Below are 139245 nucleotides of genomic sequence, written 5' to 3'. Positions count from 1 at the left end.
CATAATGATCCCTGGCCTGACATTCACACACTATTACTGATGGTTCTTGCATTACTTATACTCCAAAGGCACATTAAAAAGAAACCCAGGCAGAGGCCCTGGGAGGAAAAAGTCACTTTTAAAGCAGCCGCTGGTCAGTTTCATCTCCAGGATATATTTACAGTGAAATTCATTAACATCAGTATCAGAGGGGTAGCCGTGTTAGTCTGAATCTGTAAAAAGCAACAGAGGGTCCTGTGGCACCTTTGAGACTAACAGAAGTACTGGGAGCATAAGCTTTCGTGGGTAAGAACCTCACTTCAGATGCAAGTAATGGAAATCTCCAGAGGCAGGTATAAATCAGTCTGGAGATAACGAGGTTAGTTCAATCAGGGAGGGTGAGGGGCTCTGCTAGCAGTTGAGGTGTGAACACCAAGGGAGGAGAAACTGCTTCTGTAGTTGGATAGCCATTCACAGTCTTTGTTTAATCCTGATCTGATGGTGTCAAATTTGCAAATGAACTGGAGCTCAGCAGTTTCTCTTTGGAGTCTGGCCCTGAAGTTTTTTTGCTGTAAGATGGCTACCTTTACATCCGCTATTGTGTGGCCAGGGAGGTTGAAGTGTTCTCCTACAGGTTTTTGTATATTGCCATTCCTGATATCTGACTTGTGTCCATTAATCCTCTTGCGTAGTGACTGTCCAGTTTGGCCAATGTACATAGCAGAGGGGTTATGTACATTGACTCCACCGAGAGGACCATGTGCCGGGAGGCTGGGAACAGAAGGGGGCTGAGGTAGCTTTAGCTTGGTTGTTGAGCGAGCGGAGAGAGCTTGTTGTGAGGGGAGCAAAAACGAACGCAGCACAGGCTGCCAGCAGACTGGTTGTGGAAGAAGCGCCCGGGTGCCCGCACGGAGAGCCCAGCTGGAGGACCTAATGCATCTGCAGTGCACCCCCCGCCTCCCAGAGAGCCGCAGGACTCAAAGACACATGCCCAGGAGAAAGAGCAGCGCCCCCGTCTGGCGAACGTTTGCTAGCTCAAGCAGAAGGCAATGCGGGGCCTAGGGCGTGGAGCTCAATGCAGCTAAACTACGACTGAGCCCTTCCTTGGGAGGGGTTTGCAGTGATGGGGGCGTTACCAGTGCAAGAAGGAGAAAGCGCTAGGAGTTAGGGACCCCGAGCCTGTGTGCATGGCTCGCTGCAGCAAAGGAGGCAAAGGGCATAGACAGATGGAAGGTCCTGTAGGAGAGGAAACGTGACACTGATTCGATAGTGGGTGTGCTGCCTGCTGACCAGTACTTCTCATTGTTTCCCTGGGCTCCCCGGCCTGTCTGTCTGTCTGTCTCTAGCCATTTGTTTTCTCCTCTCTTAGGAGTAAGCTCGTTGGGGCAGGGATGGCCTTTCTGTTCTGTGGTGTACAGCGCCTAGCACCTGACCTAGGACTAGATGATTCTGCAAGACAAAGAAATACTCAGAGCAGCGGGACCGGACCATGTGTGTGCTCACACCCGTTCACAGAGAGGCCCGCGGTGCTGTGACGGAGAACCCCACCCCCTATGCATGCTACCCAGGCACGCTGAGAGGCTGGGCTGAGAACGCCCTGGCAGGATTAACTAGGAATTTCCTTGTTAGTCTGGCCGAGAGACAGACCCTCCCCATCACTGCAGCTGGATAACAATGGATGCTGGGGGAAGCTCGCAGCTGCCATTAAAGCATTCAGAGTGTGGCTGTCCCAAGGGATCCCTGGTGTTCCACGGTCCCGTGCCACGCTCTGGGGGCTGGGGAAGGTACGGCGCTTGGCTGGATGTCGCCCAGTTTCCAGAGGAACGTAGGCCTGGCTGAAAAGGAGCCGGCTCCAGCAGCTTCCGACCGCGTCGGCTGCTTCCCTCCTAGGTGCTCTCCCTGGGGCTCAGCAAGGCACGGGCAGGCTGGCTGCACGGCAGGGCCCTCTCCGCCAGGTGAGTCCGCTGGTGAGCGGCCAGGTTGGTGGGCTGGTGGAAGCCCTTGCCGCACTTGAGGCAGCGGTAGGGGTGCTCCCTGGTGTGGGTGCGCCGGTGCATCGTGAGCTGGGAGTGGCGGATGAATCCCTTCTGGCACTGGGCGCACCGGTAGGGGTGCTCCCCGGTGTGCGTGCGCTGGTGCACGATGAGGTGGGAGCGGTGGCTGAAGCACCGCTGGCACTCGGCGCAGGCGTAGGGCCGCTCGCCGGTGTGCGTGCGCCGGTGCACCGTGAGCTGGGACTGGCTGATGAAGCTCTCGTGGCACTCGGCGCAGGAGTAGGGGCGCTCGTCCCCGTGGATGCGCTGGTGCACCGTGAGCTGGGACTGGCCGATGAAGCTCTCGTGGCACTCGGCGCAGGAGTAGGGGCGCTCGCCCCCGTGGACCGTCAAGTGGGAGCGGTGGCTGAAGCGCTTCTCGCAGGCTGGGCCCGGGAAGGGGCGCTCGCCCGTGTGGTTGTGGCGGTGCACCACGAAGACCGAGGGCTTGCCGAAGGTCTTGCCGCAGTCCTGGCCCTTGAAGGGCCTGTCGCCCGAGTGCATCCGCAGGTGCTCGGTGAGCCTGGGCCGCGCGGTGAAGCTCTTAACGCTGTGGGGGCACTGCAGCGGCCTGGCCTCCCGCTCAGCTCTCAGGTGGTGCTGCGCAGCCGCGCTGCCCTTGCCTCTGGGGTGCCGGCGCGGCTGCTCCTCGGCCTGGCTCTGCCGGTGGTTCGGCTGCAGCCCGGAGGTGTCCTCCTGCCCGTCGGGCATTGCTCCAGAGCCGGTTCTCCAGCGGCCCAGGAACTCCGGAGCCTTCCCCCGCTGGGAGCCAGGCTGCGCCCGCGGCCCAAACTCGCTGCGGCCCCACTGGACACGTGCATCCCAGCTGGGGAGAGACGGGGCTTCTCTAGGCTGCTGCGACTGCTCAGTGGCCCGATGGATGGCGGCCGCTTCTTGGGCCGGGCCTAGGAAGCCATTTCCTGAAAGGTTCAAACACAGCATGATGCCACTGACTCGCTGAACCAGCTAGCCCCAGCCCCAGCCCCACACTGCTCCGGCCCCATGCTGCAAACCCCCCTGCTGGGGGCGCTGGCCTGGCCACTCACGGCCTGGGGTGGGAGGGAGCTCGGCCAGCGGGGGCAGGTCTAGCACTGAGCGTTAGCTAAAGGTTCTCGGGGAATTTCATGGGTAACCACAGCCCGTGGGCCGGGGCGGTTGTGAGTGTGGCCAGTCCTTCTGTACTTGTTTGAGGGTTACGGCATTGGCTCTCAGAGCCCAGGATTTTATAAATGCAGCCACCGTATCGCTCACCGTGTCCCACTACAATTCAACCCCTGGGCTTCCCGCGGTAATCGCGGGAACATGGTCCCGCTCCCCCAGGATTTTGTCTGAGATGCTGGGTACAGATTTTATAGTAGCCCAGGGGTGGCCAAACTTACTGGCCCTCCGAGCCGCAGACGACAATCTTCAGAAGTTTGAGAGACGGGGTTCACCTGCTGCGGCTCAGGGCTTCCACCCTGCTCCTGCTGAAGCCCCGAGCCCCAGCAGACATGCCTGCCCGGGACTGGATTCCTGAGACCCCCCACCCGTGGGGCAGAAGCCAGAGGCCAGGCATGGGGGTCACGTGGGGGCACATGCTTCCCCAGATTTTTGCCAGGGTTTGCTGGCCCTGCTCAGTCACATGGTGAGGCAGTGCCCCCTCCCTGCACAGCCACTGCTGGAGCCGGCAAGCTGGGAGCTGCGGCTGTGGGGAGAGGTAGCGGCAAACAGTTGGGAGTTGCAGGGAAAGCTGCAGTTTTTGCGGCTGCCTCTCCCCACAGAGCCTTTAGGAGAAGAGAACCGGACCCCCGTCAGCTTTGCCCACAGACCCTTGTGAGACACACACTCACCCCCCAAGTGGGTCTCAGGTGCAGGGTCCCTGGGATCCTGGACACAGGCCTCGCCCCCTCGCTCCATCAGGGACACGACGCCACGTCTGGGGATCTGGAAGCCTTCCCGAGAAAGACGATGACAAGCTTTAGGGTTCAGACTGAGGAGTCTCTGAGAAACTCAGCAGAGCTTTTCTCCGTGACCAGGAGGGCTAGAAACTTACTTCTGCTTTTAAGGAAAGCTGAGACTCTCATGTAACCACCTGATTCCAGCAGTTGGGGCTTTAAGAAGAACAGCAAATCTCACAAGCTGCATGATAATATCACGCGAGTGGTAACGCCGGCTCTGTCTTGAGACGCCCTTCTTCCACTCAGGCTAACCACTTATGCCCCGCAGTGGGAGTTTAGTTGGGGGACATTTCGTTACGCTAGAGAGATATTTTTAAATTTCCTTGAGCGTCGCTGGGAGGAACGTGAGAAGGAGCGTGTATAATTCTACACCTGCATTGTAACAGACCCAGGGCCATTTGGGACTTCACTGTTCTAACTAGTTTGCTTGTTACAGTCAGCTGGAATTTGGGGGTGGGATGGCGCTATGACATGGATCCCCCCGCTCCAAAATCACAATTTTCTACTACCTGAGCTAAAGGGCAATAGGGTACCATTTGTCCGGATTCCCCCGGACATGTCCGGCCTTTCTCAGTTAAAAATAGCGTCTGGGGGGGGATTTGTAAATGTCCGGACTTCCCTCCCATGCAGAGTGCGCGCGGCTGACAGGGCAGCTGGCTGGATGGTGCCACTTGCATGGGGCTCCGGCAGCCAGAGAGACCCCTCCTCCACTTCCCCCTCCTCTCCCCTGCAGCTGAGATCACTCCCCTCCCTCCCTCCCTGCATTCGCAGCCGGCCGGCCGTTCGCAACGGGCCTCCGGCAGTCTGGAGCTCCTCCCCCTGCCCAGCGCGCCGCTCCACAGCCCTCTGCGAGGGCGGGAACCGGGCTATGCGCTCCGTGGGGGAGCGCGGCAGCGTGTCGGGCTGCGCGTGGAGCCCGACACGCTGTTCTGAGCGGCAGGGTAAGGGGGCCACAGGGTCAGAGAAGGGGCAGGGAGGTTCTGGAGGGGGCAGTCAAGAGACAGGGAGCAGGGGGAGGGTTGGATGGGTCAGGAGTTCGGGGTGGGGCTGTCTGGGGGTTGAGGGTGTAAGGTTTTGGGCAGTCAGGGGACAGGTAGGGGGTAGGGTCCTAGGGGGCCAGTTAGGATGGGGGGGAAGGTCTCAGGAGGGGGCAGTCAGGGGACAAGGAGCAGAGAGGCTTAGGTAGGGGGTGGAGTCCTGGGGGGCAGTTAGGTAGGGTTACCATAGGTCCGTTTTTTCCCGCACATGTCTGGCTTTTTGGTCCTCAAATCCCCGTCCGGGGGGAATTGCCAAAAAGACGAATGTGTCCGGGAAAATAGCTTTGCCGGCATCCCTGCCCCAGTCCCCTGCTTACCTTGCGGCTCCCGCAGGCTGCGAGCTGCAGGCGGATTCCCCGCTGCGGCGGCTGCTGCTGCTCCCCCCAGACACCTCAGCTCTGTGTAGCTGAAGAGCCGAGCTGCCCGAGCGCTACCGGCTTCACGGTTTGCCAGGCAGCCCCCAGACCCCCAGACCCTGTGCTCCTGGCTGGGCGCTTCCCCTCTCGGGCTCCAGCTGCGCTGGGGAAGCGCCCGGCCGGGCGCTGGGTCTGGAGGCTGCCCGGCAAACCGTGAAGCCGGTAGCGCTCGGGCAGCTGTTTCGCGGCTGGGAGGGAGGAGGGGGAATGCAGGGCGCTCAGGGGAGGGGGCGGAGTTGGGGCGGGGACTTTGGGGAAGGGGCGGAGTTGGGGCCGGGAAGGGGGCAGGGCCAGGGCCCCGTGGAGTGTCCTCTTTTTTTTAATGAGGAAATATGGTAACCCTAAAGGACAATCTCATTTAGCTGTTAGCAGTATGGGGCCTAAGACACACAGTTGGCCTGTTCTAGTCCCATCCACTAGAGGGCAGTGTGCACCTCCGCACCCGAGCCAGTAACACAAAATGCTAGAGAATCCGTAACGCAGGAGGGAGGAACCGGGTACAGGGAAGGCAGATTGGTGCCTTACCTAGAGAAAGCACAGTCTCCAAGTTCTCCTTCATCACCTCCTTGTAAAGCTCCCTCTGCCATTCTGCCAGAATCTCCCACTCCTCCTCAGAGAAATAGACGGCAACGGCGTCAAACGTCACCGGGACCTGAAACAGCAACGAGTGCACGTGTGGTCGGATTAGTCTCATTTATAGGACAGCAGCACCCAGTCGCGCATGGGCCCTCATTGGGCCAGGGGCTAAAGAAACACACGGGGAGACACAGTCCTGTTCCCAAGAGTTGCACAATCCAATTTTCAGACAAGATCTGGTTCAATGGACAGAGGGCTGGGCTGGGAGACAGGAGAACCGGGCTCGGTTCCTGGGTCCTCTGCTGACTTGCTGGGCGATTTGTACGAGTCCCTTCCTCTCGCTGTGCCTGTTTCCCCTTCCACCCATTGCCTGTGTTGTCTATTAGACTATGGTCTTTGGGGAAGGGTCAGTCTCTTTCAGGTGCTATGAACGGCCGGGGCGAGGAGTGATTGGCCCAGGTGGGGAGAAGAGGGAGATGGCAGCAGGACGCCGTGCACGGCTCCGTGAGTCACACTGAAATCAGACCTGCTTTTTTTAACCTCGCCGTTGTCTGTCGCATGTTTTAAAAACTCAGCTTCTGCCAGTTTCTGGATTTTTTTTCCAGTTCCCCTCTAGTTCAACCCGATGGCGCCTGGGGCAGCGAACCATCCCGGGGCCTTCCCAACTTGCCAGACAGATAACTGACAGTGGAGACTTTCCAGGCATTTCACCTCACCAGCACGGACCTGTGGCTGGGGCAGGAAGTAAGAAGTCTTGTCTCCTGTTGAAGCCATCGGGGGAATTCAGGGGGGCAGGATCGACTGATCAGAGCTGGAATTTGGCCACGATGCCAGGACAGGGCCGTCGGAACGGGGAAGCCAAGGGACCATGGCCCCATCACTTTTCAAAGTGGGAGGGCCTTTTTACCAGCCCTATGGGTGAGAGATGAGGGGTGTGGAGAGGAGTGAGCAGGGGCAGGTTCTTGGGGAGAAGGGGTGGCAGGGTCGGGGCCTCAGGGAGAAGGGGCGGCGGGAGTGGGAGTTTGGGGGATGGGGCAGGGCCAAGGTTTGGACCACAGTGGCCCCCCACTTTTAGGGAGCTTCCATCGCTCCTGTGCCAGGATCAACATAGTGCTACAAATCTATGACTAGATGATATACTCGTTCCCAGCACGGCTTGATCTAGTGAGCTGTGGGTTCCTCCCAACCCCGGTCCCGAGAATTTGGGGGCAAAGTCGGTTTGGATCAAAGCAACAGACCCGTCCGCATCAGCCCTAACGAGAACAGGCCAAAGCCTAAGGTTCTCACTCAGCAATTTTTCCGGTTCCTTGAGTCAGTAAGTGAGCATCTGATCTGATTCAGGATTGAACGAGGAGTCAGGAGCACTGGGTGGGGAGTATTTCCCTCTGCCCAGCCTATTCTGAACTAGCCCAAGCAACAGGGGCTCCCCCAAACAGCCTGACAGATCTCAGTGCAGGCCCCTCTTCCTTTCACCCGTTTTATCCCCCAGCTCTGTGCTGTTCAGGGCAGGCGGGGAGGGAGGTGGGCTCAGTGGGCGCGGGGGCAAGTGAGCCGTTGCACCCGGCCAGCAGAGAAGAGACGCCGAGAGAAACACGGGACCCACCCGCTCGCTGTCACATCGGTGAATGAGACAAAGGTTCCAGGTCAGTGCCACAGCAATGGCTACAAGGCAGGTTGCGACAGCCCACCCCGGGGGTGGGGACACGGGCCGGGGCTGCTTTCAGGCCCCCCCACCCAGGACAGGTGGAGGGTCCGGGGCTCCCCAAAGCAGCCCTGGCTCCCTGGACGGTTCTTAATCACTTATCACTGCCCCGCTCTGGCTTCTCTCCTGGCCAGAGGGTGGGGCCTTGGGGGGAAGAGGAGGAGTAGGGGGCAGGGCCTAGAGGGGAAAAGCCGGAGCAGGGGCGGGGCCATGGAGGGGGGCAGGATTCCTGCACGTGTCCCACTTTTGCCTTTTGAAAAGATGGCCCCTGACCAGCGGCAAATACTGGGTTTGCCGCTATGGAAGCCAAGTCAGACCCTTCTGCCCCCCGTAGCCGCTCTCAGTGACAGCAAAGAGAGCTAGGGAGTGGGTGCAGAGCCTCTGTCTAGACACAATCCCAGCCCTGCGTTGGACTTTCGACGCATCCCCATCGCTAGCTCCCTGCCAGAGGCCCGCTGGGGATCTCCCCCAGCCTTTGTGGAAAGAGAGCTTGGGAAGTTTATCGTCTATGATGGAGATGGGCAAAACACTGGGATAGCTCCAGTGAAGTGAATGGGATTAGAACAGGAATCCTTCTGTCCCGGCCCATTCGCTCCATACCTGATCATAGGTCCCGGTTGGCCATTAACTAGATCACATTCAACAAGCTTCCTCCCGTCTTGTCTCCTTACCAATCTCTTACCCTGATTTTTCTACATACCCAAGTTGCTGCAGGGACAGTATTGGATTTGGGTCTGGAGGTCACCGTCTGAGCGTGCGGGGTGATGACAGCCCTTGAGAACCCCTGTCCTATTAGAAACCTCTCTTTAGAAAGGATGGGGAGAGAGGGGGCAATAGATTTACAATGGATACAAAGACAGTCCTTTTTTAAAAAATGCAACATCTAATTAATCTGTGGAACTCATTGGCACAGGATAATCTTGAGGCCAAGAACTGAATAAGGTTTAAAACTGGTGAGAAAAGTAGGTGAAATTCACCCCCCTGTAGAGACCAGCACAAAGACCAGTTACATCCCATTTCAGCCCTACAAGATCTATGCACCACTCAAGTTCCACTTGTGAATTTCACCCTATCCTGATAACTGAGATCTGCCCATTCATGTACAAAAAGAAACAATTTTTCATTGTCATGGATGGACTCAATTACTTAACAGAATATTAAAAACATAAGAAGGGCTATACTGGGTCAGACCAATGGTCCATCTAGCCACAGACACCGACTTTCCAAAGTTCCGGGGGTGCTCGACTTCCAGCTCTGCCCCAGGCCCCACGCCCACTCCACCCTTTCCCCCAAGGCCCCACCCCTGCCCTGCCTGTTCCCGCCCCCCCTCCACCCTGCCCCACCTCTTCCTGCGCAGTTCCGTCCCCTCCCCCGAGCAGAGCCGCCTGGCGGGGGGGCAAGTGGGGCAATTTGCCCGAGGCCCCACAGAGGCCCCCACGAGAATATAGTATTCTATAGTAGTGCAACTTTTTTTTATGGAAGGGGCCCCCAAAATTGCTTTGCCCCTGGCCCCCTGAATCCTCTGGGCGGCTCTGCCCCAAACGCACTGCATCCTTGCTCCTCCCTCCACCCCACCCCCAGCCTCCTGCATGCCGCGAAACAGCTGATCGCAGCGTGCAGGAGGCTGGGGGGGGAGGCGCTAATCAGTGGGGCTTGCCGGCTTGCTCAGCACCCACCATTTTTCCCCCATGGAGTCGGTGCCTATGCATCCCAGTATCCTTTTTCTGACAGTGGCCAGTGCCAGATGTTTCTGGCAGTTGGAGGGTTAGGGACACCCAGATCATGGTGTTACGTCCTTGACCATCTTGGCCAGTAGTTCTCAAACTATTGCACTGGTGACCTCTTTCACATAGCAAGCCTCTGTGTGCAACCCCCCTTATAAATTAAAAACACTTTTTTACATATTTAACACTATTATAAATGCTGGAGGCAAAGCAGGTTTGGGGTGGAGGCTGACAGCTCATGACCCCCCATGTAATAACCTCGTGACCCCCTGAGGGGTCCCGACCCCCAGTTTGAGAACCCCTGATCTTGGCTAATAGTGGTTGATGGACCTATCTGCTATGAACTTATCTAATTCTTTTTTGAACTCAGATTTACTTTTGGCCTTCACAATATCTCATGGCAGTGAGTTCCACAGGTTAATTGTGGCTCATCTGAAGAAGAATGTCCTTTGGTGTGGTTTAAACCTGGTGTCCATTAATTTCATTGGGTGACGCTGGTTCTTGTGTTATGTGAAGGGATAAATATTTGCTTTCTCCACGCCAGTGATGATGTATAGACCTCTATCCTATCCCCCCTCACTCAGCTCTATTTTAAACTGAACCATCCCAGCCTTTTTCATCTCTCCTCCCACGTCTAATGTTTATGAGGCCATGGAAAGCTCCGTTTGTGATCTATCTTAACGAGAATGTGCCCTGTCCCTATTGCACATAAAGCCCCACTCATGGCAAACAGACTTGGCTGAAAGGCACTTTCCCAGAGCCAGAACACACTGAACTGTTTCTACCAGCCTGGGAGGAAAGGGAAGGGCAGGGCGTGGAACTGTCATTCCATGGCAAGGGATCAATCCAGGGATGAACATTGAAAGCCAGTGGACAGGTAGGTCAGAAGAGACTGCCCTTGGCTCCCACCTCTGGGAAGGCTAGCACCAGAACAGCTCTGGAGAAGCCAGTCAGGGCCCTGGGGTAGAAGGCAACGGGGCCGCTCCTGAGAAGTGCACCTTTCCCCTGGGGGGTGCTGAGCCCTCTCCGCTCCCTGTGCAGTTAGTGGGAGTTGAGGAGGCTCCGTGCCCGACCCCCATAATAGGAGCAAAGAGAGGGAAAGGCTCAGTTGATGCTAGGGATTTACATACAGACCTGCCTGAGCTACCCGGTCCTTTGTCTCTTGTTGGTGGGCTGGAGATCTGTGTTTAAAACACAGGCAAAGGGACCATACGAGTCTTGTCTCTCAGGCTGTGCGGATGGGGAGCGAGGGGTGCATGTGTGTGTGTTGTTTTAACCCTTGCGATGCTGGGGGGATTCAGAGGAATGGCTCTTGCTCATGCGGCCAGGTCTCCATCCCCCACCCCCCTGCCCAGCATGGAAATTAAACACCAGGGAACATCAGCCATGACTCCCAGAGCCCTGGCCTCGGGCACTTTCAAATCTGATACCTACTGACATGTTGCTTAATTTACTCCCGTCCGGGCCGAGCAGCAGCCCTGGTCTGTGATGTGCTGGGGCCACGACCGACTGGCACCTGCCAACGTCTGAAAGCTGCCAAGGGAGGCAGATAGGGGCATGGCTTTTTGCTCCATTGGACTAGGCAGTCCGGGAGTGGAGACGGAACAATATTGGTGACTTGGGGACTGTTCTCAATCGGGGGCGAGGCCTGGGTGAGCTTGGAGTGTCCGGTTAAGACGACTGGGAATGGCCACGGGGAACCCCGGGCACTGATCCTGTCCAACAGAGAGCAGTAACCACAAGCCGCTCTGACCGTACACCCAACCCTTACCTTGCGAGAGAGCCCTTCAGACATGTCGGCAGGTGATGCGAGGTGTCCGGGGCTGGGAGCCGGTCAGCAGCCTTCACCCAGATCTCTCAACCTCGCAGGCCTCCATCGCTCACGTTTTCATGTCACTGCAAGAGCGAGTTCCCAGTCAGCCGGTGCAGGCCGCCCCCTGCCCCGCTCCACAAGCTGATGGATATAGGACTGGGGAAGATTAGCTGTCACAGCTCATAGCAAGGGCAGGGGATATGGGGAAGGGGGTGGTCCTCAGAGCCAGTGAGGGGGACAAGGAGGAGTACCCCAAACAGAGCTTCAGATGGTCACTGCTTTGGCTAATCAAATCCCCCTCTGCCAAGATGGTCCTCAAATCAGAGGGGCATCTCCCTACATCAGAGCCATCTCCCTTTGTAAGAGCCTCACAGGAAGGGGCCGGGTGGGCTGCTGCTAGAGGGGGACGCTGGGAGATGTAGTTCTTCTGCCCAGGCCTTGCTGTGGGATGCCTGCGTGTGCCAGCCGCAGTCCCCAGGACAGACCCTCCCCAGCTTCCTACGGGAAGAGGGGAAAAACTACATCTCCCAGCCGGGCCAGGGCTGAGAGCCAGGCACTGGATGGGGAGAAGAGCTGCAGAAGCACCCGTTCCTGTCCCACTTGCTCAGGGCCGGCTCCAGGCACCAGGTGCTTGGGGCGGCCGCTCCGGAGAGGGGCGGCACGTCCAGGTATTTGGCGGCAATTCGGCAGACGGTCCCTCACTCCTGCTCGGAGCAAAGGACCTCCCGCTGAACTGCCGCTGCAGATCACGAGCGCGGCTTTTTTTTTTTTTTTTTGGCTGCTTGGGGCGGCCAAAACCCTGGAGCCGGCCCTGTACTTGCTCGCCCCTCTGCCGGAGCGGGTCCTGGGGCCAGCGCTGAGCCGGCGGCTTGGAGCACCTCTGAGTGTGTGGGAATCGCTCAGATGAGACCTAAATGCTAGATCCCAGCTCCCTGGTGTGGACATTAACGAGCCTGGGGATAAGACCAGGGATTTGCCCTGATCTCCTGAGCTCATATTTCAACCCCACCTCCACAGAGTGCGATGCACTGTGCAAGTCACTATTGTGTGGAGGCCTCTAGCTGTGGGCCTAGAAGTGCTGCCAAATCATGGACATTTCCTGCCTTAACTCCCTGGTGCCCTGAGACCTTAGCACAATGAGGAAACCCTTCATGTGCCTCAGTTTCCCCATCCATAAAACAGGGCTGATGATACTTACCCACCTTGTAATATGCTTTGGGACCCACCGATGATAAAAGACCAGAGTTTCCAATCACAGGCAGGCCCCTGAATACATTTACAGGCAGCTTATCTGAGAGTGGGCTGATTTCCAGAGGGACCAAACCCATTCTCAGTAGGAGTGCTGGCAAGGGCAGGTGCCATGTTCTCATTGCGTCCCCCCAAGTCGGCCCCGTGTCAAAGGGTGGCCCCGATCTCACTCCAGCTTAGGTCCTCTCTGGCACCAGAGGCTGAGTCAGCAGGAAAACTTCCTGGAGATGCTGCTGCTCGCTTCACCTTCCCTGGGCCTGGGCTTGAAGCCCTAAAGCCTTAGGGAGATGATATCTCATGGAGAGCACGTCCTTGTGCTGAGATGGACCCTACAGACCATCCGCCAAGCCTCCTTGTCTGATTGGACAGGGTCTCAAAGAGGAAGCCCAGCTCAGTCACCCCACTTTATCTGGGCACATTGCTCCCCCTCTTACTCCCAGTCAACAGCTTCGTTGAGAGGACTCAGAACCTCGGGCCTACAGAGCGAGGAAACAGATGGTCCCGCAGATCTTGTACTGGTCGGGGCGTTCACTCGGCAGCCGCGCTAGGAAGTGATGGGGGCTGCCGATTGCCAGGGAAAGCCCAGCAGCCTCTTGGCCGGACGGTGAATGCAGCCAAGTGGAATAACTGTCCTGGAGGACAAGGCACCCGGCGCATTCCTGTAAACACCTTCAGAGTTAGTGGCGTGCCTGAGAACTCAGGTGGCCCCAGGATTTTTGAGTGAGGAGCTCAACAGGAAGGCGGTGGCGGAGACTTGAGCAATGTTAGAGACAGGGCCAGTGAGCTGGAGAGGCCAGGAGGTAAAGGAAGCTGGTGATACGTAGCTGGAAGCTGGACCTCGCAGGGTCCCTGAGCCCCAGTCTGAGCCCGAACATCTACACGGCAATTTTACTGCCCCACCGCCCGAGCCCCGTGAGCCCAAGTGGGCTGACCCAGGCCAGCTGCGGGTGTTTAATTGCTGTGTAGACGTACCCTTGGAGCCGTCCAGCCATGGCACTGCCCACACAGAGCTGTTCCCTGCAGACTTCACCAGTGTTTCTCCAGTTTTGTTCCTTGGGAGACTATCCCAAAGGGCCGGTTGGGAAGGCTCCCCTGCCATTCAGCTGAAATTCTCCTTTCCTGAACTTCCTCTCACTTCTCGTGCTCGTAGCAGCATGCGCCACGTCGAACAACTCTCCTGCCTGGGGGCTAACAGCCTACGTCAGCTGTTACGTTTCCCCTTAGCCATCACTTCGCCAGATGGCACATGCCCTGCTCTGTCGATCACTGCTCAGATCCCAATCCCCACATCACTTGTGTCGCTGTGCTCCAAACTCACTTCCATTTGTCAGTACCTAAACTGAACGTTACATTCCAGGAGTGCTCACACCACAGCTGTATGGACAGAATCTATCGCCTTCCTTCGTCTGGCCTTTATTTCAGCCAGACCATGTTGTAAATTCAGGTCAAATCTGCTGTTTATGACATGTCTGTCTCCATTGGTCATTCCTGCTTTCCCAGTTTCTATCATTCCTTCCGCTTGAAGATCTCAAAACAGGTTCCAAACATACCACATCCATTGTACAGGTTGGGAAACTGAGGCACAGAGTGATTAAGTGAATTGGCCAAGATGATGCAGCAAGCTAAGGATCAGAACCCAGGAGTGCTGTCTTCTGGCCCCATGTTCTGACATCTAAACAACACTGCCTCTCTGTAGTTTTTCAGAAGGTCTTTTCTAGGTGGTCTCACCATCATTCTGTTGTCAAGTTTGCCATCTTTGGAACGCAGGTTCATCTAACCCAGGGTCTTGGCTCTGACAGCAGCCAGCACCTGCTGCTTCAGAGGAAGGTGCAAGAAATCCTGTAATGGACAACTATGGAATAACCTGACCAAGATGTGTTCCAGTTAAAACACAGTTATGCTGAGTGGACTGGTGACTGCTTGGATCACAAACCTCTTTGAGATGGGGGGTGAAAGCACCCTTCAGATAGTTGCAAGGAACGCTTCAAGGGGCCACGTCTACAACAAGGCCTAATCGAGTCTGTCCAGAAAGTGGCACCATGTGGGTGGGGGTATTGTGGTGTGTGTGTGTGTTTTTGTCTGAAGGAAGGCAGAACACACAGAAACTGAGAACCCACAGAACAGAGAGAGATGCAGTGGCAAAAAGCAAGAAACCCAAGCAGGAACCAGTGAGCACGGTATGTGTCCCTGGGAAAGCTACAGAGAGTTTTGGGCCTGTTGGCTAAGAGGTTGGGGACTGTAAGAACCTGCTCCTTCTGTTCTTGGTTGCTCCTGCATTCAGAGAAGCAGGACTTGGTTCTTTCCTTGTAAATAACCAAGATTGCATCAATGCCCGTCTCAGATTCCAGCCATTTCTCCAAATTTCCCAGGTTTTTAATCCATATGCGGTTCAAAAAGAGACCCAGTTGTAACTACATACGTATTCCTTAAAATGGAGGAAAGGAATGCAAATAATTAAATGCATCGGCACATGCATCCTCTCCTCCCAAAGTTAAAATCTATGTTTGTCCCATGCCGTCCGAGTCTGTGATCAAAGGTGGTCATTAACCCATGGGGAATTCTTTTATTATTTCAGTCTTATGTTTCCATTTCTTCACCGCTCACTGTTAGTTTGAAACTCTCTTGTGGGCAGAGAAACCAAAGTTCAGCTGACACTTTGAGAGGCTGGTGCCTGCTTTTCCCGTATGATCTTGATGGGCAGCACCATTGCTACACCATAGTTCTGCTTGAGTAGCAGTGACTGTTTAATGGGGATTTCTCCAAGTATAAAATTCACATCTATTCCCAGACTGGCCTGAAAACTGGTGTTGTCAGACATCACCAGTGTGGTGCTAAAACTATCCATGATTACCAACAAAAATCTGTTTCCCCTAGGAGTAGTATCATAGAATCATAGAATCTCAGGGTTGGAAGGGACCTCAGGAGGTCATCTAGTCCAACCCCCTGCTCAAAGCAGGACCAATCCCCAATTAAATCATCCCAGACCGGGCTTTGTCAAGCCTGACCTTAGAAACCTCTAAGGAAGGAGACTCCACCACCTCTCTAGGTAACCCATTCCAGTGCTTCACCACCCTCTTAGTGAAAAAGTTTTTCCTAACATCCAACCTAAACCTCCCTCACTGCAACTCAAGACCATTACTCCTTGTTCTGTCATCTGGCACCACTGAGAACAGTCTAGATCCATCCTCTTTGGAACCCCCTTTCAGGTAGTTGAAAGCAGCTATCAAATCCCCCCTCATTCTTCTCTTCTGCAAACTTAGGGTTACCATATTTAAAAAATAAAAAAAAAGGACACTCCACGGGGCCCTGGCCCCGCCCCTTTCCCACCCCTGGCTCCGCCCAACTCCGCCCCCTCCCCTGAGCACCCCGCATTCCCCCTCCTCCTTCCCAGCCATGCGAAAAGGGCTGCCCGAGTGCTACCGGTTTCACAGTTTGCCGGGCAGCCCCGAGACCCTGCGCCCCTGGCCGGCGCTTCCCCAGCACAGCTGGAGTCCAGGAGGGGAAGGGCCCAGCCGGGGGTGCAGGGTCTGGAGGCTGCTCGGCAAACCGTGAAGCCGGTAGCGCTTGGGCTTCGGGCAGCCTCCATGCCTCCGGACCCTGCGCCCCCAGAGCCCGGGAGGGGAAGTGTCCGGCCGGCGGCTCAGGGTCCGGAGGCATGGAGGCTGCCCGAAGCTGGTAGCACTCGGGCAGCTCGGCTTTAAACAGAGCAGAAGAGTCAAGATAGGGAGCACAGCAGCCGCGGGAGGGGAAGTGCCCGGCTGGCGGTATTTTTCCCGGACATGTTCGGCTTTTTGGCAGTTCCCCCCGGACAGAGGTTTGATTACCAAAAAGCCGGACATGTCCGGGAAAAACCGGACATATAGTAACCCTATGCAAACTAAAAATCCCAGTTCCCTCAGCCTCTCCTTATAAGTCATGTGCTCCAGCCCCCTGATCATTTTTGTTGCCCTCTGCTGGACTCTTTCCAATTTTTCCACATCCTTCTTGTAGTGTGGGGCCCAAAACTGGACACAGTATTCCAGATGAGGCCTCACCAATGTCGAATAAAGGGGAATGATCATGTCCCTCGATCTGCTGGCAATGCCCCTACTTATACAAGAGGGGCAAGGGTCCAACAAAATCAACCTGTAAATGTTGGAGGGGGCCTTTTAACACTTGATGCATTAACTCTTCACGTCTTTTTCTTCTAGCAGGGTCTTGCTTAGCACATGTTAAACAGCTATGACTATGCAGGTTTAAATCCTCTTTCATTCCAGGCCACCATCCCAGTTTTTTAAGTTTTTCTAATGCCTCTTCCTGTTTTGAGTCCCTCCCACAATTGAACCATGCACCCATCCTAAAAGGAGGTACTGCATCTGCTGAGGGATTACCAGGACCCAGTCATTTTCTGGTTTTGCCAGAATTAGGTCTCCCTCCTTTCTCAACGGGCCCCCCTGCCCCCGTGAGGGGCATTCTACTATCCATTGCTGTATTGAGTCATCATTTGCCTGCAGGTCCTGTAAAAACCGAAGCACTTTCTGGTCGTTTTCTTCACTTTCTTGTTTTTGTTTTGCCTGTGCCCAGGTGGTTACTGCCATGGGGGTGGGCTCCCACAGTGTTCCAGTGAATGCTGCTTCCTTAGCCAATTTATCTACTTGTTCATTTCCCTTTTTCAGTGGACCTGTCCTCTTATGGGCTTTTATTTTAACCATCCAGATCTCCTGATACCGCCCTGCCAATTGCTCTATTTGCTGCCATAAGGTCTTGTGTTAATTTTGGATCCGTCAGTTCCTGTCAAACCTACACTATTCCACCATGGTAGGTAGATGGTGATTCCCTATTATTAGCTCCATTTGCTTGTTCCTCATTCTAGCTAAAACGTCTAAGACCGCTGATACTTCTGCAGACTGCGTTCCCCCTTTGCTCAGTTTGTACTGGAAGAAGTTCACTCTTTGCAGGTTTCCAGTTAAACAAATCTCTGCAAAGCCAGTGACTCGTTTTCCTTCGGTGTAATATGAGCTGCCGTCCACAAAGCAAATGGTTTTTCCAATCACCTGTTCAATTGGGGTTGCTTTAAAGACAGGGTGCGCTTTGGATTCCCGCTGGGGTTCACAAACATGTTCTCGACCGCTTATAGTCAATCCCCGTCCAGATATTTCAGGTTCTTTTAGTGGGACCAATTGAACATTCTCGAACATGAGAGCAAAGACCCACTGAATGGCCGTATCTACTCTCACACGTCCTTTAGACAGATTTTTCTGATTTAGTAATTTTCCCAGTGCCTGGTGACTCTTTACAATCACCTTGCTTGCTCTGATGATTGCCTGAACTCTTTGTAGCGTCCAGTCGGCAGCGAGAGCAGTTTGCTCACACGTTCCCAGTCTGGACCTGCTAGTGCCCTGCTATAATAAGGAACGAATCTCTCCCCAGCACCAGCACCCTGTGTAAGCACACGAACAATACAGAAATTCTTAACACTAGGGTACAATACAAAGGGGAATTCGTTGTTGGGGCGGCCAAGGCAGGTACCTCCATTAACCCTTTTTTCAGGCTTTCCCGTGCATTAGTTGCCTCCTCTGTCCAGATCCACTGTGGTCTTTTAAGTCCCTGGTACAGGGGACCTGCCTTCTCTGCGAACCCAGCCATGAATTCTCTGCAGAAGTTAGTGAGCCCCCAAAAAGATGGCAAAGATTTAGTATCTACCGTCATAGGGAGGTTAACAATACACTTCACCCTCTCCTTGTCCACAGACCTTCTCCCTGTGCTGAGTCGAATTCCAAGATATTGCACTTCTTTCTGGGTCATCTGGGATTTAGAGGGGTTAAGTTTCAAGCCGTACACTTGGCAGCTAGTCAGTAACTGCCGCGTTAACGCTTCATGTTCCTGTTCTGTTTCACTGACTATTAAAATGTGATTTATGTACTGGACTATCCTTCCCATTTGTAACAGTCCCTCCTTCTCTAGCATATTTCTCTACAGCATGCAAACTACAGCATAAAATATCGTGGGTACATCACAGTACCCCATAGGCAAAACATTCCAGCAATATTGCATACCCTGGAATACAAAAGATGTTCTGTATGGAGACTCTGGGTTTAACGGTAAACTCCAAAAGCCGTTTGCCACGTCGAGTACTGAGAACCACTTCATGTCAGGGGTTACTACAGTACCTTCCACAATTCTGGGTAAGCCACCACTACCGGTGCCCCCCGTTTGGCAGTTCTGTTTAACCCCCGATAGTCAATAGTTAATCTCCATGTTCCATCAGGTTTTTTAACTGGCCAGATTGGTGCTGCATTAGGCACTGAACACCTTCAAATAAATTTTCGTTCTTCCAATTCTTCTATAACTTGCCTTAAAGATTCTTCTGCTTCCTGAGGTATCGGGTATTGTTTGATGTATGGGGGGTGTCTCCTTCTAATGTAACGGAGGTTTGTATTTCTCCCGTATCTAGGGAGTCCGCTGCCCAGATGGTTTGAATCTCAGCCCACCAGCCTTTCCGGCGTAGGAGGTGACTGTTTAGGCTTTATCGCTCTCACCGTCTGAGTAGCTGTCCCATGGGGATCAGCTTAGTATTGTTTGTTTCTCCCGTTACAGTGAGACTTTGTCTGATACGCATGTTTGGGAAGTCCAGGATTATTCCCAATCATTTGATAGTTTCTGCCCCAATTAGATTTTCTCTCCCTGCGATAGCACACTTCTCCTGAATGGTATGTACACCAAACTGGAGAGGGAGGGTTTTAACATCATATGTTTGCTTAGTTCCTGATATGCTATGTATTTGTACGGAGTCCACGACTGGATATACATTAAATACATCTTTTACTATAGGAATTCCAGCCCCCGTGTCCAACAGAAAATCTGCAAGCCCATCCCTGACTCGGATGCTTAAATGGGGGCACCCCCAGACATCTATTGTCATGGGTTGCTGGAAAACGCATTCCGAGTTGCAGGGAGGGCTGTCCTACGCTACTGAATTACTAACAATTGGATCATTCAATCCAGACGCCAAACCAGGCACCTTGGCCACCTTCATCACTGCCTTTTCTTCCTCCTTTTGAGACGCCCTTGCCAATCATACATGCCTGTAGCTGCGCCCACAGCTTCTCATTCTCTCCTTTAAGATCTAGATTCTCCTGTTTCAGAACTTCAGGCAACACCCATTCACTCTATTTACTCCTCTACCTCTGTTCATTCCATGACCTCTCCAATCCCGGCCACGGTCACGGGGACAGTATCCAGGACCCTCTGTTTTCCACTGTCCTAACTGTGTTCACAGCTCATTGACAGGAGTTCCTTCCTGCTGTTAAACCGCAGTCTCCACGTTTTCAATCCATTCATTCCAAGGTACGTCCCTACCTCCATTCTCACACCAAGCATTCAGCCGTTCTAGCACCCCAGAAGGCAGCGCCTCCAAAACAAATTCAAATCCTCGCGATCAGTATCCCCCGCTGTTAACCTAACATACGCTTGTCTTCTGTCAGCCAGCTTGGCCGGAGCCTCTCCTGGCATTCCTGTAATTCCTTTAAGTGCAGCTAATTCACTGGATAACTTAAAATGCTTTTGAGCCCCACGTTTAACCATTTGCGTCACATCATCATCAAAACCAAGGGTCTGACAATTCAGTGGTCCCCACAGGGTTTGTACTAGAATTGGTTCCTATAACACGTCAATTCCCACCACTTTTAACAGCTGCGAGCGTTTATGTAGCCAGGCCATAAACTCGTTAAAATTCTCAGAAGGCGGGGGGCCGACAGCTCCAGCTAACGCAGTTAGTTCACCAGTTTTTAAAGTGTTGAGCCTGGCTGGTAAGCCGCTTGCTCGAGGTGGCTGAGGTATATCTGTACGGCACTTGGGTGCCTCCATTTCCCTTTCTGCATCATTGCCACGGGGCCCTGGCTGTTTTAAAGTATCTGTTATTTTTTTTGTTGCAGTTTCCACTGCGTTCCATAACCTCAATGGAGGTGGAACCCCTGTTTGTGGGGTGTAGGCGGGGTGTCAGGTTCCGCGGTAGGGTTTTCTCTCCCATTTCCCTGTTTAACAGGAATTGATCTAGGTTTTGGGGAGGGTTTGTCCAAACCTGGTTCTCAGCATAAGGTGGCGGTTGTGGTGCGGTGGCCCCTGCCCACGGGTCAAGAGAGGATGATCCACCTGCGGCATTCCACATGTCCCCAGTGCAGCCTCCATTCCAGTCGTCCCATGTTCCATCTTTTAATTTAGCCAGGGCCACCTGTTTCCATTTCTGCCCCCATCCTCCGGGGACTGGAAAAGCACTTGAAGTCTGTTGAGCAACAGGGAACGGTACCTTTTTCTTCTGCCGGTTCTCCACAGCTGTCTCCAATTTTTTGTTTTCCTGCTTTATCTGTTCGAGCAGATCGTGAGTCTGGACCGCCTGGTGCACTGTTAAAAGAGCTTGGGCTTTCCAGTGCTCGACTGCCTGGGTTGCTTCCTCCATGGCTTTAGTTCTCTCTTCTACTTCCCTGGTTTTCTCCATTACTTGCCTGGCCAGTATGTCGGCGTGCTGTTTAAGCCATCGTACTGCCATGGACATTAATTGCGAAATCCTAGCTTTTCTACTTTGATTATTATTTGTTAGAGTTTCTGTTTCTACCATTGCCTTACATATGCCAGTCCGTTTCCCCACTTTCTTTTTTAAATTCATATGGACCCCCTTTCCTGGCAATTCAGTAGGTCCACGAGTTATCAAACTCTGTGGGGATTGGAAGGGAAAAGGGGGTTCCCTAGCTTGTGGTTTTCTGTCATGTTAGATCGCGATTCCTACAGCGGACAGCTCGTTTACTCACCAGATCAGCGGTCGGGGTCACCAATGTTGTCAGATGTCCCCGGTGTGGTGCTCTGCTCTATCCAATGTTGGTAACAGTCGGCTGTGTGCGTGTTCCCTCTGTGTGCTGCCCCGGCTCTGCACAGGTAGCTAGCACAGCAGACCCCCAGAGAAACTCCAATGACCACAGACTCCGATAAGGTACGAAGGCACCTGGCCAGGTTTATTGCCAAACAAAACAGTCTCTAGCTCCCCGGATCAGATGTCTACAGTTGTGCTAGTACATATGTGCTCCCTGACAATGGACCAGCTCAGTTAGTGACGGGATTTACCACTGCCCCCTAGGCCAGACCAAGACAACTCCTCAGGGGTAAATTCTTATACACAGGTACAAACAAGTTACACCTCACTCCTGACGTATTGAGGTACAACCCCTCTACGTAGTAAGGTGCCGCCTCTCACCTTGTACATGTTGGTTCGATCAAAACAACCCCATCCATCATATTACCTTCCCCCCCTGTCTTTCGGATGGGGCAGCCTGTTCCTTGTTATCTGTGTGGAATGTGTTAGTATCAGAGTCTTCTTAGTACCATCCTGGCACATGTTTATATCTCTGGTGTCCAGGACCTTTTAGGTATGTGTGTTTTTGCAGCATCAGCCCTTTCCTTGCCAGCTTCTCCAAGCAGGGGCTGCCTCTGGCTCACAGCTTAACTTTGCTTTATGTTAGCAAAGTCTTGACCATTACTTTAGTTCAGGCCTTAGGCCTCAGACCGGGCCTCTGATATGTTTATGTTTCCGGGCCTCATCTAACTACAACTGGTATATCAGCAGGACGCCCAGACTAGAGTGAGTGGTGCAAATTGGGTCACTTGGCCCAGGGGTTCCTGAGATGCCCCCAGTTTTTAATTGTTCAGATTCTGATAACTTTTGTGAGTGTGTGTGCAGAGCTGGGGAAAGTACTATGGGCAGCAGGCACATGAAACTGATCTCCCAGTGTGTCTGCTACACACAGCATGGATCATTCCACGGGTACACAACAGCAATCCCATAGCTCATTATAATCTGAGAGGCAATAACAGATTTTCAGAGTTCAGCGTTGACACCCCGCTGCCAAGTGAGATCATCCTCTGGGCCCAGAATGTCTTTCACTTCGCTGTCTCTGACACCGAGTGAAGCAATCTGCAGATGGTTCTTGGTGTCAGTGCCTGTGCAGTACAGCACGGCTGCTTTCTTTGGCGTTGGTGCCACCGCATGGCCACTCCATTTAACTGCGGCATATTGATAAAGATTTAGCAGTTACACCCACCCGCCCTTTGCTATTGGATTTAACGTTGTTGTTTTTTTGGGGGGGGGGGGGGGGGGAACATTGCACAAACACAAGGCCAACCGGGACTAGCCGAGAATGCTGCCCCCTGCTCCCCACCTGGGACTCCATGGCCCCAGTGGGTATAGAACTGAGATCAGCCCACTCCACAAGCACACTTGAATAGAAGGAGAATCTCAGCAAGATAGGGTCTGTGACACACAGGTGGAGCAGTTCCCATCCAGTGGGGGGGCAGCCTAAGAGACAGTTAGTTACAGTGACGGAGGGTATTCTGTCCCAGGATTTGCCCAAAAAACAGGGACGTGGCCACATCACATGCAGCTCATCTCAGAAGACCCAACAACTAGGCCTACCTGGCTTCTGAGCAGGCAACATGTGGTGAACCCTCAAGACTTTGATATGCTGCTCTCCTCACTCCATGAGTCCCACATCGGCACTCCCCCTCACAGCTGATGGCTGTGAAAGGGTTCAGCATTCGAGCTAGCACAGCCTGGGCTTCAGGGAGGAAGGCCGGCAAAGGAAGTGATTTAGCTAACGGGGAGCCTGCCCCATCAGACGCCATTTACCTGTGAGCATGTCTTTCTCCTGAGCGTCCGGCCAGCACACTCCTGGCTTGGTGTCCCGAGGGCCGACGGTAACATCAGCCCATCAGTGGAACCATGTTAACGGCGTGCACCAGAAACACATTTCCATCTGCACGTCCCCCGAGCTCCTGGACAATGAGATTCCTGCTCCCAGAGAGAAACCGTCCTTCTGTGCTAGATCGTCCGGCTTCCAGGCCGCCCCGAGGCTGTTCGTGCGAAGGGGTTCACAGCAGAGACAGGGGGCAGCTGGGCTGAGCAGAGAGTGGGTGAAATCAGCCAGACCGTGCCATTTGAAGATACACCTGCTGCCGGCAGGACCAGTGGCGTAGCCAGGTTCTAAGAGCAGGGGGAGCAAACATAAAAAAGGTGCCCCCCCCCCTGGCTCCTCCTCTGGCCACGTCCCCCCTTGGCTCCTCCTCCGGCCGCTCCATGCCCCGCCTCTGGCTGGCTCCTCCGGCCATGCTGCACCCCCCCCCCCGCCCTCATGGGGTCCACTCCGTGCTGGCCTCCCCTCTTCGCTGCTACGGTGCTGAGTACCCCCCTCGCTGGGCCCCCCAGGCGGGGGGTGAAGGGGGAGGAGGCTGAACGTTCTAGAGCCCGGCGGGGTTCTAGAACGCTGGACAGCAACCCGGGACGCTCTCGAATGCTGGGAGGCTGTGGGCGGCCCCCCGTCCCAAGACCTGCACCAGCAATGCTAGCGATGGGAACTCAGCACAGGGCATGTTAAACAGAGCCCTGCAGCGCCCCACCTGCACCAGTGCACCGCAGTGCTGGGGGCACTCGTGCCCCAAAGCCCCCTGCATGCACCCTGATACTCCCATATACCAACCCTCCTGGATACCCCATGTAACCCACCCCTCCGCATTCACCTGATCCCCCCCAGACCCATCTATTGCCAGTGCCCTGCAGGCTCCCGGGTGCCCCCTGCACGCACTCTGACACCCCCACGTGCCCCGGGCTGGGCCGGGCCGAGCCACGGTGGGGTCCATGTCCCTTTAAGAGTGGGGCTGGGCTGAGCCGAGCTGGCGGGGGTGGCTCTGCTCCCCGCTGCAGGCTGATGCCGGAGCCTGGGCTGAGAGCCAGGCTCGTCTCCTGCACCAGCTCCGGGCGGGGCTTTGCTGCGGCTCCCCTAGTCCCCCCGGGCCACGGCCGCCCCCTGCACCTGCACGGTAGGGGCGGGTTGCATGAGGCAGGGCAGGAACCGGTGGGGCCAAGGGCTGAACAGGCCCGGCAGGGCGGTGCGGGGGCTGCTGGAGGGGGAAGATGGGGAAGGGGTGGCACGGCCTCAACCCCCTGGGGCTGCCTGCCCTGCGGAGGAGACAGAGGGGCGCAAGCCGCAGCAGGGCCCTGGCCCCCCAGGGGAGGGGATCTGGGGCCAGCCCGGGGAGGCAGGAGCAGCCCCGGGGGTGCTGGGCGCGTGCAGGGCAGAGCCCCGGGAGAGCCCCAGCCCCGCGGCGGGCAGTGCTGCAGAGGTGGAGCCCGTGCCCCGCGGCGGGCAAGAGGAGCCCCCGGCGGGGGAGCCGGGCCGCCCGCACCCACCTCTCGTGGCCACTCCATGCTGCTCCCGGTACCAGCCCCGCTGCTGCAGTTGCTAGCGCTGCCACTTTCCGCTTCCTGTGCCCGGCGCCGCCCCGCTCCACTGCAGGGACCAGCCCCTGCCCCCCCCTTGCTTGCAGGAGCCCAGCGCCGGCCCGGCAGGCCAAGCTTCAGAGCGGAGCGTGGGCCCCACCCGCTGGCGCCATGGTAACCCCTAACTAAGGCGCCGCTTTTGGAAAACGTGCTGAGGGGAAGTGGCTGCTTCCCCTGCACCCCCCCAGCTACACTCCTGGGCCAGACACCCAGGACGCCCCAACGGCCAGACACCCCAGCCGGCTCCCTGGCTCCTACTGACGCAGATGCTCTGGCCAGACTGGCTAAAGGGGCTTTGTGTTCTGTCCCTCCCTGCGGCTCTGCTCAGGCAAGCTGACGTGGGCCAGGCCAGCTGAACTCTGGTTTCTTTGGTTAATAAGAAATCTGGAGAAAATCAGACATGGATGGAAGCCATCCCGGGCTCAGAGAGATTGTTACTAGCCGAGGGCCCTGCCCCGCCCTCAGTTGGGCGCTCCGAGCAGAACTGGGCACCCCAAGCGGAACGGGGCACCCTGAGGTTTTAAGAATGCAAGTGCCATTTGGACGCCTTCTCCCCATGTTAAACTGGTATTTCCAGCACTGGGTTAATTCCTGAGCTCCCTGGTACACTCCTGCCTCTCTGAGGGTACACCCGAGAGCGTCTGTAGGCCCAGGCCTGGCTTGTACTCGAGTGGCTACCCACGCTGCCCCCCCGTGCCCCATGGCTATAGTGCTATTTTTAGCGAGCTGGGGTACGCTCCCACGTGCTGCTGTCACCCCTCCTGACTGCCGTGCAGACGTACCCTCCCGTTTCTTGGCCCGAGCGACCCACCACGCTAAAGGCTCTTCACATATTTACAATGGCGAGAGCCTCCTGGGAGCTTCTTGCCTAGCTAGTGAAGGACGGAGCAGGGCCAACGTCCCGCTCGATGCGTCTGCCAGCCTCTCCACAGGGGTAGCGCTACGTCCTTGCCTTCCCACTCCTTTATTTGGACTGGGGCATCATTTCAGAAAAATTCGGGGGGGTGGGGACAGAGCTGTGTCGGCCTATAGAGCAGTATATGGGCTTCTGTTGTGGCTGGCAAAGTGGGGGTGGGGGAGAGGAACATATAGGCCTAGGACAAGTCTTGGGCGGGGGGTGATGGGGGCAAACCAAGGCTGAGGGGGCAGCTGCCCCCCTTTGCCCATAGCAAATAAGGCCCTTGCTCTGGGAGGTCCCCTGGTGGAGTTGTTCTGCAGGCTGGGCCTAGAGAGTGTGGTCCCGTCATGGCAGCTGGAGAGCCGGGAAGCTACTTCCCAGCTGGGCTGGACCCAGAGAGCAGGGGCGAAGGTGGCTTTAGTTTACTGCCACTTCTGGGCGGGGGGCAGTTGCCCATGTGCTGCCCCGGCCACCTCCTGAGCTCATTCTCTTGAGGCTTTGGAGAGCTCTCCTGGCCCGTAGCCTAGCAACGGCCTCTCACTTCGCTCTCCGTCCGCCGCGGCATCCTCCACCCTCCGTGTGTCACAAGCCTCCTGGCGAGAGAGGCTGCGGCCTGGGCCACCGCGCAGAGCCACGAAAACCCTGGGGAGGACAAAGCCTTCTGCCAACGCCCAGCCTGGCAGCGCAGCCGCTCCTGCAGGCCTGGGCTGGTAACCCTCTGGGCCCCCTCCGGGCAGGGCTTGGCCGTGGTTAGCGGCTGCCTCGCTGGCAGAGACCAGGTGGCGGCTGTTGGACTCCACAGCCTGTTTGCTTGTGCGGCCAGTGCCCGGGGGGGCGTTTAGGAGACGGGGAGCATCTGTCACTGGTTGCAATACGCAGTAGCTACCATGGGCCAGTGCTGTTCTCACGCTCAGTCATCGGCCCAGCATCCCCACGCAGTGAAGGTGTGTGGGGAACGGTGTCGAGCAGGGACTGATGTGCTCAAGAACCTGCCCCCAAGATATCAAACTGCTCCCCAAAGGGCGTACCTGGGCGATCACCACCGTGCTCAGTGCGCCTCCCGAGCCTCCTTCCTTGGGGAAGCTACGGAGGGTTACTGGCTCACCGTGGGGACTGGGGCGAGCTCCTTGGCCTGTCCTCTCCAGCCACATCAACTCATTGGTCTGGATGTGAGCCTAAAGGTTGGCTGCTTAGAGGAACCTTCCAGAGTCTTCTCCCCCCTCCCACTTTCTCCATGGTCATCCTTCCCTAAACCCAGCCAGCTCCCCCGAGCCCAGACATTGCTCCTGTCGTCTCTCCAACCAGCTGCTCTGGCCTGCACCCAGTGAATCCCCTTCCCCATCCCACCCTGTCCTGTCCTCCCCCAGTCCCTGACTGGCACCTATTATCTGCGATGGCATCCCCCCAACTGCCAGGAGCCCTGACCACATCTCATAGGCTGGTGATACTGCCTTCAAACCATGTGCTCCTGCATGCCCCAGGGCACATTTGTAACACGAAGGGGGTATATGGCTCTTCCCACTAGTGGCTGGTCCACATAAGAGGTTCATGAGAGAGCTACCACAGTCCGCTGGGGACTCAGCCCTAGCTCTCCAGCCTCAGAGGTGCAGACGTCTAGCACTGAAGGCCCCTGCGTTCAGAGGTGGATGCCAGGAACCTCCCGAGACAGCAGCCTTTGGAGAGGGCCAGGCCTGCCAGGATCCCTCCTGGGGTGTCGTGGGAGAGGGAAGCAGGTCGTCTCTGCATCCTGGGTGCCTCAGCCACCTGCTTCTGCTACTGAAGTTGCTACCACACTGGCGATGGGCCTCTGGCCTGCCTGAGTGTCTGGTGGTAGAGCAGGGGCTGCTTGTCGATGCGGCCCCCATGCAGCTGGCACAGACAAAGGGGCAGTCGCCCATTAGCTGGCCTGGCGGGTGAGCGCGGCCGACTGGCGGCTGCAGCTCCGGCTGCAGTGGGTGCAGGGACGCTCCCCGCTGTGGCCCACCTGGTGCGGCTTGTGGCCGAAGCCCTTGCGGTGCTGGGGCACTGGTGGGGCCCAGTGGGTGCAAGCGAAGGGCACGCACGCGCCGTTGTGCCCGCTCTGCTAGCTGAGCAGGTGCCACTCCTCAGCATGTGCCTACCGGGGTCTGATGGGTGGCACAGGGCACTCGGAGCCCCTTCCACAGGGGCCCAGCCTTGTTCTCCTGTCCAGGTTGCCTGCGCCTCATGGCAGCACAAACCCTCCTTGGGGAGCCTCTGGTACTGCGCAGCGCGGGCCCCTGGGCTGCCTTCCCGGCCTGGGAGGCTTTTCTGCCTTGGGGTCCTGGGGCGTAGCCCCTCCTGATAACACCGTGAGCAATTTCACTTTCCTGAGCATTGCTCCTGGCCACACCGACCCCTGCTGGACAAAAGCAAACAGTAAAGTCTGGAGAGCGCGACAAAGGGAAACAGCAATGAACAAAGACTGACCAGTGTTCGCACTGGGATCCCACGGCAGCGAGATGTGCCACAGAGATCCTAGACCAATGGGCCAAATCCAGATGGGGCATAAACCTGGCTGTAATTTACATAAGGGAAGGGGAATGAAGCCAGATAGGAGCTAGCAGGAGGGCGAAAGGGGACAATGCTGCCCACCCCCGCCACCACTGTGTCTTGCCTCTCCCCACCCCCACCCCCCAGCTACTCAGCTGGGGTATATCCACCCAGCTCCATTGAGCTGTACAGAACGACACCATTTCACACCCGTCGCAGAGCGTCACTTGTAACTGACCCCATCCTGTGAAATCCGAACGGGCCCCGGTGGGTTCCCCCTCCATCCCCACTGGCTGGGAGCCTACGCACAAGCCAGTTCACAGGCCGTTTGCAGTCACACCCCAGCAAAGTCACCCAGCGCCTGGGTGGAGCAAAGGGCGCAGGTCAGCTCAGTGTCTAATTTAGACATCAGCGGATCTTGAGTCACAGCTGAGCTGGGAAACTGGCTGCTCCTGACATCCACAGCTAATTCCAATGCTCTCTGGGGCAGCTGCCTAGAGATGTCTCCATCACACCAGCACCAGACTGTGGGATCACCCCTGCAAGGGGGAAAGAGGGGTCCCTTCACCCCACCATCACCTACTAAACTCTGCACCCACCTGCCAGCTCCATAGCTCTGCACCCTCCCCGGGGAGGTTTTTAGCCCTTACTGATCTTCTCCAGTTCGTTTTCACAACCGCTGTCCTTTTGGGGGCCCACATTCGGAATGGTGGGCAGGCCCGGCCCTAGCGGAGGACCACAGGAGCTAGGTGTGCTGAGCACCGTTGGAAATCTGGCCCATGCTGGGCATCGCAAAATGAAGGCATCAAAAGCTCAGTGGCCACTTCTGAAAACCATGGCGTGCAGATGCCTTACCCGAGTCCCACACAGGACAGAGTGCTGGATAGGCCCCAGGAAGCCGGTCCCGTTCACAAAGTCCTTCCGGCTGTTACAGCAACCGGCTGGGGCACTGCAGCTGCTCTTGGCCATTATCCGTGACAAACGGGGAAGATCGTCCCAAGTGTCCAGTGTTCTTCGTTTTCAGTCGGAGTGGTCTCCGGGTCTGGCCAGTCCTGCCCCGGTTAGTCATTCTCACCTGGCTGGTTCTCAGTCCAGCCCCCGTGGGTTTCGGCAGGCAGGCTTCCCCTTGCTCCATCCCGGCTAAAATCGGAGGTTTGGGAACTGGAAGCCCTGTTCGCAGCGCGGGATCAGGCCTGACTCTGGTTTCAGTCTCATTGACGTATTGGGTTCTGAATGAAGCACTGGAGGGGAAGGTGTAGCTGAAGGTTGGGTAGTTCCCCTGCTGGACAGCCATGGAGATGCACCCAGGCGTTTCACTGACACGGGGAGCTTTCACTGCAGGGGGCATTTGATAAAAGGAGGGGAGGGTTTCAGTGCTGGTGAAATGCACTAGGCACCGCAATCATCAGCAGAGCAGGGATAGCATCAGTGCCTGGCTTCCACACCACCAGTGGGCCTCTGCCCTGCAGGGTGGGAGTGGGGAAACCAGCCACCTCTAAGAGCGAGAGGGCAACTCGGTCTGCACGGCCCACCCAGTCCCACAAAGCTGAGCTGGAGACAAAGGGATGACATATATATATTAAACACAGACATGGGTACAGAGAGGGATAATGTCCAAAAATTTCAAACGTGTGTCCTCACAAAACTCATTGTACAAGATTGTCCTAAAATTTTCACCTTGAATCTGGGCCTATAGACTACGAAAGCCTATGATGATGGCCAACCTACCAAGCTAGGGCACAACCAGCCAGTCACCTCTTTTAGCTCCCATATGAAGATAATAATGAGGAATTCTCACACATAAATAAATCCTTAGTCAACTAGACGTAAAACTATAAAGACACTAAAATGTAACAATTCTCTACCTTTCAACACGCACTTGATCCAGCACCAGCCGCTAGTTGTGGTCTGTTTATATAATCAGCTGATCTGAGAGGACACGCTCATCGTCGTCTAATCTTGTGCCATCAGAACCGATATATTTTTATTAATATTTATAAACATTTTAAACTCTTTAATATGACAAAATCTATATCAGTTAACAACACAATTATGTCTTTTACCAAATCACATCTCTTATTTGCTTAAATTTGCAGCTCTAAGCTGAGAGTGTGGGTCACATTTTGGTCCGATAGGGATGTGCATAAAAACAAGTTGCGAAACTTATCAAATGCCAAAAAATTAACAAGTATGTAAATTTGAGGCCCGCTTTGAACTTAAGGCCCAGCCCAAATGGCCCTCCTGGCCCTCCCTCGGATTGGCCCTGTTTGCAGCAATGGGATTCCTGAACTGTGGTGGAGCGATACACAACACATATATCCCTATTCTGGCACGAGACCATCTTGCCACATAGTACATGAACAGAAAGGGTTATTTTCCTATGGTTATGCAAGCGCTGGTGGATCACCAGGGACACTTCATCAACATCAGTGTTAGCAGGTTATGGAAGGTACATGACACTCGCATCTTTAAAAACACAGGACTGTTCAGAAAGCTGCAGAAGGGACTTTCTTTCCTGATGGGCAGATTACCACTGGTGATTTTGAAATGCCAATAGTGATCGAGCCTCCTCCTTACTCCTATGACTCATGAAGCTGAACACTGGTCACGTCAACGGCACCAAGGAAAGATTCAATTACCAGTTCAACAGGTGCAGAACAGCAGTTGAATGTGGCTTTGGTAGACTGAAGGAGCGCTGGCGTTGTTTACTCACAACGCTGGATCTCAGTGAAAAAAATCCCAATGGTTCTAGCTGCCTGCTATGTGCTGCATAATATCTGTGAAGCAAAGGGGGGAAAGTTGCCATCAGGGTGGATGTGGAGTCAGGGCCAGATTAACTTTTTGTGGGCCCGGCCCCAAACATATTTGTGGGCCCCCCGGAGGCAATGGGGCATGGCATGGGGGGGGGTCAGGGTCAGTGAGGGGCCAGCCAAGGGCAATGGGGCACAAAATGAGTAATAAATTTAAAAAAAAAATTCAAGTTTAAAGCAAATACATTAAACCTTAATAAATGTATGGAACAAAACTTAGAGAATGGGAAGGAATATTCATGCCCATTGTAGCTGCACATCCAGCAACCATGGTTCTCACAGGTCACTGTATATGAAGCTGTGGTTGCCCTTAATGTCCCCTGTTGTGGACTGGTAGGAGTAGGGATGTAGCCCCTGAACCCATGTGAAGTGTTGAGGTGGGTGGAGGGAGGTGTTATAGTGGCATTCTCCATGGACTGCAAAGGATGGCGAGCCTGGAGTTGTTGTACCTGTCTATCCACAACAAACTGCAGCATCTGTGTTTGCTGCCGGAGAAGCCCCATTATATCTTGGTGCATCTCCCTCTCCTTATCATAGAACTGGACAGGACCTTGAGAGGTCATCTAGTCCAGTCCCCTGCACTCATGGCAGGACTAAGTATTATCTAGACCATCCCTGACAGGTGTTTTTCCAACCGGCTCTTAAAAATCTCCAATGATGGAGATTCCACAACCTCCTTAGGCAATTTATTCCAGTGCTTAACCACCCTGACAGTTAGGAAGTTTTTCCTAATGTCCAAACTAAACCTCTCTTGCTGAAATTTAAGCCCATTGCTTCTTGTCCTATCCTCAGAGGTTAAGAACAACAATAATTTTTCTTCCTCCTCCTTGTAACAACCTTTTACATACTTGAAAACTGTTATGTCCCCTCTCAGTCTTTTCTTTTCCAGACTAAACACACCCTTTTTCCCCCGCAATCTTTCCTCATAGGTCATGTTTTCTAGACCTTTAATCATTTTTGTTGCTCTTCTCTGGACTCTCTCCCATTTGTCCACATCCTTCCTGCAATGTGGTGCCCAGAACTGGACACAATATCCCAGTTGAGGCCTACTCAGCGTGGAGTAGAGCGGAAGAATTACTTCTCATGTCTTGCTTACGACACTCCTGCTAATACATCCTAGAATTAAGTTTTCTTTTTTTGCAACAGTATTACACTGTTGACTCATATTTAGCTTGTGATCCACTATGACCCCCAGATTCCTTTCCACAGTACTCCTTCCTAGGCAGTCATTTCCCATTTTGTACCTGTGCAACTGATTACTCCATTTAGGAAGGAACACTTTGCATTTGTCCTTATTGAATTTCATCCTATTTACTTCCAATCATTTCTCCAGTTTGTCCTGATCATTTTGTATTTTAATCCTATCCTCCAAAGCACTTGCAACCCCTTCCAGCTTGATATCGTCCACAAACTTTATAAGGGTACTCTCTATGCCATTATCTAAATCACTGATGAAGATATTGAACAGAACCGGGCCCAAAACTGATCCCTGTGGGATCCCACTCGTTATACCCTTCCAGCATGACTGTGTACCACTGATAACTACTTTCTGGGAATGGCTTTCCAACCAACTTTGCATCCATCTTAGAGTAGCTCCATCTAGGTTGCATTTCCCTAGTTTGTTTATGAGGTCATGTGAGATAATATCAAAAGCTTTACTAAAGTCAAGATATACCACATCTACCGCTTCCCCCTATCCTCAAGGCTTGTTACCCTGTCAAAGAAAGCTATCAGGTTGGTTTGACATGATTTGTTCTTGAAAAATCCATGCTGACTGTTACTTATCACCTTATTTTCTTCTCGATGTTTGCAAATTGATTGCCTAATTATTTGCTCTATTATCTTTCCGGGTACAGAAGTTAAACTGACTGGTCTGTAATTCCCCGGGTTGTCCTTATTTCCCTTTTTATAGATGGGCACTATATTTGCCCTTTTCTAGTCTTCTGGAATCTCTCCAGTCTTCCATGACTTTTCAAAGATCATCGCTAATGGCTCAGATATCTCCTCAGTCTGCTCCTTGAGTATTCTAGGATGCATTTCATCAGGGCCCGATGATTTGAAGACATTTAATTTGTCCAAGTAATTTTTAACTTGTTCTTTCCCTATTTAGCCTTTTCTGATCCTATCTCATTTTCACTGGTATTCACTATGTTAGACGTCCAATCAGCACCAACCTTCTTGGTGAAAACTGAAACAAAGAAATCATTAAGCATCTCTGCCATTTCCACATTTTCTGTTATTATTTCCCCCCTGCCCCACATTGAGTAATGGGCCTACCCTGTCCTTGGCCTTCCTCTTGCTTCTAATGTATTTGTAGAATGTTTTCTTGTTACCCTTAATGTCTCTAGATAGTTTGATCTCGTTTTGTGCCTTTCCTTTCTAATTTTGTCCCTACATACATGTGTTATTTGTTTATATTCATCCTTTGTAATTTGACCTAGTTTCCACTTTTTGTAGGACTCTTTTTTGAGTTTCAGATCATTGAAGATCTCCTGGTTAAGCCAGGGTGGTCTCTTGCCATATTTCCTGTCTTTCCTACGCAGTGGGGTAGTTTGCTCTTGTGCCCTTAATAATGTCTCTTTGAAAAACTGCCAAGTGTCTTCTATTGTTTTTCCCCTTAGACTTGGTTCCTGCTGGGACTTCTCAGCCTGGCTCCTGTCTGCTCTCTCTCTCTCCAGGCTAACTGCAAAATTCATCCTCCAGCCCCTCTGTTCACAGGCTGATGCAGCACTGGCTTGCAGGCACTCACTGAACATATCGTCTCGAGTCCTCTTCTTTCTCATCCTTCCCTGGCTCAAGGTTTCTGTGGTATGGAGGGGGAACTTCTCAAGGCCATAGTAGCACCTGCTACAGATAAAACACACAGAGGTACTCATAGACTTTAAGGTCAGAAGGGACCATTATGATCATCTGGTCTGACGCCCTGCATGCTGCAGGCCATAAAACCGTCCCTACCCCTTCCCTGGACTCTGCTGCTGAAGTCCCCAATCCTGTTAATAGTGACTTCAATCTGCAGAGACCCTCCTGCTAGAGATCCCTGCCCCATGCTGCGGAGGAAGGCGAAAAACCTCCAGAGGCTCAGCCAATCTGCCCTGGAGGAAAATTCCTTCCCGACCCCAAATATGGCGATCAGTAAGACCCCGAGCATATAGGCAAGAGTCTCCATCCTGATCCCTGTTAGCCAATATGCTATTTACCTACCATTGCTTGGTTTTCTTGACTACTATGTTTTACCATTAAACCATTCCCTCCATAAACTTATCTAACTTAATCTTAAAACCAGACAGGTCCCTCGCCCCCACCGTTTCCCTCGGAAGGCCGTTCCAATATTTCACCCCTCTGACGGTCAGAAACCTTCGTCTAATTTCAAGCCTGAACTTCCCCACGGCCAGTTTATATCCATTCGTTCTTGTATCCACGTTAGTACTAAGCTGGAATAATTCTTCTCCCTCCCTTGTATTAATCCCTCTAATATATTTAAAGATAGCAATCATATCCCCTCTCAGCCTTCGCTTTGTCAGACTAAACAACCCAAGCTCCTATAGTCTCCTTTCATACGACAGGTTTTCCATTCCTCTGATCATCCTAGTGGCCCTTCTCTGCACCCGTTCCAGTTTGAGTTCGTCTTTTTTAAACATGGGAGACCAGAACTGCACACAGTACTCCAAATGAGGTCTCACCAGCGCCTTGTACAACGGAAGCAGGACCTCCTTATCCCTACTAGATATACCTCGCCTAATGCATCCCAAGACTGCATTGGCTTTTTTTACCGCCACGTTACATTGTCGACTCATAGTCATCCTGCGGTCTACAAGGACCCCTAGGTCCTTCTCCTCTTCCGTTACTTCTAACCAATGCGTCCCCAGCTTGTAGCTAAAATTGTTGTTAGTCATCCCCAAGTGCATCACCTTACACTTTTCACTATTAAATTTCATCCTATTGTCAGTATACTCACAACAGAGAGCCAAAGACAAGGGAACACCCCCTTCCCTTGCTGCCCTAAAGTGTGAAACAAGACATGTTTATTAACACCTCTGCTTCGGAGTGCTTGTGCACGGCCCCACCCACAGCACCTGCCCTGGTGAGCAGGGCTGTCCCTAGCCATTTTGGTGCCCTATGCAGACCCGTCGCGGGGGGGGCAGGCCCCAGGCCTCCGGGGGCGGGTCAGCCCCAGGCCTCCACAGGGGGGCAGGAGCAAGCTTGGGAAACAAGGGGGAAACCGCCCCCCAGCACTCAACGGTGGCGTGGCTGGAAGCCAGCGGTGCGGAGCAGGTTGGGGCCGGGTTGCTCCACTTCCCGCTGCCCTGTGAGTGCAGGCCTGACCCCTGTTGCAGTCCTCAGGGGAGTGGGGGCAGGGCTGGGGCAGAGCAGGGGTGGGGGTCAGGGGGAAGAGGCGGAGCAGGGGCTGGAGCAGCACGCAGTTGTGTAGGGCACCAGGAAATTTGATGCCCCAAATTTCCTGGTGCTCTATGCAGCTGTGTACTTTGTGTCTGGGTAGGGACGGCCCTGCTGGTGAGTGTGGCCACCAGGGGTGAGGGAAATTGAGGGAATTACTCAGCTGCATGACGCTATGAGTACAGATCAACGGCACTGAATCCTGGCACCATTTTCCACAGACAGTGGCGATTGCAGCAGATCTCTCACTCCTGAGTAACAAAGGCACAGAGCACAGCTGGGCCCATATGCTGCTAGCCTGTGTATTCCACAGAGGTGCCCGAAGCGATCACTGACTGGCGTGGTGGGAAAGTGTCCCGCTGGGGAGGAAGAAACAAGGCACCCATCCCTAGAACCCTTTGGGACCGGATCACAGAGCACCCCCAGGGACATTGCATTGAGCTCTCTCAGGCGGATCCAAGGGACATCCCTGTGCACATAAACAACTGGTCCATGTGCCTCCCCTGCCCTACCCGCCTAACTACAGGGGAACGAAGAGCAGATAACAAGGCTCCCTCTCTTCCGTGTATCACTGCCTCTCCAGTACGAGTACATTAATCAGCAGTCGACAGCTGTGTCCTGTTAAGCTGGAGGCGCCATCGATACATCAGTGATGGGAAATACATTTACACACTTACCCGAGGTTCCTTCCCCTGCATCAGGCCCACCCGTGCTCGGCTGGCGGGACGGACTGGACTGCCTGCCCCAGCTCCTTTGCTTTCACGGGGCACTGCTGCTGGTCCCTGTCGGACCCCTTCTCCTGCATCCCCCAAGCAATCCGCTCAGAGAGGTCCACCTTTCTGTAGCTGGTCTCTTCTCCCCACCGGCCATGGAAGTCCCATATCTCCTGGAGCGCGTCTGGAGCGTGTAGTCAGCATGATTAGTGGGGCACTTGCACACAACAACGGAGAGTTGCTAGGTGTATTCACCAAGCCGGGCAATGGGGAAAAGGCATTTCAAAAATGTGTGGGGTTTTAAAGTGAAGGGTGGTGGTGGGGCTTCTGGTCTCCATGACCCCGGGGCAGTAGAGTTCACAACTGTGACCAGAGCGGTCAATGTCAGGCGTTGTGAGACAGCTGCTGGAGAACTGGTAGGGTTGACATAGGAATCGCAGGTTCTACGCTTGCTCAGTACTTCGAACACGGCTCAACGCCACGCCGGGCAGTGTTGTTACTGCGTCGCCATAATGTGGAGCTTACATCAGCGGGAGACAAATTGAAGCGTAGACACATACACAGCTAGGTTGATGCAGGGTGACTTACGTCACCCTAACTTCGTAGCATAGACCAAGCCTTAGACATAGCACCAAGTGTAGACAGACAGTAGGGTTAAAGAGCACGTTGACTGCTACCAGAGTCCCAGCTAACCCATTTTAAACCCCACTTTTTGTCTACACTTGGTGCTAAGTAGGGTTTAAGAATGTGTTAATTACCACCTTAGCTAATGGGTTCGCCAAACATGCCTCCTTTTCCCAGTCTGGCCAAGGACAATTACAGTCCTTGGAAGAGCCGGTCGCTGGGAGGCACAGGGCTCTTTCATGAATTAGCATTAGAAATCCACCAGGATTTAAAGGCTGTGCCATTTGTTCTTCCATGGCTCTAAACCGCTTTTACCTGCAGGCTGGTGGCAGCCAGCCAAACACAGGGCGAGCGGCCTCTTTCCTGTCCATTCTTCTCATATTTGTGTTGTAGGCGCTGGCTAGTGAGTATGTGCAGCACTGACCTCTACTGGACAAGATCAACTAGTGTCATAAGCCCTATTCTGCTGGCACCATATGGAGATTCTCCTTTAGCCTTGTGCTGTCAGTGGAGGAGGATCAGAGTTCTGTCCCAGCTGCCAGTGTGAAGGTTTGGGTGGCTGCAGCTCGGCCATGGATTTGTTGTGGGACCCGGGGGATTCTGAGCTCACCCCTGATGCCCTGCAAGGCCGAAGGGAGGGGAACTCGGAGCCAAGGGACCCTAGATTTTCAGTAGCACATGAAAAGCTGCCGGCTGATAAAGAGGGGAAAGTCACCCGCTTCCTCCACTCCTTAAGCAGATTTGCTCAGGATGTGCAGCCCCAGAATAGAGCAGGCAGGCTCATGCGTCAGCAGGATAACCCCAGCCCGGGAAGAGGAGGGGAGGCTTGGGAAGGATTAACGTGGAGAGGGACCTTGGGTAGGCAGCAAATGAGCAAGTAGCTTCCCATGCAATGTGGCGGTCAGGAAGCCAGTGGGATTAGGAGCATTTCAGGGCAGGGAAGGACGAGTTCTCTCCACCAGGAGAGGCTAACTAACGCGCCTATCGCCACTGGGTTCGTACAGGAACAGAGCCACTGCCTTTCCGACTGCGCGTAGCACTGGGCGGCTCAGCCCCCGAGAGCCAGTGCACAACCCAGCACCTGTACAGCTCCCTTCATCCGCAGCTCCCAAAGGCCTTCATCGGGTAGGGTGACCAAATGAGAGACGTGAAATATCGGGACGTGAGGGGGCTGCCAGCAGAGCAAAAAAAACCCCAAGAGCCGGCGGCGGAGGAAAAAACAAAAACACCAAAAAAACAAAAAAAAAACCAAGAGCCACCGGAGCATAGGAAAAATTGGTGGGGGCTGAGCACCCACCGGCAGCTCCACACCTCACCCACCCCCTTACCAGCTCGCCTCCGCTCCACCTCCTGCCACGTCCTGCTTCTCCCCCATCCCTCCAGCACTTGCGCCACCATACAGCTGATTAGCGCAAGCCTGGGAGGAGGGGGGAGGAGGAGGAATGCAGCGTGCTTGGGGAAGAGGCAGGGCCAGGGCGGGGATTTGGGGAGGGATCCAATGGGGCAGTGAGGGGGCGGGGCAAGGGCGGGAATTTGGGGAGGGATCCAATGGGGGAAGGAGGGGGCAGAATCAGGGCAGGGCCGGGGCAGGGGGGCGCGAGGCCCCTCCGCCTGTGTGCTAGAAGGCAAAATATCGGGACAATTCGCGTCTCGACCGATGTTCGGTCGGGACGCGGGACAAACAAACAAGTAAATATCGGGACAGTCCCGATAAAATTGAGACATCTGGTCACCCTATCATCGGGGCAGTGTTAACCCCGCTTTACTGATGGGGAAACTGAGGCAGCCAGCAGCAAGGGGACTCTCTCAAGGTCACGTCATGAGGCAGTGGCAGAATAAAGGGATAGAACCCAGGCTTCACACCTCCCACCCAGCCCGGGGCCCTGTCTCTGGACCTTACCACCGCTCCTTGGTTTGTTAACACTTCTCGGAGGCGATAAAACAGTCTACGAATAGCAGGAGCAGGGCGAAAACTGTCTGGCTTCCAGTACTGCTGCCAGGAGCAGCTCTTCTAGCAGAATGCCAGCCTGGCTCTCCGCTCCACCCCAGCACAGGGCAGGAGGAACAGCAAACGTGGGAATTGCTCACGAGGGCAGTCGCACGGGGGGAAACGGGCTGCGGAAATCTAGGGAGGAAGATGCTGCCAACGGCTTCAGCCAAACCCGTTCGCTGTGAAGACAGGCTGAGCTAGGGACAAGAAGTGCTCTTCGCCGTGGAGCCGGGCAGTAGAAAGGCTCCCACTGATAAAAGCTGGGACTCGTTTCCATGGGCTTGGGTAAGCAAAGCAGAGTAGGGCTGGAAGGGACCACGAGAAATCAGCAATTCCAACCCCCCCGTGCTGCTAGGGGGCTGGTGAGAGCATCAGGTGTGAGCTCCATACCCTTAGGCAGTGGTTCTTAACTAGGGGTATGCGTACCCCTGGGGGGACACGGAGGTTTTCCAGGGGGTACCTGAACTCCTCTAGAGATTTGCCTAGTTTCACAACAGGTTACATAAAAAGCACTAGTGAAGTCAGTACAAACTAAAATGTCATGCAATGACTTGTTTATACTACTCTCTACACTGAAATGTAAGTACAATATTTATATTCCAGCTGATTCAGTTTATAATTATATGGTAAAAATGAGGAAGTCAGTTATTTTTCAGGAATAGTGCGGCTGTGACACGTCTGAATTTATAGGCCTGATTTTGTAAGCAAGTAGTTTTAAAGTGAGGTGTAACTTGGGGGTACGCAAGACAAATCCGACTCATGAAAGGGGTCCAGTCGTCTGGAAAGGTTGAGAGCCACTGCCCTTGGGTATCTTCTGTTAAACCAAAGTCCATTTCCACTCAAGCCCAGGCCCCAGTGCATGTAGCTCTGCAGGACACGGAGTAATACGCCCCCGTGCAGTCCCATGCCCCCATCGGATCCTGCTGCCTTCCTCTTACCTGGGAAAAGCATTCCTTGGTTGGCACAGGCACGTGGGAACACTGCTTCCAGGAGCCCTGGGAGCGCACAGGCCTCATGTTTGCAACGTGGAGGGAACAAGGTTTTGCTCAAAAGTACACGGCCAAATCCTGCATTGATCTCCCTGGCGCTAGCCTGATTTACACCGAGGGGGTGAACCGTGTGGCGAGGGGGCACCGCACAGCAGGGTCGGCCTGAAAACAGGAAAAGAGCCTTTCTGCTTCTAACTCAGAAATGAATAGAGCCTGCCCAGGGCACAGATCCTCGCCGGAAACGTTCCCAGGGTCTATTCACTCAGCAGTAGCTAACTCTGGCCTGGGTGGCTCTGTGGTGCCCCCACTTGGCCGTGGAAGGAGCTGCATTCCCCTTCCCAGGTCTGCAGGCTGCCCAAGGCTGCCCTGGAGAACGCGACTCGGGGTGGAGAAGAGGGCCCAGTTCTGCGATGACTCCGCCAGGAGAAGCTGCCCCTCGGGTCTCATCTCCAAATGGGAAAATCCAGGCCAGCCCTGAGCACGCTTGGTACCATGATTCTGGGCAGAGCCATGGAGTGCTGCCTGGCACGGACGGGCTGGCTCCGTTTCTGGTGAGCAGAGTGGCCAGGCGATGGTAGTGAGCGGAGGGAGCACAGAACACCAAAGTGCTGCCTGAGCGTGAACACAGAGGAGCTGGGCAAAGCACGCCAGGTGCTTGGGGGGGGGGGGGGGGGGGGGGAGGGGCAGAAGAGCAACGAGCCCCCTAGTGGCCAATATGGCTAAGATGGCGGCAGGTCTGGCCAGACACCGGCTGGATCACAGGGGACATCCCATCACCTGGCACAACCCCAGCTGGTCCGTGCAGTGGGGTCCACACACACCTGGCACCAGACAGGAAAGGCAAGGAAGCCATCAGACAATGGATAACACCACTGTGCCAGCTGGCACCTGGCGGGCACCCCGCCCCCACTGCTCCACGATGGGGCAGCTCAGGACCCTCTCTGGCAGCCATCCTTACCGCCCCGCCCCACAAGGACCAGGCAGGAACCGAGCGGCCCCGTCACGGCAGGGTCGATCAGCTGGCCACAAGTGAGGCAGGGACTGAGTCGCACCAAACACGGAAGGGGCAAGTCCTCGCCCTGCGCGGCTCAAACCACGCTTCTCTGCATAGCAGGGCAACAGTCAGGTCACCCACGGCTTGAATTGCCCCTTATCTCCCACAGCCAGTCTGGCTCCAGGATTCAGTGCTAGACGCGTTGCCTGCCTGCCAGCCAGCTGGGGAGAGCCTAGTGCTAAGGGCACGACACGGGCACCAGCCAGTCTAAGAGGTGTCCCACCTGGAAAAAGAGTCGATGGAGTTCTCGGTCTGCTCGGGAGCTCTTTGGGAACACCGGGCATTGTACAAGGGAACAGGTGCGTGCAGATGCCGGATCCGGCAGGCCAATGACTCGCCCTCGGCTGGATTCACGCCATCCTGCCCCTCAGCCCTCTGCTCAGGAAAGCCAGTGCCCAGGTAGCCATCCATGCCCCGGGACAGGCCTTGCACTCACCCATTGTCCTCCGGCCACCGACCAGCCTGCCCCAGGAGAGCCTGGGAGAAGGAGCTGCAGGGAGAAGCTGCCAATGCAAAGTGGCATTTTGGAGCCAGAGGAGGGGCATCTAAAGTGTCACTGACTATTAACCAAGAACGGGTGCAGTGCCCATCCCCACAGCTTTAACCAGCACTGAGTCCACACACAGGCTTGGGTTTGGGGTTTTTTTTTTTTTTTAAACAGAAGTTTATGGTTATATGCAAATTAGGTCATTAAATGATTTGCATAAAATGTTCTCGCAGGACAGCGACTATTCCTAATTCCCCTCCCCCCCAGAAAGTAGCAACCCTACTCAGCCTAGCGCACTTGCACATCTACCCCCTGCCGGCGGGCACATGCCCCGGGTCACACGTACACACACCTCCCAGATGCGGGAGTGCAGCACTTTCACTCAGCCACCCCCCAAGGCCTTGCCTTAAACAGCATCCCCCCCTCTGGCTCCATGCACACCCCCTCCACAATGCAAGCATCTCTCCTAAACGCACGACAGACACACCCCCTCCCACCACTGCTCGGACTCACTCCCCTTGCGCTCACCCGTGCACTCAGCCTCCACCCCTAGCCGCTCCTGCTCGTACAAGTGCGCCGCTGCCTGATTGTCCCTGTGCCCCTGCCGGGCAGTCACACACTCCTGTGCCCGCATCTCTCGGGGTGCAATCACAGCCAGTCACTCACACCCACACAGCGTGCCTGCTACATGCCCTCCCTGCAGGCCCTGCACTCACCCCTTGCCACAGCTGGCACTCCCACATGGGCATGGACATCCAGCTGTGTGCACACACATCCTGTGTACATGGACTGCACTAACACTCCCACCTGCACTAACACACATGCTCACGCTCGTGCCATGGACACCCCCCTCCTACGCCCCCTGCCAACCAATCACAGCCTCCCAGGGCTACTCACACTCACCCTTCCATTCCTAGACTAATCCCCCTGCCACACGACTGCCTCATTCAGACACCCTGGACTCACGTGTGCACACGCACAATGCAGTATATGCTCCCTGCTTGCACTCAGACAAGCACCACTGCGGCCTTACACACTCCCCACTGCACACTAGTCCTGCAGAGCCTCCCAGACACATGACACATGCTCACACCCGTACATTGATTACACATCTGTCGCTGCAAATTCACAAGCACGTGCATTCACCCACACACACACAACTGCAGTCACGCCTGCAGCCCGTGCATTCACACACCATTCTCATGGACATGCACACCACAGGCTCACACACTTCTCCTCACATGCCCCCCCCCCGGACAGGTGCTGGTGCACAGATGCTCAAACTGCACCCACACCTGTCAAACTTACACAGGCACGCTCGATTCCCCAGCTCACACAAATGCACCGATGCGTTTGCACACCAGGCATATTCCCAAATGCTTCTCTCTCCCCCCCCACACACGCCTCCAGCACACACACACAGCCTCTATCACACACATCCCCCCCGCACACTCACCCTGCCCTTCCATGTCCAGGCGCACGCTGCGTGCCCACCCCGTGCACTCGTCCCCAGGCTCCAGGAGGGCTGTCCACACACCCCATGTCCGTCACTGGAATTGACAGCCCCCAGCCACTCCTAGCTATTGGTCAGGAAGAGGCGTCTGTGTTTGGAGGCGGAACCACGAGGCCGGCCCCGGCGCCGCCCCCGCCCCCGGCTGCCATACGGGTTCCTGCTGGCCATGGCGCTCTCTCCCCAGCCGGCGCCGCCCAGGGTGGGCCCTGGGAAGCTGACTTCCGCTTTGGGCGGCTGGTCTAAGAGCCCGCTGGCCTCGGGCCCCGCCTCAGCGGGCGGGGCCTGGCTCTGGCGCGCGCTGGCCCGCTCCTGCCGCAGGTAGCGCAGCTCGTCCCGGATGTCCGTCAGGACGCCCAGCAGGCGGAACTGCAGCTCCCTGTCCCGCGCCCGCTCCTCGCGCTGGGTGGCCCGCTCCTCCTGCCACATGGCCAGCTCCTGGTGGTACAGCTGGTCCCACTGCTCCTCCAGGTCCAGCAACCGGTGGATGTTAGTCCTCCAGCTCTCCCTCCTGCCCTCCCGCAGCCAAGAGCAGCCCAGGCCCCGCGGCGGCGGCACCGGGGCGGGGGGCTGGTCCTCCTGAGGCGAGGCAGAGGAGGGCAGGGACTCCTCGGTGAGCGCGCCATGCAGCGGGGAGCGCGCCTGCTGCTGCTGCTCCTCCTCCTGCTGCTGCTTCTCCCACGTGGGCCCCATCAGTACCCTGGGCAAGGAGCCCACCTCAGGGCCCTGGCTGCCCTCCTCCTCTTCCGGCTGGGAGGCGTCCAGCACCCTGCCCAAGGAGGGGATGTCGGAGACCCCTTCGTGGGCCCAGTCTGCGTGAGCGTCCACGTGATTGAGCGTGTCCTCGGGGAGGGAGCTCATGGAGCCCTGGGAATTGCACCGGCGGATGAGCATGGCCTGCCGGGATGCCTTCGCGCTTTCCTCTGCCGACAGCTGGGGCTCCGGGCCAGGCTGAAGGCCCATCGCTGCGCTGGGGCACCCGTCCCCCTCCTGGCCTTCCCGCTCTTCTTCCTCCGACATGGAGGCGTAGGAGACGAGGGACTCATTTCTCAGAGGCGGGGACATGGCCGACATCTCTGGAGTCCGCAGCTCCGGCCCCGATTCGGCTGAAAGAGAAGAGAAGCTACCAGGTCAGTCTATCAGCTTCACCCCCTTTGGCGCCATGGGACCGATTGGGAATCTAACGCCTCTCCCCACATCCCTGGGACCGCCCCAGGGTCTTCTTCTGACTAAAAATCACTAAAAGCAGCCACAGACACACACACCCTGGCAGGGCTGCATGGGCGCTGGTCAGACCCAACAGGAACGTTCCTTTCCCGACAGAGGCCAGAACCAGCTACTTCGCAGGCAGGTGTAAAAAGCCAGCGTTAGCAGATATGGGATAATCTGGCCCCCAGTGGGAGTCTCCTCCTAAACCCTAATACTTTGAAGCTGTCTTGGGCCCTGAATCATGAGGTTGTTACATCCCTTCCAACATCCTTTTGAGGATTAAGTTGGATAATGCTGGTTATTTTGGTCATCCATACAAATGCTCAATCTCTCTTGGAATCTTGTTAAATTCTTGACCTTGATGACATCCTGTGGCAGTGAGTTCCACAGGCAACTTGTGTACTGCAGGAAAAATGTTTATTGTCTTAGATCAGTTTGGAATTTGCTGCCTTTCCGACCGTCTCCTTGTTCTTGTGTTAGGAGACCTGGACACTAGAGGGCAGGAGCGCTGGAATAGTCACCCACAGTTTGAGCACTGTGAACACACAAGTGTTTGCCCTGAAGCTAACCGCTAGGCTGTTCGACGCTGACAGTGGGGACAAGACCTTGCAAAGAGTTTCCCTAGGAGTGTGTGGAGGGCTGAGATTTGACTATGGGGCCCTACTCCATTCCTGGTGCAACTTCCCTGGGGCTACGTAACAGATATGCTTGGCCCAGGTTCTCAGAGTCACAATCATTTCACCATTTTCAACAAAGACTCCTTCTCCAGCATCCCCACTGCAGCGCCTGCTGGAGACAGCACGTCACAGACAAGTCATAGACAGTGTGATCATTTTCCCCATGCTCAGGATTCCCCGGCTGACCCTTTAACAGGCACCAGCAACTGCTGCCCCCAGACAGTCAGCCTGGCCTTTGCTGTAGCTATCGGCAGCTTCCCCATCACCCCTACCTGAACTGCTCTGCCCCTCGCCTCGGCTGTATTCACAGATCACAGAAGGGTCTGGACTCTGGACCGCGAGCCGGGGCACAGCGGAACCTTCCACGTCAGGCAAAGAGGAGGGCTGCCCATTGGTGTCTATGTAGATGCTGGGGTGGCTGACTGCAGGCTGGAAGGACATGATCGATTGCTTGGACGCACCTGGGAAGAACAAGTCTGCAGGAGAAAGAGACGATTGACTTAAGAGAATAGAGACGATCATTCCGTAGGCTTCGTGTATCACAGGCTAGGATTCCCCTAGGGAAACATCCTATATGACTTTTCAGAGATCCCAGGGCCAGAAGGGACCATTGTGATCATCTGGTCTGACCGCCTACATGACACAGGCCAGGGAACTGCCCCAAAATGATTCCTAGAGCAAATCCTTGAGAAAAACATCCAACCTTGATTGAAAATGGTCAGTGATGGAGAATCCACCACCACCCTTGGTCAATTCTTCCAACAGTTAATTACTCTCGCCATTAAAAACGTATGTGTTATTTCCAATCTGAATTTGTCTAGCTTCACCCAGCCATTGGCATTGGGATGAAACCCACAGGGGCATGTAAAAATTACTCCAACAAACTATAGAACTTAAGTGAACTAGATCCTTTCTATAGGTTTTCTGAATGGTCCTATAAAATTCTATAGCAGGGAGTTCATTCTCTGATCAGCTCTACACGACGGTCCAAAAACACCCTACAGAAAGATCAGGATTTTCTATTAAGTCCAACTGGATATTTCCATTGTGTTTTTATATAAGCTACGTCTAGCCCCAAAACAGCCTGGATTTTTTGCAGTATATATTTAAACTAACAATTTGTGCCTGTATGTCCCTCTTTCACCAAAAGCTAGTGGTCTGATCTGAACTTAAAGGTGACCAGCAAAGGGAACGAAAATTGGATTTGGCCCCCTTTATTTATTTTTGGTCCTCTATAAGGTAGAAAAGGCCGCCTGAAATGGGTCTTTAAACAAACGAACAAAAGAATCAAGGTTTTGAGGTTTTGTTTGTTTGATCTTCAACATATTAAGAATGTCCAGTCTGGTCTTCCCTGCTTTACTGGCAGTTCCAGACATCTGGACTAGGAGTTCTTTCCATGTTTTGTTGAAGGAGGAGAGAGAGTCTTTAACCCTGAGGTTTTTCTCCCAAGTGTGTCTCATGTATTTGAGTTAAATAGTGGGTAACAAAAAGCAAATAAAACAAAGAGTTTTAATCATTCTGGAAAAAAAAAATCACTCTCTCAATTAGGCCCCACTTCTGCAAGGTACTTAAGCACATGCCTAACTTTAGCACCACTTCAGCAAAGCACTTAAGCATGTGCGTGGATAAGTATCACTGAAGTCCAATGTGCTTAAGTGCTTTGATTAAAAAGTTAGACAGGTGCATAAGTGCTTTGCTGAATCAGAGCCTTCATCAGGTGACTCTTGCATGATTTGTCTGATGTCATGTTCCTTCAAGTTCTACAGTAGCGCAAAGAGTCTCCCAGGAAAAAGAGGGCAGAGGACACCTACATTTCTAATGTAAAAACAAGCAGAATCCCTTGTGCCTCCCCATCGCCCCTATTTTAATTTTTGGATGTGGGGGGAGAAACTTGTCAACCCTCCTTGATACACCTGAGGACTTGTCGTCACTGCAGAGTTAACTCGAGCGCTGCCCAAATCCTGCCCCCGCACAAAAGCCCTGAACTCGCGTTGGCTGGCTTAGCCGAGGATATAGGCTAAAGCTCACGTGAGTATAACGCGTCAGCACGCGCAGCCAGTCGTCACAACTCCAGAACTATTTCCCGGTGGCACTGTTAACTCAGAAGAACACATACCCATGCAGTCAAAAGGGGGCACGAACCCATGATTTTTCCCCCGGCAAGTCACCTGCAAAAGGGATGCGATCAGGCTAGACGCAGTATTTCGAGGTTTTTAAAAACAAAAAAAGTTTTACAAAACCGAAGATCAACAGGAATATTTCCACCATTTTTTTTTTAAATTCCAGGGAAAACTATTTCCTTTAGTTTGGCTATTTGAGTATAAATATTTCCCAGCAGCCCTTGCCACCGAGAGTTTACAGTATTCTCCTACTGCAGGAAAACCCAAAAGGGAAACTGACTAGAAAAAAGGCAAAATTGACAGAGCTTTTTTCACCATCCTCTCTGAGCTAGCACAATAAGTAAATGTTCACCACGGACCAAGCCCCAGAGGGCCAGGGATTTGTTACATTACTATGAGGTGAGGCTGGAGTGTTCAGATGGTGACAACAGGGTGGAAACAGATGTTCATGAAAGCCCCTTTCCCTGGAGGAATGGTCTTCTAGCTCCATCTCCTTTACCCATAGACCTCCCCAACCCTACCACCATTGTGAGCTCATGTGGACCAGACCTGCTATCAGAGAAACCCAAAGCTTAGCTCACCGGGGTCAAAGATAATCTCGGGCTCTGAATCATGGCTGGCCTGTAAGAAGGTGGAGGCCACCATCTTCTCCAGGGGAGTGAGGCGGGGTTTGTGGAGAGGCCCCCCTGCCCTGTTCATAGGGGGATGCTTCTTGGAGGTGATCTTCTTCTTGACATCCAGCCGAAGGTCTCGCCACTTGTGCTTGAGGTCATCGATGGAGCGCTCGGTGTAGCCCAGGAAGTTGACCCGGCTCTGAATCTGGGTCCACAGCTGCTTCCGCCGCACAGGGTGAGCTCGGAGGGATTCGGAGCCGTAGAGGGCGCTGAAGTGCCGAACCACGTTCCAGACCAAAGTCTCTGTCTCGTCGTTGGAGAAGTTGGCTTTCCTCTTCCGGCCAGATGTGGCCAACCCCTGGGAAGCTGCGGCAGAAGTGGAAGGGGCACAGTTGAACCTAGGTCCCCACTCCTCTCGGTCGGCTCCCGAGGAAAACATCGGGCTCCGGGACCCAGAGGGAGCCGAAGAAGGAGGAGCAGAAGCCAGAGCAGCTGAGGAATCCATGGTGCCAGGGGGGAAAAGGCCTGGAGCCAATCTTGCTCCAGGACACAAATCTGGACGGAGATGGGTGGCTTGGGGAGATTAAATAACTGCTCCAGAGTGCCAGGTGGCGGGGGAGACGCTCATCCCAGCTTGAAAGCACCTGAGAGAAGAGAAAAAGCCAGAGGTAAACGCGGGCTCTCTAAGCACCCTCCTTAGACAAACCATCTTGTAGTGAAACAGTTAATAACCCCCAGTTTGACCCGGTAGCCCACTCCAAGCCTGGGATCCTCCGTGGGTGGAGAACCAGAGCTAACACCTGCTCGGTCAGACATGCATTACAGAAGAGAGACTTGCCAGTCCTGCTAAGCTCTCTGTGCCTCAATTTCCCCATATGTGAATGGGGATAATATGCTCCCTGGCCTCACTGGGGAGTTATGAGGACTGCAAGGTGCACAGAGACCACAGCGATGGGGACCAGCGAAGTACCAAAACAGCTGGATATCAGACCTGGTCCAAAATTGTTCACAGAACCCTGGTTTTCTGTCAGAAAATGCCCCTTTGTCAAAATCGAACCGTTCCACGGGAACCTGCCCATGCCAGCAAAATTCGGTTTAGAGAGGGGGGGAAACGGTGAAATCAAGCATTTGGACAAGGCTTGAAACGGCCCCTTGAGACTTTATCCAGGCGGAACGCTCTGACGTCTCATTTCAAAGTGACTTCAGAATTTGGTTTAGTGATATTATTATTTCATTTGTAGATATTACTCTATAGGTTATAAAATATAAGCTATAGCGCTCACACGCACCCATACCATGGAGATACACACACACACACACACAGCCATACCGTGGACACACACACACACACACACACACAGCCATTCCGTGGACAGAGCCATACCATGTACACACACAGAGAGCCATAGCGTGCACACAGAACCAGACCATGCACACACACACAGAGCCATACTGTGCACAGAGCCATACCATGTACACACACACAGAGCCAGACTGCACGTACAGAACCAGACCGTGCACACACACACACAGAGCCGTACCGTGCACACACACATACAGAGCTGTACTGTGCACACACACACACACACACAGAGAGCCATAGCGTGCACACACACACAGCCGTACCGTGGACAGAGCCATACCATGTACACACACACAGAGCCAGACCGCACGTACAGAACCAGACCGTGCACACACACACACAGAGCCGTACCGTGCACACACACATACAGAGCTGTACTGTGCACACACACACACACACACAGAGAGCCATAGCGTGCACACACACACAGCCGTACCGTGGACAGAGCCATACCATGTACACACACACACAGAGCCAGACCGTGCGCACAGAACCAGACCATGCACACACACAGAGCCATACTGTGCACAGAGCCATACCATGTACACACACACAGAGCCAGACCGTGCACACAGAGCCATAGCGTGTGCGCACACACACGCACACACAGAGCCATAGCGTGCACACACACACACACAGAGCCATAGCGTGCACACACACACACAGCTGTACCGTGCACAGAGCCAGACTGTGCACACACACACAGAGCCAGACTGTGCACACACACACAGAGCCAGACCGTGCACAGAGCCGTACTGTGCATACACACAGAGCCATAGCATGCACACACACACAGCTGTACCGTGCACAGAGCCATACCATGTACACACACACAGAGCCAGACCGTGCGCACAGAACCAGACCGTGCACACACACACACAGAGCCATACTGTGCACAGAGCCATACCATGTACACACACACAGAACCGTACCGTACACACACACACACACACACACAGCCATAGCGTGTGCACACACAGACTCACTCTCCAAGCTCAGCATTTTCTGCATACCACGGCCGGCTGGGGAGCTAATCTGCTCTGCTCTCCTCCCCCCGCCCCGGCGCTGAGCCGCTCGGAGGCCTCCTGCGAGCTCAGCCCGCCCGGCTGGGGGCTCGGGCCGGCCCCCCGCGTCCGGCCCCCCGGGCGGCTCCTGCGGCAGCGGCGGGGCTGGCAGGCGCAGCCTTTTGTTCGCTCTCCCCCTCCCCCGCTCGGTCCTGCCGCGGCGGGGAGCGGGGCTGGGGCTGCAGGGCCGGCCGGGGACGGGATTAGCCGGGGGGCGACTCCGGGCCGCCTGGGCCCCCCCACCCCGGGCAGGCCCTTCCCAGGGCCGGCCTGTGCACCGCCCGCTGCTGCTCCGGCCCCGCTGCCGGCCGGCGGCTGAGCGCGCCCAGCCCGGGGCGCCCCGGCCGAGGACAATGGGAGCCGCCGGCGGCCGGGTGGGCTCCGCGGTGCCGCGGGGCGCAGGAACCGCCTCCCCTCCGCCCCGGCGCCTGGCTCGGCTCCAGCCCGGCCGAGCCGCCGCTGCAGCGGGGAGAGGCGCGCGGAGCCCCCGGGGTTCGCCCCGCAGCCCGGGGCCAGCCTGGCCGGCGGCCCAAGTTCTGGTGCCGGGGAAGGGGCCCTGCCCGGCGGGGCAGCTCCAGCCCCCGCCCCCTGCAGGGACCCGCCGCCCCGCGCAGCAGCGAGTGGGTCCCGCCGGCGGCCAGAGCCCGCATCGCCCCCCGGCCGAGCTCGGCTCCGCTCCCGCGGGCGGCCCGCAGGGGGAGGGCGGCCAGGCGCTGCGCCCTTGTCCGCGAACTCCCAGCGCCGCCGCTCGCCCCGTGCGCCCCCGCCAGCCCCGCGGCCAACCTCCCACCTGAGCGGGGCGCCCGGCGGCAGCGCTCCGGCCCCCTGCGCCGCGGGCTGCGCTCCGCGCTCCGGCTCCCCGCGCCCGGACTCACGGCGCTGGGCGCTCCAGCTTCTGGGGCTAATGGCTCCTGACTCAGAGGAACTCGCCTTCATTTCCTCTGCCTCCGAGTGGCGGGCACGGCGAGCCTGCTGCTGCCCTCTGCTGGCTCCCGCCCTATGGAGGCTTGTTCTCCAGAGGGGGTGGTGGGGGAGAGAGGTCACCGACCGGGTTTGCTCGTTGGAGGCACCCCCTAGTAAACGGTTCTCCCCCCCACCCCTGTTGGCCTGGCACAAATGCTGCCTTCTCCCTCCTCTTCTTTCTTTCTGCTTGGTTGAGTTCCTCAACACCGAAACCGCAGGTGGAAAGAAGCCCCCAGGCCAGGAGAGACGGCCTCTACTCCGGGCTCTGCTACAGCCTTCCTGTTTACCCTTGGCCACATCCCCTAGCCTCTCTGTGCTTCAGGTCCCCAGCACTAAACTGGGGACAGTAATGCCCCCCTACCTCCCAGGGAGTAGGTGAGGATTAATCCATAACGATCTGGGAGGAGGTGCTCAGATGTGGGGGGTAGAGTGTCTAGGCAGATAAAAAGATTGCAGTTACATGAGGCAATTTTTCTCTGTTTCTGTATCGTTTTGTTTCTCTTATCTCCCAACCCCGGTCTGTTATATCCACTTGTTGCATCCTGTCTGACACCTAGATGGTAAACTCTCTGGGGCAACGACTGTTTTCTTTGTTACTTCTCTGTACAGCAGCTCGCACAATGGGGCATGTCTCTTACATTCAAACTGAGTGTAGGAAAAGGAATTTTAGAACCTAGAAAGCTACACCGCTGGGTCACATGCAGTCCATCTAGGGGGGGCCTGGGCAGGATATTTCCTGATGCATAATCGAGATCGTTTAGTCCAAAGCTGACTGTGAAGAGTTACAAAGGGCTCTCACTAAACTGGGTGACTGGGCAACAACATGACAGATGAAATTCACTGTTGATAAGTGCTAGGTAATGCACACTGGAAAAAATAATTCCAACTATACATACGAAATGATGGGGTCTAAATTAGCTGTTACCACTCAAGAAAGTGGTCTTGGAATCATTGTGGATAGTTCTCCGAAAATATCCACTCAACCTGCAGTGTCAGTCAAAAAAGTAAATGGAATGTTAGGAACCATTAGGAAAGGTAAGATAGATAAGACAGAAAATATCATAATGCCACGGTATAAATCCATGGTGCACCCACACCTTGAATACTGTGCCCAGTTCTGGTCACTCAAAAAGGACAGAGTGGAACTGCAAAAGTTCATCCAGGGTACGGAACCGCTTCCATCTGAGGAGATGTTCAAAAGATTAGGGCTGTTCATCTGAGAAAAGAGACAACTAAAGCAGGGTAGGATAGAAGTCTATCAAATCATGACTGGTGTGGAAAACAGGAATAGAGAAATGTTATTTATCTGCTTCCACAATACAAAAACTCAGGGTCACTCAATGAAACTAACAGGCAGCAGGTTGAAAACAAACAAAAGGAAGTACTTCTTCACACAACGCACAGTCAAGTTGTGGAACGCATTGCCTGGGGATGTTGTGAAGGCCAAAAATATAACTGGGTTAAAAAAAAAAAACTAGGTAAGTTCATGGAGGACAGCTCCATCAATGGCTATTAGCCAAGGTGGCCAGGACGCACCTCACTCATCGGTTGTCCCTGAACCTCTGACTGCCAGAGGCTGGGACTGAACCACAGGGGATGGATCACTCAAAATTGCCCTCTTCTGTTCACTCCTTCTGACGCACCTGTTGGAAGACAGGATACAGGACTAGATGAACCATTGGTCTGATGAAGTATGGCCGTTCTTATGTTCTAAATCCAGTCCAAGATGGAGGTTCCCGTGGGAGACTAGCCCAAAATCTAATAGATTGGTAGAGAAAGTCAGGAGTTATGGCTGAGATTTGAAAAGCAGATGGTGAGCTGGTAGGACAGAGGATTATGTTTTGTCTCCACACACATTAGAATCCATTTAACTATACCGATATAATGAAAGTGGTACAACCCTCCTACTGTGCATGCAGTTCTGCTGGTATAAAGGGGCTTAGACCGGGATAGCTGATACTTGTCAGAAAGGGGAATAAGCCATAAGACACCTTTATACTGGTGAACCTGTGTCCACACTAGCAGTTATATTGATCTAACCAAGGCGGTTAAAAAAAATCACACCCTACGCGAAATAGTTATACCAGTACAAAAGCGATCCCTACTGTTACTCACACCTTCTTGTCAACTGTTGGAAATGGGCCATCCTGATTATCACTACAGACGTTTTTTTTTCTTCTGCTGATAATAGCTCACCAAATAGCTCACCTTAATTAATTACCCTCGTTACAGTTGGTATGGCAACACCCATTTTTTCATGTTCTCTGTGTATATATATTTTCCTACTGTATTTTCCACTGCATGCACCTGATGAAGTGGGTTTTAGCCCACGAAAGCTTATGCTCAAATAAATTTGTTAGTTTCTAAGGTGCCACGTTCTTTTTTCAGTACAAAAGCTATAGGTGAGGTCTAATAGGACAGTTACAGGGAGAGAGTGGCCCATCTGAGACTCTAGGAGAAATGCTTTGGTCCCTGGGGTGATAGGGGTACAGGGACCAAGTCAAGGACAGGATTGTGGGAGGGTCAAGAGACTAGTAAATCCCATTCCAGATTTGAATATTAGCCGATCACAGACAGCTGGTGGCACCCTCGAGACTGGATGCTGAGTTTCTCTGGAGGAGAAGAGCTGCTGTGAGAGAGGGAGTGAGCTAAGGAGGAGGAGACAGCATCTAAACGGGAGTGGGAGGGAAGAGGTGGCTGGTTCATTCTCTGCCCAGTGACAGCGCAGCAACATCTGCAGCCCTGGAAACCAAAGGAGGGAGTGGCCACGCGATATCTGCGGGAGTTTCAGCTTAGGCCGGGTGCGGGTGAAGCGCGAGGGTGTTTGCCGCTGGCTCGTGAACCGCATCTGTCCCCAAGGAAGGGAATGGCTGCAAATGGGCACCAGCGAGGGACCAACCTTTCCTGGCGTTCTGCTTCCTGCAAAAAGACTTTCACAAAGGGCCTGATCCTGCCACTGCCAGGTCTGCGAGGTGCTGCGCACCCTCAGCTCCCACCCTGCAATGTGCTTAATCGTAACACAACAGCACCGCCTGAGGAGCAGTTTGCTCAGCGTGCCAGGGTGACCAGATGTCCCAATTTTATAGGGACAGTCCCGATATTTGGGGCTTTTTTTTATATGGGCTCCTATTACCCCCCGATTTTTCACACTTGCTGTCTAGTCACCCTACAGCGTGGGATTAAGAATATTAGATTAAGAACGGCCGTACTGGGCCAGACCAATGGGCCATCTAGCCTGGTATCCTGTCTTCCAGCAGTGGCCAGTGCCTGTGCTTCAGGGGGACTGTACAGAACAGTCCGAAGTTTAGGGTCACCCTGAGCATGGAATTGCATTCTTGGTCATCCTGGCTAATAGCCACTGATGGCTCTATCCTGCATGAATTTATCTAATCCCTTTTTTGAACCAAGTTATACTTTTGGCCTTCACAGCATCCCATGACAGGTTAACTGTGGATTGGGTGAAAAAGTACTTCCCCTTGTTTATGTGAAACCTGCTGGCTATTAATTTCATCGGGTGACTCCTGGTTTTTGTATTACGGGGAAAGGTAAATAATACTTCTCTGTTCACTTTTCCCACACCATTCGTGACTTTACAGACCTCTATCATAACCTCCTTTAGTTGTCTCTTTTCTAAAATAACAGCCCTAATCTTTTTAGTTTCTCCTCATATGGAAGCCATTCCATAGCCTTGGATTGTCTTTGTCCCCCTTCTCTCAGGGCCGGCTCTGGCTTTTTTGCTGCCCCAAGCAAAAAAAAAAAAAAAAATTAAAAAATTAAAAAAAAAAACGTGCAGGGCGGCCGGAGCAGCGAAGCAAAAAAGAAACCAAAAAAAAAACAGGGTGCAAAATTTTGGTGCCACTTATTTGGCGGCTCGCGGCTGCCTTGCCTGGCCACGCTGGCGAGCCTCTGGGCGGGCGGCGGCTGCACTCTGGCTAGCGGGACTCCCTGTGCTGCAGACATGCCCCGGGCAGCGGAGTGCGCGCCCCAGCTAGTGGGGGGGAGAGATAGAAGGGGGGCGGCCAGGGCTTCCTTCAGCTGGGGCGCTCGCCACTCGGCTCCTCCTGCTGCGCCGCCTGCCGGGAGGGCTCCACGCCGCTCCCATCTGCAGGTGAATTGAAGGTCGGCGGGGAGGGAAGGACGTGGCTGCCGGGCTTGCTGCAGACCTGGCACTGGCTGGGGCAGACGGAGCAAGCAGGGTGCTCCCCTCCTCCGCGCCGCCATCCCCTACGGGGTGGCCGGAGCAGCAAACCAAAAAAAAAAAAAAAGGGCGGCCGTGCCACCCTAGGATTGGGCGGAATGCCGCCCCTTGCAATCTGCCACCCCAAGCACGAATTTGCTCAGCTGGTGCCTGGAGCCGGCCCTGCCTTCTCTGGACCTTTTCCAGTTCCACTCTATTCTTTTTGAGATGGGGTGACCAGAACTGGACACAATATTCAAGGTCTGGATTTATAGAGTGGCATTGTGATATTTTCTGTCTTATTTTCTATACCTTTTCCTAATAGTTCCTAACCGTCTGTTACGCATTTTGACCCTGCTGAGCATTGAGCTGAAATTTTCAGAGAAGTATCCATGGTGACTCCAGGATCTCTTTCTTGAGTGGTAACAGCTAATTTAGACCCCATCCTTGTATATGTGTAGTTGGGATTATTTTCCAATGTGCATTACTTTGCACTCATCAATATTGAATTCCATTTGCTATTTTGTTGCCCAGTCACCCAGTTCTGTGAGATCCCTTTGTCACTCTTCACAGCCTGTGTTGGATTTAACTATCTTGAATCATTTTGTATCATCCACAAATTTTGCCATTTCACTGTTCACTCTCCATTAATGAACACATTGAACTGTACAGGTCCCAGCACAGATCTAGGGGGATGCTGCTATTTAACTCTCCATTGTGAAATCTGACCATTTATCCCTACCCTTTGTTTCCTGTCTTCTAACCAGTTATTGATCCATCACAGGACCCCCCTATTATCTCACAACTAGTTAGTTTTCTTAAGAGCCTTTGGTGAGGGACCTTGTCAAAGGCTTTCTGAAAATCCAACTACACTGTATTGACTGGATCGCCCTTATCCAACTGCTTGTTCACACCCTCAAAAGAATTCTCCTAGATTGGTGAGGCATGACTTCCCTTTCCGTGTTGATTCTTCCCCAACAAATCATGTTGTTGGATGTGTCTGATAATTCTGTTCTGTATTATAGTTTCAAGATGAGTTACTAGTCCAGGGGTCGGCAACCTTTCAGAAGTGGTGTGCCGAGTCTTCATTTATTCACTCTAATTTAAGGTTTCGCGTGCTGCCAGTAATACATTTTAACATTTTTAGAAGGTCTCTTTCTATAAGTCTATAATATAGAACTAAACTATTGTTGTATGTAAAGTAAATACGGTTTTTAAAAAGTTTAAGAAGCTTCATTTAAAATTAAATTAAAATGCAGAGCCCCCCGGACCGGTGGCCAGGACCCGGGCAGTGTGAGTGCCACTGAAAATCAGCTCGCGTGCCGCCTTCGGCATGTGTGCCATAGGTTGCCTACCCCTGCACTAGTCCATGATGCAGGACTGGTCATTTTGACAATTCTCCTTGGTAGCTGAGCCCCTCACAGCAACTGGATTAACAGAAAAGTCCCTAGAAGCGCCATTTAACAAGTCCCAAGGGGTCCTGTATTTAGTTTTGTTAGAACTCTGCCACACCCATCACAGCACCTTATCAGAGTCACCAGCTCAGCAATCCATGGGCAGAGGTGCCAGCGTCTGACAAACGTCTTGAGTTAACCCCGACGCAGCGACATGCCAGCAAAGGAGAGAAGAAATACCATGGCACGAAGGCCAACCAGATACCCTCCCTGCAAGGGGCACAGAAAGTTAGAGCCAAGGCAGCAGTGAGACCATTTACCCCAACAGCTGATGTCGGAACCACCCCGAGGCTCCGTGCTACTGGAGGTGCAGGAGACATCTCGCTAGAACCACACATTGGCTCCCTTGTTGATGGACGTCCCACAACGCTACCACCCGTGCTCCTGTGACATGCTGTAACCAGCCCCACTGCAGGGAGTGGCTGTGGGACACCAGTCCTGAGTGGCCTGGTAGCTCCCAGGGTGCACCATGCACTCAGAGGCCAGCACTGTAGTCCTCCAAGCAGTGGTGCTCTACAGGCTCCAGCAGGGTTGGCCCCTGCCCAGGCTCTCCTAGGATTGTCCCTTTTTTGAGGTAGCTGTCCCAGGAAATCTGCCAGGGTGCTCCGTACCCACTGCCAGCTGTCCAATCGCATGGGCTCAGGATCATCCCAGCTGTCCCAATTCTTTGTACTTCAGCCTCCAGCCCTCCTGGGTTCCGCACACAAGTCACACACTCTGAGTGACAGCGGATTCCTTTCCTAGGGCCGGCTGAAATAAACAGGGGCGGGCACCTTGGGCACGGTTACTGCCCCAGTTAAACCAAGAGAACCCAACCCATCCTCGCCCAGACCTTTGCAGCAGTCTAACACCTAACAAAGGCCTGGGTAACCTCTCCACATTGTCCGCTTGCCTGCAGGCCACAGCCCTGTGTCCTCCTGCTGTAGCTACAGCCAGCACCAGGACGTGTCTGTCCGGCTCTCAGGGCCTCCAGCCCCAGCTCTCAGGCTGTCCGCTATCCAGCCGTCCCTCTGCAGCCAGCTCCCAGGCTGCTGTCCCCACCTCCCTTCTGAGCCAGGTCCACTGTGACCTCCTTCACTGATTGCTGTGCTGTAGGGATTATGGAGTCCTCTGCAGGCTGGGTGTTAAACTAGGGGCTAGCACAGTGCCGCCCCCAAGTACACCCTCCCAAATGTCTCCACCCCCTTGGTGAACATGAAAACCAGCAGCCGTTGCAGCAAACACAGGTTCCAGGACACAGCCCACCATAGCCACTGAGCAGAGCAGTTCTGAGACCAAGAAGTGGCTGTGCGATCAATAAGCCACTGAGGTCGAGAGGCTCTTATCTGTCAGGGGCTGAGGTCGTCTCCCGGCCTCCTTCCTTGACATCTCCACAGATGGGTTTATCCACAGCCTGCGTTGGTCTGTGAGGGTTGTTTGTGATTGGCATTATCAGGATTATGAAAGACGTTGTCATGAACATACAGCTACGCGTAGCATAAAATCCCTCCTTTACCTGTAAAGGGTTAAGAAGCTCAGATAACCTGGTTGGCACCTGACCAAAAGGACCAATCAGGGGAGAAGATACTTTCAAATCTGTGGGGGAAGGTTTTTGTTTTGTCTCTCTCTCCGTGTTCTCTCCAGGTCAGTGAGAAATCAGGGCAGGGAAAATACATCTCCCAAAGCCAGATCTGAACTAAGCATCTAAGATTACAAATTGTAAGTAATAGGAAGGAAATGCATTAGATTATCTTTTGTTTTAGCTTGTGAACTGTCCCTGTGCTAAGAGGGAGGTTTATTCCTGTTTTTTTGTAACTTTAAAGTTTTGTCTAGAGGGGAATCCTCTGTGTTTTGAATCTTATTACCCTGTAAATTACCTTCCATCCTGATTTTACGGAGGTGCTTCTTTTACTTTTTTCTTTATAATAAAGTTCTGTTTTTTTTAAGAACCTGATTGGTTTTTAGTGTCCTAAAAACCCAAGGGTCTGGTCTGTGCTCACTTTGTTAACCTATTTGGTTGGTATATTATTCTCAAGCCTCCCCAGGAAAGGGCATGAAGGGGTTTGGGGGAATATTTTAGGGAAACAGGAACTCCAAGTGGTCCTTTTCCTGAATCTTTGTCTAACTCACTTGGTGGTGGCAGCAGTACTCATCCAAGGACAAGGAAAGGAATTTGTGCCTTGGGGAAGTTTTTAACCTAAGCTGGTAGAAATAAGCTTAGGGGGTCTTTCATGTGGGTCCCCACATCTGTACCCCAAAGTTCAGAGTGGGGAGGGAACCCTGACAGATGTAACAGCAGAGAAAGGTCTGACACCATCCAATGGCTGGGAGTTGAAGCTAGAAACACACAGACTGGAAATAAGTCCTAAATTCTTAATGGTGAGAGTAAATAACCAGTGGAACAATTTACCAAGGGTCGTGGTGGATCCTCCATTGCTGGCAATTTTGAAACAAGACTGGGTGTTTCTCCTAAAGGATCGGCTGTAGGGAAGTGATTGTGAGGACGTTCTCTGGCCTATGCAATATAGCAGGTCAGACTGGATGAGCACCGTGGTCCATTCTGGCCTTGGGATCCATGAATGGGGGCAGTTGGGACTGAGTCCCGTCATCATGTGAGAGGGGGAGGAACCTGTGTAGCCCTGACCCCATCCGGTGACTGAGGCCAGGAAATAACATTCAATTGTCTCTAACCAAGCACTCCTTTATTATTACAACCTGGCCAACTCCAGCGTAGCCCGGTGGCTGCTGGCACTTAACCTGGCATGGGGTCCCGAGCTGCCATGAGCTGGATTCAAATGCCCGGTGGTCCCAATGCCGGCGACCTGTCTACATTAGGGAAGCTGCAGGTAAAAACAAAGGATGGAGCAAAAGTGAACAGCTGGTCACGCAATGAGTGACAGACAGATGCTGGCAGGGGGAAAGGGACAGAAGGGAATGCTACCCGAGGAAAATAAGAATTTGTGGACCAGGGGCAGTAGGTGGTGATTTTGGGCCCCACAGATCTGAAGAGCTCCTTTTCCAAGCCGGAAGTTCATTTCCAACGAGTGAGCAAAGCAGCCATTAGGAGAGACTGATCTGCAAGGGGAGGTAAAACGTAGAGGTCCAGGCACCAAAGAGCCGGATCTGCTGCCCTCTGCCCAGCGAGCCCTGAGAAACGCGATCCCCCTAGCATCTGTAGATGGCTAATTCAGAGGCGACAGTGACAGGGGAAGTGGCTGCAGGGGCTTCTGCCAAGGTGAGAGCTGGGCAAGGACTATCAAGATCAGGCAGGATCTCTGGATTGTCCTGTCAGTGGCTCTCTGTGGTCCTCAGAGTCAAAGATTTTGTTATAATAATGGCACATTTCCAGCCCTTCTGGTTGGGTAGAGGCTTCCGAATGTAACCCTGTTTCCCTGGGGGATCTGCATTGATACTGGCTGCACCAGCCGCCCGAAGGAAGCATGACCTGTCCAGGGTGATGGTGCCCTTTAAAGACTGCTGCTGTTAACCCTTTCATTGCTGATCTTCATGTCAGAAACACCCAGCGGGAGCCCTCATCCAGCGATGCTCCGGAAGTCCCGCTCATTAGAGATGTTCTGCAGCAAGAAGGCTGAGAGTTTGGAAAACACACAGAATATTTGACTCTCTGATCATTGAAATAACAGCAGCTAAAAACCTACCCTGTGGGCCTGATCCTGAGGGGTGCTGAACTCCTGCAGCTCCCCCCAAATCATTCCATACAGAACAAATCGCAGGGCAGGCCCTTCCCCCAAGCACGGTGGGTTTCTCAGCTATCCCTTATCCCCCCCACACGGGATCTGGAAACTGCGGCACCCACATTACCCACCCCACACAGCAGAACAAATCTAATGTAGCTGTGTTACCAGGGCCATTCCTGTCTCCACCTCCCCTCCCCAGGACCCCCATTCAAAGGGGGATTTCCCTCCTACAGAAAGGGTCCATGGACGAGATAATACAGCTCAGGTTGCATGATTTTTTCTGGGTGTTCTCCATGCAGCTGATGGGGGAACCCCCCCACCCCTCCCCAAAAAAACAAAACCAAAACCACACCAGGTTGAGTGTCAGGGCCAGCCTGTGGGCATAGAGCAACCTGCTTCCTATCAGGACTGAAGCAAAGGGCGGAGATGAGTCTGGGGCCAGGCCAGGCCAGGCCAGGCCGGGTAAAAGCTGCAAACTCAGAGTCCATTACCAAACTAAGAACTGGGGTCAGGCCTGACCCAGCCAAGGTCTTTCACCAGGGTTGTTACCGGCGCAAAATTCTCTGTTACTCACGTTCTAAGGCTTCCAACTTTACCCTACATTCGTTGTCTGCACACTCTAGGACATCCCACCTCTACCTAGTTCCTAGGGCTCAAGGCATAACCCGGTTGATTTAGGCACCCCCGCCCTTTCCCAGTTCCTAGAGCTCCAGGCGAAAGGCACCTAACTTTACCCCTCCGTGGGCTCCAGGTAAACACCCACTCCCTGTGGACTCAGAGCAAACACCCATTCCCTGTGGACTCAGAGCAAACACCCACACCCTGTGGACTCAGAGCAAACACCCATTCCCTGTGGACTCAGGGATTAATCTTTTGCGGCTTTACGGGGTCTTTTCCCAGTGAAAGAGCCTTACACATGTAAGCAGAGTCAAAATGAGCTCTGTTATTACACAGTGGAGAGAGGAGGGGTCAAAGTGGTGTTTAGGGCCCTCAGAAGGGGCCCACACTACGGGGGAGGGACCTGAAGACATATTGGTGAGTGGCTAGCAGAATGGCTGGTGGAGTGGCGTGACTAGCAGGGCGGCTAGCGGAGAGGAGCGGCTAGCAGGGTGGCTGGAGGAGAGGCGCGGCCAGCAGGGGGGCTAGCGGAGAGGAGCGGTTAGCAGGGCGGCTGGCGGAGAGGAGTGACTAGCAGGACGGCTGGTGGAGAGGAGCGGCTAGCAGGGCGGCTGGCGGAGAGGAGCGACTAGCAGGGCGGTTGGCGGAGAGGCGCGGCGAGCAGGGCGGCTGGCGGAGAGGAGCGACTAGCAGGGCGGCTGGCGGAGAGGAGCGACTAGCAGGGCGGTTGGCGGAGAGGAGCGACTAGCAGGGTGGCTGGTGGAGAGGAGCGGCCAGCAGGGTGGCTGGCGGAGAGGAGTGACTAGCAGGGTGGCTGGCGGAGAGGAGTGACTAGCAGGGTGGCTGGCGGAGAGGAGTGACTAGCAGGGTGGCTGGCGGAGAGCTCCAGGCGAAAGGCACCTAACTTTACCCCTCCGTGGGCTCCAGGTAAACACCCACTCCCTGTGGACTCAGAGCAAACACCCATTCCCTGTGGACTCAGAGCAAACACCCACACCCTGTGGACTCAGAGCAAACACCCATTCCCTGTGGACTCAGGGATTAATCTTTTGCGGCTTTACGGGGTCTTTTCCCAGTGAAAGAGCCTTACACATGTAAGCAGAGTCAAAATGAGCTCTGTTATTACACAGTGGAGAGAGGAGGGGTCAAAGTGGTGTTTAGGGCCCTCAGAAGGGGCCCACACTACGGGGGAGGGACCTGAAGACATATTGGTGAGTGGCTAGCAGAATGGCTGGTGGAGTGGCGTGACTAGCAGGGCGGCTAGCGGAGAGGAGCGGCTAGCAGGGTGGCTGGAGGAGAGGCGCGGTCAGCAGGGGGGCTAGCGGAGAGGAGCGGTTAGCAGGGCGGCTGGCGGAGAGGAGTGACTAGCAGGACGGCTGGTGGAGAGGAGCGGCTAGCAGGGCGGCTGGCGGAGAGGAGCGACTAGCAGGGCGGTTGGCGGAGAGGCGCGGCGAGCAGGGCGGCTGGCGGAGAGGAGCGACTAGCAGGGCGGCTGGCGGAGAGGAGCGACTAGCAGGGCGGTTGGCGGAGAGGAGCGACTAGCAGGGTGGCTGGTGGAGAGGAGCGGCCAGCAGGGTGGCTGGCGGAGAGGAGTGACTAGCAGGGTGGCTGGCGGAGAGGAGTGACTAGCAGGGTGGCTGGCGGAGAGGAGCGGCTAGCAGGGCGTCTAGCGGAGAGGAGCGGCGAGCAGGGTGGCTGGTGGAGAGGAGCGGCTAGCAGGGCGGCTAGCGGAGAGGAGCGGCGAGCAGGGTGGCTGGCGGAGAGGAGTGACTAGCAGGGCGTCTAGCGGAGAGGAGCGGCTAGCAGGGCGGCTGGCGGAGAGGAGCGGCTAGCAGGGCGTCTAGCGGAGAGGAGCGGCTAGCAGGGCGGCTGGCGGAGAGGAGCGGCTAGCAGGGTGGCTGGCGGAGAGGAGCGGCTAGCAGGGCGGCTGGCGGAGAGGAGTGACTAGCAGGGTGGCTGGCGGAGAGGAGCGGCTAGCAGGGTGGCTGGCAGAGAGGAGTGACTAGCAGGGTGGCTGGCAGAGAGGAGCGGCTAGCAGGGCGTCTAGCGGAGAGGAGCGGCTAGCAGGGTGGCTGGTAGAGAGGAGTGACTAGCAGGGTGGCTGGCGGAGAGGAGCGACTAGCAGGGCGGCTGGCGGAGAGGAGCGGCGAGCAGGGCGTCTAGCGGAGAGGAGTGACTAGCAGGGTGGCTGGCGGAGAGGAGTGACTAGCAGGGCGGCTGGCGGAGAGGAGTGACTAGCAGGGCGGCTGGCGGAGAGGAGTGGCTAGGAGGATGGCTGGTGGAGAGGAGTGACTAGCAGGGCGGCTGGCGGAGAGGAGTGACTAGCAGGGCGGCTGGCGGAGAGGAGTGACTAGCAGGGTGGCTGGCGGAGAGGAGTGACTAGCAGGACGGCTGGTGGAGAGGTGCGGCTGGCGGAGAGGCGCGGCTAGCAGGACGGCTGGCGGAGAGGAGCGGCTAGCAGGGTGGCTGGCGGAGAGGAGTGACTAGCAGGGTGGCTGGCGGAGAGGAGTGACTAGCAGGACGGCTGGTGGAGAGGTGCGGCTGGCGGAGAGGCGCGGCTAGCAGGACGGCTGGCGGAGAGGAGCGGCTAGCAGGGTGGCTGGCGGAGAGGAGTGACTAGCAGGGTGGCTGGCGGAGAGGAGCGACTAGCAGGGTGGCTGGTGGAGAGGAGTGACTAGCAGGGCGGCTAGTGGAGAGGAGCGGCTGGCGGTGAAGACTGCAGCAGAACCCCACGGAGGGGCGTGGAAATTGGCCGTCGACCCGAGCAGCAGAGCATGTCCCCATACCTCCCCCGCCCTCCACGCAGGCTGGGAGGTGGACTCTGTGGATGAACTTCTGAACTCTGGGGGGGCTGTGCTGACCAAGGACAGAAACCGTGGGTGGGGTGACTGTTGGGTTGCTGGACTTAAGACCCTGAGGGGAAAAGGACACTGCCAAACTTACTTGGGGGTAGGTCTTTTGCTCATGGTCTGTGTAATGAATCCTGTTTGTGGTGTTTCCCCAACATAATGCCGCATTGTTTCCCTCCTTTATTAAAAGACTTTTGCGACACTTAGACTCTGTGCTTGCGAGAGGGGAAGTGTTGCCTCTTAGAGGCGCCCAGTGGGTGGGGGGTGGGGGTGTAATTGTCCCAGGTCACTGGGTGGGGGCTCGAGCCAGTTTTGCGTTGTGTTATTGAAAAGGAACCCCTAGATACTGAACCCGGCCCTTGTTGCTGCCGGCTGTGACGGGCAGAAGGGTTACACACCGGAATATCCTACTTAACCTCTATTTATTAACAATCACCCAAACAGAAGGCACACGCTAAGCGTGCAGTGCTCACCACTCCCAATAAGGCAGATGAACTTTCTTGCTGGCCAGTCAGGATCAGGTCATCTGGGGAACTCCAGCTCCTGCCCGGGGTCATTGACAGAGTGTTGAGCTCTGGCAGCTCTGATCTTGGGCTGTGCCCTGGAGCTGGTTCCAAAGAACTTCCTCTTGGACTCCAGTTTATAGAGTGACACTTGAGTCCTGCTTAGCTGCACCTTAACCAATCATTCTACTAAAATATTACTAACCAGTTCTCTAACCAATCCTAACATGTTGTAAACCAATCCATGTTGTAAACCAGTCCTACCCCACCACCATGGTTGATGTGCACCCAGGGCCGGCTCCAGGTTTTCTCCCGCCCCAAGCAGTGAAAAAAAAGCCGATCAGCGGCAGCTCAATCATGCCGCTCCACTCTTCGGTGGCAGTTCGGCGGCGGGTCATTCGCTCCCTCTCTTTCTCTTTGGCGGCTATTCAGTGGTAGCTCAAAGAGGAAGAGAGGGACTGATGGACCCGCTGCCGCATTCCTGCAGAAGACCGGGATGGGCCGCCCCAATAGCGGACGTAGCGCTGCCCCTTTGTATTGGCCGCCCCAAGCACCTGCTTCCTTCACTGGTGCCTGGAGCCGGCCCTGTTTACACCCAGCAATATTAGTTATGCAATAGACAGACGCAATCAAAGAGCCAGACAGAGCCCAGACAGATAAACAATAGAGAAGTAGGGACCATAAAGGCAAAACAATAAAGAAGTGGGGATTTCACAACCACAACTTGTTGATAAGTAATTTCTTTTCAGACAGGATGCTATCAAACAAAGTTTTCTTTAACCAGCTTAAGATTTGTTTCTTTATCTGGGGATGGTGGGTGGATCTCCTTCTTAACCGCCTGATATGACATTGTTTTAATGTTATTTAGCTGGAATGTGGGGATGTGACTTTCTGCCTTTTAGCTCACGGCTGCTGCTCTCCTAAGATGGCCACTGACAAAGGCCTCAGATTTTAAAATATGGCACTAGGAAAAGGCCTCATCCTTACAGGGTCAGCCACAATCTTAGACCAAAGACAGAAAACCAGGTATGGGAGTAAGGAGCCAAGCCTACATTGAGTGCTGGGAGTATGAGATCAAGGCAGGTGTGCACCAGAGGTCTGTGTTACTCAGACAACTCCCGGAAATGGCTTCCTAGTTTATATTGAAAATGCCAGCCAATCAGGAAATCACAGAGGGCTGTCGCTCATGCCCCTTAGGACAGGACTTCCTGCAGGGGTCAATCTCTCAGCACCTTCTGGTGTCCACCCTGCCTGTGTCCCTGGTGGTGAAGCAGAAGCGGCAGCTGTCTCAAACCCTTCCAGCCCTGGCTGTAGGCTGTGGGTTCTTACGTCAAGACTCAGGGTGTCAGAAGGTGCTGAGTGTATAATGCTTCTGATTGCAGGGCCCAGTGGGGTTAGGTGACATCGCTGTCTGTGTCTCCTGGGAAGAGTGGAAGGTTGTAGCTGTATCAGGATTTGATGAGGGAGACGCACTAAGGGCTTGTCTACCGGATCAGCGGGCAGCGATCGATCCAGCGCTCTCCCATCGACTCCGGTACTCCACCAGAACGAGAAGCGTAAGTGGAGTCGACGGGAGAGCGCCAGCGCAGTGAAGACACCACAGTAAGTAGATCTAAGTACGTTGACTTCAGCTACGCTATTCACGTAGCTGACGTTGCGTATTTTAGATCAACCCCACGCGGTAGTGTAAACAGGCCCTAAATGTGACCTCGCTGGGTAAGGATGTCAGACCTAGGAGTAAATTGCTTCTGGATTATCAGGGATTTTCCTGCACCCTCCCTGAATTTTCCCAGCACCCCCACAGTGGTCAACTAGTTAAGCAGTGATGCCAATTCAGTCATTGGTTGGAAATCTGAATTGAAATTGAAACTTTAATTCACACGTTAAAAGCATATACAATATGTGATAAAATAATTGTACCTGAAAAAGCATAACGGGTTTGAAAAGTCGGAACAAAGACTAGTTTCCGCACACAGCTGTTGTTTTTTATGCAATATCGGCGCATTTGTTTCTGGGATGTTGGCCAACCTAATAATTTATATTATGATTTGTAAGCAAGGTCTGAATGAGCTCTTTCCCTGACAGCTAGTGATCAGCTGGGGGATGAGGGGGAAAGGCTGACATGAACACACCTACTCTGCCTCCCTATCCAAGCAGACAGAGCTGTGTTGCCCAAGTGATCAATGTTGGCTGGTGTTGGGTTACAATTTTGTATGATGTTGGGTTACAAATAGTTTTTTAGCCTACATGGCTAAGACCATGTGTATACATTCTCAGGTACTGAGGGACAATCTTCACTCATTGATATATTTGCTTTCCACAACCAACCCTCTGTATAACCTTTCATGAGTGATGTACCTGAATATTTAGATTCCTATATCTAAACTGTATCGTTAAATGTATTCACCTAAATGTGGGTTATTGCCGATTATGTGCTATATGTATTGCATGACTTTTAAACCAACCTTTGTACTTTTGGATAATCGAAGCACTATGCCCATCTGTACAGACACTCTTTCCTTAACCTGTGTATTATATAATTTTAACATTAGCTTTAATAAAAATAAATAAATGTGAATGTGGGGGTAATTAAATGTTGTTAGTGCATGAATAAAGGGCAGCAGAACTGTGCTTAGCCTGTCCTGATTGAGGGGATCGCCCCCAACTGAACTGCACTCGCTCAGCAGGAGGTTTGGATGGCAGATGCCGGGGCGGGAAGGAGACAGGGGTTTTGTTGGGTGATGTGGGCTCTGCCTAAGAGTCACAGACACTATTTAACCTGCCCTCTCCCCTGTTTAGAGATAGAGCTGATTAGGCTCCATAGAGAGTCTTTTGTTTTAAGTGACCACTGGAGCTGAAATCACTGATAAGCAGGGGGGAGGGGTAGCTCAGTGGTTTGAGCATTGGCCTGCTAAACCCAGGGTTGTGAGTTCAATCCTTGAGGGGGCCATTTAGGGATCTGGGGCAAAAATCTGTCTGGGAATTGGTCCTGCTTTGAGCAGCGGGTTGGACTAGATACCTCCTGAGGTCCCTTCCAACCCTGATATTCTATGATTCTAAGTGCTTAGACCTGCTGTGGGACAGTGTTTCTGCGGAAGAGATGGCCCAGCCTGCACTAGCAGTGAGGTTCGAGAGCTGAAGTCCCTGAGAACTGGGTAGAACCTCAAGAGACCGACTCGCAGAGGTCACAGTGGCAAGTGGCAGCAGAAGGTGACAGCATCGGGCCATCGGCAACAGAGTGGTGGAGTGACTGGTGGCATGATGAAAAACAGTGGCCAGAGTGAGCGGCAAGCGGCTGTAGGAACTAGTAAGGTGACTCCTCACCCCTGTGAATCAATGTGAAAGCACCTCTGAGGGCTAGACTATACTGGCAGTGACTCCAAGATCTCTTTCTTGAGTGGTAACAGCTAATTTAGACCCCATCATTTTGTATGTGTAGTTGGGATTATATTTTCCAATGTGCATTATTTCGCATTTATCAACACTCATTGCCAGGGAATGTTGTGAAGGTCAAACGTATAACGCGGTTCAAAAAAGAAGTAGATACGTTCCTGGAGGAAAGGTCCATCAATGGCTATTAACCAAGATGGTCTAGGAAGCAACCCCATGCTCCGGGTGTCCCTACACCTCTCACTGCAAAGACAGGGGATGGATCACTTGATAAATTGTCCTGTTCTGTTCGTTTCCTCTAAAGCCTCTGGCACCAGCCACTGTTGGAAGGCAGGAGACTGGGCTAGATGGACCATTGGTCTGACCCAGTATGGCAATTCTTATGACCTGGAGCTGGGCACTCTCCCACCCCACCCCACAGATACCCTCACCCCACTTGGTCTCAGACAGTGAGTGCTGCAATCCTATGGGAGCTGTATCTGTGAACTCAGAGCTGGAATCTTAAGCACTGGGGTCCTAGATGAAACCAAACCCAGCTCCTGGAGGGTTGTTTTATTTTGATTGATCTTTTCCATGTTGAACTCATGTCTAGTTCCCACATCCAGTTCATCTCTGGGGTGAGACATGTGGGGTCTCCAGATGAGAAACCTAGGGCTGTGCCTTGTCACTCTTTAGTCCCCTGGATAAGGGGCTGGCCCACAAAGTGCAAAGTTTACACAGGTCTGTGAGGCCCCCCCAAAGCATGGGCCCATCCAAACAGAACGAAAAAGAACGCTCAACTGTAGCTGTTGTGACTGGGAGTAGCAAGAGATGAATTCCTACTTCTTTCATCCCAGGAAACAGAGCACAAAGATCGGGTCAAGTCACTAGTGATCATAAAAAAGAAGTTGCAGTCAAATCTTCATTCATTCATCGTATGATATTCCACTGTGTGCTCAAATTCTCTATTCTGTCCTGAGCACATGGCAGCCCCATTGCTGGTAGTGCCTCACGCCACTTAACCGTCAGTGTTTTATAGGACAGGCATCGGTAAAAACTACTTAGAGGTTGAGTAGAATCCAGAAGTTGCTGTTGTAGATTTGTAAGAATCAAGTCTGTGTACTTTACTTTTTCAGTTGTCTTAACAAACACTTCTTGTTCTCTTCATTTAAGGATTCAATATAAGTGCCTTCATTAGTCAACTTCTGGGCTGAAATCTTTGCTTCTTCCGTATGTTTTCAATTGATATCTCTCTGATTGATCCCCGTGTAGCTTCCATTGCTGGACAAAGATCTACTACAGTTGTAGCAGATGCCTGGATGGCATTGTATAATGACTCAAGTGGTTTCAACAGTAGACTTACAAGAGACAGAATGGCGATACTCCTCTCTGAACATAGTAGCAAAAGTAATCCAGCAGCCTCACTACTTAGATCTGTCCCATCTTGTAGATACTTTCCAAAGCCAGTAATAACGGTTGCAGTAATTTTAAGATAAATCCAAGGATCACTCATGAGAAAGCCAGTGGGTTTTCCCAGGGTGGACTAATTTGAACTTCAGATCCAGTGTGTCTTCTGTTTTTTCCAAGATGTTCAGTCTTTTTGGACTCTTGCTGAAAAAAGAGTATAATGAAGACATTAATTTTATGTCTTTTTAAATGTCTTTTGAAGAGTCTGCAGCTCATACTAGCGCTAGCCGGAGTAGAAGGCCTTTGTAGTGTGTATAGGAGAGATTAGGGTTAGACTTTTCTCTGCGCAAAGCTTGTACTCCACGAGGTCTTCCAAGAAGTTTGCAGCTCCATCAAATGCACAAGCAGCCATCTGTTTGGGGTTCTATCGACAAGCATTTAACTCTTCTAAGATGTGGGTTGTCACAGATGCAGCCGATGTGTCTTTTATAACCAGAACATCTAGAAATGCATCTACTGGCCTACCCCTGACATCAAGATAAGATATGCAATGACTTAATACTTGACACCCTTTTGCATCAGTGCATTCATCAGCCATGTATGCAAATTTTTTGACTGTGGTGAGAGAGTTCTTCACTTTTTCAACTGCTGAGTCTTTCACTGTTGCACGGCATGCGTCTAACCAGTCGGTTGAGTTTCTTGCAGAAAGATAATGAGCATATGCTGGTCTTGGTCGGAATCAGTGTCCACCTTCAGGATTAATAAGTGACAATGCACTTAACATGGCCTCCAGTCTGTAGTATGTGGTATCTCTTGCTTAAATACAAAGTATGATGTGACAGCCATGTTTGTTCACATAAACTGTGTTGTGTCTCCAGCATTCTTAACACCCTCATTAAGTACTTCTAAAATTGGCTTTGACAGTAACTGGCTAATAAGGCTTTCTGCATGTCAGTGCAATCCAGAGGCTTGGTGTTTTGTAGCCTTTTCACGTAGTTTGCCAGCATTGGCTTTGCTGATTGATCTGGCAAACCAAGCTCCTCCACTTTTACCAATTGTAGCATTAGGAAGATTTCCTTCTTCATAAGCTTTTTTGCAAGAGGTGCACCAGTAACCATCTTTTGTAACTTCACTAAATTGGAAAACTTTGACCGACAAACATCGGGAACTGGCTTTAGGTTTTGGACAGACTCTTTCTTCAGTAGGTAGCTGTATTTGTGCTTTGGACTGGTTGGATGTAGATACACCACTTGAACCTTGAGATGACATGTTGGTATATTCTGGGTTCTTGATGTGTTCTTCATCTTGGTTGGTTTTTGAGGTCGTTGAGTGCAAAAATTGTAGCATTGATTTTTGTCTTTTCATTTTCACTTTGATCTGAAACATATAAAACATATATGAATAAATTAAATGTTCTGTTAGGATCATGCAAACTTAAAATACGGATAATGCAAGTTACGCCAAAACACATAACAGTTCTAGATTTTTAAAACAAAAAATATCAAAACATTTTAAAAATGTATTTAATTTAAATTGACTTTTGAAAAGTAAGCAGTCATGGGATAAGAGGGAAAGTTCTCTCATGGATCAGTAACTGGTTAAAAGATAGGAAACAAAGGGTAGGAATAAATGGTCGGCCCTCAGAATGGAGAGAAATAAACAGTGATGTCCATAGGATTTTGGTGCTGCAGAAGGAGCTGTTGTGATAATGTGAGAAGGTCCTCTAGTCCCGTGATTGTCAGGGCTGGGCAGAGCTCTGTGCAAGAGCCTCAGGGCTGAGGACACAGACCTGGCCTGCCACTGAGCCCTGCCTTCCACACATGACCCTAGAGCAAAGAGCAGGTCCGGGGCACTGAGGGCAGGAGATTGGGGAGGCAGGAAAGTGGCGTTGCTGGATCAAGACAGTTACAGGAAATGGCTGGCAGTCCCCCCGTCTTAGGGACAAGAAGAGGGTAAGGGCCATCTCCATATGGACAGCCAGGCTGAGACGTGTATTTTGTATGTGTTAAAGGTTGACTTTTCAACCTGAAGTTATCACACAGGTCGGCAGAGGAATAGAGGGGAGTTTAAAATGTCAAAACACAGACTACACCATGATTTGATTTATTTTTTTAAAAATCTCATGGTTTTGGGGCTGATCTCACGATTTTTAGGGTCTGACTCATGAGTTTTGATCTCTTGAGGCTGACAGTATTGTGGATGAGGGGTGCTTAGGTACGGGGAGGGCAAGAAGGCTGGTATCCCTAGAGTTAAAGCGATGGTTGGCGTGTAGTCTTTGGTGTACAGCAGTGGGAAGCTGTGTACCTTTGGGTAGAAGAGTAGAGGCTACGTACCGTCAGGTAGTTTAACTTTTCCTTTCCTTGCTGTTGGGGCTTTGTGTCAGGTGTATAGGGTGCGGAAGAACCAGAACTGTTCCACCGCAAAGCCGTGTGTTAGTTATCCTGGGGCTGGCTGCTTTATGCCGTGTGACTCTGACATCTCACCGGGTCTCATTCAGTCCCCAGCAGGCTTCACTTCACAGGGTTCGGCTTCATCTTGCTCCAGCCCCAGCGGACCCCTCCCCCACCCCCTAGCTTCCTGCGGCTTAGTTAGGCACTGAGCCAACAAAGCACTTAAGCATGTGCAATGGGACTGCTCACGTGCTTAAAATTAAGCACACATTGTAGTGCCTTGCTGGCTCAGCGCCTCGAGGACTTGCTGCTGTCAGCAGGAAAAAAAAAAAAAAACCCCCAAAACCTGATCCAGCAAATCACTTAGGCCCCACTCCAACAAAGCACTTAAGCACGTGCTTAATTTAGCATGTGAGTCATCTCATTGGCTGGCTACTCACATGACTCCCGGGCTCGACTGGTTCAGGGCCTTAAGCATGTGCAATGGGATTACTCCCATGCTTAAGTGCTTTGCTGGACAGGGGTCTCTGTTTGCTCTAATCCCTCTCAGGAGCAGGGGGAGAAAAACCCTGCTGAAACAACACTACATTGTGCCTTGCTGCACATAAACCTCCCTCACACACAACCAGCACAGCAAGGGTATGAAGCTGAGCCACCTAACAACACAGACCCGTCCAGAGACACTCAGCCTGGTCCCAGTCGCACAAAGGGGACGTCTGCCCTGGAGCTGGAGGGGTAATGTCCAGATCAGACCAGTGCACTCAAAATGGAAGTGTAGCTCCGGTGGCGGGCTCTAGCGCTAGCAGGGGAAAGTGGCCTTAAAATGCATCAATTACGTTTCCCCCCATTTTCAGGTTCCTCTGGACTGCCAGAGCAGTGTGAAAATCCTTGATGTAAATGACAATCAGACGTCACTATTAGTACAGCCGATGTCTGCTACAGAGCGCATCTGTAACCCGAACTGCCTCAGAATTGTAGCATCTCCTTCCCCAGGCGTCCCAAAGGGCAGAGTTGAGATTGCAGCTCTCCTGTGAAGCCGGACTGTTGGGCACCACCTTATCTTCCCTTGGCTCTCCCCGAAGACTCACACTGCCCGCTTATATTGGCCAGGCAGGCGCTGAGCTGCGACTGCTGCTTATTTCTGCCAAATCCTGCTTGTTCTAACGTTCCCCAGCGTTCTCCCCCTCCCACTTGTCTGTTTCATCCCCCAGTGGTGCTAGATCGTGAGAGGTGTACAGCATCAAGCACCTTGAGTCTTGACTGGGGCGTCTACATGCTATTGTAACATAAATAATTCTCTCTCTGCCTCCAGCCAGTTCAAGAGCCATCTCCTATGATTCGATGGCCGCCCTCGAGCTAGTTCTGTTTGGTGTCTGGGAACTCGTGGCCAGCAGCAGACAACGCCAGCCTCGGAAGTGGAGTTTGGCTCAAAAAACTGCCAGGGCTCAAATCCCTCCTCTGTTCTCCTCACCCCCACCCACCAGAAACAAGAAATTCCATTATGGCCATTTGACTGTCGCCCTGGAGCACTGGGGCTGTTGGCAGGGATGCTGGAGGGACCAGCCAGAGACTGGATGGGGCAGGGTGAGGGGAGGCCCCCAAAGGCCCTGATCTGGGCCAGTGAGCTCCTGGGAGAGGTGAAGCTACACGGATAGCCAAAAGAAGGTGACCCAGGGCAGGTACAGGCAGCCTGACGTGCCCACCCCAAGATAGTGCAGAACTGGCTGCCGGCTTGACCCCAGCATTAGGGAAGGTCCCCATGCAGTGGCCTTGCAGGGGGAGGTGACCCCAAGGAGATGGGGATGGCCTGTAGGGAGGCAGTAGGACTCTGAGGTGCTTGGGTTCTGGCGGCCCAGGGGGAGCGGGTCCTAGCAGTAAGCTCCGTGGTCAAAGGCAGGACTGGAAGCAGCTCAGGACTGGAGCTGTCCCTTGGCTGGGAGAGGAGGGCCTGAGGGATCGCTGGCCCTCACCCATGTGAACTACTGAGGCGGATCCAGGGAGACCAAGGGAGGAATCTGTCTCAGAGTAGAAGACAGATACACACACTCTGGCTACCAGGGCAAGCTTGGCAGTTCTGTGCAGGGAGTTCCACAGGAACTTACCAGGAGGATCCCAACCCAGCAATGTGGCCGCAGGGGGAGGAATGGGACTTCCCCTAGGAGAGACCCCACGAAGGGTGACACTTGCAGAGGCACATAAGCTAGCAGTCTAGAGACCCAGGAAACTGCCCATCTGGGAACTGGGGGAGATGCCGGTACCCCAAGGAAGTTTTCCTAGGAGCCCAGTGAGGAGGGGGAGGAGTCGCTGACCCCACCTGGGAGCTGGCCTGATCGTACAGCAGAGCTGCCCCAGGATTCAGGCCACTTTGACAAAGTTGGGGCCATATCTGGAGGCCCCAGAACATCAAGGGCTGCAGTATTTGGAGGGCCCAAGCCATCTGTGTCCTGGCCTCCATGGGACTGAGGGGCAAGAGCTGTTCTTGGCCACAAAGCTATGTGGCTTAGGTCTCAGGGTATGTACACAGTGTAGCCAAACACCTTGAGACAGTGAGAACTGGGTCATTGCTAAGGGTGTTACATGCCTACTTTTCTGTATTTGTCTGCTGAGGTACCTCCTTAGGGTCTAAAGCCCCTGATCTGAGGAGGGGCTGGGGATCTGGACCTGTGTGTGCCAATGTGCAATGCTCCATCTTGATCTATGCAGCCTTCTGCTTAAAGAGACATCATCAACTTAAAATCACATTTCTGTCTGAGTTTTACCTCCAGTTACTAAAGGAACATCTGCGAGGGCTGTGGTGGAAAGAAGTTAGAGAGAAAAAATCTGTTCTTCCAGTGAGTTTTGTGCATTCAACAGCTCTCTGGGTTAAGCTGGTGTCACTGTTCCTTGGGTAGTCGGTCACTTGCCCCTGCTTCTTGTGCCGGACTTTCACACAGCAACAACAGAGAGAAAGAAGTCTGGAAAAATAGGAACCTACAATTGTAAACAACAAAAACAAAAAAACACCCACAATTTGGCAGTGAGACCTTTTTGAAATTGACTAGATTTCAAGTTGTCAGTGTTTATTTGATTAATAATACAGTCATTAATAACGAGCAGGCGTATTTTCCAACATCCAAATGAAAGACAGACTTCACACAACTCCGTATCTTCTACTTTAACGTTATTTAACTACACTTCGATACGCTCAGTCTCACATACAATTATGCCCTTACAAGTTCTTTATACAAATTGTAACAAAAATTACATTGACCAATATTCTCATTTGGATAGGAGTAAATGGTGAAGGGCTGTTTGAATCCCCCCAGAACATAATGTGTTACATTGCACATTCTGGCTGTAGACTCCACTGGGCAAGTTCTCTGCATTGTAAAACTTTCTGCTACTTACGGCACCCACAAGAATAATGCAAAAAAAATGCTCATAGACTCATACTGAAACTATTACAGCTGGAGTACTCAGACTCGGACTGAGTGGGGCTATGACAGAGGTCTATAAAATCAGGATGGCGTGAAGAAAGTAAATAAGGAAGCATTATTTACCCCTTCACATAACACAAGAACCTGGGGTCACCCGATTAAATGAATAGGAGGCAGAGGAAGTACTACACACAATGCACAGGCCACCTGTGGCACTCACTGGTCATCAGTTCACGAGAGTTAGACCATATCTACACTGTGCACCTTACAATGGCACAGCTGTGACGCGACAGCCGCGCCTTTGTAAAGGATGCCGAGTAGCTGCCCTCTGTCGCCAGGAGAGAGCTCTCCTGAGGACAAAATAAAATCACCACCCGCGAGGGGCGGTAGTTTGGCGGCAGGAGAGTGTCTCCCACTGACGAAGCAGTGTCCCTACCAGGGCTTTCCTTGTTAAACGTATGTCGTTCGGGGTGTGTTTTTTTCACATCCCTGAGAGACGAAAGTTTTAACGATGAACGTGCAGCGCAGATATAGCAACGCTGCAGCACGGCCTTACTTCCTCCGGCTACTCGGAGGGGACTCCCCTTCCCCACCCCCACCCCCAGGCTGGGGGAGCTGCTATCCAATCCTCTCCACCTCTCACCTCTATCACTGTCCTGTGCATCCCCTCAGCCTCCCTCCTGCCCCCAAATCCCCCCATTCCCCTCTCAGCCTCCCTGCTATAAAACACTTCTCCCCTGCTCCCCCCTCAGCCTCGCTCCTGCCCCCCATATTCCCCTGCTCCCCCCTCAGCCTCCCTCCTGCCCCCCATAATCCCCTGCTCCCCCTCAGCCTCCCTGCTATACAACACTTCTCCCCTGCTCCCCCCTCAGCCTCGCTCCTGCCCCCCATATTCCCCTGCTCCCCCCTCAGCCTCCCTCCTGCCCCCATATTCCCCTGATCCCCCCTCAGCCTCCCTCCTGCCCCCATATTCCCCTGATCCCCCCTCAGCCTCCCTCCTGCCCCCAAATCCCCCCATTCCCCCTCAGCCTCCCTCCTGCCCCCAAATTCCCCCCATTCCTCCCTCCTGCCCCCAAATCCCCCCATTCCCCTCTCAGCCTCCCTCCTATACAACACTTCTTCCCTGCTCTCCCCTCTGCCTCACTCCTGCCCCCCATATTCCCCTGCTCCCCCCTCAGCCTCCCTCCTGCCCCCATATTCCCCTGATCCCCCCTCAGCCTCCCTCCTGCTCCCATACTCCCCTGCTCCCCTCTCAGCCTCCCTCCTGCTCCCATACTCCCCTGCTCCCCTCTCAGCCTCCCTCCTGCTCCCATACTCCCCTGCTCCCCCCTCAGCCTCCCTCCTGCCCCCATACCACCCTGCTCCCCACTCAGCCTCCCTCCTGCCCCCCACTCCGGCTGCATCTCCTTCAGCTTCCTTGCTGCCCCACATTCCCCTGGTCCCCCATCACCCTCCCTCCTGCCCCCCACAACCCTTGCACCCCCTAAATCTGCCTCCTGCTGCCCCTCACTCTCCCCATCCCCCTTTCACGGGGTCTCTACTGCTCCTCACAGTCCCTGTGCCCTGTCCAGCCCCCTGAATCCTGCAGTGGCAGCCAGTGCGCCTGTGGTCATGGTTTCCATCCCACTGAAAATAGTGGGAGGTGGAAGCCATCTTTACTAAGGGCAGCCTCACACTTCCATGGGAGATCTCAACCATAGGGCCATGGCAGTGACCTTTCTGGCTTCAACCCATTGGCAGTAATAGGAGATGGCAGCCATTTTGAATAAGGGAAACCTCAGAGTGGACCCCTTTCATGGTGTTTTCTTGAGACAGGTATAAAACCAGGCCCAGAGGGCTAGAGCTGGAATCCTGTATCCCCTCTGCCTGGCCCCTGGGCACGGCCCCCGCCCAGCGCTGGTACTCTGCGGGGTTGGAGGAGGACTGGAGCAGTACTGCAAAAACAAGCACCGAAAAATCATCCATCAACCCTCAAAAAAACGGGCACCCTGAGGCTTCCTGGCATAGGGAGCAGGCATCTTTCCTGCGGGTAACCTGGCTTCACTCCTGTTGGTAACAAAGAGAAGCAGCACCTAAATCAGTGGTTCTCAACCAGCGTCCGCGTACCCCTGTGGGGATGCAGAGGTCTTCCTGGGGGTACATCAGGTCAGATAGATCTTTGCCTACTTTTACAACAGGCTCCCTAAAAAGCACTGGCAAAGTCAGTCCAAACTGGAATTTCATGCAGACAATGACTGGTTTATACTGTTCTATACAGTATACACTGAAATGTAAGTACAATCTTTATATTCCAACTGATTTATTTTATGATTATATGATAAAAATGAGAAAGTCGCAATTTTTCAATAACTGTGTGGCTGTGACACTTTTTTGTATTTTTATGTCTGATTTTTGTAAGCAAGTCATTTTTAAGTGAGGTGAATTTTGGGGTACACAAGACATATCAGACGCGTGAAAGGGGTACCATAGTCTGGAAAGGTTGACAGCCACTGAACTAAATCTTCTTCTACATAGGCTGTACCTATGGTGCGTACCGGGCCGGGCGGGTCCAGTCCCCCCAAAATCAAAGGTCAGCTCCCTCAACCGAGGGGAGGAACCACTGAGTCCAGTCGGCAAGTGAGGACGGGACTGAGAGTCATAGAGCCAAAACAAGGGATCCAGAGGGGGACACCGAGCGGAGAACCTCACACCCCAAGCTCCTTACTACATAGACTGTAGGGAAAAGGCCTCCACTGAAGGATAAACTTTCAGCTACGAAAAACAACAGCAAAAATAGCCCTTAATCCCAGTTATTTCTTGCAAAAATGCCACCTTGTACCAGATCTTCTCAAGATGCACCTCTCAGCCAATGTTTGTGCAGATACACAATATTGTTTTGAAGATATACATCAGCAATATACAAATCTGACATCAGGAATCATAACACTCAAAAACCAGTAGGAAAACACTTCAACCTCTCTGGCCACTCAGTAACAGACCTGAAGGTGGCAATTTTGCATCAGAAAGACTTCAAAAACAGACGCCAACGAGAAACTGCTGAGCTTGAATTGATCTGCAAATTAGATCCCATTAACTCTGGCTTGAATAGAGACTGGGAATGGCAGAGTCATTACACTACTTGAATCTCTTTCCTTATGATAACTATCCTTACACCTCTTGTCAACCATCTGTAACCGATCATCTTGATTATCACTACAAAAGTTTTTTTCCTGCTGATAATAGGTCATCTTAATTAATTAGCCTCTTAGAGCTGGTATGGCATCTCCTCTGTATGTATATATATACTCTTATTATATGTTCCATTTTATGCATCCGATGAAGTGGGCTGTAGCCCATGAAAGCTTATGCTCAAATAAGTTTGTTAGTCTCTAAGGTGCCACAAGGACTCCTGTTCTTTTTACGGATACAGACTAACACAGCTGCTACTCTGAAATCAGCAATAACGTATAAGAAATCCATACATATCTCAGCCAGAGACCAATTTTAGATACTGCCCATCATAGATGCCGACTCTGTGGGTGCTCCGGGGCTGGAGCACCCATGGAAAAAAAATAGTGGGTGCTCAGCACCCACCAGCCACCAGCCGATCATCTTTCAGCAGCCCCCCGCCGCTCAGCTGCTTGGTGGCGGGTGGGAGGCACTGGGGGGAGGAGGTGGAGTGGGGGTGGGAAGAAGTGGAGCAAGGGCAGGGCGCTCGGGGAGGGGGCGGAGTGGAGGTGGGGAGGGGGCGGAGTGAGGATGGAGTCTTGGGGAAAGGAGCAGAGTGGGGGCAGGGCTATGGGGCAGAGTAGGATTGCCAGGCGTCCGGTTTTCAACTGGAACGCCCGGTCGAAAAGGGGCCCTGGCAGCTCCGGTCAGCACCTCTGACTGGGCCTGTTAAAAGTCCAGTTGGCGGCGCAGCAGGGCTAAGGCAGGCTCCCTATACCCTGGCGCCGTGCCGCTGCCCGGAAGTGGCCAGCATGTCTGGACCCTAGGCGCAGGGGCGATCAGGGAAGCTCCGTGTGCTGCCCCCGCCTCCAACACCTGCTCTGCAGCTCCCATTGGCCGGGAACGGTGGCCAAATGGGAGCTGCGGGGGTGGCGCCTGTGGGCGTGGGCAGTGCGCACGGTGCAGAGTCCCCTGGCCTCTCTGCCTAGGGGTTGAACATGCTGGCTGCTTCCGGAAGCAGCACGGAGCCTGCCTTAGCCCCGCTGTGCTGCAGACTGGGAGCCGCTTGAGGTAAGCGCCGCCCAGCCAGAGCCCACACCCTGAACCCTCTTCCCCAGGTTGGAACCCTCTCTCACACCCTAACTCCGTCCCAGAGCCTGCTCCTGCACCCCCTCCCACACCCCTACCCAAGCCCTGAGCCCCCTCCTGGAGCCCACACCCCCTCCTGTACCCCAGCCCTGAGCCCCCTCCCGCACTCCAAACCCCTTATCCCCGGCCCCACCCCAGAGCCCACACCGCCAGCCAGAGCCTGCACTCCCTCCCACACCCCAATCCCCTGCCCCAGCCCTGAGCCCGCTCCCGCACTCCAAACTCCTTGGCCCCAGCCCAGAGCCCCCTCCTAACCCCCAAACCCCTGATCCCCAGCCCCACCCCAGAACCTGCACCCCCAGTCAGAGCCCTCACCCTCTACCGCACCCCAACATCCTGTCCCAGCCCGGAGCCCCCTCCTGCACCCTGAACCCCTCATTTCTGGCTCCACCCCAGAGCCCGCACCCCCACCCACACCCCAACCCCTCTAGTCCAGTGAAAGTGAGTGAGGGTAGGGGAGAGTGAGCAAGGGAGGGAGGGGGGCTGGAGTGAGTGGGGGCAGGGCCTCAGAGAAGGGGTGGGGCCTCAGGGCAGGGGCAGGGCAAGGGTGTTTGAGTTTGTGCAATTAGAAAGTTGGAAACCCTAGGGCAGAGCCAGGATGGAGCACCCACCCATCTAGAAAACTGAAAGTCAGCGCCCGTGCCACCCATTACAAATGGATTACACATAACCCAGCCAACACTACACCGGACGTTCAAGGGGCATGACAGCTAACACCATATGAAATTTCACGTGGAATAAGGCTGCCTACATAACAAAACAACCAAGAATATGTGTCTCGTTTTCAAGTGCCTTCCAGAACTCAGCTTTTACTATGGAGTTGTTACTTTCTCACAAGCTGCTTTGTGCAAGCCGGCTTTGCACTGTCCTTGACTCAGTATTGCAAAGGCAAAATCCATCTGTTTCTTTGTTCCGGCACCCAGCAGCGATTTGTAAGACCACACTCTGGCCTTGGTCCAGCAAAGCACTAAAGCATGTGCTTAATTTTAAGCATGTGAATAGTCCCATTGCACGTACTTGAGTGCTTTTCTGGACTGAGGCCAGGCTAAGCAGCAGGCCGCTGAGGTGGGGACATGGCGTTGAATGGAGCTGAACTTTTTTTTTAGCGAAATCTGCTAAGTGATTAAATAAGATTCCATGATGTTTCAAAGTTACAAAATCTAAACCAACACATAACACTGGTGTAATCTCCCAACCAGCTGTGTGCGAGGCAGTTTTACACGGTCCCCTACCCAGTGCTTCAGAGGCACCTTCCAACCTGACGTCTATTGTTTTCATTACAGCATCCGTCAGTGATTTGTGAGCCCATGCCCGCTGGCCCCTCTCCAGCAAAGCACTTCAATACGTGCTTAATTTTAAGCATGTGAGTAGTCTCACTGCATGTGTTTAAGTGCATTGCTGGACTGAGGCCAAACCAAGCAACCAGAAGTTGAAGTGGTTTTTTTGCAGAAGTTGGTTGGGAGATGTATGGAGCTGAAGTCTGTGTGTGGGGGTTTTACTAAATGACTAATAAGGCTTCATGATGTTTCATTGTTCCATATAAACCAGCAAACAGCAATCAAATCTCCCAAGCAGTGGCCTGCAAACCAGTTTTACACTGTCCCTCACTCATCGGTGAACCGGCAAATTCCAGCCTACACCTGTGTTTTGCAAGGACACGTACTCTGGCTCTGAGCCAGAAAAGCACTTAAGCCCGTGCTTAATTTTAAGCATACGAATAGTCCCATTGCACATGCTGAAGTGCTTTGCTGGAGCAGGGCCTAACTAAGCAGCAGGAAGTCGAGGTGGGGTTTGGCAGTCTGACATGGGAGAGATCTGAACATTTTTTGTAGTCCTTAGCTGCCACCTCCTGTATCTGATGAGCAATGAGCTGAATCGTACCCATCGCAGGCCATGGTCTCCTGTGTGGGAGAGCGGCAGAGGTGACACAGCTGGGTGCGGTGCTGGGTGCGCAGCGTGGAACAAAGTGTGCTCTTGACAGAGGTGCGCTGCAGGAGGGAAGCTTTTGATCGCAGATTTATACAGCCGCAAATTTTCAGTCGCCGCTGATGACAGATGTCTCAATTTGGGCTCCCAAGCAGTCATAGACCCAAGATTAAAGACGAGCAGAAAAAATATAGGCCCAGCTCCACAAAGATATTCAGGCTCCTAATTTCTTCTGGGCCCTAGTCCCTAAGTAGGAATCACGATGGCTTACAATGACTTAAAATCTCGGCGAGTCTGAACAGAGAGTTCCATGCTGTCAGTGCGTGTGTGATGAACCTTGGTTACCCTGTTTGAATGGACTGCAAGTTAATCTGAGCTGCAGAGGGAACCTTTATCTGCTATTTAGGGGCCTTGTAGCTGAGTGTCAGAGCAATTTCTATGGCAGCTTCTTAACATCTTGATTGTGAAATGCTGCATTTGCCTGGGCAGGCTTTGCACATCCACGCCGGAGATTGGCCTGAAATTCGACGGGAAGTGTTGGGGAAAGCAGTAGATGGTGCTGTTCTCCATGGGTCTATGCCGTGTATGCCCAGTCGCGTTGCCACGGAGGGTGTTCCGCACACCACAGTGACTAGTGTATTTCTGAGTAAGCAGCAGCAATGGGATGCGGTGTGCCCATCACTGCACGCTGGTAATTGAGAAGTACTGCACTGCGATAGAGGCCGCTCGGCTGGGTGTGAGTGGGGGGTCGGGAGTGGGGGAATCGATCACACACTAAAGAAACTTTTCCCTCGCCGGTAATGATTTCTTGTGCCTCTTTGGTGTTTACCCTCATCAGATATTGGTAGACTGTTATGTCCCCCTCTCAAATGTCTCTCAGGCAAGGCAGGAGGATTTAACTCATATGTTGATCTCTCCAGCTTCCTCAATCTTCTTGTGGCCTTTCTTCGAATAGGGGCCTCCGGGCTCCAAATCCTGCCTTCTCTTTTCCTCTTTGAAACCTTCTGTTCTTTTACTTTCTTGGCTTTTTTATCCTCTTTTCCCTCTGCTCCTTCCTCTTCTCTCTTCCCTCATCCTTTGATCTAGTCCCTCTTTCTCAGCCCTGCCCAGCTCTCACCCTCTTCTCCCAGCCCGCTCATTCACACCATCATTGTCACAGGCTCAGCTGCTCCTGGGGTTGCCTGGTGGGCCAGTCTGTATTCTGCCCTGATCCCATGGCCAGCGGGGGATATTAGTTGGTGGCTCCTTCATGGAGCCGTGAGCAAGGGCGCAGGGCCGGCTTTAGCAAGAGCGGGGCCCGATTCCTGGGGGCGGAGCTTGCTGCAAGCCCCGCCCCCAGGAATTGAGCCGCGCTCCGGCCGGGGTTGCCTGGCTTGGGTCCGACCCGAGCCACGCCGCGCTGCGGGGGCCGCGCCGGGGGGGGACGACGGACGACCCGAGCCGCGCCGCGGGGGCCGCGCCGGGGGGGGGGACGGACGACCCGAGCCGTGCCGCGGGGACCGCACCGGGAGGGGGACGGACGACCCGAGCCACGCCGCGCCGGGGGGAGGGGGAGATGACCCGCGCCGCAGGGACCGGGCCGGGCCGGAGCCGACCCAAGTAGCGGGGGCCGGGCTGGAGCCGACCCGACCCGAGCCGCGGGGACCGGGCCGGAGCCGACCCGACCCGAGCCGCGGGGACTGGGCCGGGCCAGACCCGAGCCGCACCATGGGGGCTGAGCCGAGCTGGGCCGCGCCGCGGGGGCCGGGCTGGAGCCAAGCCGGGCCAGAGCCGCTGGGGCCTGCGGGAACGGGCTGCACCTCCCCGAGCCCTTCTTGTGCCCCCACCACCCCAGCTTACCTTGTGCTGCCGGCCCGCCCCTGCTTCTTTTCAGACTTCCCGCGAATCTCTGATTCGCGGGAAGCAGGGGAGGGGGCGGAGCGTTCAGGGGAGGGGAGGAGGGGGAAGTGAGCTGGGGGCGGGGTGGAGAGCTGCAGCGCGGGGCCCTCTTGGCGCGGGGCCCAATTCAGCCGAATCGGCTGAATCGGCCTAAAGCCGGCCCTGCAAGGGCGTGTACCTGGCAGGGTTCCCTGACACTTGCCCCTTTTGCGGCATGAGGGAGACCCTGGTGCACATCTACCTTGAGTGCGCCAGTTTGCAACCCCGTTTCCTTCTCCTCCAGAATCTTCTGCTTCGGTTCCGGCTGCACTTTTCCCCACACCTCCTGATTTACGCACATCCTGTCCATGGCCCCACGAAGTCACGAGACCTCCTCACCAACCTCCTCCCGGTGCTGGCCAAGGAGCCATCGATTCCACCAGGAGGAGGATGCTGGATGGGGAGGTGCTGTGGGTCTGTGGGGCCCACTTCTGTTCCTCCCTTCGATCACGCGTCTGAGCAGAGCTCCTCTGGGCCGTGTCCGCTGGCTCCCTAGACACCTTCGAGGAGCAGTGGGCGCTGTCTGGGGTTCTCTGCTCGGTGCCCTCTCTGGATCTCTGATTTTGGACCTATGACCCTCATTCCTGACCCTATTTGTCATTATCCCCCAACCTCACTTGAGTCCTGGGTTTGGTAGCTCCTCCCCTTCGGCTGGGGGAGGGGCCTTCAGGTGTGGGCAGACACAGGCTCCTCCCAGAACTCAATAGGTGCTCCTGGAGGTGGCCAGACTGCAGGCGTTCACAGACATGGGGGAAGAACACTGTGGAGGAGCTCTGTGATGTGAGGAGAGCTGGGTTTGAAATCCCGCCCCATGGGTGTTATCAAAGAACCAGGTGCATGCGGACCGAGAGGAACTTCCAGTCTACGCCATTTCAACCCAGAACTGCGGAGGTTGTCGCGGAGCCCCGAAATTGGGTCATTGCCAGGAGTGAGGCGGGACAGGAGAGCAGTCTGTGGATTCAGCGATGCGGAGGGGAAAGTCCAGGGCTAGGTGGTATCCCGTGTGCAGGTGTGACAGGGCTGTAAAAGCGTGCGACGGGGTCGTTAAATCGCCCAAATGTGCCATTCTGTGGGGGAAGCAGAGTCACTGTCTGAGCATAGGGCAAATGCAGGCAGTGCCCTGTCCGTTACAGGGGAAAGGCAGAGTGGGAGGGTGCGCGTTATGGGCAGCGCTCAAAGAGGGCAGAGTTAAGGTTATGTTGGCGCATAACACAGCATGTCCTGGTTTTCAGACATTTGCGGTTTGCTGAGCTCAGCGTTCTCGAAGGGCACAAGCTGTAGAATCGCAGAACCCTAGAAAGGGGGGCTGGAAGGGATGGGGTGGGGGGTCACCATGTCCAGCCCCCCTGCGATGAGGCAGGACTGAGTAAACCCAGCCCAACCCTGACAGGGGTTTGTCCAACCTGTTCTTAAACACCCCCAGTGACATGCACCTGCACCCCCCCTCGGAACATTAAGGACCCTGCGAACTAGAGGTTTCCCTACCATGATCTCACCTAACTCCCCCTCGCTTAACGACGCTCCAGCGTGCCAGGGACGCTGCTATCCCGATTTTAAAGAAGGGGAAACTGAGGCAGCGGGTTCCGCGGCAGCGCTGGGATTGAAGCCGGACTCCCAGGCGGCCCCGCCAAGCAGAGCAGCGGGGACCCTCGGAGCAGCAGCCGGCGCCGGGGCGAGAGCCGGGCAGGGCACGGGCGCTGGGGGCGCTGCTCCGCCGCGGGAGCCGCAGCCATTTCGAGCCGGAACCAGGGGGAGGGAGGAGGCAGCGTGGGCCAAGCGGCTGCCGCTGCCATCCGCTGGGACCGGGCCGCCCGCCCGCGGGCCCCTTCGCTGCGCTCCGGGCGGAGCCCACTGGCCATGGCTGCGGCCCAGGTAGGGGCTGGAACGCGCCGGGGCCCTGGGGCTGCGGGGGGGACCTGGCACGCGATGGCTCGGGGCAGCCCCCGAGCCCCCCTGCAGCCCGCACCCTGGGGGGTGGCCGCAGCCCCGTGGTGTGAGCACAGCTGAGCGCCCCGCCCCGCCCCGGGGGAGCTGGCCGCGGGGCTCCCCAGCCCGGGGGGTGGCTCCGCGGTGGAGATGCGCTTTGGCAGGGGCGCCTGCCGTGGGGGAAATCCCCCAGCTTCAGACCTCATCAAACCCAAAAGGCGGCTGTCCGCTCTCACCCTCTGCCTGGCTCGGCTCCCTCTGTGCCCGCCCCAGGGCTCTGCCCTGCACCAGGGGCCCCAGGGCTGGCCGGGGTCTTAAAGCACCGGCATAACCCTGCCGGTGGTCTTGCCTTGCCCCAGAAGCAGCCTGGAGGAACTGCTAGGGGTGGAACAGCCCCTCCATTCTTGGAGGTGTTTGAAACAGAAGGAATGGGAGAGGCAGCATGGCCTAGCGGTCTGAGCACAGTCCTGGGAGTCAGGAATCACCCGCCCCAACCTTGTCTCTGGGCCCTGTTGAGTACTTCACCTCTTCGTGCACTGCTTCTGTTTTCCCCACTGGCGACTGGGGGCGGGGGGGGGCACTGATGAGACCCCCCGGGGGTTGGGAGGGAGAGGTGGTGGTCCTGCTGCGGTGTGAAGTGTGCCCTTTGCTCTTCCTTTGCAGAGTGCGAACGCACTTCATTTCCATGCACACAATTATTTTCATCCTTGCCGGAGCCAGTACGGGAATTGCTGGGGGTTGGGGGAGTGCTGAGCTGGGGTCTCTTGCTTCCTAAGGGTAACCCGGCAAGCTGGCATGGGCCAGCTGTAGGCGTCTGCTTGCACTGCAGACATATCCTAAGTGGCGAACACAACCCCCTGCTGCCCATCTATCCCGCAGAAGACTCGGCAGAGGAATTAGAAGTTCTGTGTTGGTGAAAGGTGCCGTGGCTCATGGGGGAGGAGACAGGCCTCGCTTGTACTGCGCGTAAAGGGGATTCCTTACAGGGGGAGCTGGACGCAGACAGGCCCTGTAGTTCTCTTGCTCCCCTGCTCAGTAAACACAGCCTGTGCTGCTTTGAGAACTTGCCTATGAGTCTGGAGGAACTGGGAACAGCCAGAGTGCCGTGTACTGGCCCATGCCTCCCATCTGAGGAGGAGAGGCTGCGGGAACTGGGATTGTTTAGTCTGCAGAAGAGAAGAATGAGGGGGGATTTGATAGCTGCTTTCAACTACCTGAAGGGGGGTTCCAAAGAGGATGGAGCTCGGCTGGTCTCAGTGGTGGCAGATGACAGAACAAGGAGCAATGGTCTCAAGTTGCAGTGGGGAAGGTCTAGGTTGGATATTAGGAAACACTATTTCACTAGGAGGGTGGTGAAGCACTGGAATGGGTTACCTAGGGAGGTGATTGAATCTCTATGCATAGAGGTTTTTAAGGCCCGGCTTGACAAAGCCCTGGCTGGGATGATTTAGTTGGGAATGGTCCTGCTTTGAGCAGGGGTTGGACTAGATGACCTCCTGAGGTCCCTTCCAACCCTGACATTTTATGATCCTATGATCTGCCCCCGAACTGGGAGCAGGGCAGGCCTAGAGCTCTTACACCTACACTGGCTGGCGAGGTGATAGAATCGGGGCGGTCTCCATCCACGTTCAGGCACCTCCGTGCTGCTAGAGTGGTATAAAGAGGCCTTGGTGTAACTGAGAATCCGGCTCACATGAGACATGATGAAAGAGGAGTTGAACCAGCCTGTAGCAGCCCGGGCCACAGAAACAGAAATGGACGGTGACCCCCCCACACACTGTGGACAAACCAAAGTGGTTTGGTTCGGATGTTTGCTACGGGAACGAGGCACAGCTTGTGCAGTGATTTCAGGGCTGTCCAAGTTTTCCGACTCAGAGAATTGAAATGACCCCATTCGGGTACTATTGGTTTTTGACCCGGCTCTGCCACATGCTGCCAGTGTGATCTTGGACAAGTCCCTTAACCTCTCTCTGCCTTGGTTTCCCTGCTTGTAGAATGGGGATAACTCTCTTTTCCTACTTGACAGGAGGGCCGTGAGAATGACCAGATGCTCTGGGTTCCTCAGATGGAAGGTGCCATAAAAATACAGAGAACCGTATCCAAAGTATCTGTATCCCTGGAGCGCTAAGAGCTGTGGATCCCCTCCTGTACATGGGCTCCTGCCCTGCTCTTCTTACCCTCAGCCTGCAATTCCTCCTGGAGGAGGTGCCATGCAAAGAACCATCACCTCTACCCCCAGGATGGCACGGAGTCTAGCTCCAGTGACTGCCAGTTATCAGATTCCCTACTTGTAGGAAGGCTCTGGCTGTACGTTACTTTAGCACCAGTCAGGATCAGGCCCCGTTGTGTGAGGTGCTGTACACACACACCGTAAATGACTGGCCCTTCCCTGAAGAGATTAGGGTAGGAGGTGTCCTCGGAAACTCAGGAAGGAAAACCCGGCAGTCTTGTCAGAGCTGGCAGGCGATGGACGCAGGCAGGGTTGAGTAACTGCTTGTGATTTCAGGTGCAACTGACCTTTGAAGATGTCACCATCTCTTTCTCCCGGGAGGAGTGGGAGGTTTTATCGGAGTGGCAGAAGGAGCTGTATCGAGAGGTGATGAAGGAGAATTATGCCAGTCTGATCTCACTGGGTAAAGATCAGTGTTCGGTTTCTGGCATGGAACTGTGGGATCTTTGGAGGGTTTTTTTTAAGGGCTTTTGATTCAGGGCTAATCTCCCGACCCGTGGATTCCTGATGGAGCCCAGCTACGCCCACTCTAAACAAAAGTGGAGCAATCTCGCTTCCTTCCATCCATCCACGTGGAATGGGGCACGATGGAATCCCGGAGCACAAACGGACAGAAATAGGATTTACAGCTTTGGTCTGGTTTAATAGTAATATTTCTTTGCAACTGACATTTCGGGGTCTGATCATCCTCAGCTCCTGCCGATGGCTCTGTAATCCCTTTGTCTGTGTTCACAGGGTATCAGTCTGGGAGTCCTGCCGTTTCATCACAGATTGACCCAGAGGAAGAGCCGGGCCTCTCGGATCAGCTGGATCTGAAAGGAAAAGAATCACCTGCGTGTGAGTGGCAACGTTTGCATAGTCACTAGGCCTGCGCCTGCGTTCCTGGTGCATTCGAAACACCCAGGGGCAGATCTGCTCCTGGCATGGGGGGGAGCTGAGGGAGCGTAAATTGAAGCTGTTGGAGCTGTGGCAATCCCACAAGCTGTGGATGCAGTGAAGTGCGGGTGACTCGGGCACATCAGGAATGCAGGATCAGGCATTGCCCCTGCAGGGCTGGCTCTTTGCACCCTGTTGAATTGCACCGGCTAAGTGCCACTCAAGTGCTTGGCGCTATTACCACCTTTCTCGCCAGAGAAGAGTGCTCAGCGTCAGATGTGAGGGGGGTTGTATCGCTGCAGAAAATAGCGCATGTGTTTTATTCTTGGCACCAGAGTCCACGTGTGACACTTTTCAGGGCTAACCTAGGTGCGTGGGGTGAATTGCTATTACCTGCTAACGGCATGAGGGAGTCTTGTCTGTGCCCACCAGGGGAAACTCTCCCGAAGCTACACAAATTCCACAGCAGGCTATCGCAAGCCCTGCTCTTTCCCACTGCAGGTTAGCAGTTTAGTACAGCCGAGTGCCTCGTCCCCTGTCTTCAGGACACCCACAACGTGCGCTGATCTGTTGCCTTCCTGGAAGCAGTGCTCTCGGGTTCACTGGCCTCACCTCAGTTCAGCGTTCTCTTTGGCACAAGGCACTTAGATGTGTCTACAGTAAAACCAAATGGAAGTTTATTTAGCAAAGCTTCAGTAAAAGATTCAAATGAAAGCAAGTGAAAGGATTTGGAAACATAAGGATACAGGTAAAAGACATAAAACGCAAACTAGAGCCTGTAGTTATTAGACTGGAAAGGCACTTGTTAATAAGGTATTTCTCACCCAATGGTCGGTCAGTCCATCCAGCCAGCACTTGTCCAGCCCAGAGAGCGGGGATCCCCTTTCCATGGGGGAACAGCACCTCTGGATGGATAACATCGTGTGCCCTTTCTTCAGCTCTTATACAGTCCCAGACTTTTTATCTGTTTTCATAATCGGGCCATCACATTAACTTCAGCTCAGCCCAGCCCTCAGGGCCCTCTAGTCGGAGTCGTCTCTTGGGGTCCTTTTGTCTTTGTCAGTGCTCAGGCCTGCAGGTGGTCAGACGCTGGGCTGGGTCGTGTTCGCACTCTTGATTAAGTTAGTTCTGAGCCCTGCCCCGCCTCAGGTGACATGCTGTGTCTCCAACACATTTTCCATTGCTCTTAAAATATTTCCTGTACTAACGTCTCGTATTCTCCATGAAGGTCAGCTAGTTCTGAGCTTTCAACAGAGACCACACACTACCCCACCCTTAGGTGAAGTATCAAGAAGGTGATTGGATATGCAGTAGATTTAATGCCTGCCTGGGTTGGTCTGGGCATGCTTACATCATCACAGCCCCTCTCTGATTATACCAGTTTTCCTTCTTGTCTCCCTTTATCAACGGGAAGTTTACGGTGGGTTCTGTGGTGTCTGGCCGGATAGAGATTCCCTTCCTTTGCTCAACACGGCTCAGAAAATAAGGTGTCTACAGTGATCTCTGTTAATATGGAATTCCTGCCCTGTATTTTGGGCAACTCAGAGCCGTTTTGTGCAGGTATAATCCTCCAGCCACTAATAGGGAAGGGGGTTCAGCTGCATTGGAATGACCAACCTCGCAACCCCCAGTAATGGTTGGAGTCAGGGCGATTAGAAATGTAATCAGTTCTCTCCCTCTGCCAAAAACAAAATTCTGCCGGTCAGTTGTTCCGGATGAAATGGCTTCTGCTGTACCCGCACTTAGCAGGGAAAGTGATGTGGGTCAGATCCAGGCCCAAAACCTCGGGGGGGGGGGCAGTTGTATTCATTTCACTGTTGAATTCACATCTTGGTGTAGATGGTGGTGGGGGATTTTTTTACAATTCAGGTCTAGAGCACAGTGTCTGGATAGGAAATTACCTGCCAAGACATGCCGGTGGGTTTGTGGAGCCAATTTTGTCCATCTTAGGCCAAGTCTACACTACGGACCTTACAGCAACACAGTTGTACCGCTGCAGCTGCGCCGCTGTAAGGTCTCCGTGTAGCTGCTCTGTGCCAGCAGGCGGGAGCTCTCCCACCGGCATCATTAAACCACCGCCAACGAGCAGCAGGAGAGTGTCTCCCACCGACTAAGCGTTGTCCACACCGGCACTTTTGTTGGTGACACTTATGTCCATCGGGGGAGTGTTTTTTTCCCCCACACCCCTGACTGACAAAAGTTTTACCGACAAAACTGCCGAGCGTAGACAAAGCCTGAGAAGAGCCCTTGTGTTCTGGTCTAGGAGCCTGATGCTACACATTGCAGAGTTCCTCTTCCCAAGTGGATTTGTGAGTCCCGAGCTGTCCCCCTGGCAGGCCCATACGAAGTTTCTGAAAGGCTCCGTGTCTTGGAATCCCCCCGTGAAACAAAATCTATTGTCATGTCAAGGTTCTTTATCGCTGACCATTGATTCTAATCCTGCAGATGCTCTCGGGGTCCGGCTCAAGGTGGAGAGGCATGACGAAGGGTATGATGTAAGCTTGGGACAAGTCAGGATATTACCCGGGGACTGTAGGGAGCAGGCCTTGCAGGTGTCCAGCGAGGAAGAAGACTGCCCAAGTGAGAGCAGTGTCTCCAAGCAGAACAAGAGGCTGCCCACGATGTTAGCTCTGTCCAGCCTGAGCCACAAGACGTCCGCTACAATCCCAAATCCCTCGGAGCGGGACAAGAAGAAAAGGAGCCAACGTGAGAAGCACTTCGCAAAGCATGCAGATCCGGACTGTCACCAGCTCACACGTGCAGAGAGGACCCGTGTGTGTGCTGAATATGGGAAATGCTTTGCTCAAAAGCGAGACCTGGCAACGCGCCTGAGAGTCCACGCAGGGGAGAAGCGGTTTAAATGCACCACGTGCGAGAAGTGCTTCATTCAGAAGCAACAGCTGCTCAGGCACCAGGAGACCCACATAACCAAGCCACCGTGCCTGTGCAGAGAGTGCGGGAGACGTTTTCAAGCCATTCGTGATCTTCAGCGTCACCAGGTCGCTCATGCAAGAAAAACGCCGGTCTCGGTGATCATGGTTCCAAAGTTCACTTTTCCTGTTGTGCGTTACAATAAAACAAGCCCGGAGGCTTAATCTGCTGGGCCGCAAGTTGCACAGAAAGAACAAAAATCTGACGTTTCATTGCACGTGGGGAAAACTTGCCCGGACAAATGAAAACCTATTGTGCACCCAAGTTAGGAACAGCATCCAAAGAGTGTAAGACATATTCCCCCACCCATCTGATGCGATGGACACTTTAAAGCTCATTGTTCGGTTCACCCTTAATGAAACCACCGTACATCAGCACATAGGACTTGAATGGAACTATTGAAAGGGTGGTTTTACTCTGAAGAGTAAGAATAGCGCGTTCTTGCTCAACACATCTGCTGGCTGTGTGTGTTTGTTTTGCCCCTGTGAAAATGACTTGAACTTTAAACAATTCTGTTGATGATTCCTAGATTCCAAGGCTAGAAGGGACCATTGCAACCATCTAGTCTGACCTCCTGGATAACACGGGCCATAGAAAATCCCCACAATGATTCCCGCTGATGTCCAAGAAGGTTTAGAATCCAGCTCTCTCCCCCTTAGCTGGTCTAGCTCTGGAGAACTAAAAGGAGTCCAAGTAGTGGCCATCTTTGTTGTTAAAGTCGGTGGAGAGGACTGTGAAAACGTGTGTGCGCACACGCAGATCTGTCACTTAGGAAAGTCTCCAGGAACCTCTAGGGTGGCTCAGTGCTTCAGCTGTCTTCTGGTAGAGGTGAGATGACACAACATGTGCTGAGGTGTTAGCGCTGATGGAGTCACCAGGCTTCGCAGGATCTCCAGGCAATTTTTAAAAAGGTCGAGGAGCACTGAAGAGCAATTCCTAATGAGAGGGTGAGCTTTCTGCTGCTAGGTTTAAACCTCGCTGAGGTTGATAGTGATGGAAAGTGGCCCATGAGAAATGAATATGCTGGGTCTCAGCCATTTTACCAGTAGACAGCTCTCCATGTACCCTTCCTAAATTGACCCTTTCCTGGCATTCCCAGCAGAGAGGCTGAGGTTTGAATGAGTGGTGCAGAATTACCGGTCCTGCCTGCTAGAACTGGACTTCCCCAGATCAAGAGCAAGTTTGGGTTGCTTGCATCACGCTGTCTATGTACATGCTCTGGGGATAGAGGAAGCCTGTCTCCTGGGCTGTCCCCTTTCTCCAGCACCCTGCTGACACACACAAACATTCAGACACTTTTTTAAAAAATCCAGTCTGAACTTTGTGTGCCTGATGCTTCTCTGAGCCAGGCTAGGGCTTGATTTTCCTGTCCGTGCACCTCCTCGTCTGTGGGAGCTTGGAAGGCCCAAGAACGGCTGGCAGCAGCGGCGGCATTGGGCGTGGGCTGCAGACTTCACTCGGAACGCACAATAATCGTTCGCTGGTGTGAGTAGCAATGGCAGAAACCCATGTCTCTCTCTAGTGGTGAGCGAAGGGCTTTATTGCATTGTTGTCGCGTGTGGTTGAACCGCACAGCAGTTAGGGATGTAAAACGTTAACCGATCAGTATTAGTCTTACCGTTAACAGATTCCAGTTAACGTTTGAAACAGATTGGTAAAATAATGTTGTGACATTGTAACAGCTAACGTGCACATCAAAACTGTCACAGCAATACCCAGGGGACGCGGGAGCTTGCGGCGCTTTCGCAGCTCGGGGCGCCGCTGGAGCCGCCTGTGCCCGGCAGAGAGGGCACCGCTGAGGGCAGCCTGGCAGCCCCCCCAGCTCTGCTTCTCTTGAAGCTGGCTGCAACAGTGGGTCTGCCCGGGAACCACTGGATCTGCTGGAACACGTGGATCTGCCCTGGTACCGCTGCTCTCCCGGCAGTAATCTGCCGAACTAGCCGCGCTCGGCAGTGCCTAGAAACTGGGAGAGGGAGAGGTGGCAGCGCCCAGCCATGCACAGGCAAACCGTCCCCCAGCCCGCTGCACTCCACCTCCGAGGAGAGACGGCAGGGCGGGTCCCCCCACGCCAGGGGTAGATTGTGAACTGGCGAACGATTAAACGGTTAACGATATCATTGTAATAGTTTAAACGGGTACTTCCTTAAACGATAGTTACATCCCTACCAGCAATACCTGTGAATCCTGTGTAATCTCATGGACTGTGTGCAGGGTGTTTGGAGCAATAAAACTAGTGTATTACAAACAGAGCTCTTTCTGCAGATCTAATTAACGCGAGGGCACGGCCACTGCGCTTCTCAAGCACGGATTCATTACACCCTCAATCCATTCAGCCATAGGCGCCGACTCCGTGGGTGCTTCGCACCCCCCAGCCGCCAAGCTCCCCTCCCAGTGCCTCCCCCCTGCCCGCAGCCCCACTGATCAACTTCTCCCCCTCCCTCCCAGCGCCCCCCGCCCGCCCGCCCGCCGTGGATCAGCTGGTCCGTGGTGTGCAGGAGGTGCTGGGAGGGAAGGGGAGGAGCGGGGACAGAGCGTGCTCAGGGGAGGGGGCAGAAAGAGGCGGAGAAGGGGTGGGGCTGGGGGGCGGAGCAAAGGTGGGAAGGGGTGGGGTGACAGCTTGGGGGAAGAGGTGGAGTGGGGGCAGGGCCTGGGGCAGGCGTGCACCCCACCAGGTAGAGAGGAAGCCGGCACCTATGCATTCAGCTGTGGCAGAACTGACATAATGCCTCAACAAATCCCGCTGACGGTTTCCTAAATCCCCCAGCGGAAGGGAGTCCAATACAGACTCCACAGGACCTACTTACACAGCCCTAGAGTGGGTGGGAGAGAGTCGAAGGGAGTGTCGTTTCAAGGCCACCCTCCCCTCTTGTTTCCTCGATGAGTTACACCAGTTTTGACACCCCTATATGCCATAGTCCATCTAAGGGCCATTTAACTTAAATTAAATTAATAAATTAATGGAGATATCCTATCTCCTAGAACTGGAAGGGACCTTGAAAGGTCATTGAGTCCAGCCCCCTGCCTTCACTAGCAGGACCAAGTACTGATTTTGCCCCAGATCCCTAAGTGGCCCCCTCAAGGATTGAACTCACAACACTGGGTTTAGCAGGCCAATGCTCAAACCACTGAGCTATCCCTCCTGTCCTTCACTTGTGCGTCTCCTCCAGCCTCCGCTCCATGTGGAACACTCTGTCCCGACAGCTCCTAGCCCAGGCTGGCAGAGGATGGGTGAAGGCAGGTCTTCTATTCTGTGGTGCAGGGCCAAGGCACCCCAGTCCCTGTGCTGCCCGCTCACTAATGGCAGCTTGTGATGCTTCGCACAACCCCACCGCCACCTGTCCTTAGTGGGAGGATGTCTTGTCTGGACCTGCTGTGGATTAGCTCCCTGAAACCACCAGCCTTCCAGGCCTCTTCCGCCCTCGCTCTCTCTGTACAGGTTAGCGATAGGCATCTGCCAATGGCCAAGTCCTTGGAACATCCCTCTGGAGTGCTCAGCCCTGATCCACTTGTTCGAGGGCTTTCTTTTCACCCCCCTCCCCTGGTTCTTGTCACGCAGACAGAAAGCAGAAGACCAGAAGTCCGACGTGCAGGCAATGCGATCTTTATTGGGGTTAGGTTCAAACAAGCATGTCCATGATTCTGACACCACAGCCTTGTTTCCCAGTGTCCTGGTCCCAGCTCCGACGCCGCGGAGCCTTCACCCCGCGCCCCCCTGCCCGGCTCTGACGCTGCGGAGCCTTCACCCCGCGTCCCCCTGCCCGGCTCCGACACCACAGAGCTTTGCCTGCGTCCCCCTGCCCGGCTCCGACGCCACAGAGCTTTGCCTGCATCCCCATTCCCTTTTAGCAGGCATAATTATACACGCAATGCACACCCTAGCTCCCACCCCTTACTAGTTATGGTCGTGTCCCATTTGAGGGGGGTCATGAGTCTGGGGTCTTTGTTCCACCTCTTTTGTACTCCATGGGAGGGGCAGGGAGTGAGGTTGTGTACTGTCAGGGACAGGCATTTCTTTGGCCTTTCAGTGTTTTATACCTTCCCCCCAATCTCCCTTGTCCCTCCCGACTGGTTGCTTGACCTTGCCTTGAGATAGGGATAGGCAGTCTTCAAGTGTGCACTCGTATATTACACTCCCACCATGCCCAGTAACACTTTGACTGTTATCATCTGTTCTATACTTCAACTGCTCTTATCTGTTCCCGTTATACTAACAAACCCATCTGGCCAGGCAGAAGCAACACACACAGTGTCTTTGTCCTTTGTTCACACATATTAGTAAGAATATAAGTGAATCAAGAATCAAACAGGCAAACAAGGCCCAAAATTCTATCTCAGGTGAAAATACAGGCCTGAATCCTACATTATCACTTGTTCTCCTAATACCACTGAACGCAGAGCTCTTGGATTCACTGCCCCAAAGGAATAGAACACGCCCGCTCAGGGTCCCCGCTCTGCGTCACACGGCTCTGGTAGATGTATAGCGACAACAGGGATACGTTTAACATCAGAGAACTGAGCGTCAAGCGAGGGACAAAAAGAATGTTGGAAACAAATGGTTACATATGAAACAAAATCATAACATGCTCGCTAGCACCTAAACAGAACTCTCAAGGCACGCCCCTGGCTCCTGCAAGCTAGCTGACCCCCTGTCCTTTCCCCAGCCTTTTCAACCCCTTCCCATAAGATCAAGCCCACTGGTGGTCTGTTCACACAGATTGAAGGAGAACTGGGGGTTCATCTACACCCCAGATATACTGTAACAGGATAACCCCGGGTGTTCTTGTTTTGTCCTGCAACCTCCACAATCTAATGACTAGCATTTTGCTCATATGGTAAATGGCCGTCCATTGTGAATTGTACAGTACTTAATTTGCACATGACTGCAGAAATAAAGGAAGAGGGAGGCATGCGTTAGGACCCTAATTGTGCCCTTGGTGATCACTACTTTCCCACCACCCAACACAGATGTAATGAGGTTGAGTAGTGCCCATATAAGAAAAATTAAAACTACTGATTGCCTCAAAAAAGGTTTTAAATGACTTGACTATAAAAGCAACACAGACAAAATAAGAAAAGCAAGATTAAAGACCAGCACTGAATAAGGATTAATATAAATGGCAAGTTATACTGAAGACAAGTACAATTACAAGTACATGAAAAATATTATTCATTAGCTATTTACTACTATTTTAACACTATAGTATCGATACAACTTGAGATCAGTTCTGCCCAAGCAACCAGACTTCTTCACTCCATAACCTTACCCTGCATTCACCCGAGAATACGTTACCCTTCAGTCAGCTGTTTTCTGCACGGCCAGGTACAGACGGTCGCAAAGTGCACGTCCCTTCGGTTCAGCGGGTGTGGGTCAGGTTTCCCTTATGTCCGAAACACACACACATTCCCATGCCTTTATACTTTTTATCTGATCTGTCCGCCATGTCTTAAAACAGATCGACCAATTAGGCTCAGACAAATCTTTATTGTGGTTAGCGTTGTCGCCTTGGGTGTATAATTTATGCTTACTTATTTCCTTGTGTCGCTTTGACCGTATAATTTATACTTAGGTATTTTCTTGTAGCCAATTGTTTTAATTGTGAGTTAGACAGCTGTGCCCCGGGGCACAGCTTATCTCCTTTTATAGGAGTTAGAATGGGTTATCTAGTTGCAGCGCGTTTGGATCACAAGTCTTAGCTGACTTCTGCCAAGCGTGCCCTCTTTGCCTCTGCCAAGCGTGCCCCTTTCGCCTCTGCCAAGCGTGCCCCCTTTCGCCTCTGCCAAGCGTGCCCCCTTTCGCCTCTGCCAAGCGGAAGTTTGAGGCGTAACACTGACAATACCTTTGTTCATTTTAAGCTTGGCAATACTTTTGCTCAGAGATTAATCACAGCGACCAGCCCGAATGAGATGAGCATCAATTACCCCCTGCCTGACAGGAGTTTGTGGATCACCTGTCAGTGACTTGCCTTAACTTGCCGACCTAGAAAACAGAGTTTTTAGCATAAAGCAGAACTCAACATATTTTCCATACATGCATCTTGCAATGATTATGATAACCAGTGTGACACACACGTTCATTGGAGACCCTACATGACATTCATGGGCCGGCTACTGCATTCATACCAGACCCGGGGGATCCTTGCAACCCTTATGTACCCCTGGGCCCTCTGCAAAGAGGACCTTGGGTCACCATTATTTCATGAAGCGGTTGTAGTGGTGTTTTCTTACAGTGGGTTGCAGGCTGAAGAAGTGAGAACTGATAAATCATTCCAGAGACTTGGTGAAATTTTCCTCTTGCTTTTACACTGCTATAAATCCAGAGTGACTACACTGGGAGCTGAGCAGAATATAGACAGCTGCGCCGCATGCTGTTATACACGTATCAGAGTTTGGCTTGGAGACCCATCAGCCCTGTGCCATGTTAACAAAGTCCAGGGCTGAAAAAGCTCTTCGCCCTTCCTGATTTGCATCATCACCTTACACAACGAAAACTGCCTCCTCTGACCAACCCCCAAACCACCTCTGCTGGAAAGAAAGTACTGATCATAGAATCATGGAATATCAGGGTTGGAAGGGACCTCAAGAGGTCATCTAGTCCAACCCCCTGCTCAAAGCAGGACCAACCCCCAACTAAATCATCCCAGCCAGGGCTTTGTCAAGCCGGGCCTTAAAAACCTCCAAGGAAGGAGACTCCACCACCTCCCTAGGTAACGCATTCCAGTGCTTCACCACCCTCCTAGTGAAATAGTGTTTCCTAATATCCAACCTGGACCTCCCCCACTGCAACTTGAGACCATTGCTCCTTGTTCTGTCATCTGCCACCACTGAGAACAGCCGAGCTCCATCCTCTTTGGAACCCCCTTCCGGTCCTTGAAGGCTGCTATCAAATCCCCCTCACTCTTCTCCACCAGTCACCCCGGGGTTGGGGCAAGTAGCTAATGGGAGGAACCAGCCCCCGGCCCCCAACATGCCTTAGGGTGGCTGGTTTTTGGCCCCAGAACCAACTTCTGTTCATGGCTCCTTACAACTGGCCAGCCCGACCCCTGGCCCCGAACCCCGCCCCATCGGGGGGGCTGAAGCTCCTGCCCATTCGCACCTGTGGCGCCGGTGGGGGCGGGGTCTCCGGTAATTACACACACGTGGCGCTGGAGCGGGGGTCAGCGAGCCCCGCAGGAGGCGCTGCCCAGGCGAAGCGGGAGCGTGCGGGGAGCCCGCGGCTCCCATGAGCAGGGATCGGGAGCGGGGCTCGGCGGGGTCCCCGCTTGGCTGCAGCGGCGCCCGGGCGATGGCTGGCGGGGCCCCTGCTCGGGTAGGAGCCGGGGGATGCTGCGGGTGGATCCCAGCAGGGCGAGGGAGCGTCCCGGGGAAAGGGGCTGGGCCGCCCGCGGGGACCCCCCACCCCGCTTCACCGGGAGTCAGGGGCGGAGTTTGCAGGGCCCTGGCGGCCTCCTCTGGGGCTGCGGGGAGCAGCTTCCCCTGCTGCCGGGAACACCTGCCCCGCTGCTGCCCCCCGCCTCTCCCTCGGGGGGCTGTGAACTGGGGCGATTCCCAGGGCTGCCATCAGCTGGTGCCAGGCAGAGCCCCCCCCCCCCCCCCGCGGCAGGGCAGGGGGTGGGTTCCCCTGGCCCCACTCCCCCAAGCTCTGAACACCCCATGGTGCCGGGATCCTGCAATCCAGGGGGATAAGCCCTGGCACCAGGACTGGGCTCCAGCCAGGCCCCCTTGCGCAGCACAGGATCGGGGCCGAGATTGGAGCAAACAGCCCGACTAGGGCGCTTGTTACATGCAGCGTGTCCCTTGGCCCCCTGCAGGTGTAACACTCAACCGTTCTGCCCTTCCCAATCTGTTGGCTGGGCAGAGAGACAAGGTGGGTGAGGGAATCTCTCTTGTTGGAGCAGCTTGTCTCTCTCCCCAACAGAAGCTGGTCCAATTAAAGATCTGACCTCACCCACCTTGTCTCTCTCATCTCCTGGCACCAACAGGGCAGACATGCCAAACCCGTGGAGAAAACGCAGAAATTTGGGCTTGTTTTTGGCTTAATTGGCTTGTGAGTTTCTTGTTGGCTAGTTTTTGGCTTGGAGCTTGTTTGGCTTGGAGCTTGTTGCTGCTGCTTTTTTTGATTGGCTCCCGGCAAGCAGGGCAAGGGGGGGCAAGCAGGGCAAGGGGGGGCAAGCAAGGGCAAGGCTGCAGGGGCAAGGGGGCAGAGAGTCAGGGGTCACAGCAGGCCCACCACAGCCCCAGGCTGCACGCCGGGGGGATCTAGTCACATAGAGTGTTGGGGTTCTCAGGGATTGGCTGGTTTGGGCCTTGTTTTGAAATGGGATTCGCTTGATTTCTGGCGTATTGTGAAAGTCGGGGTGTTTATTTACCGCGTGAAAATTGGCAACTGTGCAACGGGAATACAGCACTTGATAGCCTGCAGCAGCTGCTCGTGCTCTAAAATGCAGGGAAGTTGGTGCTGTAAACGCTGGGCCTCCCTCAGCTAACCGTTAAAAGACAAAAACAAACGTCCGTATCAGCCCAACGTGTTCCAAAAAAAGATTCGCGTTCAGTGCTGTGGAGAGCGTGGAAAAGATGCAAAAGTCCCAGGCTGCATTGAAAGCCCCCTGGAGTCCTAGAAAGACTTGCATTGACTTCAGTAGGGTTTGGATCAGCCCTCTGGGAGAGAGACCAGGCAGATGTGTGTTTGCGAGAAGCCGTAATCTCCTATTAGGTGTGGAGATTCCATATGTGCAACTTATAGAGGGGATGGATTCAATACATTGTAAGGAATAACGCACTGATTGGGGCACAGAAAGGCAGGGTGCAGAACTATATACTCAAAAGACAAAACCTCTGGATAGTAAAGTGCCCCTAACCAATCAGGACTTTACTTTTCTCTCATGCAAGCTCCTATGTCTCTGACCAGACGTTGCTCTGGAGGTTCTGATTGGTCAGAAGGGGCCTGTAGCGAGTGATTGGCCAATGTATTGTGTGAAACAAAGAGTTCCAGATGTCCAGGAAGAGTGGAGGACAGACAGGCCTGTGTGTGTAGAGACGGGGCAATGAGGAAGCCATGTAGCGGCAGCAGTAAAGTTCAGACTACGACTTCTAAGCTCCTTTGGGGCTTTTTATCTCTTTGTTGAGGTGCTCAGATACCACTGGATAAATTAGTGAGCACTGACTCTGTACCAAACACAGTTCCTATTCCTGGGAGTTCACACGTGTCCAAAAATGAGACTGTGTGTATGAAACCTCCACAGCAGAATATAAACACGCTGTACAGCAGAGAAACACCTCCCTCTGCCTGGCTGAGTCTCAGGGCGTCAGCAGTAGGTGCTGAGTGTATGTCCCTCTGGATTTCAGGTGCCAGTGACATTTGAGGACGTCGCTGTCTATTTCACCCTTGAGGAGTGGGAGAAATTGACAGACTGGCAGAAGGGGCTGTACCGGGAGGTGATGAGGGAGAATTATGATCATCTGATTTCACTAGGTAAAGATCGGTTTTCATTGTTTGACTGCGTGTTGGAGGAGCTTTGACGTTCCTGGGTGGGATCAGAGACTGAGGCGAATATCCGAGCCCCCAGCTTTCCCGGGACATAAAAAGCTGCAGAGTTTTTGCAAATGAACATTGACGTGCCAAGTCCTGGCCCCACTACGAGTGATGCTGCTCAGATGCGGGTGTGGATTGCTAGCGCTGTCGAGAGCTTGCTCCAGGGGGTGGGAATGGGGAAGTCAAGCACAGGGTGGAAGGAGAATCTTTCAGACTGTTGTGTAATCCTGTCTTTGTGAACAGGGTATCCAGTTCCCAGACCCACTCTTGTGTTGCTGAACAATCCGGAGGAAGAGCCATCGCTCTGGGAGCATCAGGATCTGGAAGAAATAGAATTACCTGAGAGTGAGTAAGAACTTTACTAGCTTCCCTGCCATAGAAACCGTGAGCAGATTGCTACCATCTGAGACAAGAGCAGCAATCAGAGATGAGTGTTTGTGTTGGGCTGTATTGGGAAAGTGATCCAGGCCGTTATCAATCCCAGGGACCCATGGGAGAGTTTACTGTCTAGTGAAAAGAATGAATTTTTGTTTCGGGGCGATTAACTGGAGGATGAGATCCAATGGCGTGTGGAGCTGGAGTAGAGGACTCAAGGAATTTTAGAGCAAACGCAGAATGGGTTGATATCAGAGTATCCAGGAAAACTCTCTGAGGGGTCCATGCTGTGAAACCTGTTATCCGAACAGGACTCCCTCCGGCAAGTCCCTCAGCTACATTGACCTTACAACTTAATTCAATACCACACACTTTTTGGAAAACTGTTCTAACATACAGCCTGATTTTTGTCACCCGTATCTCCCCTTACTCCAAAGCTAGTCCCACTGATTTCAATGGGAGTGCTTAATGCAAGAGTGGCAGAATCAGACCCATAATTAGGCCAGCTCACACTTGCTGTCGCAGACCTGCGTGACAAGGGCTGAGATGTCTTGGAAGCAAGGGTTAGTTGGTAACAGATTTGGTCTTTGCAACCAACACATGTGGATGCCCAGAATGTTGTTTTCTTTTTAATTCCAGCAGCTGATTTCAGGCTCCTAATTAAGGAGGATGAGGATGATAAGGAAAATGCTGAGAACCTGGGACACGTCGAGACACCATTCAGAGACTCTGAAAAGGAATATCATTTGCTTTTTTCTATCCAGGGAGTAAACCGCACTGGTCAGGGCAGCCTTGCCGTGGGGAGGAGAAAAGCCCACCTGAAAGGAAACCACGTTGAAACCACAAATCCACAGCAGCTCAGCCCAGATGAGAAACCTCACCAATGTAGCGAATGTGGGAAAAGCTTCCAGAAGCGTGGGAATCTGAAATGCCACTTTCGGACGCACACCGGGGAGAGACCCTACCCCTGCCCGGAGTGTGGAAAGAGCTTTCGCCAAAAGCACCATCTGGTAACACATCAGAGAACCCATTCAGGGGTGGCACCGTATAACTGCCCCCAGTGCGGGAGGAGCTTCAGCACGTCTGCCCGCTTTAAAACACACCAGAGCGCCCACCTGGGGGAGAGGGCATTGCATGGCAGAGAGGGTGGGGAAAGCTTCCAGACGCACGGGGTTCTTCACGTTCACCAGCGAACTCACGCTGGGGAGGAGCTGCACGTGCGTAACGACTGTGGGAGAAGTTTCAGCTGTAAGCAAACCCTTAGGATCCACCAGAGAATCCACGCTGGAGAGAAACCGTACAGAAGCCCTGGCTGCGGGAAAAACTTTTGCATGCCCGTACATCTCAAACTGCACCAGCAGATCCACCTGGGGGAGCGGCCCCATACGTGCGACGAGTGTGGGAAAAACTTCCGGAAGAGCGAGCACCTGAAGCGGCACAATCGGATCCACACAGGGGAGCGACCCTTTGCGTGCCCGGCGTGCGAGAAAAGCTTCACCCAGAAGCAGCACCTGGTGAAGCACCAGAGGACCCACACGGGCGAGCGGCCCTACCTGTGCAGCGAGTGCGGGAAGAGCTTCCGGACACGCAAGGATCTCCGCTTTCACCAGCAAATCCACACGGGAAAGAGGCTCCACGTGTGCGAGGCTTGCGGGAAGAGCTTCAGCCACAGGCAATCGCTCCTGAGGCACGCGAGAACTCACGCCGGGGGGAGCCCCTACACGTGTAACGACTGCGGAGAAGGCTTCGCGGTGCACAAGCAGCTCCGACGGCATCGGCAAAGTCACGCTGCGCAGAAGCCCTCCGAGCACACCTGCAGCGAGTGTGGGAGGGGCTTCCGGAAGAGCGAGAACCTGAAGCGCCATTTGCACACGCACACAGGGGAGCGCCCATTCCTCTGCACCGAGTGCGGGAAAAGCTTCATCCAGAAGCAGCACCTGGTGACGCACCAGAGAACCCACACGGGCGAGCGGCCCTACCTGTGCAGCGAGTGTGGGAAGAGCTTCAGCACCGCCGAGTGCCTGAAGATCCACCGGAGAATCCACACGGGCGAGCGGCCCTACCTGTGCAGCGAATGCGGGAAGAGCTTCCGGACACACCGGGTGCTGAAAGTTCACCAGCAAACTCACACCGGGGACAGTCTCTTCATCTGCTGCGACTGTGGCAAGAGCTTTCGGCACAAGCAGACTCTGGTGACGCACGAGAGGACGCACGCTGGCGAGAAGCCCTAAGACTGCACCCTTTGTGGAGACGCCTCAAGCTCCTCAAGATGCATCAAGAGTCTGGCTCTACACCTGCAGCAAGTGCGGGAAGAGCTTCCAGAAGGCCGAGAACTTGAAACGCCACTTTAAGACTCACATGGGAGAGAGACCTTACTGGCGCACCCAGTGCGAAAAGGGCTTCATTCAGAAGCATCATCTCTGCACGCACCAGCGAACCCATCACGGGGACAGAGCACATGTGGGTGAGGGATACGCACCTGTCTTCCCCCAGGGTGAACGTCTGCAATGTCCCCTGGAAACCCACCTGTACACGGAGGAGCTGAGTGGGGAGCTCCCATTCTGGGTGGTCAGTGTCGACGACTTTCCTTTTCCTGGCAATGAGGCACCGGGGTAATAGCCTATCCGGAAGGAGATGGCAGATGAACATCTCAAGCATTGGGAACTGAATCCAGGAAAATCTCTTGGGTGAGTGAAGATCAACAAAAGATATTGGAGATGCTCCCAGTTGTTGTGAGCTAACAAGCCACAAGAAATCCAGGGTAATCATCTACCCCTTTTAAATATGGGGAGATGCAGAAACATTTCTGGGGAAAAACTCCTCAGCAAATTGGGTTGCCTTATGGACTTAGGAGTGGAAGGAACTCTTTCAGGTGTATGAACTTGTGGTCAGCCAGGGAAGGCTGTCAGAGAGTGACATTCAGAAACAAGCAATGAACAGTTTAGCACAAGGGAGCCCACACAGGAGAGAGGCCAAATCAAGGGACCAATCAGGTGTATGACTGGGAATCACTGAGCAGACTAATCTCCAAAGGAAGGAGAGAAAAGGTCTAGCGTGGCGAAGGGGGAATCACTAGAAAGAACAGGCAGAAACGGAGTAATGGTAAATGTAGGCTGAATAACCGTCTCCAAAAGGGAGACCTACTTGTCTGTGACACGGTCTCCCAGAGGAAGCTGTGGAAACCCCAAAGCTGGGACCTTTTGAAAGAAGATGGAGCAAAGCCTGGGGGAGCGGTGCTGCCATGGCAAAGGGGAGGAGTGCTTGAGGTGGCTTAATATGTCTCTCGTGTTCAGCTGCAAAATCAAGTTGCCATCCGCAGCAGACCAGTGACGGGAGAAACCAGGACTCGAGTACAACAGCTGGAAATGAAAACCAAACCCAACCCACCTACTGTTAGAAGGGATGCCCAGTTAAGGCCAGATCCTCCACTGGTGTGAACTGGTGTAGCAACAGTGACCTCAAAGGCATTATCCCAGTTTACCCCAGCAGAGGATCAGGTTGTCCTTCAAAGCGGTGCCCAGAGGCAGGACGTGAGTGGATTTGCCGTTTGACAACGCTCCCAGTAATCGCCCTGCACGTTTCAGAAATGTCCTGAGAATGAGTCCTCCTCAAATCTATAGGCCAAAGGCATCCCTGATGTAAATCTCCTGACTTCAGTGGCAATACACCAGTGATTTGTTTGGCCCTTGGTCTCATACTATAAACAGGAGATGAAGCGTTGCCAGTGTTTGCGTGTATTTTGCTACTTAAAGAAACAAGTTGGCTGGGGTGTTACAGACAGGCCAACCAGTCGTCCAGCCTTGGGTGCAGGACATCCCATGTGCTTTGTTTCCAGGCAGTTCTATTAGAAACGTACCAAAGTTTATCTAGAGAAAAGACCCGACCAGGTGGGTTTTGTTTCTTTCGTAGTGCCCATCATGGAGCACCCTAGAGGGTCAAGTAGGAACACACCCAGTAACCCCAGATGGGCTGAAGAAAGCTCCTTGCCCCAGCAGGTGCAGAGAGAGCCTCGTGAAGCAGGTTCCCGCAGTCCTGCGGGCCTGTTACAAGAGCCACACTTGTGACGCTGAGCTCATGGGATAAAGCGGGGAGGCGGGCATTAGCCATGTGAGAAAGAGCCATCTAGAGATGTGGGGCTGGGCTCCTCGTGGCGCTGAGCGTTCTGCCCGCCCACCGATGCCAGGGAGAGCATGCAGCACCGCCCGGGAGGGGCTCGGCGCCCAGCATCTTGGGCATCTGCTGGAAAAGAAACCCAAGTGAGAGGTCAGCTCTGACCACCAGCAGGGGAGGTGGGCAGAGGAGAGAGCAGGTATTGGAGGATCCCTGACCTCCATGGGTTCTGTGCATGCCTGGAATGTGCGGGAGAGGGCCAATAAATAGACTGCCCTCAACAGGAGTTGTGGCTGAATTTTGTCCAGCAGGTCTAACGGTGAGAGCGTTGCAGGGGAAATTCAACCCATGCAGATGGCCTATGCACCTCTCAAATCCCACTTCAGCCAGCGGCCCCGGCGTGCACACACGTACACTAGTGCTCAGCGAGCGAGCACAAGTATCACTAGCAGTGTGGCTGTGGCAGCAGTGGAGACACAACTGAGCTGGGCCGAGTACAAACATGCCTGAAAGCAGCAGGTCCGTGTTTTGCACGGCTCAGCCGTGCCTCTACTACCCATGCTGCTGCCGCCAAACTGCTAGTGATACTTGTGCTAGCTTGGTGCGAGCACAAGTGTGAGTGTGCATGCACAAGCAGGAGCCTCGTGCCCCTCGCTCAGAGAGTAGACATAGCTTCGGAGTGAACAGAGCTCACAAAATGTAGCCACAGAGGCAGGTATGTTGTGAACGACAGCCTAGGAGCCGTGCGCGCCTCAGTTCTGACGCTGGCTCCCGTGGGGGCTTGGGAAGATCAGGTACTGTCCTGGTGACCTATATCCTGATCGGTCAGACACAGGGCAGACGGGAGGGGGTTGGGAGGGTTATCTAGCACTTGAGTGCAAAGTGCTTTTGAGCTTGGATGCAGCTCGTTGTCCCCTAAGGAAGTTAGCGGTGGAACGGGAGAGCAATCCGTTGAGCTGGGGTGGCTTGGACGCTTTGGGCAGTATCCCTGTTCTGTCAGAATGTGCTGACACCGTTCTGAAATGAAAGGGGGGATCGTAGAGTAACCCTCAGCTGACTGCTCTCCCCATGGGGGGGAGGTTCTGAATCAGAGCTTTGCTGGGTCTAGCATCTTGTCTGTTCCGATGGAGGCTTGGCATTAACGCAACAGCATGTGAGTAACATGGAAACACCTGCTGCTGCTTCCTGGAATCCCTTTTGCTGATTCGTGTTCTCTGTTTCTCTGCCCCCCGCCTGCATTTTTATCCAGTGCCAGAAAAGATCTGCGTTCCTTTAGCGCTCAGCTGGGTCGACTCTCATTTGCCACCTTAACTCCGCCTCTCCCCCCTCCCCCCCACCGCATTGGTGGCAGCACAAATAGTCACTGTACTTTTGGGGACGGTGTGTCTAGGGGGCCGAGTAGGGGACGGAAGATTCGGAGATTTATTTTTGATCAATATGGTTCTACAGGGTACTGGGGCGTGGGACAAAAAGCACAAAGCTGTGGGCAAAGTGCCCCTCTCCTAAATGAACCAGGACTCTGACTGGCCAAAGACGCAGGGAAAATGCAGGTCGTAGGTCTGAGTCCATCAGTAAACAGGGCCCAGGAGAGCTTCCCCTGAGGTCTACCGCTCTGACGCTCCAGGGAGTTGCTGTGCATGACCTGGCTGGGAGAGGTGCTACTGTAACCACCCCTGCCAACCGCTATACGAATCCAGGGACTGTTCCCCTCGGTCCTTCTAAGGCCGTTAAACTCGGGGTGGTACGTGCTGTCTGGCCTGACTTTCCCTCTGAGAGGGGCTGAGGGTGGTTGGGTCTTTTCTGAGCAGGGACCTCACTGCGGGAACTCCTTCCCCAGGCTATCTACCAGAGCCTCTGGGCCCTTTGCTGTCAGGTCTTTACAATGAGGGTCAGTCCAGCCTGGACATTTTGGACTCCATTTTTTTCTCCCCAAGGAAGGAAAGAGGGACTTGTATCTAAAGCGTTGCCATGGGGTCAGGACACCCCAGTATTTGTGTGTGTGACCCCAGCCAGCCACTTAATCTCTTTGTGCTCCACTGTCCCCAGCTGCAGACAGAGTAAAACTCGGCTGCTTGAAAGCAGGGTTGTGAGACTTAATTGTAATCAGGGCCGGCTCTGGCTTTTTGGCTGCCCCAAGCAAAAAAACAAAACCAAAAAAAACCGCGGCGGCCAGAATGGCAAAGCAAAAAAAAAACCCAACTCTGTGGCGCGGCCGGAGCGCAGGTGCAGGGGGACTCCCTGCACTGCAGATGTGCCCTGGCTAGCGGGGGAAGGGGGACGGAGGGGAGAGAGAGAAGGGGGGCGGCCAGGGCTTCAGTGGGGCGCTGCCATGTGGCGCCGCCTGCCGGGAGGCTCCGCGCTGCTCTGGTCGGCTGGGAGGGAAGGACGCGGGCTGCCCTGCCGGGCTTGCTGCAGGTGCTCCCGTCCTCCACGCCACTGCCCCCTACAGGGCGGCCGGAGCGGAACACCACCAAAAAAAAAAAAGCGGCCGTGTTGCCCTAGGATTGGGCGGAATGCCGCCTCCTACAAGCTGCCGCCCCAAGCCCCAGCTTGCTCGGCTGGTGCCTGGAGCCGGCCCTGATCGTAATGAAGCATTTTGAAATGTTTGGACAAAAAGCGTTTGGGAATGGGAAAGCCCCGGGGCCTGTTCTATTTTCTACTTTGTCTAAAGAGCCAGACCCTGGAGCTAGAACTTGGCAATTAACAATACAAGAAAGTAGCCCTTTCCCCCGGCAATGGTTTTTCACACTCCTGCTTCATCCAAGAGATTGGGCAGCTCCACAAGCACTTCAAAAACAAACTCTTCAGCTCCCTGGTAAAGGTTTCTGTTTTCAACCCCACCCGGCTCTTCTCTGTCCGTGCAGAGCCGAGACGCTGATTTCCCAGGTTTATCACGAATCGCTCCAAGGAGAGGCGCAGAGTGAGGGCTTGTCGACGTGGCGAAGTTGACGGGCAGAACTATAGTGGTATAATACCCATGTAGTCCAGCTCCCAGTGAGAATCACATGGACATGGGATCAAACACAACCTGTAACCCTAGCCTGGGTGTGTTGTACCCCCCCCCCCCCCCCCGAGAGACAGGCGAGGGCCCTGGTCTCTCTCTCTCTTTTTTTTTTTTTCTCTCCTCCTTATGCTTCGGCAACACTTGTATCATAACTTGTCAGGCCCATAGAGTTTCAGGGGATTGAACATACGCAGCAGGTGCTGCTGTGCAAGGCTGAAGACGGGGGCTAGTGATGAGAGAACATTTGCAACAGGATGGGTAAAAATGCTCAACCAGGCAGGCCCCCGATGAACTTACAGCAATGTCTCCCAACCTTTTTGGGGGGCGCTATCATTTACCAGCGGCAGAATACCAGCCAGTGTCTGCTGCCGCCCAGTCGCCTCCGACCTATAAGGACGCTGAGCTGCTCCTGCCCCCGGGCTCGTGCTCATGGTGCTGTGGGGTGGGCAGCAGTATGGTGCCAGGGCTCCTGCACAGAGGCACATCACTAAGGAGAGGGGGCGGCGAGCCTCTGGCACCAGTAGTGCTCTGGTAGGCACCAAACGTGGCCGCCTCTGCAAAACAGATCACGTGACACTGAATACGTTAACGGAATTTCTGGAGCTTTTTGCTTTTGACCATCTGTCCCCATTCAAGTCAATGAGTATATGGGCACCTCAAAGTTTAGGTTGAAGACAGCTTGTAACTAGTTTGCTGTAGGTCTTGATGATACAAATTTTGCTTTGAGTTTTTCACTGAAAGTTGGTTTCTCTGGTGTATGTCGAATACAGGCTATCTGCCCCACGTTAAGCTGTCTGGAAGGGCATCAGTACCAACCTCAGGGCAGATGGTTAAAAACTAGGGCACAAACTCCAGATTGGCTGAGAGTTCTATACTGAGACTTCACCAACCAAGTATAAATTCCTCAGGCACTGTAACAGTCTTACCATGGAGTCACAGACCGTCTCCTTGGGTACTCTGGTCTGTCTTGCCACCCAGGTAAGCTTGCTGTGCGCTAGATGGTCGCTTACACCCAAAATCACAACAATATTCAGGTTGGTCCTAGTCCCAAAGGACCAGTTACTTACCCCAGGTCAATTACACTTTAGATCTCACACCAAAGACAACCCTTGTAGCCAATCCTAGAGTAAACTATCTACCGATTTATTAAGTAAGGAAAAGAAATGAGCGTTATTTACATGGCTAAAGCAGGTAAACAGACACACAAAAGATGATAAAGCTGCTGTAAGATGGGAGCGTTATACATCTTTTAGGGCTAACCCAGACAACACAGTCTGGGCTCCCTTCCTCATGCTTAGAAATTTGTGCCCTCCCAAATCTCAAGCAGCAGGGGGACCCCAAATTCTCCTTGTTGGGGCTTTTTATCCCCTTCTCCCCAGAGTCCGAGCTGATGGGCTCATTCACACACAGGTTTGCTCTTCGGGGCGTGGGGAGGAAAGCAATTCAAGTCTGCGTTTTTTCATGTTTCACAATGGCTTTTTTGGTTTCCATGGGCCTCCTTGGTGGGCAGGACCGAGCATCATCTGCAGAACTCTGCAGTTGACGGGTAATGCTGCTTTCCTGGGTGGTGACTTACAGAGACAGAGGTTTACAATGCTAACACGATGACCGTACTATGGGCTGCTGAGCAGTGAGATCAATACATGCAGCAGCCTACAAGCGTTTCATAAAGTCTAAACCCATTCTTAGAAGCTTAACCTCTATTTGAACAATATTAACACACAGGGGAGCTAGACTGGTTTCCAGCTATGCATGGGTTGTGTTCAGCTGGGGCCTAAGGGGCCTTGGCACAAGCTGGCACCTGGTCTGCCAGCATCACAGTTGGAGTCAACCTTTTTCTGTGGTATGAATACAGGGAACTTGTATTCTTACAGCACGTAAAGGGAGAGAACAGCTTGAATGGTAGGAGGGGAAACAGCACAATAAGGATAATGGAGTTCAACCTAGATGGAGCTACAATAAGGTGGGTGCATAACTGGTTAGAAAACTGTTCCCAGAAAGTATCAGAGGGGTAGCCGTGTTAGTCTGGATCTGTAAAAAGCAACAGAGGGTCCTGTGGCACCTTTAAGACTAACAGAAGTATTGGGAGCATAAGCTTTCGTGGGTAAGAACCTCACTTCTTCAGATGCAAGACTCACTTGCATCTGAAGAAGTGAGGTTCTTACCCACAAAAGCTTATGCTCCCAATACTTCTGTTAGTCTTAAAGGTGCCACAGGACCCTCTGTTGCTTGTTCTCAGAGAGTAGTTATCAGTGGTTCACAGTCATGCTGGCAGGGCATAATGAGTGGGGTCCTGCCAGGATCAGTTCTGGGTCTGGTTCTGTGCAATATCTTCATCAATGATTTAGATAATGGCAGAGAGAGTGCACTTATAAAGTGTGCGGATGATACCAATCTGGGAGGAATTGCAAGTGCTTTGGAGGATAGGATTAAAATTCAAAATGATGTGGATGAAATGGTCTGAAGTAAATAGGATGAAATTCAATAAGGACAAATGCAAAGTACTCCACTTAGGAAGGAACAATCAGTTGCACACATACACAATGGGAAATGACTGCCTAGGAAGGATTACTGCAGAAAAGGATCTGGGGTCATAGCAGATCACAAGCTAAATATGAGTCAACAGTGTTACACTAAGGGCTAGTCTTCACTTACCGGCTGGTCCGGAGGCACGCAATCGATGTTCTGGGATCGGTTTATCGCGTCTGGTTAAGACGCGATAAATCGATCCCGGATCGATCCCGGAAGTGCCCACAATCGGCGCCGGTACTCCAGCTCTCCGAGAGGAGTACACGGCGTCGACGGGGGGAGACTTCCGGCCGCGTCTGGACCGCGGTAAGTCCGGACTAAGGTACTTCGAATTCAGCTACGTTATTAACGTAGCTGAATTTGCGTACCTTAGTCCGAAGTCCGGACTAAGTGGGGACCAGCCCTAAGGGAGGAGAAACTGCTTCTGTAGTTGGATAGCCATTCACAGTCCAACTACAGAAGCAGTTTCTCCTCCCTTGGTGTTCACACCTCAACTGCTAGCAGAGCACCTCATCCTCCCTGATTGAACTAACCTCGTTATCTCCAGACTGATATATACCTGCCTCTGGAGATTTCCATTACTTGCATCTGAAGAAGTGAGGTTCTTACCCACGAAAGCTTATGCTCCCAGTACTTCTGTTAGTCTTAAAGGTGCCACAGGACCCTCTGTTGCTCTTTACAGATTCAGACTAACACGGCTACCCCTCTGATACTAGTGTTACACTGTTGCAAAAAAAGCAAACATCATTCTGGGATGTATTAGCAGGAGTGTTGTAAGCAAGACACGAGAAGTCATTCTTCCGCTCTACTCTGCTCTGATTAGGCCTCAGCTGGAGTATTGTGTCCAGTTCTGGGCACCACATTTCGGGAAAAATGTGGACAAATTGGGGAGAGTCCAGAGGGGAGCAACAAAAATGATTAAAGGTCTAGAAAACATGACCTATGAGGGAAGATTGAACAAATTGGGTTTGTTTAGTCTGGAGAAGACTGAGGGGGGACCTGATAACAGTTTTCAAGTACATAAAAGGTTATTACAAGAAGGAGGGAGAAAAATTGTTCTCCTTAACCGTTGAGGACAGGACAAGAAGCAATGGGCTTAAATTGCAGCAAGGGAGGTTTAGGTTGGACATTAGGAAAAACTTCCTAGCTGTCAGGGTGGTTAAGCACTGGAATAAATTGCCTAGGGAAGTTGTGGAATCTCCATCATTGGAGGATTTTAAGAGCAGGTTCGACAAACACCTGTCAGGGATGCGATAGATGGTGTTTGGGCCTGCCATGAGTGCAGGGGATTGGACTAGATGACCTCTCAAGGTCCCTTCCAGTTCTACGATTCTCTGGCACGGTGTAATGTCAAAACCTGCTACCCAACAGAATTTGCTGCTTGATGTGTACTGAGCATGTGCAAGTGGATTGAGCATGCTCGGTAGTATCTGCTGAAGCCACTGCCCTCCCTCTGCCCTTACTTGGGATTAAAATCTTCTGCCTGCCATTCACAGGGTTTCAAAAGGAGCAAATCAGTGGGGGGGATGAGCAGGGGGCAGAAACTGACTGCACATTTACATGTAGCCTCCCCCTGCCCCCACCCCCAAAAAAGTGTGCTATATATTTTGAGTATTGAAAATAATCCCTTATCAGTTTATATAGAATCATAGGACTGGAAGGGACTTCGAGAGGTCATCTAATCCAGGCCCCACACCCATTCATGGCAGGACTAAGTATATGTCTGCATAACATCTCCGAGCAGTTCACAAATGTGTCTTATCTGCTGCTGATTCCCTGAATTGCACTTTCTTGTAATGAATTTTAAATAGAGTTTTGCTCCTTCTAATTTACTTTTTAAAAATGTTTTTACTACTCTTATTACTCTTAGCACTTCCCTCATTTACCTTTGTCAACATTGTGCAGATGGATATCAGTGTGCTATTTAATTTATAGCTTAATAGCAAATAATCATTGAAAATATTTATAAGTAACTAGTTGCTAGTAGTTTTACCAATGACACCTGTGTTTCTAGTATTGCACTTCCTATATTTTACTGTGATTTTTCTATTGGAATTTTTAATTCAATTTTTTTCTTTTTCTAGCACAAATGTATTCTGTTGGATCATGTGATTTCCAGTCTGACAGATTTCCTGGCCTGGTGTCAAAACATCTTCATTTTCATTTCATCCACCAATGGGGAGTGCCTTTCTCAACTCTTATTTTGCCTCTCAATCCAGCCCTTAGTGATTTTTCACATGTGTGTTGAAACTGGTTCCCAAATATTCATTAAGGGCAGCATACTATCTAATATTAAATCCTTCTCAAAGGCAAAAATCTACTATCATTTTTACTGTACATAAGAATGACCATACTGGTCAGACCAATGCTCTACCTAGCCCAGTATCCTGTATTCCAACAGTGGCCAGTGCCATGTGTTTCAGAGGGAATGAACAGAACAGGGAAATTACTGAGTGATCCGTCCCCTGTCGTCCAGTCCCAGCTTCTGGGAGTCAGAGGCTAAGGACACCCAGAGCATGGAGTTGTATCTCTAATCATCTTGGCTAATAGCCATTGATGGACCTATCCTCTAGGAATTTATCTAATTCTTTTTTGAACCCAGTTATAGTTTTGGCCTTCACAACATACTGAACACACATCTACAGTCCCAAGATTGCTTGACAACCACACGAATTCAAAAGTCATGAGTTAGGCACCCCGAAGTCATGAAATTTAAAAAAGAAATAAATGATATTGGGTTCTCTTGATGTGCCCTTTTGTTCTTGAGCCTTTCGGATGCAGGAGGCCCAGATCCACAAAAGTAGGAGCTTAAACCCCTGGGTGAATCTCAGCCTCGCCTCATACTTTTGCCATTACCTCTCCCGAACGATTCATATATCTAAAGCCATATCTACACTATAAACTTATGTTAACTCAAGTTATGTCAGTATACAGTTGCCGGAGTTAGTATGTCACTTGTGCACGTGCCTACTTGGCTCCTTGTGTCAGCGGTGAGCGTACGCCCCAGGAACGCTTGTTTTGATTCAGAGTGTGGTGCATGATGGGTATGTATCCCACTGCACAACTCGTCACCGTCCACTGCACTGTAGTTTGGGAACACATGCTGGGGCCCAAACGGGTCGCACAGGTGACTGGGAGCATGGGATCAGCTTCCCATAATGCAGCATTCACCATCCCATAATTTCACACATATCCCATAATTTTTGTATCTTTTTTCCTAAATTCCACAAACCTGCATGGCCCTCCTCACAGGGGCCCACTTCAGATTGGGGGGGGGAAGGAGGGGGCCTCACAACTTTGTCCATGATTCTAAGGGCTACTTAGACACCTGAAAACTCTAGTTTCTTTGCAGATCATAATTAGAAATTAGCTGACAGGAGTCCTGCATCTAATTTTTATATAAAGAAAGAAAAAAAATACAAACACCAATTAAAGCCACATTTTAAGTTTATATGTAAGTTTAGAACAATCAGGAGATAATACAGCACGATATTCCCAATCCCAAACCTCAAGGTGTCCGTTCTGGAGCCTTAACCCAGATCTCAGAAACACACGTTTGATACTTTGTACACGATCGATAGTAGAGATAAATAAAAATAAATAAAATCTGCTTAAAATCTGCTTACTTTCTCTAACAGACACTCTGTGTTACTGCCATTATCTCCTCTATTTTAGTCGATTGTTTCTCACTCCACTATAAACATATTTACTTAATTTTAACACGTGGTTAAGTTTTTTCTCTTTTATTAACAGGAATTTATTTTTCTGATTAATTCAGCATTTCTGTTTACCGATCTCAATCATGTACCTGACTCACTAACATTTGACTCTGTCATTACTATTAGTGGCAGACATGATACCGCATTTATTTTCATCTGTATTAAATTATTTTACAGATATAATTAAAAATACAATTTGAAAATAAGCGACCTTCATCTGCATAGTGTCTAAAGTTATGTGTTTAGCTTTTTTTTTTTTTAAACCGGCACTGCTAAGGTGAGTACAAGCTAAATTTACATTCTAGACACATACTATTATTATTTGACTGTACCACTTTAAATAACAAATGACAAAGCACAATATGTAACAATGATAATGACTCCAGCCAGGACAGGTTAGGCAGTTTAGCACTCACTACTCAAAGAATTCAATTTAAGCATAAGAGAGAAATAAAATGATGAAATGCACAGACCAGTCCAAAAACTCAAATAACAGCACTGTGATCCTTAACGAACTCTGCAAGATAGAAGGACAGAGAATATATGTGTCTTGTGCATTTCGACAGGAAGTACCAAGAAGTAACAACAACAATACAAGGGTGTGAGGGAGAGAGAAACTGTGCGTATTGCAGGGAGGGAGAGAGAGAGAATGTGTGTGTGGGGACTGTGTGCCTGAGCAGGAGTGTAGCTGGGGGGGTGCAGGGGAACCAGCCACTTCCCCTCAGCACATTTTCCAAAAGCAGCGCCTTAGTTAGGGGTTACCATGGCGCCAGCGGGCGGGGCCCACACTCCACTCTGAAGCTTGGCCTGCCGGCCGGCGCTGCACTCCTGCAGGCAAGGGGGGGCAGCATAGCTGGAGGAGCCATGGGGAGGGGGCGGCACGGCCGGAGGAGCCATGGGCGGGGGGGGGGGGGGCGGCACGGCCGGAGGAGCGAGGGTGGCCTCGGGCGAGGAAGGGGAAGAAGACAGACGAATGGAGCTGGCGGCTCTCGCTGCTCCGGGGTGCGTGAGGGGAAGCGGGCGGGCCCCGGGGAAGAACAGAGGCATGCAGGGATGTCAGCCTAGCCGGGAGCCTCTGGCTCTTTGCCGTCCGGCCTGAGCCGGGCAAGCGGGGGATGAGTTCAGGGCGGCCGGCGCTCAGCCTGGAGCACAGAGACTCCCCCAAACTGCCCTACCGCCAGGAGCTGCGTTCCCAGCCAGCCATGAGGGGTCAGAACCCCTGAGCAGAGCCGGGCCCTGTAACCCCGATTCAGGCTGTAACCCCCTCTGTTCCCTGCACACACGGCGGGGGGGGCTGCCGCACCCCAGGCTTGAAGGGGGGGGGCACAGCATGGCCGCAGCACGGCTGGACGAGCCAGGGGGTGGGGGGCAGCACCGCTCTGAAGCTTGGCCTGCCGGGCCGGCGCTGGGCTCTTGCAGGCAAGGGGGGCAACATAGCTGGAGGAGCCATGGGGGGGGGGGCATGGGGGCGGCACGGCATGGCCAGAGGAGCCAGCCGGGGGGGCGGGGCGCGGAGCGGCTGGAGGAGGAGCCGGGGGGGGGGCACCTTTTTAATGTTTGCTCCCCCTGCTCTTAGAACCTGGCTACGCCCCTGTGCCTGAGGGGGTCAGTGCGCTCTCTTTAAATCAAGCCCTCAGGCGCCTGAATGCTTGTTCGGTACAGACGCAGCTGCAGGTCCCACTCCTGAACCAGAGGCGCCCTGCCCCCGCCCGACCCCCTGCTCAGCGGAGACCCCCTTGGGCACGCCCACCTCTAGCATCGGGCAAGCTCCCCCCGTGCCACGGATCAACTTCCCATAGACGGGGAGGCTGCCCTGGCGGCAGGAGCTGCTGGCCGGGCACCCAGCTCTGGGAGGGGTGGCTAAGGCAAATGTTGGGGTGGCAATAGCCCCCTCCCTCCCCCCCAGCGCTGCCCCGTATATAGAACAGAACTGCCTCGCTGGCAGTGTTGCTGTAGCCGTGTGGGTCCCAGGAGATTAGAGACACAAGGTGGGGGAGGTGATGTCTTCTATTGGACCAGCAGCTAATGGGGAGACAAGCTTTCCAGCCACACAGCTCTGCGATTCTTAGCTGTCTGGCAGGTGCTTTCGGAGGGCGGCAGCCGCTGAGTTTGGCCTGCCAACTATAGGCACCTTTTGCTCCTCAAAGGGAAATGCATTTGGAGGCTTTCCACTCTGCAACGTCAGGCCACAGCCTCGGGGTGGAACAAAACCAAACGCCCAGCAAAGAAAGGGAGAGACGCTTAATAGCAGGAAATATTTAGTGCCTCTACAGCCGCCTCGTCCGAGTTCACGTTCGTCCTCTCGCTCCAGTTAGAACAGCTGCACTTGTTTCGTTGTCAGAGCTCTTCCCAGGCATCGGACAAACGTTATCGCCCCCACCCACAGAAACCTCTGTGGTAAGTCAGCATGAGAGTCCCTATTTCAGAGGGGAAACGGAGCGAGAAGGGAAGTGACTTGCCCAGGCACAGAGGGACACAGGAACTGCCTCTTGCAGGCGAGGTTTATACCCGGACCTGGCTCCCCTTCATTGTGAGATCCCTGGATATCAGTCATAGCATTGCTGTATCTAACGAGCAGCCACTGAGCGGATCAGTGGAACACACAGTAACCCCTTGGAAACGAGGCTGGCACCAGGGAAATGGTGGATGAGTTGATAGAGGCGGGGGGCTGCCATGCTGGAGCAGGGAGGGGAAGGATTCCTGGTTGCTGGGAAATGGGGGTGGGAGACTCAGCAAAACCTCCCTCCCTAGTAGGATTCCACCCTCCCGCCTTGCCCTGTACCACCGCCCTGCCGCCCGATCCTGGGCGTGCCTTCCGGCTGGGAACCAGCAGGAGGCGGCTCTGTTGGGCCGGCCAGGAATTGGCTTTGCATGGCGAGACTCTGTGCAGGGAGGTGGGGTCAGCCAGGTGTTCAGGTACTAGGGGGAGTCGGGGTGATCTTTCTCAGCTGGGGAAGAGAGGTGCCAAGTGTACGCCTCCCTTCAGAACCTAAAGGAGCGGCCCCCACAGCCATAGGTAAGTTACACCGCTCAACACAGGAAGGGCCAAGTGTCTGCGTCTTCAGGGGCTTGTGGGCATGGATGCCCCGAGCATCTCTGTGATCTCTACCAGTCAACATGGGCACCCTACAAAATAACGACACAATCCCTCCCACTCTGCAGGGTTCAACAAAGAACTAGATAAGTTCATGGAGGATGGGTCCATCAAGGGCTATTAGCCAGGCTGGGCAGGGATGGTGTCCCTAGCCTCTGTTTGCCAGAAACTGGGAATGTGCGACAGGGAATAGATCACTTGATGATTACCTGTTCTGTTCATTCCCTCTGGGGCACCTGGCATTGGCCACTGTCGGTAGACAGGATACTGGGCTAGATGGACCTTTGGTCTGACCCAGTAGGGCCATTTTTATGCACATCGGTGGTCTGCTCTCATTTCACCTCAGCTGTTGCTGGAAGCAGCCCTTTGTCTCTGTAGCTCTCCCGTTTCGCTCTGGGACATTTTGTTTTACAGCCAGAGTCCAGAGCACCCCTAGGCGCCCAGCCAGTTGAATATTACAGACCTGGCTGTTTTCCACGCAACTGCTTAGCACACAGCGTGTTCCGAGAGCAGGTTCTCAACAGCTGCCTTTGCCAACACCGTTGTGCTCTGCGGTTTGATTTTTCCTCCCATTCTCCGTTCCAGCTGCTGACACAATTGGTTACTGATGTTCAGCATCCCCGGCGGCTACCTGCAATCTGGGGAGCTCCCTAGCCCGACACTCTGCCTTTGCATCCAATGCAGTGTTAGGCTTTGATTCTGATATATGAGGTTTGGCAGGTGGAGGCTGCCTGTCCCACTCACTGCAAGGCCTGGCACTGTGGCTAGAGACAGTGACTCGGGGTTCTCTTCCTTCTGCACAAACCACACGGCTAAAGGTCCAGCCGTTGATTTTAAGGCCAGAAAGGACCATTGTGATCATCTAGTCTGGCCTCCTGCACAGCCTAGACCCAGACCCCCCCTCCCCCCGCAATCCCCGCACCAAGCCTGTATTTTGTGGTTGAACCAGAGCATGTTTATTACAAAGCAGCCATTTCTCGTGGGAATTTTCAGGGGCTGCGCAAGATTCGACTTCGTAGGGAAACTTTCCTCACCTGTTTCCATATGCACCTTTCCAAGCGATCCGAGTGACCGCACTTAGAAGAAAGAAGAACAGGAGTACTTGTGGCACCTTAGAGACTAACAAATTTATTAGAGCATAAGCTTTCGTGGACTACAGCCCACTTCTTCGGAAGTCCACGAAAGCTTATGCTCTAATAAATTTGTTAGTCTCTAAGGTGCCACAAGTACTCCTGTTCTTCTTTTTGCGGATACAGACTAACACGGCTGCTACTCTGAAACCCAGCACTTAGAAAAGGCAGCATTTAAAGAGAACGGAGTTCTCCACCTTCACTTGAGCAGAGGCACAGAGGGCCAGTCACCCCGCTAAAGCCATAGCTCTCCTTTAAAACAAACCCTTTTCCCTTACCCCAGTCTGCAGGTCAGGGCTTTTCATTCCCCGATCTCTCTGGAATTCGGACAGTCCCCACCTCGAGGTCGGGGATGTCCCACAGTCATTTCAAATCCCAAACGTTTACATGCTCAGTTGCACCAGTTTAACAGGTCTGAGATTGATCCTCTTTAATGAAAAGAGCCAAAAACCCATGTGAACACTTTTCTCTCTCTTCAAACCAGGCTTACTTCATTTATTTTAAACTGAACAGGAACAGATTTAATCTAAGCCCAAATAAACGGAAGTAAGAGTGTCCACACAGGGCTTGTACTAGTTTAACTAAATTGGTGCAAACTTGTGTGTAGACAACCCCTAAATCAAAAGTTCAGTCTCTGTAAAATGAGCAAAACAATCCATACAATAGATAAGCTGCCCCTTCTTCTCCGAGACCCCTCCTGGCTCCCTCTGAGTCTCTCTCGCATCTGAGGGAAGGTAGATTCTTATATACCCCAGCCCTTCCTCAATAGGCCTATTACAGTCCTGGCTTCCCTGGAGCCTACAATTCCCAGACTCCCTTGCTCTGTGGGTCTGGTGAAAGAGAGGCTAGATGGATCATACAGAACCACCTTGATCCCTCAGTATTAAGAGCAGAGGGTTCCAGCCCCGCTGGCACCTTGGATTCCCGGCTCAGGCCCTGAACAGGGGCAGCGGTCGGGAGATACTTCCCTGACCACACCCTGCCCTCCCAAGACCACTCCCTCTCCCTCCCCACATTCCTAACTCACAGATACGTCTCTTGGAGACGCTCCTGGAATGGGGCAGTGCCGGGCCCAGAGGGCTGGTACATGTTCACGCCCAGCTTCCATAAGCACGAGGTTACGGCTTCTTCCCCGCATGGCTTTTCAGGTGCTTGGCCAGTTCGTTCTTCCGATGGTAGCTCCTCTGGCACTGGGGACACTGGTATGGTTTCTCTCCGGTGTGGACCCTCTGGTGCGTGGCGAGCTCCTTCTCACTCCGGAACCTTTTCCCACACTCGGCACATTCCGGTCGCTTTTTCGTGTGGATTCTCTGGTGTTTGCGGCGCTGCGAGACCCGGTTGAAGCTTTTCCCGCAGTGGCTGCAGGTGTAGGGTCTCTCCCCGGTGTGGGTCCTCTGGTGATCCGTGAGCGTGCTCCTCGTGCTGAAGCTCTTCCCGCACTCTGCGCACGGGTAGGGGCGCTCCCCCGTGTGGATCCTTTGGTGCTTGACAAGCCCGTTCCGGCGGCGGAAGCTGCTCCCGCACTCGGTGCATTTGTAAGGCCTCTCACCGGTGTGGATGCCCTGGTGAGAGGCCAGAGCCGACTTGTGCCGGAAGCGCTTGTCGCAGTCGCTGCACTGATAAGGCCTCTCTCCCGAATGGATCCGCTGATGATATTTCAGGCGGGAATTGGTGGCAAAACCTTTCCCGCACAGGGCGCAGGGGTATGGCCGCTCCCCGGTGTGGATTCTCTGGTGATACCTCAGCCCTGGCCGTGTGGTGAAGCATTTCCCACAGTCGGCACATAGGTACGGCCCTCCCTCCCCGGCATGACTTTTCTGGTGCGTCAGGAGCACCTTCCTCTGGATGAAACTCTTCCCGCACTCCAGGCATTTATGCGGCTTCTCTCCCGTGTGGGTTTTCTGGTGCTGGGTCAGGTAGACTCTCTGGCTGAACCTTTTCCCACACTCCGTGCATTTAAAGGGCCTCTCCCCCGTGTGGATGGTCTGGTGCGTGAGGAGGTTGGACTTCTGGCTGAAGCTCTTCCCGCACTCGGTGCACTGGTAGGGTCGCTCGCCCGTGTGGATGCGCTGGTGCGACACGAGGTGCTGCATGCGGCTGAACCTCTTCCCACACTCGCTGCACTCGTACGGTCTCTCTCCAGTGTGGATTCTCTTGTGCGTGCTCAGATTCTGCCTCCTGGTGAAGCTTTTCCCACACTCGGTACATTTCAGCTGCTTCTCTTTTGTGCGGCAGCTCTGGAGATCGGGGTCGCTGGTGAGTTTGCTGGATCTTCTGGTTTGTTTGCACAAAACTTTTTCTTTGAACGTTTTTGATGAGGTCCCTTGGGCGTCCGGGTTTCCACGACATTCTTGCAGGTCCGACTCCCTTTTAGTTTTCTTCCTGGACCAATTCCCTGATGGAAAATTACAGAGAAAATCCGCACGGATGATTGGCTTCATATTAGAAAGCTGCATCATGATGAGGTGGGAATTAACTGCCTAACCACTGTGAAAGGTCAAGTTACAGACACTCTCAAGGTAAAATTCAGACATATTCCACGCAGAACAACTGCATTAAAGGAACGTTATTTAGGTGGCAAAGCCAACCATCAGAATGGCTCCGCGCGCTGCCCTCACCTGCGGGTACCTCACCTGAAGCTCCCATTGGCCGAGGTTCACCGTTCCCGGCCAATGGGAGTTGCGGGAGCCAGATCCGGCCCGCAGGCTGTAGTTTGCCCACCCCTGTACTAGACGAACCATATTAGCTGGCAGTAGGAAAAGACTGTTATCCCAGCCGATTGTCCTGGTGTTTAGGTACCAAGGTCCTACAAGGGGCAAAGGTTCATTTATAAAATGCTGCTTTTACTTCACTAATCTCGATGAAAACTCCCAGTTCATAATGGGCTGCACTTTGAATTCACTTCTCAGGTTCTGATCTGTCTCAACTCAGGCAAAACTTGCATTAACTTCAACAGCCCAAATCCTGATATCGTCGCTCAGGGAAAGTCCCAGGCTGTGCTGGCAGGGCTGACAGAGCTGGGCTAAGCAGTCGTTGGGAATACTCACCCCTGGAAGCACTCGGAAGAATTTCTCTCCCCTCCGGGGCCTGCTGGTCCCCGACACACAGCTCTTCTCCTCGTTCAAGTTTGGTTATGATCTCAGGTTTGGCATCTGCATGGCCTGTTTATGTAGAGAGACAATTGCATTAGGTTCGGACAGAGCCAGCCCCTGGCACCTGCAGAGCTCACTTGTCTGCCTGATTTTAGGGCTCTAGATGTCAATCCGGTTGTAACTTTCACTGAAGGGAAACATCAATTTCTACTCTTGTACCGCAGAGATGGCTTCAAAAATCTAATCATCAGGGTTGGAAGTGCATCACTGATTACTGACGGGGCCCCCTACAAAGGGTTAATGTGCAGGGAGGGGAAACCCAGTCTTGGGATCTGTGACACTCACATCTGTGGATTCCGGCATATTTGGAGGTCACCAAACCAATCGTCAGCAAAGTTAGCACTAGCCAGGCTAGCTTGGTTGGGGCTAGGGCTCTCTCCTGGCTACTGGCCAGCTCCCTGCAGCCGAACGGATTCCTGCGTTGGCAAGCCGGGCGGCTGCATAGCTAATACCTGAGGGAGTGTTACAAAGGGCACAGGTTATTTCAGGCCATCCCAGGATATTTCAAATGCTTATTGAAGGGATTCTGACCGTGTCTGAACACGACGCAGTGACCATGCCTCCAAAATCCTGTATTCTCCAGCCCAAGTCACTTGTTACCGTACCTAGAAGAAATAGATTCTCATAGTTTTCCAGCATCACGGCCCGGTACAGCTCCTTCTGCCAGTCTGCCAGCATCTCCCACTCCTCCCGGGAAAACCAGACGGCCACCTCCTCAAACGTCACCCGGCCCTGCAATCACAAGCATTTCACGCTCAGCCCCTGCTGCTGCTCCCCCCTCCGGACACCTGCCGCCCCACACTCAGCCCGGCAGGAGGGTCACACCTGAGGGCAGCCCAGCTGTCATCTGATCACAGCACTTCACATGGGTGTACCGTCAAGGTCCCGGAAGGGAACAGGAGGCCCCCTTTGCTTTCTCGGGGCTCACTGGGCTGACAGACACTATCTGAGCTCTCTCATGGCTCATTCGGATGGTGCATAGGCTATCCTGGGATATTAACAGGGAAGCCAGGCCTGAGTCCAGCCTCCACTCAGACATGCTTTTATTATCTAATATGTGCATTTCGGTAGTGCCCAGAGGCCCCAGGCAAACTCAGCGCACGACTGCCCAGGGTGCTTTGCACACACAGACTAAGGAACAGTCCCGGCCCCAAAGAGCTGACAATGTAAGTGGGCAAGACAAACCCGAGCGGGGAAAGGAGCCATAACACACAATAACACAATCGGAGCAACGCGGGGCTGGACGCAACCTCGGGAAGTCATCAAGTCCAGCCCCCTGTACTGAGAGGCAGGACCAAATAAAGCTAGACCATCCCTGACAGGGGTTTGTAGCCACCTCTCTCCTGAAGTGAGGTGCCCAGAACTGGACACAGTACTTCCGCTGAGGCCTCACCGCTGCTGAGCGCAGCAGGACAATGGCCTCCTGTGTCTTATGTACGACACTCCTGTTCCTACACCCCAGAATGCTGTTAGCCTTTGTCACAATTCCATCACATTGCTGACCCATATTCAAACTGTGCCCCACTCTAACCCCCAGCTCCTTTTCAGTAGCGCTGCCACCAAGCCAGTTACTTCCACACACAAGCAGAGCAAACCATGAAAGTGTCAGGGACCTTCCACAGTACTTTTTGTTTAGAGCTGTAATTTGGGGGTAGGGTTTTCTTACATTATTATAATACCACAACACCTCCTCTAAAATAACCTTGTCACCCCCCCTTGCAACTCCCTTTTAGGTGAGGACCCCCAATTTTAGAAGTGCTGGTCTCCCCCATGAAATCTCTATAGTATAGGGTAAAAGTGCACAAAAGACCAGATTTCACAGTCTGTGATGCGTTTTTCATGGCCGTGAATTTGGTAGGGCCCTAATTATTATACATATTCGGCCTCCAACAGGATAGGAGTGGGAGGGAAGGGAACACAGGAACTGATTAGCTCAAAGGAAGATGCAGGAGAGGAAGTCGGGGACTGGGGGAGGCAAGGGCAGGGAGAGGCTGAGGATGAGGATGGAGGGCAGCTGAAGTGAACAAATTGGAGGGGGGCGCAGGGGGTCTGGAGCAAGCAGCCAACCAGCAGAAAAGAAAGACCATTCTGAGTTTCTAAGGGCTTGTTGGCAGCTGCCCCTCATGTTCCAGTAGAGAGGGGGCTGTATGGAGAGGACAGCCTGCATCTCACAGGTGGTGGTGGGGCTAATCTCGGTTGGAGCCTAGCTGGAGCAGCCGGGAGGTCATTAAACTAACAATAAAGGGGGAGGGGAAGGGTGTTAAGGAAGCAAAGGGGATATAAACTCACACTCAGTGTCTCACAAACAATTTGAATGAATGTGACAGAGAAGGAAGGGAAGAAATGTTTCGATTGCTTCTATACCAATGTAGGAATCTGGGTAACAAGCAGACAGAATTGGAAGTTCTCACTGATGAAAAGGAATTTGATACAACTGGCATTACAGTTTTCAAGTACATAAAAGGCTGCTACAAGAAGGAGGGAGAAAAGTTGGTCTCCATAACCTCTGATGATAGGACAAGAAGCAATGGGCTTAAATTGCAGCAACGGAGGTTTAGGTTGGACTTTGGGAAAAAATTCCTGTCAGGGTGGCTAAGCACTGGAATAAATTGCTTAGGGAGGTTGTGGAATCTCCATCATTGGGGATTTTTAAGAGCAGGTTAGACAAACACCTGTCAGGGATGGTCTCGAATACTTAGTCCTGCCTTGAGTGCAGCGGACTGGACTAGATGACCTCTCGAGGTCCCTTCCAGTCCTACGATTCTATAATTACTAAAGCCTGGTGGGACAATTTGCAAGACTGGCATGTTAAAATGAATGGTTATAACCTGTTTAGAATGAACACAGGGGCTAAAAGAGCTGTTGGGGGGACAGATTTCTACACCTGTTTTAGAGTTTTTGATACCTCAGAACCTCAGGATCTTGAATGCATATGGATCAATTTGCTAACTACAAAGCACAGGAAGGGGTACTGGTTGGGGTCTGGTACACACCACCTTATCAAGCCAAAGAACAGAGTGAGTTTCTCCATAGGCACCTGTCTGTAATGTGGGGAAAGAAAAATTGGGCCACTCTGGGGGACTTCAACTTGGAATGATGTGTTGGGGGCCTCATGCAGCCAATAATAAAACATCACTAGGAGTTTCTAAAAATTAGGAACCATTTTTTTGTTCTGTGTTTGTACAGTACAACGAATGGCATCTGGTCTGACAAGCGCTTCTAGACACTACAGTAATGCTATTATTATTTGTCTAACCCAAAAAGTATTGCCCCCAACACAGGGTAACTATTTTGGACCTCATTCTGGCTGGCAAAGATAAATTAACCACTGGACTGGAAGCTATGGTTGCCTCAGGACCAATGATCATGACCTGATTACATTCAATATAGGCAAACAGGACAGTCCCAACCAGTGATACATATACATGGTGCTTCAAAAGGGCTAATTTCCCAAAGCTGAGGAAAATTTTCAGTGAATTTGACTGGGAGGAAAAACACAGACAGAAAAATTTGACTGAAAATTGGGAGTTCTTTAACAGGAGGTTAGAGGCCAAAAAGCCATGATTCCACAATCAAGAAAGAGAAATCCTACAAACCCACCCCAGGGACCTTCGACATGCTTCCAAAGACACACAAACAGGGGACCCCAGGCAGACCCATCGTATCTGGCCACAGCACTCCTACTGAAGGAATATCAGGACTCACTGAAACCATCCTCAAATCACTCACCACACAAAGGGCCAGCTTCTTCCAGGACACAACCAGCTTCCTCCACAAACGCTGCAACATTAACAACCTTCCTAACACTAACATCCCTCACAATAACAGTATCGCTGCCTACCTCAAATATCTGCAAGACAATGGACAACCCTGAGAGATCCACCCCAAACAGCGCCAAACTCATCCAAGTCATCCTCACCCCTAACAACTTCACACTCAACGAACACTTAGTCCACACCAGGGGAACAGCCGAGGGTGCTAGGATGGCTCCCCAATATGCCACCCTATTATTATACATAGAAGACTTTCTGGACAAATGCACCACAAAACCAATGATAGACTTGAGATACACCGATGATATTTTCATCCTCTGGACAGATGACTTAAACTCCCTCATAGATTTCCACCACAACTTCAACCACCACTCATCCATTAAACTCTCTCTGGAACACTCCGACACTAGCATCAACTTCCTGGTCACCTCAATCAACTTCAACAATGGAACCCTACAGATAACTACGTACAAGAAACCCACGGATCTCCACACCTACCCTGACAGATCCAGTCACCACCCAAAACACACCAAGAAATCTGTTATCTACAGCCAGGCACTCAGATACCACAGAATATGCTCTGAGACGAAAATCCAAGACTCACACTTTAAGACACTCAAAACCGCCTTCACCAAACAAGGACACTCCCATAGGCGCCGACTTCCCCACTTTCCCTTGGGTACTCGACCCCCCCTCTGCCCCCAGCCCCGTCCCCACTCAACCCCTTCCATGTAGCCCTGCCCCTGCCCCACCTCTTCCCGCCCTTGCCCCACCCCCATTCCAACCCCTTCCCCAAATCCCCACCGCCGCCTACTCTTCCCCGTCTCCTCCCCTGAGCGCACCCACGTTCCTGCTCTTCCCCCTCCCTTCCAGCATGCCGCCAAATGGAGGGAAGCGCTGAGAGGTAGGTGGAGGCAGGGCCGGCTCCAGGGTTTTGGCCGCCCCAAGCAGCCAAACAAACAAACAAACAAACAAAAAGCCGCGATCGCAATTGCGATCTGCGGCGGCAATTTGGCGGGAGATCCTTTGCTCCGAGCAGGAGTGAGGGACCGTCCACTGAATTGCCGCCGAACAGCTGGACGTGCTGTCCCCCTCCGAAATGGCCACCCCAAGCACCTGCTTGGTAAGCTGGTGCCTGGAGCCGGCCCTGGGCGGAGGAGCGGGGACGCAGCATGCTTGGGGGAGAGGAAGTGGTGGTGCGGGGGTGGGGGAGCTTGGGTGCAGAGCACCCACTAATTTTTCCCCGTGGGTGCTCCACGGAGTCGGCACCTATGGACACGCTACCAGAGAAGTAGATTGTATCATGGAATGGGCCACCCACATACCCCGAGAGAGCCTGCTTCCATACAGAAATAAAGCCCCCTGACTATACAACCCTAGTTGTCACCTACCACCCCCCACTGGAACCCATACGGGGTATCATCAAACAACTCATCTGTGACAGTGTACCCCATAAGGCTTTATGGGGGGGTGCTTATAAATGTATGTATGATATAACTGGAATAGGGGTTTGGTACATATGCCATGTAACATATCTATGTAAAGGTTATGATCTACTGGTTATGTTCATCCTAGTTGTATGCAGGCACCATTTGTGTGTTCAAAGTTACGAACATTGGCTGTATAATTGCTTGATTTCTAAGTAGCCTTAGTTAGAACATTTGGTCACTTCTCGGGAAAGGAATGTGCAAATTAGGTGCTCAATCAGGAAGCACTTAACAGACAAAAGAGCTTGGAAGACTCCAATCCACATAAGAAGTCTACCTGAGGACCTTCCAGGTAGCATGTGGGTAATGGCTACTACCTGCAAGTCCTGAGTCACGCATGGGCATGTGACTTGCCCATGTGATTCCGAATCTCCATTTTGTGACTGGATTCTACACAGGGTGAAGAGGGGGTCTCCACCCACAAGAGAAAGTTTATTTAAACCCCTGGGAGACCCCTCCATTTTGTCTTCAGCTGGCTAAAGAAGGAGCCTCTCCACCCCCCAGGATACTTGAAGGAAACTGGAATAAAGGACAGTAACTACAGGGGGTGTGAGTGATTGCTGGACCCAGGCTAAAAGGAGGTTAGCCTGTAAAAGGGAGCACTCTGGAATTGGTGAGGATCTTATCTGTATTCAGTTTGATTAGGCATAGATTTGCGCATTTTATTTTATTTTGCTTGGTGACTTACTTTGTTCTGTCTGTTACTACTTGGAACCACTTAAATCCTACTGTCTGTATTTAATAAAATCACTTTCTATTTAGTAATTTACTCAGAGTATGTATTAATACCTGGGGGAGCAAACAACTGTGCATATCTCTCGATCAGTGTAATAGAGGGCGAACAATTTATGAGTTTGCCCTGCATAAGCTTTATACAGGTTAAAACGGATTTATTTGGGTTTAGACCCTATTGGGAATTGGGCATCTGAGTGCTAAAGACAAGCACACTTCTGTGAGCTGTTTTCAGGTAAACCTGCAGCTTTGGGACAAGTAATTCAGACCCTGGGTCTGTGTTGGAGCAGACGGGAGTGTCTGGCTCAGCAAGACAGGGTGCTGGAGTCCTGAGCTGGCAGGGAAAACAGGAGCAGAGGTAGTCTTGGCACATCGGGTGGCAGCTTCCAAGGGGGTTTCTGTGATCCAACCTGTCACACCATCCTCAATGGAGACCCCATCCTGAAAGAAATATTTCCTGAACCCCCACTTCTGGGCACTAAACAGCCCCCCACAACTCCACACTCATCATCAGAAGCAAGCTTCCCGCAGACCTGGTAACACCAACTCAAAGCAGCACCAGACCCTGCCAGAACGGATGCAAAACCTGCAGACATATCTCCACTGCTACAATGATCAACACCGCCCACAATGCACCCCTCAAGATCCATGGTCCTACACATGCCTATCACAACATGTGGGATACCTCGTCCAGTGCACGAAATGCCCTGATAGGAACACGTGGGTCACACCAAACCATCACGACGCTCTCAAATGACCTCACACAGGCAAATGTTAAAAGACAAAAACACTCTGTCACCTGTGGGTGATCACTCCATATCTGACTTCTCAGTTCTCCTCCCCAAAGGAAACCTGCACAACACCTTCAAAAGAGGAGCCTGGGAGCTTAAATTCATAACCCTGCTAGGCACTAAAAATCATGGACTGAACAGAGACCCTGGATTTATGGCTTATTACAACAATCTGTAAACCTTTTTGTCCCTTGACTGCAAAGGTGTTAACCAGCAGGGCCGGCTCTAACTTTTTTGCCACCCCAGGCAAAAAAAAAGAGCGCCGCCCCGCTGTAACACCCCCCCCCCCAGCGCTGCCAAAGCCCCTGCCCCCTCGTGCCGTGCCGCTGAAACAAAAAACAAACAAACAAAAAACCCTCGAGCGCCGCCCCACCGAACCAAAAATACAAAAAACCCCGAGCGCCCCCCGCCACCCCAAGATTGGCCGTCCCAAGCACGTGCTTGGTCGGCTGGTGCCTGGAGCCGGCCCTGTAACCAGCCACTCCACCTTGAATGATCCTAACTACTTACTCTCGGCTAAACAATCTCTTCCACCTTGTATTTAGCTGCGAGGCTCCAGTACCTTTCCCAGACCTGAAGAAGAGCTCTGTACAGCTCCAAATCTCAGCTCTGGTCCAGTCAACGATAGGACCGCACCCACCTGGTGTCTCTAATCAAGAGGACAGCTTTGGCTAACAGCCCAGCCCGGTTCAGTGGTGAAGTAAAGGCAACATTTAGATATAAAAATCAATAGAAAAGTGCAGGGGCGGCTCTATGTATTTTGCCGCCCCAAGCACAGCAGTCAGGCAGCCATCGGTGGCACGCCTGCGGGAGATCCATTGGTAACGCGGATTCGGTGGCATGCCTATGGGAGGTCCCCGGTCCCGCGGATTCGGCGTACCCGCCGCCGAAGTGCCACCGAAACCACGGGACCGGCAGACCTCCCGCAGGCATGCCACTGAAGGTAGCCTGACTGCTGCCTTCACGGCGACCCAGCAGGCCACCCCCTATGGCTTCTCGCCCCGGGCATGCGCTTGGTGCGCTGGTGCCTGGAGCTGCCACTGGAAAAGTGAAAAGAAGGGAAACTAGACAGCAATCATCAGAGGGGTAGCTGTGTTAGTCTGGATCTGTAAAAAGCAACAGAGGGTCCGGTGGCACCTTATAGACTAACAGACGTATTGGAGCATAAGCTTTCGTTTGTGAATACCCACTTCATCAGACACAAGATGCAATAGACATTAGAAATGCAGAAAAAGACAGGAGCCAACCTCCTGTCCCACCCTGGGGGCAGGACCCCACACGCCCCCACCCCAGGGCCTCCCACCAACCCACCCTGGGCGTAGGCAGAACTCGCCCCCCAATAAAATGGATAAAACAATAAATTCCACCAAATCAAACTAACCATGATTAGAAAACGCCGGGAAATGCGGGGGCTGGATCGGTCCCTGCTGGCCCAAGGCTCAGGGACTTTACTGGGGAGGGTAATTAAGCCCTGGGACAACGCTGCGCCGCGGGGCGGGCGGATTCCCCATCCCTGGCCGGGTTTCAGCCCAGCCGGGCTCTGCTCGGGGGTCACCTGCAGGCGGGTCTCTGGCCAGCCCAGAGCATCCCCAGGGCAAACCCGCAGCTCGCCTGGACCGGGCGTGCGGGGCGTCCCTCCAGCGGCTCGGCTCTTCGCAGCTGCCGGCTGCGCCTTCCCCCGGGGCCAGGGGCTGGAGAGGGGAAGGGGGCAGCCCCCTGCGGCCCGCCCGAGGCAGGAGCGGACACGCCGCAGGCTCCAGGCCCCGCTGTGGTCGCTGCTGGGCCAGGGGCAGCCCGGGGGGCGCCCGGCCCTGAGCCCCGGCCTACCTGAGCAGGGGGCGCCCCGGCCCGCGGCCTCTTCCTCCCCATGGCGCCGCGCCCTCGGCTCCCGGCCGCGCCCCTGCTGGCGCCCCGGGAGGACGGGAAGCGCGCTCCGGAGCGGGGAGCGATGGGCCGGGAGTCCTGCCACAGGGACGCCTGGCGGCCCCGCTCGGAATAGCCCCGACCTGCCGGGAGCGGCGGCACCGCAGAGCCCCAGGCAGCTCCGGGTCCCCTCGCCGGTCTCCTCCCCTTCCCAGCGCGTCCTGCGCTGCGCCCCGCGCTGCGCTCCCGGGGCCGCGCCGCCTGCCCCAGCTGGGCTCTGGGGCGTCCTGCAGCTCTGCGCCCCAGCCCCTTTCACCGCCCTTCCTGGCTGTGCTGGGAGCGGGCCGGGCTGCTGGCTAGTTCAGGGGCCTAGCAGTGCCCAGCCTGGCCAGGGGAACCCCTACAAACGGAGAGCCTGTGGGCACTGGTACCCGGGCTCTGGTTAATGGCATGACAAGCTGTGACACTGGTTCAAGAGGCCCAAGAGTGGGGTCTATGCCAGGTGAAAGCAGGAACACAGGACCTGCCCCCTTGGATCAGACCAGGGATTTAGGACCATCTCTGACAGTGGGCAGCCCGGAGGAAGAGGCAAGAAACCCCACTGTACATGTGGGATAATCTGCCCCATTAAGAGTTTTATCCTCATCTCCAATAGTTGGAGATTGTTTTAAACCAGTGGCTCTCAACCTTTCCACAGGACTGGACCCCTTTCAGGGGTCGGATTTGTCTTGTGCAGCCCAAAGTTCACCTCGCTTAAAAACGACTTGCTTACAAAATCAGAGATGAAAATGGAAAAGTGTCACAGCGCACTGTTACTGAAACATTGCTGACTCTCTCATGTTGTCTGTATGAATTTTAGTTTGTATTGACTTTACTGGTGCTTTTTCTGTAGCCTGTTGTAAAACCAGGCAAATCTCTGGATGAGTTGATGTACCCTGGGAAGACCTCTGCGTACCCCTGGTTGAGAACCACTGGTTTAAACCATGAAGCACAAGGTTTAGCTCCTTTCCCTTTTTGTTAGCATTATCTATCGAAACTCTGCCTATCCTGGTTAGCCATGTAAACATCAAATTCCTCTTTGAATCTTACTGCATTCTTGGATTCCATGTGGCAGGCAGTTTCACAGTCTAAGTGCATTGTGTGAAAAATACTGCCTGCGATCAGTTCTAAATCTCCTCGCCTCCCTTCCAGTTTAATTGATATAATGTACCGGCCAGGGGCTAGGGCTTTGCAGTGGGTATGTGTCTCCTTCCCCTTCTCCCATAAAAGCTTCCTTCTAGTGTTTGATCCCAAACACAGTCAGGTTTATTTTTAGGCTCTCCTGTGGTGCGCAGCATAGAGGGAGCAGAGCAGTTCACAAACAGGAGTGATTTTATCCTTATAACAGTCCCCCATGGGGAATGTTGGTGCTCCTGTCTCCATTCAAAAAAGCACTAGGTAAGTTCATGGAGGATGGGTCCATCAATGGCTTTTAGCCAGGCTGGGCAGGGATGGTGTCCTTAGCCTCTGTTTGCCAGAAGTTGGGAATGGATGACCGGGGTTGGATCACTTGATGATTCCCTGTTCTGTTCATTCCCTCTGGGGCACAGGCGCCAACTTTCCAAAGTGCAAGGGGGTGCTCGACCCCTGGCTCTGCCCCAGGCCCCACCCCGTCTCTTCCCCCCCCAGATCCGCCCCCTCCCCGAGAGGCTGCGTTCTCGCACCTCTCCCCTCCCTCCCACGCCCCCCCCACCTCCTGAATGCTGTGAAACAGCTGATTGCGGTGGGCAGGAGGCGCGGAGAGGGAGGGGGAGGCGCTAATCTGCGGGGCTCGCCGGCAGGTGGGAGGTGCTGGGGGGGGGGATGGGAGGCGCTGGGGGGGTGGGAGGGAGCTGATAGGGAGGCTGTCGGTGGGTGCTCAGCACCCACCATTTTTTTCCCATGGGTGCTTCAGCCCCAGAGCACCCATGGAGTTGGCGCCTATGCCTCTGGGGCACCTGACATTGGCCAGTGTCGGAAGTCAGGACACTGGACTGGATTGACCTTTGGTCTGACCCAGTCTGGCTACTCTTATGTGCTTATTATACAAATGGAATTGAAGCCCCGAGGGATTAAGCAATGCACGCAAGGCCCCAGAGGAAATGTATGTGATAGTCGGTAACTGAAACCAAGTCTCCTGAGTGCTGGCCCTGTGCCTTAATGACAAAACCACCCTTCCTCCCACGTGTCTTTTCATCTTGGGCTTTGTGACGGAGTCACAGGCCCGATGCTTGGGCACTGCTCTGTCTGAAGCCAGCCAGGACTCTGGGTAACGTCACTCCCCTCAGGGCTGTCCAGGGCAAAAAGCATCCTCGGCTACGGCCTTCCCAGTCTGACCTCAGAGCATTCAGCCCCTCTGTTCACCCTTGGCAGGTCCACATGGACAGGACCCTGGGGAAGCCAGAGGGCCCTGCACCCCAACTCTGCAGCCAGCCGTGACTCTCAGCCAGCGTGTAACACAGAAGGTTTATTAGTCAACAGGAACACCGTGTAGAACAGAGCTTGTTAGCACAGAAATCAGTGAGTTTTAGCAAAGTCCATCTTGGAGAATCCCAGGCCAGACATCCTGGACACCCCCTCTGAGTCCCAAACAGAAGACTGCCCAGCTTCCAGCGACCCAACCTCCGACATGCCCGTTGCCGCTCCTCTTGGTCTTTGTCTCGTTTCCAGGGCAAAGTGTCACCTGGTCGCATCCCCCTCCTCGCCTGGAGCTGCCTCACCTGCCCCCAAGGGTCTCAGCAAAAATCACACCCCCTTATCCCTACCACCTAGGCATTGGTGCAATACACAGGGAAACTGAGGCACACAGTATTCGTGTAAAAGAGTAAGACTCACATAGGCTCGCGTACAACAGAATGAGGAAAAATCCACTTTGTCACAGGCTTCATACTAGGTTTAATGCCCTGTGCCCATCTGTCATTGTTCGGTCTGGCCTGGCAGGGGCAATATGCACATAGGACCCATCTGTGCTTACCTGAATTTTGATTCTTCTTGAACTTCATTGTGGCGGGAACTTTAAAGTGGCACCGTTTTGCTCCTTACTCCCTGTGCACAGGCAGCGTCTGAGCTCCTACACTGTGGCAACACCAAGTTTTTCCTGGTTTTTACTCCGGTCAGCCCTGCAGTGGCAGAGAGTGGGTGAGGTGAGAGTTCTGGGAGAGTGAGTTGGATTTTAGTCCATCTCAGGCATCAGCAGCAGATCGTTAACCATGTTCTAATTGTGCAGTCTTCATGAGTGGCGGGTGACCCACCAGCTTGCAGAGACTAGCCCCTGGCCGGCCCTGCCCCTCCCATCTCCCTTCCCCCACCAGAGCCCCCCCACACACACAGTCGCCAGCCCCCTCCCTCCCCCCCCCCGAGCACCGGGCAGGCAGCATGCACCCCCTCACCCCGAGCAGGTGGGTGCTCCCCGAGTGCCAGGCAGGCAGCACCTAGCCCCTCAGGCAGGCAGCACGCAGTCCTCCCTAGCCCCCCCTGAGAGCCGGGCAGCACACCCCCAGCACCCAGGGACTCCCCAGCACAGGGCGGACCCAGCTACCCCAGTCCCCTAGCCCTAGCCCCAGCACGCTTCCCTGAAGAGGAACAGCCAGCCTGCCTGGGCTGGGGGGCCAAAGGGGAAGGACAAGCACAGGGGCCACGCTGGGCTAGTTGGGGTGCTATACTCTCCCCCCGCCTACAATACGTGCCGCCCATGGCAGTCTTTATTGCTGGTGACTTTTACTTTTCCCGGTGGCTGCTCCAACCTTCCCCGAGGCCTCGCCCTCACTCTGCCTCTTCCCACCCCGGCTCGTCCCCCTCCCAAGGCCCCGCCCCTGCTCCGCCTCTTCCTGCTCTCATAAGAACGGCCAGACTGGGTCAGACCAAAGGTCCATCTAGCCCAGTATCCTGTCCTCTGACAGTGGCCAATGCCAGGTCCCCAGAGGGAATGAACAGAACAGGTCATCATCAAGTGATCCATCCCCTGCCGCCCATTCCCAGCTTCTGGCAAACAGAATCTAGGGACACCATCCCTGCCCAGCCTGGCTAATAGCCATTGATGGACCTATCCTCCATGAATCTATCTAGATCTTTTTTGAACCCTGTTATGGTCTTGGCTTTCACAACACCCTCTGGCAAGGAGTTCCAGAGGTTGACTGTGCGTTGTGTGAAGAAATACTTTCTTGTGTTTGTTTTAAACCTGCTGCCTATTAATTTCATTTGGTGACCCCTAGTTCTTGTGTTATGAGAAGGAGTAAATAAAACTTCCTTATTTACTTTCTCTATACCACTCATGATTTTATATACCTCTATCATATCCCCCCTTAGTCGCCTCTTTTCCAAGCTGAAAAGTCCCAGTTTTATTAATCTCTCCTCATACAGAAGCCATTCCATACCCCTAATTATTTTTGTTGCCCTTTTCTGAACCTTTTCCAAGTCCAATATATCTTTTTTGAGATGGGGCAACCACATCTGCACACAGTATTCAAGGTGTGGGTGTACCATGGATTTATATAGAGGCAATATGATATTTTCTGTCTTATTATCTATCTCTTTCTTAATGATTCCCAACATTCTGTTCGCTGTTTTGACTGGCGCTGCACATTGAGTGGATGATTTCAGAGAACTATCCACTGACTCCAAGATCTCTTTCTTGGGTGGTAACAGCTAATTTAGACCCCATCATTGTATATGTATATTGTATATAGTTGGGATTATGTTTTCCAATGTGCATTACTTTGCATTTATCATCACTGAATTTCATCTGCCATTTTGTTGCCCAGTCACCCGGTTTTGAGCGATCCTTTTGTAGCTCTTCGCAGTCTGCCTGGAACTTAACTATCTTGAGTAGTTTTGTACTCCACTTCTTCCTGCCCCTGCTCAGCCCCTCCCCCGAGCACCTCCCGCCGGAGGCCTTGCTCCGCCTCTTCCCACTCCCGGTCTGACCCCTCCCCCGAGGCCTCCCACATGCCGATCACTACTCTCCGCCCTCCCCCGAGCACCTCCCGCCAGACGTCAGCCTCGCTGAACAGCTGTGGCTTGTGGGTGCGGAACACCCCCTATATTTTTCCACGGGTGCTTGAGCCCCGGAGCACCCACGGAGTCGGCACCGACGCTTCATGGGCCAGCATTGAGGCATCTTGGTATGGGGAAATATAGGCTGTTGTGCCCCTCCAGCTTTGTACCTTTTTGCTCAGAATCCAGAGACGTTGCATCTGGTATAAAGGTGTTTCTGGGGCCTGTTTCTGAAGGTTGGGAGGAAGGCATCTTACATCCACACGGGGAGGATGGGCAAGGTCCTTGGGAGTGTTTACAACTCGGTCTTTTCCATCTCCAACTTGTGTAGCTCAGTGATGAGGAGACCTCCGCTAGGAGTGCGCAGGGAAGTGTTTGAGAAGGAAGTATTTGCTAGCGGAAGACAACATCTTCCCACCCCTCTGCCCATGAGGTGTGTAAACGTGATGAGTTAAAGGAATTATCCTGTAAATTAAGATCATATTACACAAGAGCTTGTCTAAAAAGACCTAGGTTCCTCCTCACCTCTCCCTTGAAGCTGCAAAGGTCAACAGGCTGTTAATGAAAATGACATCATAAAGAAAGGAAATATCCCCATTGGCTAATAAAGGATCTCGCTTCCCATTGGTTCATACCTGACGAATCAAAATGTAAGGTTGCCATCCTTCCTCCCTCCCTCCCTTCCCCCCACCACCACAGTGTTGAATCCTCAATCTGAACCTCTTTCGCTCATCTTGCTGTTTACCGCAGGGAGGGCCACTGAGCGGCAGGAATTTGCAATCATGTCTGGGCCGGGAAAAACCAGGGAGGCCCCTCAGGCAAACTCCAAGTCCCAGTCTTCTCGGGAGAAGTTGCAGTTCCCTGTGGACCATATAGAGAAGATGCTACGTCAAGGACACTGCATCAAGCGGATCAAAGGTGGAGCACTGGTTTACCTGGCTGCCGTGATGGAGTACCTGACCACTGAGCTCTTGGCACTGGCTGGGAACGCCACCCGGGACGACCCAAGGAGATGTATCACGCCGCGGCATCTGTGGCTTGCCATCCGTCGTAACAAGGACCTGCACAAGCTGCTGCTGAGTGGTGATGCTGTCTTCCAGGGGGGAATCCTACCCAACAGCCAGGCCATGCTGCTGAAGGTCAAGAGCAGCAAATCCTCCAGGAACAAGAGTCTTCACCTGCCGGGGGATAACACCCTCCAGGAGAAATAGGAGTGACTTTGACCCTTCCCTTTCACAGCCACCCACGTGCTCTATTAAAAGATACAAACCCAGCACTGGTTTTCATTGCCAGGGATGGATTCATAAAAGTGTATACGGAGAAGAGAAAGAGGGCGCCACGTGGGATGTATCTGAGCCCGGGAGACGTGATGTCCTGAGTTCTAATCCCAGTTTTGCAGTCGGGCCTTGGGCAAATCCCCTAATCTGTGTCTCACAGCTTCCCTCTCTGTAAAAGGGTGAACCACTGGTCTTACCCACTATGGCCATTCTACTGTTCTTATATATAACCCAGATGTAGCTGCCCCTGCTGTAACCCACTAGACCCCACTCCCCTCCGAGAGCTGGGCTAGGGCATGTGCTGTGAGCAAACCCCTGGTTCAAAATTTGATGTGGGGGGGCAGGAGCCCCCCCTGCCTTTCCCTAAATGATGCCCCTGCCCTAGACCCCACTCCCCTCTCAGAGCTGGGCTAGAACCCAGGAGTCCTGACGGGGTCTCTCTCTCTCTGCAGAGTTAGTAACAAAGTAAGAATATACATTAAAATTTTAAATCTAATCGGTGTCCCTTCAGTGACTGGCCACAAGATGTCAGAACATGTTATATTAGAGCTGAGTGGGTCTAACAATTATTTAAATGTTCTTTCTTTTATCTAGGAATTAGATACAGGGCTCCTGTCAGTTAATTGTTAAATTATCTGCCAGAAAACTAGACTTTTCAGGTGCCTACATACTACATACAAACTAGAGTTTTCAGGTGCCTCCTGCTACATAGCCCCTGGAATCACAGTTAAAGTTGCACCCCCTTCACCAAACTCTGAAATGGTGCTCCTGATTTTCTCCCTCCTCTCCCCTGAATTCACCAGAGGAAGCTTGGATTTCCCAGCTGGGAGCTGGCAAAACAGCCAGCGTAATGAACACGCCGGGCTGAGCCAGGTCCTTCTCTCTCCTGGCCTGAGGGCCGTAGCAGAGACGGTGCCAGGATCTCAGGGGTGAGTGGAGAGGAGGAGCAGCGGGGCAGGAGGGAGCTGGGGCTGGATGGTGGCGGGTTGGGCTGGAGGCAGAGATGGGATGTCGGGTTGTCTCTATGGGGGAGCGACGGGCAGAGGAGACCCTGCAGCTCTACCCTCGGTGCGCAGAGCCCCGTCACTGCAGGGCCCACCCAGCGCCCCGGGTCGGGCACCTTGGCAATAACAATAGGAGGATGCCAGCCTCCTTCATCAGCCCCAGCCCCGTTTACTGCCATCTGCTGTACGTGAACCTGCCCGCTTGGTGCTTGCTGGCCAGGCTATTTCTGCCTCTCCTCCACTGGCTTGGGAGCGCTGCTCCCATCGGCACCCGGGCCAGGGAGGGGTGAAAAGAAGAGGCACAAATAAAAGGCGTCCGCAGCACTTCGGCTCCGGCTGGGAGCACGGGGCGAGCTGGCCCTGCTGGGGACAGGCCTCTGAGCGCTCGACTGTGTGCCGTCAAAGGAGACGGAGGGGAGGGAATAACCTGCGCCAGGCGCGGGACAGGGGACCAAGGGGCGCTCCGGTCCCCCATCCCTCGGTGCATTGCCAGCGCAGCCAAGCACCGCTGCCGTCCGTGTTCCCCACTCCTCGGCCCGCGGGACCCCACTTTTCTGTATGTGAAGGGAGAGGCCTGGTGCCACAGGCTGGCTGGCCCTTTAGGGAGAGTCTGGTCCAGTCTGACCTGTGACAGATCACCTCCCCCAGCTGATCCCGGTTGGCTAGGGAGCAGGCGGCCCTGGTCAGTTACTAAACCCAGCTGAGAAGGGGTCCTGCAATGCCGACAAAGGGCGAGATTGCTCAGTTAGTGCGAGGAGCTGTGGAAGGCTCTGGGGACCGGCCCTGGAAGAGGAGAGGCTCCCGGAGGAAGCCCTGAGAGAGGAGCAGGAAGAACTGGGTACTGAGCCCACAAGAGGCCAAGGCCCTTCCGTTGATGCTGCCCCTGGGACTGTTGTCTAAGTGTGTGTCCGGCGCAGAGAGAGACCAGTGTCTGGGAGAGTCTCCCCAGAGGAAAGGCAGGCCTGAGGCAGGGAGCGCTGGTGAGGGGTAACTAGCTAAACCCAAGTAGAAGGATGGGGCCCAGCCCAAGACTGGGATGGAGGCTCTTCTGTTGATTTTGTTATATTTGTTTGGGAATGTTGGTTTCCTGGGAGGGGTGGAACTTCAGATGAGGGGTAAGTCGTCACAGCATCAGACCACGTGGGAGGCAGCGGCCAACCATGGACTGAGGGAAACTGAGGCAGGGTGAGTAATGTCCCAGGGGGCACTGCAGAGGCTGACTCTGCCACAGCTGGCCTGTGCATGTGTCTGGGTCCCAGGATTTTTGCAGGGTGTTTTAAGGAGACACAAACTCCTTAAAACAGCTGGGGGGAGGGATAGTTCCGTGGTTTGAGCATTGGCCTGCTTAAACCCACGGTTATGAGTTTAATCCTTCAGGGGGCCACTTAGGAATCTGGGGCAAAATCACTACTTGGTCCTGCTAGTGAAGGCAGGGGCTGGACTTGATGACCTTTCCAGGAAATAGGATATCTCCATTTAATTAAAAAAAAAAAAAAAAGAGTAACTTCAATAGCAGTAGTAGGCCAGCCAGTTGAGGGGGACATGACACATGCTTCACCAGTGGATTGCATAGGCATCTCTACATGGCTGTCAAGTATCAGAGGGGTAGCCGTGTTAGTCTGAATCTGTAAAAGGTAACAGAGTGTCCTGTGGCACCTTTGAGACTAACAGAAGTATTGGGAGCATAAGCTTTCGTGGGTAAGAACCTCACTTCTTGCATCTGAAGAAGTGAGGTTCTTACCCACAAAAGCTTATGCTCCCAATACTTCTGTTAATCTCAAAGGTGCCACAGGACCCTCTGTTGCCTTCTACATGGCTGAAATTTTTATTTTCCAGCTTGGATCTATTGATGTGGGAAACATTTTGGATTTTTTTCCCTTTACAGATGTGGTTCAAGGATGAACTAATCTAGAAGCACAGTGATGGAGCAGTCTGCCTAGACATTTAATA

At 53.4% G+C, this 139245-nt stretch overlaps 6 protein-coding genes across 13 annotated transcripts in view; 3 read left to right on the top strand and 3 right to left on the bottom strand.

The window, feature by feature from the left end:
- The window catches only part of LOC103306463 (zinc finger protein 565-like), a 22583-nt gene extending 717 nt beyond the window's left edge, over positions 1 to 21866 (bottom strand). The window contains exons 1-5 of one of the 4 annotated variants that reach the window (XM_065586637.1): positions 21249 to 21864; positions 11176 to 11373; positions 5928 to 6054; positions 3842 to 3943; positions 1 to 2932 (exon numbers count right to left, since the gene is read on the bottom strand). The exon at positions 1 to 2932 is cut by the window's left edge and continues 717 nt beyond it. In XM_065586637.1, coding sequence (XP_065442709.1) covers positions 1866 to 2932; positions 3842 to 3943; positions 5928 to 6054; positions 11176 to 11199 — 1320 coding nt within the window. In that variant the 5' untranslated portion in view covers positions 11200 to 11373; positions 21249 to 21864 and the 3' untranslated portion in view covers positions 1 to 1865. Of the gene's footprint in view, positions 2933 to 3841; positions 3944 to 5927; positions 6055 to 11175; positions 15722 to 21248 lie in introns of those variants that run through there. The other 3 variants (XM_024109724.3, XM_024109726.3, XM_024109725.3) reach the window with 3 other exon arrangements.
- Positions 21867 to 31144: 9278 nt separating this feature from the next.
- Positions 31145 to 50870, bottom strand: LOC112060257 (uncharacterized). 4 transcript variants are annotated; one of them, XM_065586608.1, is made up of 4 exons: positions 50722 to 50870; positions 47332 to 48008; positions 44903 to 45106; positions 31145 to 43850 (listed from the first exon to the last, which is right to left on the bottom strand). In XM_065586608.1, exons 2-4 carry the CDS (start codon positions 47867 to 47869, stop codon positions 42811 to 42813), a joined length of 1782 nt encoding a protein of 593 aa, XP_065442680.1. In that variant the 5' UTR covers positions 47870 to 48008; positions 50722 to 50870; the 3' UTR covers positions 31145 to 42810. The 4 variants fall into 4 exon arrangements, with proteins under 4 accessions (XP_065442680.1, XP_023965478.2, XP_023965479.2 ...); XM_024109710.3 differs by having other exon boundaries at positions 50667 to 50820; XM_024109711.3 differs by having other exon boundaries at positions 50582 to 50781.
- Positions 50871 to 84334: 33464 nt separating this feature from the next.
- Positions 84335 to 92963, top strand: LOC101931403 (zinc finger protein 282-like). Its single transcript, XM_065586659.1, has 4 exons — positions 84335 to 84625; positions 87186 to 87312; positions 87645 to 87746; positions 90231 to 92963. Exons 1-4 carry the CDS (start codon positions 84611 to 84613, stop codon positions 90878 to 90880), a joined length of 894 nt encoding a protein of 297 aa, XP_065442731.1. The 5' UTR covers positions 84335 to 84610; the 3' UTR covers positions 90881 to 92963.
- Positions 92964 to 97844: 4881 nt separating this feature from the next.
- On the top strand, positions 97845 to 105193 carry LOC103306469 (oocyte zinc finger protein XlCOF6-like). Its single transcript, XM_042861109.2, has 4 exons — positions 97845 to 98022; positions 100059 to 100185; positions 100489 to 100590; positions 101260 to 105193. The coding sequence occupies exons 1-4, from the start codon at positions 97936 to 97938 to the stop codon at positions 102849 to 102851; spliced, it is 1908 nt and encodes a 635-aa protein (XP_042717043.2). The 5' UTR covers positions 97845 to 97935; the 3' UTR covers positions 102852 to 105193.
- An 8499-nt stretch (positions 105194 to 113692) lies between these two features.
- On the bottom strand, positions 113693 to 130254 carry LOC103306464 (zinc finger protein OZF-like). Of its 2 annotated transcripts, none has more exons than XM_008173077.4 (4): positions 129969 to 130254; positions 121964 to 122090; positions 121254 to 121367; positions 113693 to 120601 (listed from the first exon to the last, which is right to left on the bottom strand). In XM_008173077.4, the coding sequence occupies exons 1-4, from the start codon at positions 130008 to 130010 to the stop codon at positions 119325 to 119327; spliced, it is 1560 nt and encodes a 519-aa protein (XP_008171299.2). In that variant the 5' UTR covers positions 130011 to 130254; the 3' UTR covers positions 113693 to 119324. The 2 variants fall into 2 exon arrangements, with proteins under 2 accessions (XP_008171299.2, XP_008171300.2); XM_008173078.4 differs by lacking the exon at positions 129969 to 130254 and adding an exon at positions 129523 to 129960.
- A 5473-nt stretch (positions 130255 to 135727) lies between these two features.
- LOC101931121 (histone H2A-like) lies at positions 135728 to 136329 on the top strand. The gene has a single exon (XM_005295126.3). It carries the CDS (start codon positions 135797 to 135799, stop codon positions 136223 to 136225), a length of 429 nt encoding a protein of 142 aa, XP_005295183.1. The 5' UTR covers positions 135728 to 135796; the 3' UTR covers positions 136226 to 136329.
- Positions 136330 to 139245: the final 2916 nt, after the last annotated feature.

Source organism: Chrysemys picta, chromosome 2 (assembly GCF_011386835.1).
Source record: "Chrysemys picta bellii isolate R12L10 chromosome 2, ASM1138683v2, whole genome shotgun sequence".
In the NCBI taxonomy this organism is placed as follows: Eukaryota; Metazoa; Chordata; order Testudines; family Emydidae; genus Chrysemys; species Chrysemys picta.
The sequence above is the reverse complement of the archived record's forward strand: the minus strand, read 5'-3'. Positions and strand labels throughout refer to the sequence as shown.

What these genes read in the sequence shown, in the direction of transcription:
- LOC112060257 (XM_065586608.1), bottom strand. Translation starts at nt 47,869, where the DNA reads ATGGATTCCTCAGCTGCTCTGGCTTCTGCTCCTCCTTCTTCGGCTCCC. An exon ending in CGAGATTATCTTTGACCCCG is followed by an intron (nt 45,107 to 47,331) that starts GTGAGCTAAGCT and finishes TTTCTCCTGCAG; the next exon opens with ACTTGTTCTTCCCAGGTGCG. An exon ending in CGAGGGGCAGAGCAGTTCAG is followed by an intron (nt 43,851 to 44,902) that starts GTAGGGGTGATG and finishes CTTCTCTTTCAG; the next exon opens with CCGAATCGGGGCCGGAGCTG.
- LOC101931403 (XM_065586659.1), top strand. An exon ending in TGCCAGTCTGATCTCACTGG is followed by an intron (nt 87,313 to 87,644) that starts GTAAAGATCAGT and finishes CTGTGTTCACAG; the next exon opens with GGTATCAGTCTGGGAGTCCT. An exon ending in AGGAAAAGAATCACCTGCGT is followed by an intron (nt 87,747 to 90,230) that starts GTGAGTGGCAAC and finishes CTAATCCTGCAG; the next exon opens with ATGCTCTCGGGGTCCGGCTC.
- LOC103306469 (XM_042861109.2), top strand. Translation starts at nt 97,936, where the DNA reads ATGAGCAGGGATCGGGAGCGGGGCTCGGCGGGGTCCCCGCTTGGCTGC. An exon ending in TGATCATCTGATTTCACTAG is followed by an intron (nt 100,186 to 100,488) that starts GTAAAGATCGGT and finishes CTTTGTGAACAG; the next exon opens with GGTATCCAGTTCCCAGACCC. An exon ending in AGAAATAGAATTACCTGAGA is followed by an intron (nt 100,591 to 101,259) that starts GTGAGTAAGAAC and finishes TTTTAATTCCAG; the next exon opens with CAGCTGATTTCAGGCTCCTA.
- LOC103306464 (XM_008173077.4), bottom strand. Translation starts at nt 130,010, where the DNA reads ATGGGGAGGAAGAGGCCGCGGGCCGGGGCGCCCCCTGCTCAG. An exon ending in TGAGAATCTATTTCTTCTAG is followed by an intron (nt 121,368 to 121,963) that starts GTACGGTAACAA and finishes CTACATAAACAG; the next exon opens with GCCATGCAGATGCCAAACCT. An exon ending in TCTTCCGAGTGCTTCCAGGG is followed by an intron (nt 120,602 to 121,253) that starts GTGAGTATTCCC and finishes ATTTTCCATCAG; the next exon opens with GGAATTGGTCCAGGAAGAAA.
- LOC101931121 (XM_005295126.3), top strand. Translation starts at nt 135,797, where the DNA reads ATGTCTGGGCCGGGAAAAACCAGGGAGGCCCCTCAGGCAAACTCCAAG.